General features: G+C 38.1%; 1 long non-coding RNA gene and 3 pseudogenes across 2 annotated transcripts; all 4 read left to right on the forward strand.

Moving 5' to 3' along the window:
• Positions 1-49,375: 49,375 nt before the first annotated feature.
• LOC140513510 (uncharacterized) lies at positions 49,376-97,514 on the forward strand. Of its 2 annotated transcripts, XR_011970211.1 has the most exons (4): positions 49,376-49,461; positions 72,927-73,019; positions 92,811-92,852; positions 97,370-97,514. It is a non-coding gene; the product is annotated as an uncharacterized lncRNA (long non-coding RNA). The 2 variants fall into 2 exon arrangements; XR_011970212.1 differs by lacking the exon at positions 92,811-92,852.
• LOC140513509 (casein kinase I pseudogene) lies at positions 84,083-86,029 on the forward strand (annotated as a pseudogene).
• A 15,920-nt stretch (positions 97,515-113,434) lies between the features above and the next one.
• On the forward strand, positions 113,435-114,595 carry LOC140514190 (AP-3 complex subunit mu-1 pseudogene; annotated as a pseudogene).
• Positions 114,596-119,589: 4,994 nt separating this feature from the next.
• LOC140514689 (pleckstrin homology domain-containing family H member 2 pseudogene) lies at positions 119,590-121,392 on the forward strand (annotated as a pseudogene).
• The last annotated feature ends 504 nt before the right edge of the window (positions 121,393-121,896 follow it).

Below are 121,896 nucleotides of genomic sequence, written 5' to 3' on the forward strand. Positions count from 1 at the left end.
AAACAGCCCTTAATCTCAAGAATCTTGCATTCAAATGGGGGAATGCTCTCTCTCTCTCTCTCTCTCTCTCTCTCTCTGTCTCTCTCTCTCTGTCTCTCTCTCGCTATATATATATATGTATATATATATGAAACATATATGTATGTATACATTATTTCACATATACATGCGTATACACACATATAAATATAATTGTGTATGATATATGCATATAGTATCTATTACTAACCTTAATTTTCAATCAGAAGACCTGGGTTCAAATTGATTTTCCTTGCTTGTATGACCTTTGGTAAGTCATGAAAATCTCTCAAGCTCTAAATTCCTCATCTCTTGTAAAATGAGGGGATTCAATTAGATGATCACTAAGGTCCTTCCAGCTCTAACATTAGGTGATATTCTTTGAATTTAAAATAAGAAAATATCAAAGGATTTCAGAGGATGAACTTTTATAGGGAATGATGTAGAGATGCTCTGAATTATAGTCTGCAGGCAGCTTTTTGATATAGTGGATGAAATGGAGTCCAGAAGCCCTTTCTTTACATCCTACATTGAGCAAGTCACTTAATTTCTCTCACTATCAGTTTCCTCATGTGTAAAATGTGGATAATAAAAACACACACCTCACAGGGATATTGTGAGGATCAAATGAGATAACAAGCAAAATGTTTTGTAAACCTAAATGCTAACTACTTTTATTACTTTCTATTGTTAACCTTCATTGGAATATTTTGATTTTAGTTGAAGAAAATAAATAAACGACAATGGAAATTTGAGAAAAGTCCATAACCCCTAACTGCTCAAGTATGTCAGCTTTCTTTATTCCCATTTAAATACTTGTCAGAGCTTGGGTTACTTTTTCTAAATGGGAGAAGAGGAAGAACTGTGTGTCTATAAATATTTTCTGTTATCCTAACCTGGTTTTCTCAAAAGGGATTAGTTGATGGACACCCTCATTTTTTTTTACCTCAATAATTGTGGTGGAAAAGAAGAGGACATAAGGGGGAAAAGAGCTTTTACTCATTTATCCTATTGCTCAAATGCCTTTGTGTGCTTCTAATACAGGCAGGCTGAGTTCTCCAAATATCTTGGCTAAATAATGGTTGCTGTCATAATGATTGTCACGTAAAATTAAGCATTGAAAATTATCCTCCTTCCTCCACCATTATGTACCTTTAAGAAGAGTAGCAAGAAATAAACCCTATACTTCCTCAGCTAAATTTAATTTTAGTCTTAATTGCAAATCCAGGGCATTTTGGCTGGAGAGAGAGGCTCCCTGGATACCTAAATGTCTGTCAGCTCATTCGTTATCCATAAGTCCATGTGTACTAGCCTGATAATTCTCAGACGATTCCACAAACAATTATTCATAGAAGTATTATTACTACCAGCAAAAGTGAGAGAAAAGAGCTTCCAGACTAAATTTTTAGAAAATGTCAAAAGAATGAAAGTGAAGACCTAAAATCAAGCCCCATCTCTGACACAGCCTATCTGTGAGACCCTGAGCAAGTCACTTAGACTCTTGGTATCCAAGGCAACTCTCTTAAGACTATAAATTGAAGAATAGTCATGCATATGCACTGATTTAAAGCAGGGATTCTTAACATGGAAATTCAAATTTCAAGGGTCTATGAATTTTAAAAAATGTTTTGATAACTACATTTTGATTTAATTGATTTTCCTTTTAATCTTACATCATTTATACTATGCATTTAAAAATATGATTCTGGGAAGAGGTCCACAGCTTTTGCTGGACAGTAAAAGGTGTCCATGACAAAAAAAAAAAGCTTAAGAACTTCTATACCAGTGAAATCACAGGTTCAGTCCAAAAACAAAAACAAGAAAAATATGGGTCCACCTGCCTCATTAGGTTTAGAGAAGATTCTGCCTAGACTGGCCACCCTGAAACAAATTTTTTAGCTCCAAAAATACTTGAAGATCATCTACCAACATATATAGTATATATACATATATATGCACACATATATGTACACACATACATACATATACACAAGTGTATATATACACATATATATACATATATATGTGTATACATATATATGTATATACATATACATATATATGTATATATAAATAAAATCTCTTTCCTGGTCTATGTAAGTCCCTGGAAGGTAAGAAATTGCTTTACTTTTGTCTTTGTATTCTCAGCACCTGGCAAACACACTATCTGTCTTGTAGTTGGTACCCAATAAAATGCTTGCTTATTGAATTGACTCATTATATCCATATATATCCTTATCTGCACTCATGAAGTCATAGAGCTCTGACGCATCCTATTTTTAAAAAATTCTGTACTCTGTAAGAATGATTCCTGTTTCCCTCATCTGACGGTGAGTCTCTCCTCTCCTTTTCTTTTCTCTATTTTCTTTACTTTTTCATCTAAGCTGTGGGCTTCATCAAAACTCATTGGCAGCCATGAAATTTACATGTTTTGACTTTTTGGTTTGGGATTTTGTTGTTTTTGTTGGTGGTGGCTTTTATCCAGCTGAACTACACCAGGCTGGTCTCTTTAAACTGCCAAAAATCTATTTTTAGGAAGCCTCTGCAATCTAAACATAAATGGACAACCATGGTTCAGAAACTTTCATTTCTCTTCAGCTGCTGCTGGTTATAAAATCAGACAGGAGGTGTCATAACTTTCTCTTACATCACAAACCAGAAAGCATACCAGCAAAACTCAATAAATCTCATAGCTGCATTTATTGCAATGTCTCTCAGATACTGCACTTCAGATCCTTGTTTTTAAAGAATGCATTCACTTTCTCACATATTTTTGGAGACACTAATTTCTTTCACTTCTACAAATTACTTTCAATTGCAAATTAGAGGGCATTCTTTGGCCAAATTTTATTCCAAAGGATATGGGTCAATTGTTGGGTTAAAAATACCATTAACTATAAAATGTTAGGCTACTTAATATGATAAGTTAATATGCCTAGTTTGCTAGTACTGGCAGATTATTTTAGTATGTATAACTGTTAGGAGAGAAATATCTCCTCTTTGAGTTCATGTGGCAGATAACTACTGCTGAAATAAATCTACCACAATGCAGAAATTATAGAGGTAAGAAAAACCTAGCCTTTGTTATACTTAAGTATAGGTTCAGATCTCAGACAAAAAAGAAAAAGAAAATAAACGTGAAGCCCATTAGGATTCCAACAATCTTATAGACAAAGGCCCTTTCATAAACAAAAATATGTCAGTGACAGAGAAATAATTCCTTTATATGTTGCTATCTTGTACATTCCACTAAAGATAAAGAAAAGACAGATTCATCCATAGTTCCTTTAATGTCAAAAAAGTTGAACAAACTTAAAGAGTCATAATCTCATACATAAATGACACTAACTAGACTCCCTAGGTAAACTACATTTAGATTGAACTACACTTAGAGGGCTGTCTTGGATCTGCTTTAATAGGAAAGATAGCTGTTATGTCAACAATCTTTTTTTAATTACATTCATTAGTTCAGGGAAAAAGTCAGCACCCTGAACTTCTTAGAAAATACAAACAGAAAATATAAGAGAGAAATAAAAACTAACAGACAGGGCTCTACTGCCTGAATCAAAACAATATTGCTGCACACTTTACATACATCCCTGGATTGAGAGATACTTTACATCTGAGCAGTTGGGGAACTCTGAACATACGTCCACTCAGAGTCCTGACCAGGGAATCACATGATCTTTCTCATAAGCAAGCCTCCAAAGCAAAATATCAACTCAGAGTAAATATATATACTTCTCAAAGCCAGAAGGCATCACAACCTTCTTGACTCAGTGCCTAATTAGAAATTAGCAAAAGGTGTGAAAACCTTCCTACAAGCAAGTTTCCCTTAATGGGCTCCACATGAGGCCTCTTAATGGGCAGGGAAGATCTAACATCTCATTAACATTACAAGGGCTTACAAAGTTGGTGATTGAAGGGGAAGATTTACATGCCAAGGGGTCAGAGACAGTTAAGATTCTTCCTCTGGCTTCTTGGGATATTTAAGATCATAAATAAATTTTCACATTTCTTGGACAAGTTTTGGTCAGGTGAGGTTAATGTTAACAGAAGATAGGCTTTTAGTTAACCGAAAGTTGTAAAAGGAATGACCCTGAGCCCCAAATAATACAAATTAATAAAAGGAAATAAAAATTCCCATAACTCATGGTTATTGAGATAAGTTCAAAACTATAGGCCAGCCAGTTTATCATTGACATTTTAGACTTTTAGAGCTAGAAATGGCCTTAAAAATCATGAAAATTCAACTCCCTCATTTTATAGAAGAGAAAACTAAAATCTGAAATTTTATAGAATAGAAAACTAAAATCTGAAAACATGAAATACTTTGACAAGAGCAGAAGCGAGTAGTAGAAACACTCAAAGCCATGCAGAGCCATAATTAGATAATTGTATATCCAAGTCAATCCCTGCTCAGGACCACAAAGGCAGTAAGTAAGACCTGCCATCTAGTCACTGCTTATGTTAAGTAAATATTCTTTTTTTAAAAAAATTATTTATTTATTTAACTTTTAACATTCATTTTCACAAAATTTTGGGTTCCAAATTTTCTCCCCTTTTGTCCCCTCCCTCCACCCCCAAACACCCCAACACCGAGCATTCTAATTGCCCCTATCACCAATCTGTTCTCTCTTCTATCATCCCTCTCTGCCCTTGTCTCCATCTTCTCTTTTGTCCTGTAGGGCCAAATAACTTTCTATACCCCTTTACCTGTATTTCTTATTTCCTAGTGGCAAGAACAGTACTCAACAGTTGTTCCTAAAACTTTGAGTTCCAACTTCTTTACCTCCCTCCCTCCCCACCCCCTCCCTTTGGAAGGCAAGCAATTCAATATAGGCCAAATCTGTGTAGTTTTGCAAATGACTTCCATAATAGTCGTGTTGTATAAGACTAACTATATTTCCCTCCATCCTATCCTGTCCCCCATTACTTCTATTCTCTCTTTTGATCCTGTCCCTCCCCATGAGTGTCGACCTCAGATTGCTCCCTCCTCCCCATGCCCTCCCTTCCATCATCCCCCCCACCCTGCTTATCCCCTTATCCCCCACTTTCCTGTATCGTAAGATAGGTTTTCATACCAAAATGAGTGTGCATTTTATTTCTTCCTTTAGTCGAATGTAATGAGAGTAAACTTCATGTTTTTCTCTCACCTCCCTTCTTTATCCCTCTACTAATAAGTCTTTTGCTTGCCTCTTTTATGAGAGATAATTTGCCCCATTCCATTTCTCCCTTTCTCCTCCCAATATATTTCTCTCTCACTGCTTGATTTCATTTTTTAAAGATATGATCCCATCCTCTTCAATTCACTCTGTGCACTCTGTCTCTATGTGTGTGTGTGTGTGCATGTGCATGTGTGTGTGTGTAATCCCACCCAGTATCCAGATACTGAATAGTTTCAAGAGTTACAAATATTGTCTTTCCATGTAGGAATGTAAACAGTTCATCTTTTGTAAGTCTCTTATGACTTCTCTTTGCTGTTTACCTTTTCATGCTTCTCTTCATGCTTATGTTTGAAAGTCAAATTTTCTTTTCAGCTCTGGTCTTTTCATCAAGAATGCTTGAAAGTCCTCAATTTCATTGAAAGACCAATTTTTCCCCTGAAGTATTATACTCAGTTTTGCTGGGTAGGTGATTCTTGGTTTTAGTCCTAGTTCCTTTTACTTCTGGAATATGATATTCCACTCCCTTCGAACCCTTAATGTAGAAGCTGCTAGATCTTGTGTTATCCTGATTATACTTCCACAATACTTGAATTGTTTCTTTCTAGCTGCTTGCAATATTTTCTCCTTGACCTGGGAACTCTGAAACTTGGCCACAATGTTCCTAGGAGTTTCTCTTTTTGGATCGCTTTCAGGCGGTGGTCTGTGGATTCCTTGAATACTTATTTTGCCCTCTGGTTCTAGAATCTCAGGGCAGTCTTCCTTGATAATTTCATGAAAGATGATGTCTAGGCTCTTTTTCTGATCATGGCTTTCAGGTAGTCCCATCATTTTTAAATTGTCTCTCCTGGATCTATTTTCCAGGTCAGTTGTTTTTCCAATGAGATATTTCACATTATCTTCCATTTTTTCATTCTTTTGGTTTTGTTTTGTGATTTCTTGGTTTGTCATAGAGTCATTAGCCTCCATCTGTTCCATTCTAATTTTGAAAGAATTATTTTCTTCAGTGAGCTTTTGAATCTCCTTTTCCATTTGGCTAATTCTGCTTTTGAAAGCATTCTTCTCCTCATTGGCTTTTTGAACCTCTTTTGCCAATTGAGTTAGCCTATTTTTCAAGGTGTTATTTTCTTCAGCATTTTTTTGGGTCTCCTTTAGCAGGGTGTTTAATTGCTTTTCATGTTCTTCTTTCATCTCTCTCCTTACTCTTCCCAGTTTTTCCTCCACCTCTCTAACTTGATTTTCAAAATCCTTTTTGAGCCCTTCCATGGCCTGAACCCATTGCGTGGGCTGGGATACAGAAGCTTTGACTTCTGTGTCTTTCCCTGATGGTAAGCCTTGTTCTTCCTCATCAGAAAGAAAGGGGGGAAATACCTGTTCACCAAGAAAGTGACCTTCTATAGTCTTATTTTTTTTCCCCTTTTCTGGGCATTTTCCCAGCCAGTGACTTGACTTCTGAATATTCTCTTCACACCCACTTCTCCTCTGTATCCTCCCAGCCAGCGCTTGGGGTCTGAGATTCAAATGCTGCTTCCCAGCCTCAGGGCTTTGGGCAGGGGCTGGGCTTCTATACAGTGTGAGATCAAGTTCAGGTGCTCAGGTGGGACAGGGCCACCACAAGGGACTCAGTTCCCTCAGGGGGTTTATGTAGAGACCTTCAACAATGGATCTGGTCTCCTGCCTGCTTGGGGAGCCCTTGTCTGCTGCCACCTCCGCTGCTGCCTCCCGAGGGGGCCTGAGACACTGGGGCACCCCACTTCCCTCTCGACCTGCCAAAGAGACCCTCTCACTGACCCCCATCACCTGTGGGTGGAGGGACCCGCGTGGCCACTAGAGATTCAGTCCCTGAAGCCTGCTAGGATCTGCTCCTCTCGGCACCGCATGGCCAAGGCTCTGGGTCCGCAGCGCAATGACCTTTTGCGAGAGGTTTTCAGGTTCTCTGGAACAGAAATCTCGTCTGCTCTGTTGCTCTGTGGCCTCTGCTGCTCCAGAACTTGTTGGAAGCTCTTTTTTACAGATATTTTTTGGGCGGTGGGTTCGGAGCTAGTGTATATGTGTCTATCTACTCTGCCATCTTGGCTCCGCCCCCCTAAGTAAATATTCTTGCTAACCAGAGGTTAAATTCAACTATTTCTAGCTATTAAAGTATTACAAGTGCTATCATCACCATCTATATTTTGGCATCTTGGGGTAAAACCTTGGTAGGTCCCACAATATGATACAGGGGAAAGTGTTCTGGCTCTGGAGAAAAAAGACATGGATTTAATTCTCAACTCTGCTATCTATGTAACCTAGGGAAAGTCATTTAACTTCCACTGGCCCTAATTTCCTTATCTGTAAAATATGGAAAGTAAGACTAAACAAGAGCAGCTGGATGGTACGGTGGATAGAGGGCTGGTCCTGAAGATCTGAGTTCAACTCCAGCCTCAGATACTTAGTAACTATGTGACCCTGGGCAAGTCAATTAACTCTGTTCGCCTCAGTTTCCTCATCTGTAAAAATGAGTTGTAGAAGGAAATGGCAAACCACTCTAGCGTCTTTGCCAAGAAAACCCCGAATGGTGTCACAGAAAGTCAGATATGACTGAAATGATTGTACGACAAAAGGACTAGACAGTCTCTTTATGCCTCTAGATCTATGATCCTATGATCCCAGTCTCCCTGTTCTGGTTTTTTGACTCTTAGTTCTGGGTAGCTTCCTCTCATTATGCTTTCAACTTCAGGGACAGTAAATCACTGACTTATAGAAAAGTTCAAAGGTACAGTCTCTAAAATTAGACTTCAGTCTGGACAAACTGGAATAGCAAATTGCATTCATTGTTGTCTACAATGATAATTTTTTTTAAAAAACCCTTTTACTTTTCTGTATATGGAATAGCGTTTGAACTGGAAATAATGTTAACATTCATGTATTTAATAAACATTCAATTCATGATGCTAAAGCAGCTAGGTGGTCCAGTGGAGATAGAGAGCTAGACCTGGAGTCAGGAAGACCCGAGTTCAAATTCACACTCAGATACTTGCTAGTTGTGTGACCTTGGGCAAGTTATTTTGTTTGCCTCAATTTCCTCAACTGTAAGATGAGGAAAAATAATAGCACCTACTTCCAAGTAGATTGTGAAGATCAAATAATATTTGAAAAGTGCTTGGCATAATCCTTAACACATAGTAGGTGCTCAATAAATAGTTGCTTCCTTCTTTCCTTCCTAAGTACTAGAGGGAGATGATAAGTAAGACTCAGTCAATGACCTCATGATGTTCACAGAGCCAAAAGGACCACAGAGGCCATTTGTTTAAACCCCTTTATTTTACAAATAAGAAAACTGAGGTCCCAGGAAATTAAGTGATTCAAGTCAAGGTCACATGGATATTAAGATTAAGAAGGAGGATTTGAACTCAAGATCTCTTCTTCCAGGGTCACTATTCTTTCTACTATAAATAAGATATGTAGACAATTAGCTTTTATTCAAAAAGCTAATGTGATAGGGAAATTAAAGAGTTGTGAATAAAATAAAAAGAGAATTCTTTTTAGAATTCATTTCCAGATGAAAGAATCAGGGAAGGGCTAATGGAAGAGATGACATTTAAGGTGGGCCTTGAACCATGGGTAGGATTTCAATAGATGAAGAGGGGGGCTGGGGTGAGATGCATTCCAGATGTGCCTTCACAGGACAAAAGCAGAGGTTGGAAAGTTAAGGACGTTTTTTTGCAGGGGTGGGTGGGAGGAACGATGAAGAGTATATAGTTTGCTTAATTTAAAAATGTTTATATTTGATCTTCCAATATTTACTTAAGCCAAATGCCTCCTGGTCATTAGTGAGGCTCTTCATTAAAAAAGCAAAATTAGGAATCCTGAGGAGAGAATCATATGCTTCTCTTTCACAGCAGAACAGGATTAGATTAACATGTGATTAGACATGGTAGCCTGGCATTATATTTCTTGGTTTGAAGGAAATACAGAAATAATTTCATGTTTTATTTTTGTGTGTCTTAAGTTCACAGATGTTGAGGGAGTGGAGACCAGTGTCTAGTATTCCTCTGCTCTTAGCCTTTCTTTGTTACTAAGAGGGGAAGAAGCAGCAGAAGAGGAAGAGACATTCCCTGTCTTTGTCCTTGAAAGTATATTTGCTCTTTGTTTCGGTTTTGGTTTTTAGAGGGTTTGGGTTTTTGGAAGGTTATTATTATGATGATTTTTGACCACTTGCTTTTAAAGAAACCAGTTTCTCCAAACTAATAAGCCTATTTTGCATATTTCTGTGTCTGCCCCTTAGGTTAAATGTAGTTGGAGAAGGAAGCACTGTCTGCCACAAAGGATGTATGTCTCCTGGCAAGATAAGGCAGGACATGGATCCATCCTTTATCTCCTCCAGGAACACTGGAGCAGCTCCTGGGGACTCTTTTCTGAGCTATGGGTCAGAATTGGCCAAAAGGACCCAGGACCCAGATCTCTCGAACTCACAAGGTTATCTTTAGGCTTGAAAAAAGAAAGACAGAGAGATAGAGACAGAGAAACAGAAAGACAGAAACAGAGAGAGAGAGTGACAGAGACATAGACAGAGACACACAAAGACAAAGACAGACAGAGAGACAGAGATACTTATATGATGAGGAAATAACACAAAAAAAGCAGCCTAAACAGAAGTTCAGGCTTGCTTAGGCAGGTCACATGATTTAGATGTGAGCTCATCACTGCATGTTAGCCAGTCTAGGGAACAAAGAAAACACCTACCTTTATGGGAAGTAGCTGGAAATAGATTTGACATGATCAGAAACTGGAGATGCAGACAGATCTGAGAGTAGAGATACTCTTTTTTAAATCCACTGACCCATCAGCTCTTCCTGTTTAGTACCCATCAAGGCATCTGAAAACATAAACTTTTCAGGGCTGAATCGCACATGACTAAAACCAAGCCCCAAAGCTCTGATATGCTCAACCAGAAATAAATAGAGCTACACTGCACATGTTCTATGGGATGACCCCTATTTAAACTCCAGCTAAAATTCAATGTTTGGAGACTGGCTTGGGATACTTGAAAGTTGTTATAAATTCATAATGGCATCTTTGTTCTTTACTGCTATTTGCTACCCTTGTCTATTGGAAAGTACAAATAAAATGTCGCACAACTCAGCTCAAAGCAATGAGAATAGACCTTTGTACTCATGCAATGAATAATAAATTTGCAAAGTTAACCATGGGTTTCAGAGCCTTTTTTTTTATCTTCCCCTGAGTCCTTTAATGAAGTGTAATGTTCAAAGATTCCATAATATGGAATTGGGAGTAGAATCTTCAGATAATACATTGTCTTCCCACCAAACATTCCCTTAAAACCCCTGAGATATGGGGAAAGAATCACCAGTCTGCATCAGAGTTATGTTTTTTCTATATATATGGAGAAATCTACTGCTGTTGTGCTATGAACTGTAGTTGTGCATTGTGCTTCTCAAGGTGACCCAAGGAATGGGTCATCAGCTCGTACAAGATTTGGGAACCCTACAAGTTGGAAAAGATGCTCTCTCAAACAAGGAATCACACAGAGAGTCAATGCTGTGTTTCACCATCCATAGTTCAGTCATTTGAATCTCAAAATATCTTTCAGTTAATTTGGATCCAGAAAGAAAAATTTCCTTCATTTCTCTGATGTGGTCCCCCAGCGATACTTCAAAATCATCAATTTAGAAGGCATTTGCTGCTATGATGGGGAAAGTAAACAGATAAGTCTGATCACCTCACCTGACCCTAGGAATGAATGCCTAAGTTAAGTCATTTGTATTGAATAAATGTTTTGACACCACATAGGCCCAGCTTCAAATATTAATTTTTTATCACTATTCCTTATAATTGTTTCAAATCTTTTTTTATCCTATATCACCCACAACTGTACCCTCTTTCACACTTACAGCAGATGCTTTAGCCTCCCATTTCACTGAAAAACGGAAGTTATCTCATCCCTGAGCTCATTTTCTCCATTCCTGAAACCTTATCAACATCATCACCCTTGCTCTCCTCCTTTCTAGTTAGAAGAGATGAGATGTTCCTGCCATGTACCTGAACTAATCTTTCTGCCTCTTTGATTTCACCTCCTTAGGCCTCTTGCAGCATCTTACTTTGCTGACAATCCCCTCTTTTCAGTCTCTCCTTCACCATGGACTTCACTGCTACCATCAATATCATTAAATCTCCTCATTCCTACAAAAATAAAAAATAAAAAAAGCTTCCTTTAGCCCTTCTAGCTTAGCCAGCTAATATGCCATCTCTGGCCCTGCCTCTCTCTCTCTCTTTCACTCATTTTCTCTCTTTCTTTCTCACTCTTTTCCTTTCCCTTCCCTTTCACTGTTAAATATCTTGAACAATTTATCTATGCCCCCAGCTTTCATTTCCTCTGTTTTCTTATCAACCCCAACGATCTTGGCCTTCCACTCTTCCCCTTTACTGAAACTCATCTTCGAAAGATTACTAATGTCCTTCTGATCATCAGATGCCTCCTCCCCCTTTCCCATATTGTTCTTGCTCTCTCTGAAATTTTTTTAACCCTTTTGACACTTTCCCTCCCTGGACACTTTTTCCTTCATTTCAATAATACTACAATTTCCTTATTCTCTTAGCTCTGACAGTTTCTTCTCTCTTCTTTGCTAGCTTCATCTTCTTTCTGACTCCTTATTGTAGATGTTTTCTCAGAAGTTTACCCTTCACCTGCTTCTAGTCTCTACACTCCTTTGGCAATTTTATTCATTCTCAAGGCTTTATCCTCTTCAGCAAATGATTCTCAAATCAACATCTAGTCCTTTTCTCTGTTAAGATCCAGACTAGTTTCTCCAAATGCCTTTAAGGACTTCCAGACATGATGCTTCTACTCTGTGCACCACCTGTACTCTCTACCCACAAGCAACCTGGACTCCACCTTTGGGTCCCTCAGCAGCGATAGGACAGTTCTTGCCTTATTTTTTCAAGGCCATGGCCTCCACAGGCTACTTCTAGACCCAAAGTCAAGTGTAAATCATGTCATCATTTCTCTGGTGGCATGGTCTTCTTTAGCAATGAAAGATGAACACAGCAACAAGACCCATTCCAGCATTGCTATTTTTACTTGGACCATCATCTTTACCTTCTCCCCATCTAGCAACCTAGATGCTCCTCTTGGACCCCTTTGCTCTGATAGGTCAGCACTTAGAGATTATCTAATAGATAAGTAAGGGAACAAAAGATAGTGTAAGGTAGAGCTGGGATTAGCACCCAGGCAGACCCTCAGGCTTCGAATCCAAAGATGTCACATCACAACTTCAAATTCAATCTATCCAAAGGTTTATATGATTATTTCTTTCCCCCAAATCAGGTTTTTCTTGTGACTTCCCTTTTTTTACTTTACCCTATCACCTATATCCAAAATTTTGGAGGCTTTTTTTTCTTTCCTACAGTTCTCCTTACATACTTACCCTTTGCAGTTACCAAGTCCTACTGATTTAACCTCTATAACATCTCTCAAAGCTGTTTCTTAGCACAGTGCCTGGCCTGGCACATAGTAGATGCTTAATAAATTCTTCATGGCTGACTAAATGACATTGTTATCTATTCCTGTAATACTCTGTTTTCCAGTCTTTACCCATTATTATTCATTTATTATTTTAATAATTCATTATTAATTTACCCATTATGTTTCTACTTACCCCTTAAAATCTAACTCCATTGCAATGTCCTCTAGAAAGTTCTTCTTAATTCTGCAAGTAAATAATGACCTTTCTCTTCAGACTTCACCTAGCAATTTATAGTATAACTTTCTGATGCATTTATCATGGAAAGATTATCGCAGCTATCTGACTTGGGGTTTTGTCTCTACTAAAATATAAGAAAGTGTCTTATGTAAACTTTCTATCTCACTTAGCACTTAACAAAATTCTCTGCATAGACTAGATGCTTAAGAGATGTGTTCTCTACCAATATTAGTCTAGAAAATAGAAGATGAGGTATATCAGTCTCCTCTTGGAAGACAGGTGGGTGCTACTGTTTTCAGAGATCACCATATTTGTTGCTTTTGTCAAATTGTTTTTCTTTGTTATAAGGAAGAGTTCACTTGGGAGGAGAATGGGGGAGGAGGGAAGGGGAATGGTAATTACGAGAAATGACTGATTTGAAACCAAAAGGCATCAATAAAACCTTTTTATAGTTTTTATCCACTTAGTTTTTGATATTTATGTTGATATCAAAGGAGTTAGATTTTTATCTAGTAAGGCAATCCCTACAGACGTCATGAATTGCCTTATTGCTTTGACTCTTTAAAAGAGCTATGATTAGATCATCATCAACAATCTTTCTACTGACGCAGATTGGGACTCATCTATGCTATTATGAAGCCATTTATAATCATGCTCTGATTTCACTATTTCACTCACACAATGGACCCTATGTTTTCTTGTGCCCACAGACTTTCCCCCACTAAACCTTCCTACCTCCTAAGATGCTTGCTCTTTTTTTCTCCCCATGTGGAATCTACTAGTTACCTCAGAACTGGGCCTTTCAGAAACCTAGCAAGGCATTTTCAGAACTATTGCCAGATTATTAGAATCTCTTCATGGAAAGGGCCCTAGGAATGAGTATAGATATAATCTGTGCATACATTCCTTCAACCTATCCTCACATGACATGAATAGACTACCTTTCATCATTATAGTTGTACTCTTGTGAGCACTCTTATGCTTACCAATATCTTTCCTAAAATATGCTATCTAGATATGATCTGACCAGCAGAGTTCAGTAAAACTATCAGTATATTTTTTTCTTAGAAAGATGGGTCTTGAGGCCATATCACATGGAGATTGGTTAAAAGAATTGAGAATGATTATCCTGGAGAAGCTAGATGGGATGGTGGATAGAGTGCCAAATCTGGAGTCGAGAAAACTCATCTTCCTGAGTTCAAATCTGACTTCAAACATTTACTAGCTGTATGACCTTGGGCAAGTCACTTAACCCTGTTTGCCTCAGTTTCCTCATCTGTAAGATGGAGAAGGCAAGTACAAACCACTCCAATATCTCTGCCAAGAAAACCCTAAATGGAGTCAAGAGTTAGACACAACTGAAAGTACTGAACAATTACCTAGAAAACAGAAGATTGAGGGGTTACATGATAATCACCTTCACATGTGTGAAAGCCTGTTATATAAGAATAAATATCAAGCTTATTCAACTTGCCCTCAAGGATATAACCAGGTGTAATGGATAGAGGTTGAAAGGAGATCAATTTAGACTTGAGAAAGAAAAATTTTCTTACTAACTAGAACTATTCAAAAATGGAGATGAACTGTGTTAGGTGGTAATGGATCACTCTTCACTAGAGAGCTTCATCTGAAAGCTGTATGACCATGTCTGGAGGATAGGAGTAATAGGAGTATGGATTGGGCCAATCCCTTGGATGCCCATCCAACTCAAAGGTTCTGATTCATAGAAACCAATGATTTTCATCATTTACAGAATCGACAACTTAAGTTGACCTTCTAGACTAAGTTACCAGCAGTGTTCCATTGGCTGTAAAATGTTGGAACAGTTTACCACTATTGGAGCCAAACCAATGGATAAGGACATAATCTTCTTCAAGGGAAAACACTAGCTTTTCACAGTCTAGTGGTAAACCAGAGTATAAAAAGTCTTAGGCTATGCTACAAGTCTGAGAGATCCCAGGAGATACTGACTGAGTATGGTGGGAGAAGGACTAACACAGAAGAGAACAGTTGGATTAAAAAAATGTGATTGACCTCCTATTTACTGGGGACTTAATGCATGGAACTAGGAGTCTAGTTTATGAAACTCAAGTCATACCTCCTCTTACTGTACTCTGTGCCCATCTTTCCCACACCTTCCCCTAGTAAGAAGAACAGAGAAAGACCTGAATTTGGATCTCAGGTTGCATTCTAGCCTTTGCTTTGTTCTATAAAAGATGAAAATATGGGGATTAAAGCCAATAAAGAGACAGGATGGCTTCATGCTCAAAGGGCTCAGATTTCATATGATTTGGGTTGGGGTGGGGTGGGTTGGTAGGAAAAATATTCATCTAGGTCCCCTATCATGTATGGTAGGGTAATTCTTTTCCTTAAAAGGCATTGAAACTATATTTGCAATTTAATTCGCTCAAAATCTAAACAGTGAGACTGTAACTACTTAGTTTCCAGCTTCTCTCTGAGACTTCTGACTTTTAAGATGATGCAGTGGATAGAGCAGCTGGTCTAGAGTCAGGAAGATATTAGTTCAAATCCAGCCTTAGATACTTACTAGCTGTGTGACCTTGGGAAAGTCACTTAATCCTTTTTGCCTCAGTTTTCTCATCTGTAAAATAAGCTGGAGAAGGAAATGACAAACCACTCCAGTATCTCTGCCAAGAAAACCCCAAATGGGGTCAGTTGGACATGAATGAAAACAACTGAGGCTTCTGACTTGTAGACCAGGATTGACAAATGCTGGGACAGATAACTATGCTCAGCTAAATCAACACTGTATTTTTACTGAATATTCTTCTCCCAATGGGGCTAAATAAAGCCCCTTCTGTTAAGTGTTAGGTGAACTATAAATATCTCTTTTTATTTTAATCTCAAACTTGAGGTATTAGGCCAGTGTAATTCTGCTCTAGCCTACTACAACAATCGGAGGTGAATTAGAGCTAGTAAGAGGGGAGTGAGGAAGGGGAGAGGAAGGTGACAGGGAGATCCCTGGATTGTGATTGTAAGAGCCTTAGAAAAACTGTGGGAGTGGGCCTGGGCTATGGTTGGTGATTCTTGGATAGTTGTGATCAGGTGATCTCTAGGAAAGACTCAGACCTTCTACTTATAGTAATTTTCAATTCTTCATGAGACCATTTAGGATTTTCTTGGCAAAGATATTGGAGTAGTTTGCCATTTCCTTCTCCAACTCATTTTACAAATAAGCAAACTGAGGCAAACAGGGTTAAGTGACTTGCCCGGAGTCACACCTGTAGTAAGCATCTGAGACTAGATTTGAACTCAGGTCTTCCTGATTCCAGGCCCATTTCTCTATCCGTTGCTCTGATCTTTACGTGATCAATGAAGCCTAGATGGGGTGGTAATTGGGAGGGACTGTAGACACAGAAATCCTGAGGTAGAAATAAAAGCGGTTGAGGTCAAGGACTGTTTTTCATTTCATCTTTCCCCCTTCCGCCTCGCACTCCCCCTCCACAACACACAATGCAAAGTTCTGTACCTTACATATAGGTGTTACTTTATAAATATTTGTTGGATTGTATCAAGAAAGTCTGTTAAATCTCTTTCTTCAGAATATTCAATCCTATGATTCTAAGAATAATCCCACTGCCTGAAGACCAGGCCTCTTACATTTTACCCATCCTCCAGGGTTCTCTGTTAGCCCTAAAGAGTTAGAGTGAAGGATGGCAGAAGGGATGTAAAGGCCTTCCATCACTGCCTTTGGCTTAATATCCCACTGATTATGTTTCCTCATGTTTAGGGCTCCAAGAACCCTGGTTCTGTTTAACCACATAATAGATTAGCTTTTACAAAGGAATATTTACTTCAAAGGCATAGTAAGAACGTTTTCCCTAACACCTGAGGACATAATCCCCCATATTAACCTTCAGCAAAGGGAAAAACATTAGGTTCATAACTTAACTCAGTTCCTACAAAGAATTAGTCCCACAAGCTCTGAGTCCAAACTGCCTGTTTCTCAGGATCCTGAATTCTCAGAGCTTCTATGCTGAGGTGCCAACAACATCCAGCCTAGAATCCTGGGATTGAAGGTTCCCATGGCACAAGCCTTGAGTCAGGGAATCTACTCCCAGTACCCAGAACGGAAAAAGACAAACAAAACAGACCACAAATTCAAGGCTATTTTCAGGACCACAAGGCATAAGGGAAGGGAAAGGTGGCCCTCAGGTCCTTCTGTCTGCTTTTTGTGTGGTGCCCCAGTGGTGAGTGAATGAGTCATTCACCCCACCAAAGAGTAGGACTATGCCTCAGTCAGGTAGATTCAAGGCTTCATTCTGGCTAAGTTGTATGGAGATAAACATTTTGATTTGTTTGAGTTCCCCAACACACCCCCCCCAACTTACCCACTTCCCCCATCCCCCTTGCAATTATTCAGGTAACCAGTACAACTGTCTGAGGATTGGCTTTATTGGCTTGCCATACTGATAAATCCTTTGTGGTGACGGAGAGTAAAGCTACCTGGACAGTTCAGAAAATCAACAACTCTGAGGTTATTAAGCTCATACCAGCTTTGGAAGCAAACCCTGAGCCATTTGGTGGTTTATGGACCCTTAGGAAATATCCTTATCATCAGAGGCTCTTTACATTCCCTTACCTTATTGTTTGTGTACAAGCCTTGAACTTTCTGGCTGATTTCTGTCTCAAAGAGCCACTTATCTGAAACCTGGAATTCCTTCCCCCACCTCCTGGATCTCTCCTTCCTTGGGAATAAATACTGATTATTTCCTTCTTTTTTCCCAAAATTCCCTGTCTCCCTTTGTATGAAAAGTATAAATATTTCAGTCTTTCCAACAGGGTCTTAAACATGTCTGAATAGATATTGTTCCAGCTTGCAAGCTTCTTCTCAGTCAAATAAATGCATTTATAATCTGTGTAAACTGTGATTGGACCCTGGTTTATTCTAGTTCTCCTTTTGTATCTGGGTTTTCTTCTGTTTTATAGTTCGCATAGTTTAGCCAGTGGAAAGAGGTTGTTCCCACCTACATGGGAACAGACTATCTCCATATGTACCAACTCTCCCTTCACAGAATCAGATGTCTAATATTTCTCATCTGGGCAGTTTCACTGTTTCATCACCTTGGAAAGTATGAGTTACCTGCACAAAATACAAAGTAATCTAAAATTCAGCAAGTGATACTGGATATAACCTCTATGAGATCTCTTCCCTGTTTAAACTCTAAGGAATGTCAGTGGAAAAATTAATAGGATAAAAGAACTGAGAATTAAAAAAAGCTAGGATCTGAATTGTTGGATAAAAAGGAGCACATAAACTTGGTCTGCCAAAATGCCTGTAATTATCTTGAGACCATATCATAGATGGAATGATTGAAGGGACCAAGGATGTTTAGTCTGGAGAAGAGAATATTTGAGGGATGAGGGAGAGACATGATGGCTACCTTTGGCTATTTGGGGAGCTGTCATGTGACAGACATTAAATCTTTCACAAGAGGCTAGATGACTGCTTGTCAGGGATATTGTAGATACGATTTGTGCTTCAGAGAGGCTGGGCTAGACAGACTGAGATATCTTTCTACTCTAAGATCTTATGAATGAGCCAACTGCTCTATGTGTACCTTATGGCTTTAGGCAGGCTTAGAATGCCTTCGTCTTCCATTACATCTGCTACTGTTTCCCCTGCCATTACCAGGTTTGGGAGTTAGCAGTAGAATTAGTGATATATCCCAGAACTCCTTACTTCCATTTTCTTTCTAATCTATGTGACATTTGTTGACCTGAATTAAAGAGAAGATCGCCAACATAGAAAAAATATGATCTTTAATGGAGGCAAGGATGTTGCACCTCGGGGTGCCACTCTGCAGTAAGTGTTGGAGGAGATGGGGCACGGTTCTTAGAGAGAACCTAGCTGTAGGTGTGAAGGAGCTGGGACTTTCTGCGGTTTTACTAGATAAGTTTTTTTGCAAAAACCAAAACCAAAAAAGCTTGGGAATCTTGGAAGGGAGAGTTGAACTATTTTTTCTTACAAAATAGCCAGAGGCTGGGGCTGGGGTTGTAGGTGGTAACTTCTGGTCAGAGTCAGACAATTCGTAGGTCTGAGAAGGGTGGGGGAGTGGTGGTAAGGAAAGGTCAGCTGCTGTGTGCTCTTAGTCATCTGCATTCAACACGTTTCTTTCCTCAGCTCCGCTTCTTGGAAACACTTCCTCCTTTCAAGGCTCAGCTCAGCTATCACTACGTAAAAGCTGCTGTGAAGCTGGTGACTTCACACCCCTTCCTCACTTAAATCAAATTCACTTCATAAAAGAGACCTCCCTTGATTCCTCCAACTGTTTTCATGCTGTCTCTTCCCAATTAATTTGTATTTATTTAATAATTATAATAGGTAGCATTTATATAGCACTTTAAGGTTTATAAAGCACCTTATAAATATTATCTCATTTTATCCTCAAAACAATCTTAGGAGGTAGATTTACAGATGAGGAAACTGAGGCAGACTGAGTTTATTATAATATTTAATAATGATAATAATAGCAAGCATGTATATAGTACTTCAAGGTTTGCAAAGCATTATACATATATATGCATATATATAAAATCTCATTTTATCCTCACCACATACCTGAGAGATTTTACAGATAAGGAAATTGGGGCAGACAGCAGTCACATAGCTAGCCTAGAGTCAGACAGCTTGTGTTTGAGGCTAGATCTGAACCTGGGTCTTTCTGAATCCAGGACCAAAGATCTAACCCTTATACCACCTATCTGCCAATATGTGTAATATGTATATATTGTGTATATGTATATGTATGTATGTATATATACATATATATACACATGTGTATGTATATGTATATGTATGTATATATACATATATACACATGTGTATGTACTTTATATAATTTTACATATTCCATATACCATATTTTCATGTTTATTATGTTTCATATTTACTTATCTTTCTTTGTACATGTTTTCCTTCAGTAGAATGTAAGCAACTTGAGCACAAGACATTTTTTTTTGTTTTCTCATTGTATTCTCAAAGCCTGACACAACGCCTGAGCTATAGGAGGCATTTAATAGCATTCGTCGAATTCAAGCAAATCTTTTTTTTCTCCCCAGTGTTCTTGGAAAATGAAAAATATGGCCCAAAATGATATATGCCCAAGCCTTGTCAAGCACTATATAAACCTTCCTCAAAGAACAATTCAAATGACTCCCTTGAGACAAATCTAGCAGTTCGTCATTCTAGGGGAAAGTGTCTCTTGAGAAATCTAACATGGCACAGTGGGCATCCTCTTAAATACAAAATGTTTTAAGCTTCAAAGTGGTGATGTAGCAATATTCCCATAGCAATATGAGAGACTGTCAGGGTCATTAGAGCTGATGCCCATTAAAGACAGACTGTTACTGAGAATCCCAAAGAAACCCCTTAGGAATCACTCTCTGACCTGCTCTATGTTAAAAGTTTGTGGAAACTTTCTGAATTCAGTCTTTTATGACTCATGGTCCATAGTGACAACTTTACCCAACCAGACCTGCCAAGGAATCATTATGAGAGATGTTCATTCACATGACAGGCATCTCTCACAGGCAAATCATTATTGCTGTGGCTATATTATTTGTTTCATTAGCTAACATTTATATAATACCTTAAAGGTTGCAAAGTGCTTTACATGTAGTCTTATTTGAATCTCATAACAACCTGTGAGTTAAGTGCTATTCTCATTTTATGGACAAGGAAGATGAGACTGGGGGGGAAGGGGATCAAGTAACCTACCCAGGGTCACTCAGCTTCAGCTAGTTCCTGATTAGAACCTATATCTAATTCCCCATAAGTGTTCATATTTGAATTCACATTGTGTATTTCCATTAGGTCAGAAACAATAACCATAATTTATAAAAGTTATAATTATATGTATATATAAAATTATATACATATATATTATATAATTAAAACTTTGAATGTAAGAATTCAAACACATGCAACTACTTTTCAGGATTCATTATCTGCACAAATCAGGGCCTAGTTATAATAAGTATCTGAGGTCCTCCTGATTTTAATTCTTTCTCTTTCTCCATTACAACACCTGGCTGTCCTTTTAGAGAAACACTGTGATGTAACACAGAGGGCATCGAACTTGGAGACAGCAGAAACCTGGGTTTGAACACCCCTGATGGTCTACAGCCTATGGTCATAGGCAATATCTCTGAACCTCAGGGTCCTTAGCTATAAAATGGGAAGAACAATTACTGTAGTTTTAGTTGAGTTATTGTGACAATTAAGCTATGTACAGAACTTCTGCAAACCTTAAATTCCTTCACTATTAATGTCAATTCCTTTTACTAAAACATCCTACAACCAGCCATATCCTCACTTTCAGATTCCTACTCTTATACAGTCCCCTTGTTCCCTTCCTCAGCCATGTCCTGAAAAGGAACTCATGAACCATTTTCATGCTTGTGGATACATGGTTAGGCCAGCTCAAATTGGCAACTAATTAATTGATTGATTAATTAATTTTGACCTGAGGCACAAAAAAGTTAAGGAGAGAGGGTGATACATCCAAGATCATGTAGCAACATTTTTACTAATGCTACATGGCCTTATTTTACAGATACAGATATTGAGGCTCAGGGGGGAAGGTATTTACCTAGCATCACAAAACTAATAAGTGGCAGAGTCAGAATGATAACTGTCCTATTGTCACTGTAATAACTGTATGACTTTGGGCCGTTCATGTTATTTCTCTTGACCTCAGTTCCCCTCTCTGTAAAAAGAGAGAGTTGACACTAGATCATCTCTAAGCTCTTTTCTTGGTCTATCCTACTGTTAATATATGATCTTCTCCAGAAGATAAAGATATATAACCATGATACACTGCCTTAAAGAGGCCAGCTGTTGTATTCATTAGTACAAGAACACTAAAGGTTTGGAAGGAGAATATAAGAATGGACAGTGTCTTTGGGTTTCTCTGAACTGCATTTTTCCAATAGTTACCATTGATGAACACAATGAGGTATCCATATGTTATGGGACTGGACAGCTAGATAGTGGAAAACTTGCATAACAATGTGCAGAGACAAGAAATGCTGAGGTTAAGATTCAGAGAAGGGAAAGATAGGGACAGAAAATGCCTTCATTCCCTCTAATTCCAACCTCATTCTGATCCTTTTTCTTCACATGATCACCTACCCAATCATTCCCCCATCTTTTTTTTCTGTAATCTTCGATGTTTCCCTGTCTACTTAGAGTCTAGATCCTTCTTTAGTACCTACAAATATGTCCAAGCCTTCCCTATCCTTAAAAAAATTCCTTACCACATCCTATCATCACAGCTAGTTATAATCATATATCTCTCTTCCCTTTCTCAGCCAAATTCCTTGAAAAGTCATCTACACTCAATTTTTCTGTTTATTTTCCTCTGAATCTCTTTGAAATCCCCTGAAATCTGGTTTCCAACCTCATCACTCAACTGTGATCTTCAAAGTTATCCATGATATATTAATCTCCAAATCTGATGGACTTTTCTCAGTCCTCATCTCCTTGACTTCTCTATAACATCTGATAATGTTGATGGTCCTCCTATCCTGGATATTCTCTCCTCTCTGCTATTTCATGTCATTTCCCTTTCCAGATTCTCCTCTTATCTCTTGGACCCTCTTTTCTTTCTACATCTTGTTACTCAGTGATCTTATCACCTCCCAGTGGTTCAATTACTACTTCGATGAAATGCTCCAACCTTTCAGCAAACTCCTCCCTCCATAGGCTTATATGACTCAGGCTTCCATGTGACCCAGGCAGGTCACAGGGGCGTATTAATGAATGGCAAAGATCTTTCCATTTAAATTACCATTACACTATTATATACATTCCAGTATCATTGTCAACAAAACCCCAAATAGGCTTGTGAAGAGTCGGACACAACTGAAACAACTCAGTGACAGCAATATGAAGCCTTCCAAAGTGCTGGTGTACTCCCTAAACTACCTCATACTCATTTTGCATACAGTATGTATTCAGGAACATGCTGGATCCAGCCTGAACACTTATGAGATCCATTTGTTAAATTTTCAGTGTGAGCATTGACACCTGAGATATTGGCGTATGCTACAAATTAGGCCTTGATTTACTGTTTTGTTGCTTGCCTTTACTTAAGAGAAAGAGTAACTGAGAAAATGTCAATAATGCATATTAACCTTAAAAATGTGACTTGTTCCTCCCTCAAACCAGGTTATTAAACATTTACCAGCACACCACTGTGTGTATGTAGGTATCTGTGTATATTATACATGTAAATATATATAATATATGCATATATGTATATATATGTACATATGCATACATTAATGTTGCCTTCAGTATTAGAATGAAAAATCTTTGAGGACAAGGCCCATTTAACTTTTATCTTTGTATCCCCAAAGCTCAGCATAAGGTCCAGCACATAGTAAGTACTTAAATCCTTAATAATTAGTTATTGATTGATTCCTCTCCCTTCCTCCTGACTTTAGATATTAGACACAAACTTAGAGTGCATCCTGGCTCATCTCCAGTCATCCTGATGAATATCTGGGCACTGGATTCAGATGGCTCTGGAGGAGAAGTAGGCTGGTGACTTGCACAGCCCTCCCTCACTCAAAACAAAGTCAAGTGCAAGTCATATCATCGTTTCTCTGATGGCATGGTCTTCTTTGGGCAACAAAGGATGACCACAACAAGCTTAAAAGGGTCAATGCAGTGCCAAGAGGTTTCATCTCTGCCAATAATGGGCAGCTTGGAATTCAATGTACCCTGAGCCCTTCTAATGCCTACAGACTCCCTCAGATACAATAGGAATAGCATATTTGTGTCGGATGACAATAGTCTGATCTTGTGTTGAAGGGCAAGGTGCTATCCCAACATCTGGGTGGGCATTATCCTAATATTTCTAGCTTCTCTATAACAACCAAAGAATTTGTGCTATACTCTAGCACTGGGGCTGAATGGGACTAGAAACTTAAGAGAGACAGAGACAGAAGGAGGAAGGGAAGAAGAACAGAGAGAAGGTGAATGGAGGGAGATGGATGAAGCAGTTTACTTTTGTTCATGGGAATTTGGAGTGTCTATTATTGATGCATTTTCTTAATAGCACAATGCTTTATATTGTTATTGCATTTTTATTGCCCTCACTGTGGTATTAGGTGATGTGATAAATTTTGACAAAAAGGAAAGACCTCAGTGGGGAAAATTATGATGAGTTTTGAGGCCTCAAACTGGGAAGAATCCTGTAGTAGCAATTTGGGACCCTATTTGAGAAACATAGATTTAGCATTGGAAAGGACCTTAGGGCTATGGAGGACATGGAGAAAAATATGAAAAGGAACTGAAATTACTCTGAGGGAGACTGTGGTTTGCCTCCTTTCTTTTTATTCCAAAATCAAGAATCCAGGTTGTAACAAATATAATGTGGAGCCAATCCAGTTATCTGCTGATGAAAAGAATACAGAGGTAAGCCAATGCCTCTCACAACAGTGGCTCATCAGGGAGAACAGATGGGCAGGGTCTGTGTGCCCTGTGTGCCATGGCTTACTCCCAGAGATGATCCCAGCTCACTGGGCACAAGAAATTGTGTTAAGTTCTCTGCATTACTTGCTTAGAGGCCTCTTTTGATCTATCCTGTTTCTAGTGTCACTGCCACCTGCTTTGGCCCTGACTGACTGTGTCTCACCAACTCCTGTTGCTACCTTGCTGCCAGCTATTTCAGTACAACATCCATATGGCCTTCTCATCAGAGCCATAACTGGGGTGGGGTAACAGGGCTTTGTGCCAGGGCACCTAAATTTAGACAGTGTTAAAGGTACTTCAGCAACATAAAAAGAACTGAGTTTAGCACCTAGTTAGTAAAACTGATTAGTTAAAACAGGAATCAACAGGATATTGTACCTCCTTCCTATGGTACCCATAAGCCAGGGTAACTTTCCCAGCCTTCCTTCCCTTTCAATTGAATTTTTCTTTAAAAGTTAACTTCAAGGCATATTTCATTCCATTTACCCCAGGCGAAAGAATGTACTTTTAACTTTGGTCCTCAGGCTGCTTTGTTAGTCTCATGTTGATCACCTCCCTATATTTTATAGACCTTGTCTCTGACTTTTTTGGACCCTACCTCTTACTGGTCATTTTACCAGAGACAAGTTATAGTGTCAATCCCAACCTTTTCTCTCTAATAATTAGTTGACCCTGGGCCTACTATATTACCAACCTTGAAAGGCTCCCAGAAACTCCATACCACGAGCCTCTGATCTGGAAAGAGGGGAGAGAGTACATTAGTATTTCTATGCACTCAGAAATAAATGACTAATTATGGATCCAAGGTAAGCATTTTACAATTATGAATCTAGGGGAAGATAATTCATAATCTATCATTCAGTTCTTGTCAGTGCTTTCAAGGCTCAATGTTCATAATTTTTTAGGAGCCATCACTTGCAGAAGAGAATCCTTGAGGGGATTTCTTTGTCTCTGCCTCTTTTTGTTTCTTCGTCTCTGTTTTCCTCTAGGTAACTGACTTTTAGATTTCTTCTATGTAAAAACGTTCTTTAAGCTCTGTTTGATGGGGACAAGAAAAGCAATTGTTGTTACTTGTCCTTCATTCTCAAAGAGGACCATGACATCAGGGAGGATGATGCCATGACATGAAAGTGAATTGGATTTAAGTGAGGAAGGGAGTCACCAGCCTTAATTTCTCTTATGGAGCCAACTAGATCTAGTGGCAAGGTATAGATCAGGATGACTGGAGATGACCCAGACCGCAGTGGGAAGAAGACCTTGGCCTTTTTAAGCTAAAGTCTTTCCCAGATCTCAGTTTGACTGAGATAACACCCATTTGGTGAAAAGGGTGAGAAAGACAGTAAGGAAAAATAGGAAGGAGAAAAATACAGAACAAGTCATTGTAGCTTAGAATGTGAATGGGATGAATTAACCCATAAAATAGAAATGAATAGCAGATTAAAAATCTTAATTCAACAAAATGTTGCTTTCAGGAAACATTATAAAAATGAGATACACATAAAGACAAATACAAGACAGTTGTAGAATTCAGTACATAAAAAAAACAGGAATAGTAATCATTATCTCAGGAAATGTTAAAGTTAAAATAGATTTAATCAAAAGTGTCAGCAATATTATTTAATATTATTTTAGACCATTTAAAATACTTAGCGTAAAATGCCTGAGTATACAGTTGCCAAAACAGACACAAGAACTATATGAACATAAACATCAAACACTTTTAATACAAATAAACTCAGTTCAAATAACTGAAGTTCTATTTAAAGTTCATGGTTAGGTAAAGCAAGGTAATTTTAAATGACAATTTTACCTAACTAATCTATTTATTTAATGCCATCCCAATTAAATTACTAAAAGATTATCTTACCGAGTTAGAAAAAATAATGACAAAGTTCATTCAGAAGAATTAAAGGTCAGAAACTTCAAAGAAACCAGGGAAAAAAGATGTAAAGGAAGTAGACTCATCAGTATCATACCTTAAACTACATTATAAGGTGAGAGCACTGTAGAAATGTAAAAAGGATAATTTTAATTATTTTAAATTAAAATTTTCTTGTAAAAACAAAACCTACATAGCCAAGGATAGAAGGAATGCAGAAAATCAAGGGGAAAACTTTCATTAACAATCTCTCAGACAGGATGTGATTGGGTTGAAATGTCGTGGTATAGGAAATGATGAGTTGCTTTATTTAGAAAAACATGGAAAGACTTAGACTTATGAAGGAAAATGCTAGCCATCTTCAGAGAAACAGATGATAGAAGGAAATAAGCATAGTACAGTCTTCCATATATGTACATAAGTGCAGATGTGTATATGTCTATTTATAGATATCTATGTACATGTATGTATGTATGTATGTACTGTGTATCTCCATGTTTAATTGTAATCTTCTTTCAGGTGGTGGGGTGATAGGGGGAAGAAGGAGAAAAATAAAGTAAAAAACATACAGCAGAGAACAAAATGAAACCAACAAAGAAGCAGAGAAAAGCTGGGCAACTTTGAAAACAACGTATAATATTTATTATATGGGTTTTATTGAAATGAAAATTCATTGTTTTATATTGAATCCTCTCTTATGGTCTGCTGTGTACATGGCAGTTTTTTTTTCTTTTCTCATTTTGTATTTAAGCTTAAAATTTAAAAAAAATATATAAAAGTGACTAAATAGGAAATGGTTAGCCAAAACAAGTATATTACAACTTTTCGGTGAATGGATACAAGTTCACTTAGTCCACTAATTCTATGAAATCTCTCCCTACTTCAGCAATTTTAAGTTGATCCTGCATGGAGGATTTTTAAGTGAAAAGGTACACACACTTGTAGTCTGCATCAGTGAATTTAATAAGATCCTGTTTCCCTAGAAATATCAATATTCTTAAAATTGTGTTAAAATAAGATTGGTTCAATAACTATTGTTATCATTAGAGGGAGAAACACGAAACATTTAGGAAGAGGTGTTTTTCTTTTATTTATAGTGCTAAATATATCGCATTTAAATAGTATTTCAAGATTTGCAAAGTGCTTTCCTCATGACAACCCAGTGAGGTAGGCAATGCAGTTATGATTAGCTCCATTTTACAGATGAAATAACAGGTTTTTAGAGGTTGTGATTTTCCCATTGTCACAAAAGTAATAAGTATCTGAAGCAGAATTCAAACCCAGAACTCACATTTTCCACTAGACTATTTTCTTTACCATGTATCAGTAACCACTAATTGATCGTAGCAGAGCACAAATTTTGGAAGTTGAGATTTGTCCTATATAACTAAACGATTTTGCTAAGCAAGGGTCACATTTTTCTGTCTAAGGTTAAAGAGAAATATTACTAGAAAATCCCAAAGTATGGTGTTTTTGTAGTTTTGGGGAAATTACCTCATTTTGATTTGGAAATGATGGCAGGATGCTATTAACTAATTTTTCCTTTAATAGCGGCTCTAGCAGGATGTTCAAGTTATTCAGGCTACAATTATAAGGAGATTGAAAAGGGATTTTAAAATGTTAATAGGTTATCAAGAGAAAGTTAGGGAGTACATTTCACCATCCTTTTTCCATCTGTTGTTTAGGAAAGGATGGGAAAGAAAAATCAGAATAGGACCAGGTCTCCAGAGATGTTAAATGGAATGAAAGGCCCCAAGATTAAACAGGACCAATTCTTGATCACTTCCTCACTTCAAGCATAGATCTAGATTAGTATCAAGTGGAATTTGGTCAACTCAGTGGTCAGTAATGCAAATGCATAAAAAGGCAAACCCTTTACCTCAGCATTGCCATTGTGGGCTTTGTAGATGACTTCCACTAATCTTGTATCTGGGAGTAGCTAGATAGTGCAGTGAATAGACCACAGGGTCTAGAGTCAGAAAAGTCTAAGTATAATGTGACCCCAGACTTATCAGCTGTGAGACCCTGGGCAAGTCACCTAAATCCTATTGGCCTCAGTTCCTCATCTGTAAAATGGGAATGTACTAGGGAAGTAAATGGCAAACCACTCCTATATCATTGCCTAAAGAATCTCACAGACAATTTCTGTGGGGTCATATAGAGTCAGACACAACTGAACAATTAAACAACAGCAACAGTGACAATAAAAGTCTCTTCTCTATTCATTCCCTGAAAGAACTCAGTTGATTCTCCTATCAGAGGCGCACCGGCCTGCAGATAGGCAGGCAAGTTCATTTCCTTGGTTTCAGTTTGGTGTTTATGTCAAATGAATGTCAAAAACCTAGATCCCCCAGTGTGAGTATCCCCATGTCTCTTCCTCACACTTACCATGTAGATATACTACAATAACGTGTTTGCTTTTTGTTTTTGCCCCACTCTCATGACTGACGTACAAGATACCAAGACTATAAATGGTACAAGTTATCTGTATTTATTTGTATAATGAGTTTTCTTACCAGTAGTATTCCCTATATCAATGAAATCACAGATCTCTGTGTCTCTCCAATACCAAAGAAAGTAAGCCAGCCTAGCAGAAGCAGTTCAGCACCCTGAAGGTGAAACACAGGGTGGCATGTGCCACTAATGGGCAGGCAATCCCAAGAACTCTGGAAACAGCTGCACTCACTGCTGTCAGCACCATCCCTACTTCCAACTTAGCCCCTAAAACCATCAACCTTGTGGAGATGCAGCTGGCAATTGCTTCCATAGGTGCTCCTTCTCTCTTTAATTTCCACAGGTACCTTAGGTCTAGAAAAAGAAAGTTCTTACCATCAAAGTCCTTGGCACTGTCAAATGGTTTCTAATAAGAGATATCAGGTTGAGTTGACAGTATGATGCTATGATGGTATGACAGTATAATGATATGATAGTATGCTCCTAAAAAATAAAATTGGGTAGGATGAGGTAAAATGGAGCTATTATCTCCTAAAAGCAACACATGAATGGAAGTGGAGTGGAGACACGAGGAGGTGGAGGACTGGTAGTGCTAGAACCTTGTTCTCGTCAGAAATGGGTTAAAATGGGATAACATACTTTTAGAAGGATGTAAAAGTCTTAGAGAGAAATAGGAGAACAAGGGGATAGGATAAGGAAAGGACTCTTAGAGGGGTGTACAGACTAAGAAAAAAGAGGGCAAGGGGATACAATAAGGGAAAGACTTAGAAAGGTGAGTAGATCAAGAAATACAGTCAGGGAGAGAGAATAGGGGAGGGACTCTTACAAAGGTGGGAAGATTAAGGAATAGGAGGGTAAGGGTAGAGGATAAGGGAGGAATTCTTGGAAGGGATGTGGATTAGGAATAATGGTTAGAAGTAAATTAGACAATATCTGGAGCATTCAGGCTGGTATGACTATAGAAAATAGGGCAGCTAGGAGGCACAATGGATAGAGCGCCAGCTCTGGAGTCAGAAGGACCTGAGTTCAAATCTGGCCTCATATACTTGCTACCTATCTGACTCTGGGCAAGTCACTTAACCCTGATTGTCTCAAAAAAAAAAAAAAAAGTAAATTGGACATCTGAGGAAGAAGATAAACAGTAAGGAAATATAAGATTGAGGGAAGTATACATTTAGTAATTTTAACTTTGAATGTAAATGGGATAAACACCCATAAAATGGAAACAAACAGCAGAATGGATCAGAACCTGACAATATGTTAGTTACAAGAAATCCATTTAAAAATAAGAAAAGCACATAAAGTTAAACATAAAGGGCTAGAATAGAATTTATTGTGCTTTAGCTGATACAAAAAAAAGCAGAAGTAGGAATCATGATCTCAGACAAAATTAAAGCTATTTTAGATTTAATTAAAAGAGATAAACAGAGGTTTTTATGATTTTTAAATTATTTTTAAATTGTATGATTTGTAAATTGTTTATTTACATTATGACAAAAAGCACCATAGATAATTAATGAAGTAATATAAATACTCAATTTATATACACAAATTGTTATAGCATCCAGATTTTTTTTAAAACAAGAACAATTTAATCATAGAATCTATAAGAAACTTCTACAAACTTTTAAGAACAATCAGTATCCAGAATTGTAAAAGTAAAGCATATTTTACCAAAAAAAGAAAAAGAAATTTTAAATGTGAAATATTCAACATCATTATAGATCAGAATATCACTGAACACCCATTTGGGGCCTCTTCACAAAGTCACTCTTTGCTGCTGATTTTTTTCTACCTTTGTCAAATCCTTAAGATTTTTCTTAAATGAAAAAAGAGGTATTTGTTTCATAAAGTCAAAACCGCACTTAACGGAAGGGTCAGGGAGCCATAAAGCAGACATTATGAAATTAGTGAAAAAACAGTTATTGAATTCCTACTCCAACTAAGTTCCAAGTGCTATGCTCAGCACTGGGGGTGGATGACAGCTACAAAAAGACAGTCTATGGTCGAGTTCACACTGGGGGTGAGGGAGAAGACAACATATTAGGTAATTTGTAAGAATGCACCAGAGGGGCAGAATGCATGGCCCACATAGACATCTTTAGATTGTCAGAAGGTCACATGATAGTGGGATACTGTAGGGTGTACAAGCAGGACAAGTAGTCAAGCTAAGAAAGCAACGTCAGGGCAGATAGCCAGGTTTGTTTCACAATCCATTTTACTCGAAGGAAAAGTGGGTGACTCCCATTACCCCAAGTCATGTGAGTAATCAGGCAGTGTGGATTGGTTTCTAGGCGGTCTGGGGCAAGAGTTGAGCAAGTCAGAGTTCAAATGGATCTGGCAGAGGAGGATCTTTTACTATTAGCATGTGAACAATTTCTACAGTTGTTTATAGTATGTAGTATGTAGCATTGTGTTTATATTATTGAAGAAAATTAAAATAGCACATAGAGAAACCAAGAAAGCACATGAAGAAAATGACCAAAGATGGCCATGGAACACGGCTCCAACACAAGGTGGGGAAAGGGGAAAGAGAAAACGATGTGGAGATTATATAGTGTGGAAGGAAGTTGTGTATGGAACCAAGATCAGCTCCTTCAGGGAACAGAACAGGGTATGGATGGCCTAGATCAGTCCAACTCTTAACCAGTGTAAAGTACTATACCTTACTTATGTAGACATCTTGGTTGCTTAAAGGGACAAGGAACATTTGTATAATGAAAACTAAATTAAAAAACATAGAATGTTAAGGAGAAAAATAGACTTCTGAGTTGGCGGAAAAGTTAGATTTAATATAGTGAAAGGACCAGTTTGAAGACAAAACATTGACTGAAATAATAATAGTTTCAAGGAATTGTGGTCCATTAATTTATTCACGTATACTTGTTTTTAGAGTGTTGAAGGCTATAACTTACATATTACAAATCAATAAACTGGGGTTTGTGGAAAGCTTATGTAAGGATTGATGGGGTTGTACTTAACAGGAATAATTATGGGGTTTCATATCATAAGCTAGAGATAAATGACTGTTTGTTAGAAAACCCTGGTCAGAGGGATAAGAAGCCAGGAAAAGAGATGGTTAGAGAAAGCCAGACATAGGAGAGAAAGCCAAGAACAGTCACTGGGACAGAAGGTATTGGAGGTGACAAGAGGAACTACTTGTAGAAGATAGAATAAAGATTGGAGTGGGAGTTCATAGGCAGAATATGCAACTGTGTTGCTGGGTTTATACTGGTTAAAAGACAGGCATTATTTTGCCAGGAGGTGATTTGTTAGAGAGAGGTAGGAAAGCTACTTACAGTATGAGAGAGGAGAAACCTCTCAGGGGGTTGTATTATCTTTTGGATTGACAGTGAGAAAACAAGGAAAGATTGATTTGATATTTGGTTGGGCCTGGAGGTTAGGAGCCATGCTGATTAGAAGAAAGGCATTACTTTGCTGAGAATTGATTGGAGAAAACAGAATTCTTTGATATTTGAAGAGCTCTTTAGGAAAAGGAAGGAAGGAAAGAAGCATTTATTAAGTCTCTGCTATATGCCTGGTACCATGCTAAGCACTTTATAAATATCATAAGTGCTATTATTATCCCTATTTTACAGTTGAGAAAACTGAGACAGACACAGGTTAAGTGACTTGCCAATAGTCATGCAATGAAAGTCAGCTTTGAATTCAGATCTTCCTGACTCCAGGCCCAGCACTCTATCCATTCTACTATCTAATTGCATGGCTATAGTGCTATCCACAGCTTTAAAGAGAGAAACTCCTGAGATCTCCAGAGCAGAAATGGGGGGGCCTTAGCAATTCTCTTCTATAGAGAAACTTTGTCACTAAAACAGCATAACATTTTCTTAGCATCATGCTAGAGGTGATCATGTGCTAAAAGAGCTTATCTCTGCTTTAACAGCCAGAAAAGATCAGAGAATTAGTTTTGTCCAGCAGAACTGTGGGAACCAGAAAGAAAGCATATAGCATTGTCTATGTTTTGTGTCTTAGTAAATCAATTAGTAAATCAAACTAACTTCTTTCTATCAGCCAAAGGAAAAAAAGCATAACAAGTAAAAACTTTTCTGAGGAATTTTCAGTCTTCAGAAAAATAGTGTCTCTCTGCATTTCTAATCCTGGCTGGATTAGAGATCAGACAACAGGGAAGGTATTTTTCCCCAGTGTGCAGAAATTCATAGCATTATTAGCTAATTACAAACTAACTTTATGACCGAAATGTAAGTTCTCCACTGTGAATTCCTAAATTGTGGTTTAAATGTTTTTATAAATGCTGAACTATCTTCATGAGTTATGGGGTACCACTCTGTAGAAATTGTTTTAAGGAAAAATAAGAAAGATAAGATGTACTTAAGAAAGCAGTAAAAATAAAAAGAAGAATAAGAGTATGAAATGAAACGTTAGTTTAAAGGTTGGTAGGCTTTAATCAAAGACCAATGAAGATATATAAAAGGAAAAGGAAGAAAGTTTAACTAAGTTAGAATGAGACAAGAATGGCTAGAAAAGCTAAAGAAAGTTGAAATCTGTTTGCACTAACAGTGTGAATGGTGGAGTTGGGGAAGAGTGAAAGTAAAGGGTTTGCAGTTTTAGGAAAAAAGGTTTGAGAAGGGTTTGATCCCATTTAGATAAAAAAGATTTGAGAAATTTTTAGAGAAATGACTGTTCACAATTCCAGACAGACAATATTTCGTCAAGTTATGTTTACCAAATGGGAACTTTTAGAAATAAAATTGTTGCATGAAATTATTTGGATGAGCATGCTAACATTCTGTCCTTGGAGAACCATTTGAAGAGGATTTCCTAACCCATAAGGTCTCCTGACCTCCAAAGCAGCGCAATGGAAATGTGAGACTGAGGCTTTCTGGGGTTAAAACTGCAGAGAATAGTAGATGCCTTGGGGAAAGGTGAGTCATGCACTTTATCACCTCTTAAAGTGTCTGGAGGGATTGGTAAGAACACAAAAGGGATTGATTTGACTCTTTGGGTGATTTTAAATGAATCAAATTATATAAAATGATAAAAATGTAAGATAATTTGTAAATTTGCATTTGACCGAAATGATGTCACCTGACTAGCAATAGGTTTTGTTTCATATTTTAAATACGTGATAATGTGTATGTTACTACTGTTTCTAAAAAATTTTCTTATGTTATGAAATTTGGGAAACCATTGTATCAGAAATGCTGTTAGAAGAGTAACTTCTCTTTCAGTCTGGATGCTGTTAGATTATGCATTAAGTTGTTAAAAATAATGTGGTCACGATATTTGAAAGCTCTGAAATATTTAATGGGGTCTGTTTGCTTTAAAGCAGATAATAATCATAGCTTGTTGTTAAGAGAAAAAGTTGTAAAGATGTCATTGAGTTGTCCTTATCTGTGAGGGTCCTTGGGACTTTCTACTTGGGCAAGGTCATAAGATCTTATCTGCCCTGCTGATAGCATCTGATAAAACTATAAACTACTGAAGTTTGAGAAATTAGGACCATACCCAATCAAACTGGAGGACTTATAAGTTTGCTTATAGTAAAGAGTGAGTTTTATCCAATAGATTATTGGCTTTCACTTATGAAAATTATGAAATAATACCCATTAATATGTAATATGTATTGAAGTTACATCTTTGAACCAACTTACTAGCAATAGACATTAAATTCAAAGATTTCATTTTGTCATATGGGTTAATAGGTAATTTGAACATGTTAGTCTGGAAACTTATAGTGGTCAGAATTTTTTCTGGGGTTTTTAAGCAACTGTCAGGTATTTACTATATATGCAAAATTCAAGAATGTGGTTATTCTTAATTTACAAATGAAAGACAAATAAAATGTCCTTATATTTGCTTATTGTTAACTGTTATTGAAACATGAGAAAAACAAAAATAATCTAACTTTAAGTAAGAATTAGTGAAATTTTATTATTTCCAGTAAAATCTCTTGGGGGCTATAATTTCATATTATTCTGAATCTGATTTCAGGTATGGTTGACTGAATTGTCATGAAGCCAATAGTCCACTATTCAAGGGGAAATGTCATGTGCTGCTCAAAGGGTGTACAGTCTGAGAATTGCTATAAGTGGATGTTTGTGTCTAGGAAAGTTGAGGGGATGATCTTGCATACGCAAAGTTAGGATCCTCTTGATTCAGTTTCACCTTTGTACTATTTTCTTTCTGAACAGGGTATTTTCCACCGGGTTAATTTTGAGCCTGGCTACTATACTCTGTGAATTCTGTGAAACTTTGCTGCATGATTAGCTGTTAACTATGACTCTTTCCTGGAATCAAACAACCAAGGGAGGTTTCCCATTGTGGCTTATGTCAGGTCAGTCTCTACCCTTGATATCTTTATCATCTTGATATCATTATCATCATATCCCTCCTTTTTCTTTCATAGCAAATTTCTATAATCAGGGGGGGTGAACAGTAGAAATTTTGTCATTGCAATACTAAATCCATTATTTAGTAGATTGCTTCTTAAACATCTGAGCTACTATATAGGATGCAAGTTGAAAAAAATCTTCATATTTTAATCTAAAGTTGTGGTGAATTCCATATTGCAAACAACTAAGTAAATGAGTTCTTGAACTTGGAATTCATTTGCTAATAATTAAATATTTGTGTATATAATTAGGTACTTGAAGTAGCTCATTCTTTCAGGGTGACATGGGGATAATATCCTCAAAAGGAGAGGATTATGACAAGGATATAAAAGTTTTCCAATTAAATGTAGTAGTAAATTTGAGAAAACAACAGGACCAGATTAATTTCTCTAAGAACTAAGAGGGATACATAGATAGACAGACAGACAGACAGACAGACGGACGGACAAACGAACGGACGGACAGATGGATGGGTGGGTGGATAGGTGGATGAATGGATTTCCAAATATTTCTAATGAGACATACAGACCTTGAATACATTTTAGTAATATGTTCTCAAAATTAGATTAAAGATTTAACATATAGAATTGCATTTAATTGTGTAGAAAGTAAAATTATTTTTCTATTTTGAAATCTCTGTCTGATAATACTGAGAGACAGAAAGACTAACTTTTCAAGTAAAAACCTCATGGATCTGTTTTTATTTTTGTTTTCTAAGATTCTTCTTTCAGCCTCTTGATGATAGTGTCCATATCAGGTATGGGGTTTAGGTAAAGACAGAGGCAACAAGTGATATGTAAAAACTGAAATTCTCCAAAATTTCAGGAGAATTTTGGGTTCCTAATGTGATATTCTTCCTATAACTCTGTTGCTAATAGAATAAGAACCATAAGACTTGAGCTAGTTTTCACCACATGAAATAATCACTGGAAAACCAGATTTAGGAGGTTGAACCAAATTGCACCGAGTCTTGTTACTGGAAGATTTTAGCAGAATTACCTAGGATTCTCTGCAAGTGACTTGGAACCAGAGAAACAGATCTACTAGAAGGAACTTCGCATTACAGAATGTCCAAGAGAAGATGTTTCCAGGGACCAGAAAACTAGCTGCAACATCTGTGACTTGGGATAAAATGTGCTGATTAAATGGACATTGGGAGTGGGTTACCAGGTTACAAAAAGGCTTAATGTTATTTAATATTGATGATCATTATTATATTGCCTTGGCTTTTTGTTTCATGGCATTTATGCTTTCTGAGTTTTCCTGGTCACCTTGGTGACACTAAATCTCCCCTCTCAAATTAGTCCATAGTGAGCTCTCTAAGTAGTTTAATATGTAGCCTGACTTAGTTTACCTATAGAGTATATTTAGCAAGGTTTGTTCTCTTTAGGGGTTATGTGAGATTATGACTCATTGAAATTTTTGGACCTCTCATCCTACTCCTTTAATGCCTCTTAAATTACATTGTCTTTCCATCCAGAAATCCCTAATAGATAAAACATTTGAATAAATGATCTTGGAGGTTGAGAACCACAGGATTAAACGGGGAGGGGGGGAGGTGTTACATTAAAAATAGCATGAGTAATTCCATTTTGCTTTTATCTACCATTTTGTGAGGTTAAGTTACAACTTCTTTCACAGGAAAGTCATAAGATTACCCCCACACACCCCTGTGTCTCCTGATTCCTTCCACTGATAAGAAACCAGGTTGTCTCAATTCATACAATTCTGTTTTCTCACTCACTTCAATTATAAGATAACTGGAGAAACAATTGTCTGGATCCTTGTGCTACCAAGAGCCTGGGACCAAATTTGATTCTTCTACCACATGAACTTCTAAAAACATCCCTGTCTGACTGTGACTACTTGGTATCTTTATTCCTTCATAACAGGTACTCAGATATCTCTCTGCTAGGTCTCTGTGTGCGATTTCTCTTTCTCATAGACACTATGCACGTCAGTGGGAGATTGTGACCCAAGATTATGTGTGGACTGTTATGTTTTGCTTATTCTAATTCTTGCCTTCTATTGAGCAAATGTTATGATTATTTCTGCTCTGTTCTTTACATCTATTCGGCAAATACTGTTCCTTGGTTTTTTTCCCCTTCCTATTCAGTAAATGTTGAAATTATTTTTTGCTTTATATTGAGTAAATGTTATAATTATTTCTGCTCTGCTTTTGCCTTTCTATTGAATAAATACTATAATTATGCTTGTGTTTCTCTTCTATTCAGTAAATGTGATTTTATTTGCTTTTGTTTATTCATTTAGAAAATGCTTCATGTTTAGGAGTTAATGATGTCATTCAGACTGATTTTTCATAGATGGAAAGTACATTGGTAGGAATTCATGAACTACTATGGTAAGCAGTAGGGGTGTATCCACTCACCCTGATAGAATTACTCCCAGATCCTGAGAAGGTTTGAGTAGCCACCACAAGACTGTAGCTGCCGCTGGCCCCACAATGGGAAAGACTCCCAGACCTGATGGTATAAGGGTAGGTTAGGCTACATAAGCCAGAACAAAGAGAAGGAAAGGAGATGATGGTCCCATGTTGGGGGCCATGCCTATGGGCAATAATAACAGTTTGGGTGGGTCCAAAGCCATACCTGGGCTCCATATCTCATGCACAAAGATTTTTATAGAGATGAGAAAGCAGGCATACACATGGATCAATAGTTATTGGGCTCTCAATAGCCATTATTTGGTAATAATGTTGTCTGTGATTTCTTTAAATTGTTCATTATCCTTCTTTTTGAGGCATCTTGAGAACTAGATACTTTCAAAAGTCCTTCAAGTCCAGCATGTATTTCTTTTGTGTGTTTAATAAGGGTACCCCCACCAATGCAGCAGTATGTGTTCCCTTTGACTCATGTACATCTATCTACCTTGGAAGGTCCCCCCTTCCCTTTTTTATTCTGTTTGCTACTCACAAATCTCTTCAGCTTTTTAGGGTAATGAAAGCAAATACTTTAATTAGCAAAGGAAAATGATCAGTGATATCAAAACGCCAACAAGAGACTCTTTAACATTCATGTTAAACTCAAATGTCAGTCTTCTGAGCAGAAATCCCTCCTTTCACTTTAGAATCTCATTGGAGTCCTTCAAATCCTGCTACTATAGTGGCCAGCAAGCAGTGGATAAAAAGGGATATAAGTTTGCTGGAGATAAGAGGTCATAACTGAATCATTCTAAAGCTGTTACTGCTGCTGCTAGCCGTACAAATGATTGAGAACTATATCAAGAAACATGACTGCCCCTGCTTCTTCAACAGCTGCTATAAGATTAGGAATCAGTGGTGGACAAGTGTCATTCTCTAGAGACAGAACACACTATATTAAGTCTTTGCCAAGGTATGGGCACAAATGATTCCTGCCCATACCATGTGGCCACATCAAATACTAAAGTCTGCTTTTCAGTCCCAACAGCTGTTCCTCTATGCCCTCTGTCTTTTAGGCTTTTTATGCTACCCCGGAATCGTGCATCACATTATCAAATCAGTTCATCTAATCTAATCTGTATTTATATGCCCTGGACACCAAAGCAACTCAGGGGGAAAGAGCAAGTGATGTCATATAAATGAAACTTCCTTCTTTACATGGTTCAACTTCTCTTTCCCATCTTAGTCTTCAATTGTACCATTCTACTAACTTATGTTATACGTTAGAGTTGAGATATTGGTCCAAATACTGTAATTCCACTAACATTGATGAAAATAGTTTATTATAGAAATAGTAATTGATGATACTTTTTTCTGTTGCTCTCTTTCCAGTTTCACCTCTAAATGTCTTTTTTAATGATCTGGCTTAATTGGATCTCACATCAATCTTATTGCATACTCTTGCTTAACCCTCCACCACTTCTAACAGGTTTATAAATTGATATTTCTCATAATCCTTCACCTACCTCCTCCTCTGTCATTAGGTTTTACAAATGGATTTTTATTCTAAACTCATGTTGTCCTTGGCTGCCACATCTCTTTGCTTAGCAAAGAGATCAAGAGTTTTCTAGCAGAGGCATTTTCTTGGTTCTTTTAGCCATCTGAATGGAGCAATTGCTTCATATGAGTTGAATTTATATTGGAAATAGTGATAGTCTGGGTTGGGCCCTTTTCCTTTATCTATTTATCTTTTTTTTTCCACCAATAGTTTGAATAGATAATCTTGGAGCTGTTCTAACTGCCGACCACCCTTTTCACTACCTTTTACCCTTTTTTCTAATTTCATGTTTTCATGGGTTTAAATATATTCTCAATACATATGACCATAAAATATATATATATATATATCCAGCCCTAAGAATACTTTTTAACTCCAATCATGCATTCCAGCTGCCAGATGGATAGCTCTTCCTAAGTGTTCCATAGGCACTTTGAATTTAACATATCCAAAATGGAACACGTTACAGCATTCTCCACCATTTCAACCTTCTACTCTTCCAAACTTCCTGTTTTGATTGAGAGTACCATCAGCTTCTCAGTTACCTAGAGTCTTTATTGACTCTACTCTACCCCTCATTTCCTTTATCCAATCATTTGCCAAGTTTTGTTGATTCTACCTCCACATCTCTCTCATGTCTCCTTTCTATTCATAGGACTATCACTTAATTCGGGCCCTGGATTATGGTTATATTCTCCTAATTGGTCTATTTACTTCTAATCATTCCTCTCTCCAAGCAAGCATCTACAAAGATGCCAAAATAATCTTGCTAAGAAACAAGTCTGTCCAAGGCACTTTATTCATTGCGTCAGTCTTATTCTGAGAAGTTAATGCCTTATTTAACTTCTGTAAACTACCTTATAGTTTGAGATTCTACTGTTACAAGATTAAGAGAACTGTTAGATTTATTTAACATTTGTTAAATTTGGGGCCTGTCTTCTCTTAAGCAGAAGAAACATTTACATAGATAGATAGATAGATAGATAGATAGATAGATAGATAGATAGATAGATAGATAGATAGGTATGGAGAGAGAGAAAGAGAGAGAGAGAGAGAGAGAGAGAGAGAGAGAGAGAGAGAGAGAGAGAGAGATAGTAGTTTATTATACTGTTTTTTGCTTTCATATTGTTTTTTTGGCATATAGTTACTTGTAATCTCATACTTTGCATGCTAAAAATTCCAAAGTTTTTCTACTTTGTAACTTTAAAAAAAGAACAGACCAATTCTTTCTCACTCAGCCACACTCTTAGAAAATGGAAGATGCCTTCAAGGCCATTCTTAGGATAATTATTAATTCCTAAAAATGTGTGTCCCGCAATAAGAGCTAATATCATTGAATGAATCCTCTCCTTACACTAATTATGAGAAACTTCCCATTATAGCTTCTACTCTCTAGTCCCCCCAAATAATGACCTATTTCTGAGATAACTAAAAAGTCATATGTGTGTCAAGACCAAGTTGCTCAAAGGACTAATATTGGGTTCAAAAAAGACTTTACATTAATTCAGGCCTCTACCCTAACTAACTAATTCTCAGAGAATGATATAGCTGATAAGTGATATAAGAAACAGAGCTTTTTCTTTATGTAAGCAAAAGCAACCCAGTCTCAAATTTTATTACTGCTGAAGTCTCCTCCTATAACCCTCACATGGATGTTGGTGGCATGTCAAAAGCTGATGTAGGACCAAGAACTCTACAGGATCAGAAGAGTGTACCTCCTATTTGAAAGCACTCAAGGAGACACAGGCCATTTTGACATTCCCTACATTCTATTCATTTGAAATTTGGCCAGTTGCTCTCCGAAAGCTCTAGTTTTAACCAAATCCCTCTAGAGATTATTCTATTTCTCACCTCCATTAACTAATGAATCTTTCCACTGCTTGGAGGGATCTTTTCATTTCTTCCTCTTAAAATCTTTGACTTCGTTCAAGTTTCAAGTCAGATGCTGCCTCCACTATGAAGCCTCCTCTGATCCCCCCATTGCTAGAGCTTTATATCTCCTCAACTTTCTTCCTACTGTGCTGATTAGTGTATACACTATACCATCTCAGTAAAATGTAAATTCCTTGAGAGCAAGTATTTTCTTCTTATCTTTAAATCTCCAGCGACTACCATAGTGCCATGAGAATTGTAAATGCTTAATACATATTTGCTGTTGTTTGTTATTCTCCATTTCCAGCACCTCTGACTCTTTACTTGGAAAAAAGATTCATGATATGTGTGTGATACTTCAGACTAGCCTATAAGGCTTTTCCTTATTATTTCTTAATCTTGAGCCACACTGTCTGACATTGTGTATGATTTGTCTTTCATTCTCGAAAAGGACCATGCCATCAGGGAGGTAATGTCATTACTTGCATTTGAATTGGATTTGAGTGAGGGAGGGTTGTGCAAAGTCACCAGCCTCACTTTCTCCTCCAGAGCCATCTGGGGCTAGATATAGATCAGGATAACTGGATATGGCCCCTGTCCAACATACTTTTTTTTTGCCATACTCTCTTGAGTCCACCTTTGCCTTGAAGTCACCAAGTATTCATGGATGTAAATTTAATTTGGAAGTTCTTACTGAGTTCTTCTAGAATATTTCTCCCTCTTCATCCCTTGCAACAGATTTCGATGCATAAGCTGCAATTATGTCTATGTTTTGTTTGTTTTGTACGTGTTCACTGAGAGCATTACAAGAAGAGACCAATTGCCTCATGGAATCCTGGCATGTTTCATCTTACATTCCTTGCTGCTTTTGGATGCACAATAAAAGTAATTGTGCCAATTTCTTTCTTGGCTTCTCCAAGGAGAACTGGTGAGCCATTCTTCCATTTAGCTGCAACTTCCTATTATCTGGTTTAATTTATAGGGAAAATGTGAGTGCTGATTGAGTTCAGTTCAGTGCATAGATTTTTTTTCTCTGCCCCTGCTCCCCAATGAGAGCTCTCTAATTACTTAAATGTTCTAAATGGAGATTTACTATGATACAATGCCCGTAACATATAATGGGGGTATAGGGTTGCAGTAATAGATAAAAAGGGTAACAGTTTCAAAAGCTGCCAAATTTTTTGTGTTTAATCTTGGTCCCTAGTACCAATTAGAGACCATCTAACCTCTTTTTCTTTCTCAATAGTTTAGTTTTTCAAGTGAGAAATTTTTTTTATTATTCTGTCCTTCCACTACTACCTCCACCACTGGACATTTTTTTCATCTGAAAAACAAATCCCTCAATGCATATCTACATAGTTCAATCAAACTAATTTCCAATTCGCCATGTCTGAAAACATGTCTCTTTTTGCATTTTAAGCATATCCCCTCTCTTTTAAGAAGTGAGTGGTAAGTTTCATCTTCATTTTTTTAGACTCATTGTTTATCATTGTGTGGAACTTTCAAAGTTATTTTTCTCCACAATATTATTATATAAATTGTTCTCCTAGCTGTGCTTACTTCATTCTGCATTACTTCATAAGTCTTCCCAATTTCCTCTAAAATTGTCCATTTCATTATTTTTCATGAAATAACATTTTATTACATTCATATACCACAATTTGTTTATTCTCCAATAATAAAACACTTATTTTTTTAATTTTCAGCTACCACAAAAAAGTTGCTACAAATATTTTTATACGTATAGATCCTTTCCCTCTTTCTTTGATTTTTTTTGAGGGTATAGATTTTTTTCCTCAGTTACCTGTATTGATACTAATTATTATAATATTCCACTTGTTTATGGGAAGACTTGTTTATTTTATGTAATCCAAATTGTTCATTTTATCTTTTGCGATCCTCTCTATCATTTATTTAGTCATGAATTTTTCTTCTATTCAAAGATTCAAAAGGCAATTTCCTCCTTGTTCCTCTAATTTATTTATGATGGAACTGTTTATATATCTAGGTCGTGTATCCATTTGGAGCTTATCTTGGTATATGTGTGAGATATTGGTCTAAATTTAGTTTCTGCCGGACAGTTTCCCAGAAATTTTTGTCAAGTAGTGAGTTCTTCTCCCGGTAAGCAGGATGTTAGAGTTTATCAAAGAATGTACACCTGTGCTAGTTTGCCTCTGTATGTTGTATATATAATCTGTTCCATTAATAGATGCTATTTTTTTAACCATTAACAAATAATTTTAATGATTACTGCTTTGTAGTACAGTTTGGAATCTGGTACTGATAGAAGTTCTCCCTTCGTACTTTTTTCATTATCACTCTTGAGATTCTTGACATGTTGTTTCTCAATATGAATTCCATTATTATTTTTCTAGTTCTATGAAATATTCTTTTGGGAGTTTGGCATAGTGTTGAACAAGCAATTTAATTTAATAAATATTGTCATTTTTATTATAGTTACTACATGAGCAATTAATCCTTTGTCAATTATTTAGATCTGTATTTGTGCAGAACATTTTTTATAGTTAGATTTATATAGTCCCTGAATGAATCTTAGAATATATACTCCTAAGTATTTTATATCTTCTGTAGTTATTTTTAACAAAATTTCTCTTTCTAGTTCTTGCTAGATTATACAAAGGAATGCTGATAATTTGTGTGGAATTATCTATGCCTATATTTGATGAAGTTATTAATTACTTCAATTAATTTTTGATGACTGTGCAAAGTTCTCTAAGTTCTCATCTTCAAAAAGGGATAATTTTGTTTTCTCTTTGACTATGTTTATTACTTAAATTTTTTGTCTAATTACTGTAGCTAACATTTTCAGCATAATGTTTAATAGGGGCCTCATTAGACATATTTGCTTTGAAGGAATGAAATTTTCCTCCTTTCCATATAGCGTTTGCTTTTAGATTTAGATAAATACTATTTATTATATCAAATAAAGTTCCATTTATCCCTACAATTTCTAGAAGTTTTAATAGAATTGAGTGTTGGATTTTTTCAAAAGTCTTTTTCAGTATTTATTGATATAATTATATGGTTTTGATTATTTATAGTATTGATATGAAGTACTATATGTTGAACCAATCCTACATTCCTACTATAAATTCAGCTAGGTCACAGTGAATAATCTTTTTTAATATGTTGTAGACCACTTGCCAATATTTCATTTAAAATTTTTGCATCATGTTCATTAGGGTTATTGGTCTGTAGTTTTTGTTCTCTGTTTTTCTCTCTCTAGTTTTATATATCTAGGCCATATTTGTATCATAGAAATAGGAAAGATATCTTCTTATTGTTATAAACAGCTTGTATAGAGCTGGAATTAATTCTGATAGAATTCAATTGTGAATCCATCTGCTCCCAGAGTTTTGAAGGGGATTCAATTTTTGTTAGGGACAACTTATTTTTCTGATATTGAGTAATTTAAATAGTCTATTTCTTCTTCTGTTAATCTAAGTATTTTGGGTTTTTTTATAAGTATTCATCTCCATTCCTCTAAGTTATCAGTTTTTTTAGGTATAACTGTGCAAAACAATTGCTGATAGTTTCTTTCTTCTCGAATTGTTTTAAGTTCTTTTTACATAATAATTTGGTTTTCTTCTCTCTTCAAAAATCAGTATTGTTTATTTTGTGGTTTTTCAATTATTGTTAGTTTTTATTACTTCAACTTTATTAATTTTTTCATGGCAGTCAGAATTTTTCTTGGTTTGATCATGGTAGGTCCTATTCTTGGGGTCAGGCTTCACAATTAAATGGTGTGGGCAGAGGCTACTTGGTCCTCTGTGTAAAAAGTCCCTCTTTTAAAGGACTAAAGGAGATTCTCTTATGCTGGGCTCTGCCCTGGGGATGGGTGGGGCTCTCTCTTCTCACAGGGCTCTAGGATCTCTCCCTCTTATAAACTTTGCCTGGGATCCTTCCCCCAGATGATGGTCTCTGGGATTTTTTTCATGCTGGGCTCCCAACAAAGTCTTCAGGGATTGCTTAAGCTGGATTTTATCTAAGGTTTTTCCCCTGCAACTTGACTGGGCCCACTGGTACCATGATGGTCTCTACTTGAATAATCAAGGTTGCTCCCTCCCTAGCTAGGAAGGCTCAGGCTGGCTAGACTTGGGCCTGTTGGAACTCAGTCAAAGGATTCTAGGACTTTTTTCTACCCTATGTTTTTTTTTATAAAAATCATAGACTAAAACTGCTACAAAGAGGGTTTTTATTAATATTCCTTTAACAGATTAAAAAGCAAATGCAGCAACGTAACAGGCCTCCATCCAATACTCTTTATACAGAATTAAGTATCATTATTTGAGGTCACCTTTAGATACAATTAGAATCAATTTCCATCCAATCCTGAGTTCAGGTAATACAATGTGTACTGAACTAAACTCTTCTGTAATATAAGGCATAAGCATATGATCACAAGTATTAAATACAACACAAATTAAGAAATAAAAATAAATAAAATATAACAATAAATAACAATTTTAATATACTTTAATATAATAAAAATAACAAAAACTTAAAAATTCATGCAAACTCATCTACAGATAGTGAGTATGATGATCCAGTTTCCAGAAGCACATGTCATGTACACATATCTGCATCATGTTACTAGTCTGTATACAGCAAGAACTTAGTTATTTCCAATTCTATTTTATACATGCTTACATAAATTCCATAGGTCTGCGCACAATATTCACATCTGCAATGATAATGAAAAATTAGAATCCAGGCAAATGACAATTAGGACAGGATAATGTGTGGTATGCTTTCGTTACAGAACACCATTCATCATGTTTGTGTCTAGGAATGCTAAATCAGTGGCACATTTAATTTTGTGGATGATTTATTTGTGGTTTAATAACCAAAGTGCATACAAAATTTGCTGTGGTGGCACAGACTACAATTATCAAAATGTATGATAATAATCTGCTCTACCCTATATTCTTTTATATATTTCCCTTGTCAGTCTTGCTATCTCCAAAGGCTTCAGAGGTCTTTCTGATTCTTGGATTGGGTGGGGAAGTCTAAAGGTGATTTTTCTTTCAGTTAGTGGAATGGTCCATCTCTTAGCTACAGTTCAATGTTTTCTGGGATCTGTCTTAGCAAGCTGCCATCTTCCTACAATCCTTCAACCTAAGTTTCTTAACTCGCTTGTGCTTGACCTCCTACCCAACCTTGTCCTTGCTATTAATTTCATTTTAATTCTTTGTTTTATATTTGGCTGGACAAATTTTTGTAGCTAAGCCCTTTGGAATCTGCTTTCTATCCTGCAATTTTAAGTGTAGGAGTCTAGGGGTTAGATAGGTCCTCTAGTTCTATATTTGCACCACTTTTCAATCCCCTTTCAGTCCAGGCATTCTCATATTATGTCACTATGGCTTTAGAAAGTGACAGCTTACCCTCTTCCTCCCTCCTCACCTTCAGTTAAAAGGGCTCTGTTTTCTAACTGGGTCTAAAAGCTATCTCCCAATCCCACCAATTCCTCCACCCACTGGATTGTCCTTGTTTAGGCTGTAGCTTTGTCTCCCAGATTCTCCTTTGTATCCTTTGTGTCTGGTTGCTTCCCCAGCAACAGCTGTTCCAACCAATCATCACATGGGACCAGCAACACTGAGATGAGGCAGCATGTTTCAATGAATTACGAATGAGTGACAGAATCTGAGATTATGGGCTCAAGTCCTGACTATGCCACTTACTAACTGTGTGACCTTGGGTAAGTCACTTAACTGTCTGGGTCTTCTTAGTGACCTCATTTTTAACTTGATAGATTTGGAGTAGGTGAAATTGGAGGTCATTTCCAGCTTTAACCCTCTGGCTAATTAGTTCAGACTTACCTGTAGTTATAGTTGCTGGCCCTTGTTGCCAACAACAAATGGTGAGATGTGAACTCACACAATAAAACTCAATTGTAAAATACCTCATTTCTTGTGCTGAAAGTCATATCCTATCCATCATGCAGAAAATAATAATGTCCTACATGTCCCTCACTAGAACATGAAAAGCTTATATTGCAGATGTTAATTTTTGTCTACAACATGATAGCAGGAATCTGGCTTCAGTAAAGACATAAAAACCCAAGCACACATTCCTAAAGAAGGACTATTTGGAGTTCATAGGCAAGGCCAATGAATTTCTTGTAGAGTCTGTTCTGGTCACAACACTTTTTTTTTAAACACTTATTTTACATTCAGCAAATATTTACTAAACTGCTACTCTGGACAAGCTCTATATTAGATGGTGAGGAGCCCAATGTGGGGTATCAAATGCCTTTTTTTTGAGGCAATGGACTTGCCCAGGGTCACATAGCTAATACATGTCTGAGGTCAGATTTGAATTCAGTTCTTCCTAACTCCAGGTCCTGAGCTCTATTCACTGTGCAACCTGGCTACTCAAGAATCTTATTCAAAGTAAACATTTTAAAAAGGAAACTACTTGATACAATTATCCATGGTGTTTCTTCACTCCTGTTCAAAGTTGGCACACTTCATAAATATTGCAAATGTCCAAAATTGCAGCTGGTTTATTTTACCAACACATCACTCACAATAATGAAAAAAATGTCTTTCCATGTGGAGGAAGGGAAAGGATGTGATGCTTCTATGAATATTTAATCACTTAGGTGGCTGGATTTGAGTTTTTTCTTTCTAAAAGAACAGTTTCACATCTAAGAAATTTAGAGACTCCAGCACTTCTCTAATTACTTCCTATTTGAAGCATAGGTCCTTGAAATCTGATACACTCCACCATAGAACTATAATATTGCCAATGTCTGAGCTTAAAGCCTCACTAGTATTTGAGTCAGAAATAGACACCTCATCAGTGATCACAACTTACATATCAAAGCAAGGGGTTAGCAGGTGATACAAACCACTTTATAAAAGGATGAACAAGTGAAGGCAGATTTTATCAGTCTCCACTCAGGTAGGGTCTCTCCAAAATTCCTTGTAGACCTACTTTTCCTGAAACCTCTGACCTACCTCACAATTTCATACTTTTACCTGGACTTCCAGGGAAATTCTAGTCTCTGACATGGTCCAGCTTCTGGAGATTCTGGAACTGTTTGGATCTGATCCTTCTTTCTACAGGAAGGAAGGCAGATTCTCTCAAGTCACAAGTAGGAGGATCCCTGCAGCTCCAAGAAATACCAAAGAAATGCACTCAGTCTTGAAAACATTTAATGACTTCTTTATCATACTATATTATTTTCCTTTCAAATTAGAACTAACTTGAGTCTTTCATTTTGTTAATATTAACATAATGAATTACATGTCAATATTCATCTCTTTACAATCTGAATGAAACCCTACTGATGATTTTTCTTTTTCTCTAGGGATTGTTCCCATAGTCAGTGCAGGGGCATACAACAACACACACACACAGAATTTGGGGGCAAGAATCATCTAGGCATTTAAAAAACATTCATCTACTTCATTACTCACCAATCTGGGTTCTTGAGGTTAAGATCCCATAACAGCAGTAAGAAGTAAATTAAGAGTGAAGCAAGTAGCCATTTTGTTTGGCCAGGTATGGAGCAAAGTTGATGGCATCTACCATGAGCCTTGTGTGAGAGTTTCATATATACAAAACTTCAATGTAGAATTCATAAGCTAAACATTATTCACAATAACACTATGTGAAATGAAGAAAAGAAAGATGGTAATTTATAAAACACAGGTGGTTATACAAAATGAATACTATACTTGTTGGAGAAAATTTTAAATTCTTAGCCACAAGATTGATAGATAAGGAGTTTTAGTCTGAGCATATAACTGGTCTTACTAAATCAAAGAAATGTCCCCATCAGCTCAGAGTAGGAGAACTTTCCCAGCAACTAAGTCTTTTTAGATCACTGTTTAGTTCACTAGAGGTAATTTATAGCAAAATGGCTTATACAGAACAAGATGGAGCCCTTGTATCAGATCTGTTTTTAAAGAAGTGAGAGTCTATGTGTTACACAAACATGTCAAGGAAGTTCTTGAGGCAATACTGCAGGTTTGCTAAGGGATATTAAGGAAAGGGATTTGAGGAGATTCACTGGAAGCTGCCAACCTCTGGAAACTTGCTGAGTCAGTGTCTAGGGTTCATCTGGTGGGAGGGAGGCTATTTTATTCACTTCTCCCATAGCAGGCATGCATAGAATCTTTTTTAAAATATATTTTACAACTACAAGGGATCTTTAAAAGTGAATGAATGAGGCATTTATTACATACTTTCTATGTGCAAAGCACTATACTAAGAGCTGGGGCTCTTGCTGTCATAGAGCTCACATATTAGAAAGCTACAAGTCAGAAGCAAAAGTCTCATAGTCTTTAGGAAGTTAAATACAGAGAAATGCCTTTTCTTTAATATCATTTCTGTTGATAAAGTCATTTCAGTTCCTGATGCCGAACTATTTGATGATGCATTTTGGCAGTGATTTTGGTATCAATTGCCTTTTTTTCAGGGTCTTCAGTAGCTGTGGCTATAGCACCTGCAGGGGCACTTGCCAGACTGCATCTCCACAAGGGTTACTAATTAAGGAGAATACATCAACCTTTCACATCTAGGTAACCTTATCCTTTTATATCATCCAATTACCTTTATTCTTACCCTACATTCACCAAATAACCCTTTTGTATTTGGTTTGGTTTCCAAAGTATAATTTTCTACTGGGGAAACAATGAAGTGAGTAGCTAACATAAGTATTTTGGCTTGTTAAGAGGTTATGTTATTCAGGAAAAATTAGCAGATTGATGTTCTTATTTACCCATCAATTTCTTGCATGTTTTGTTCAATGTGTTCAGAAAAATCTTCAGTGGTGACCTACTGCCTACCAGATAAAGTCCAGGCTCCACTGATGGTATTCCATGCCCTCTACAATCTGGTGTCATCTTCTCTCTCCAGTCTGGTCTTCAACAATTCTCCCTCCATGCACGCTATACTTCAACCACACTGGACTACTCTCTGTCCTGCCCAAATAAGTTCCTCACCCTCCTGTTACTTTATCTTTGTTCGGGCTTGGAATGCCCTCTCTTACCTTCTTTATCTGTTAAATTCCCATTCATCTTTTAATTCTCAACTCAACTATCATCTCATCTTGGAAACTTTCTCCAATCTTCTATCCTCAACCTCAAGTAAAGACTTCCTCCCTCATACCTCATCTGCTGTATTGTAACTCTTAACTGTGAACATCATCTTAACTTGTAGCTATTTGTATAGGCACTTAATTGCATTGCTTTTCTCTGAGTTTCTTGAGGGCAGTTCTCTTATGCAAACTTGTATCTCCCAAAGGGTGCAGATGGTTGTGTTAAATGCTTGGATTCCATTGAATTGCATTGTGTTGCATTTTGGTTGTATGGCATTGTACTTCATTGCATTTGTTTGCCAAAGAGTGCATTGCATTCCATCACATTGTATTGTATTGAATTGAATTGTGTTGCATTTTGTTGACTCATAATGCATTGTGTTTCATTGTGTTATTTTATGTTGTGTTACATTTCATTGCTATTGCATTGTATAGCAGTTAAGTCGTATTGTATTTATTACATTGCATTAATATTATATTGCATTGCATAGCATTGCATTGGGTTGTATTTATTGCATTGTATTTCATTGGATTACATTGCATTGTACCCTACCTTATCAGTGCCTCAGGACCTGGTCAACTGACAGAACTAGCAAAATCAAATTGTGAAACTGCAGAACTGAGGAGCAAATGTCCACCAAGATGCAGAAGCACCCATAAAATTTGACCTCTACAGACAGCTGTCTTCTATATATACATAGGATCTTCACTGCAACTGTTCTTTCTCCAAATAAGGACAAGAAAAGGCCAAGCTGATTGGCAGGTGATGGGAATACGATCAGAGCCTGCTTTTAAAAAAAAGTCCCAGATAAATTCCATCACACTGGAGAGGGAGGTGGGAAGTTCTTATTTAAGAAGTTGTGATTAAGCCATCAGCCATTTCCTGGAAATGAACAGTCAACTTGGAGGTGTTATTGGCCCAAAGTATCATTAACCCCAACTGGTAATTAATCTTCAGGAAATGCTCGATTCAGTAGGTCACTGCTAGGAGTTAAAACGTACAACTCCATATAGGTTAAATATAGACATGCTATTAAAATGCTCGATTCTGACATAGCTTTGGGCAGTTAATGATGAACAGCTCCAGAGAAACTTTTGGCAACAAGGGGCATTGCTGGAGAAAGGGTAGTGAGTGCATTAGCTCATTGAACTGGCACATGGGTTAGACTGGTCAGGACCTCCTGTGTCTACTAAAAAGCAAACTCACAAAAGAAATTGAGTGTTAGTTCTAATGAAAACAATTGAGGGAAATATCTCAGAAAAGAAAATTGGGGATGTGGCATTCTTTTCTAAGCTACCAAAAACCGTGCTTATAATCACTCACGTTTCTCTCATCCTCTTTTGGAATGTTTGTCATTAAAAGTGTTAGCATATGATTTCAAAAAGTCAAATAACTTCAGAGACCTAGCTAAAGCTGCCAGTCTAGAGAAGTTTAAAAGGAAGTCCAGGGGTGACGTATCCTCCTAAAAGGCCAAAAACTTGCTGACATCATTAGGCATTGTGCTCAAGGGTTGGCATTTCAAGATTAAGATGACATCAACAGATCTGAGATAAAAGACATGAGATCAATTCAGTCGCAAGAATAGCTTCATAATGAAATATTAATAATGATTGATCATATGTATTCATTCACATAATGCTCAACATAAAGCATATCACATATGTTATCTCTTTTGATGCTCCCAACCATCTCAGGGAAGCAGGCAGTGTGGTCTAGGGGATAGAGAGTTGCCCTCATAATTAGCAAAATCTAAATTTGAGTCCTGGTTCTGCCACATACAAGCTGGGGGACCCTGGGCAAGTCAACTTAACTACCTAGCGTCCTAGATCAGTGTTGTCAAACTCTTACAAAAATAAGGACCATTAAACAGTAATATAAGATCCCTGTAGACCACATATTGATGTAGAAAACCACATATTAATATTATATGTTTCTTATTGCATTTTAATTTATTTTTTTAAATATTTCCCAATTACATTTAAATCTGGTTTAGGCCACACTGGGGAGTGTTGTGGCCCAAAGTCACTCTCTAATACCTATAAGCTACCCTATCCTGCATTAATAGAGAAAATTTCCTCACCAAAGTTCACCATTCCAAAAAAATCTCAAATGGAATCATTTGATACTCCCTTAAACCCCATGAAATAGGGTCATTTTACCATTTTATTTTCAGAGAAACTGAGATTCAGGAAAGCTAAATGACTAAGGTCATATAGCTTGTGTGTTCGACCTTTGTTGCCGAAGAAGACCATGCCATCAGAGAAATAATGACACAACTTGCACTTGACTTTGTTTTGAGTGAGGGAAGGCTGTGCAGGTCGCCAGCCTCACTTCTCCTCCAGAGCCATCTGAATCCAGTGACCAGATATTCATCAGGATAACTGGAGATGACCCAGGATGAGGTAATTGAGGTTGTGTCTTGCTCAAGGTCACACAGCTAGTGAGTGTCTGAGGTGAGATATGAACTCAGGTCCTCCTGACTCCTGCACTGGTGCTCTATCCACTGCACCATATAGCTTATATGTAACAGAACGAAGACTTGAACCCAACCCTTCTAATTTATCAGTGACAATGAGGCTCCCCAGTCAATGATGGGGCAAGATCAAGTTTCAGAAGAGGCAGCATCATGTAGTGGATATAGGGCTCTAGGTTTCTTAGAGAGAGTCAGGAGAACTTCGACTGAATTGCTACCTAATAAAAGTATTGTGTATTCCTAGTTGATTCAGTGAACATCTTTATGCCTCAGTTTCCTTATCTGAAAAATCAATGGCCTCTAAGACCCCTTCCAGCTCTATAAGCCTATCTCCTATAGTGATAATTCTGTGCCCTGGACATGGCTGACCACTTCTACAGAGATGACAAAATGGTAATTAGCAGGGCAATCTTTAGAAGGTTAGTGCTTAGGACCATAGTATTTCTTGAGCTGGAAGAGACTTTGGAAGTGATGCAGATACAAACAGTACCCTAAGGGTTAAAAATAATATTAAGGGTTGCTTTTCCAATACTTTGTGAAACCCCTAGTTTATTCTGTAATCTAAAGGTGCTCTAAAGTCCTTTCCCTCTTATTTTGAACCTGTACCAAAAGAATTTCTTTTGTCTCCTTTATCCTGTGTTCCACAGGTCCTTTATTTTTTAAACTGTATCCTCCTATCATGTCCTTAAATTCTTAAACCATAAAGAATTCCCTTTGTCTCTCTCATCCTGTGTCATCCTGTACTGTCTTTAATTTTTAACCTCAATAAACATCTCTAAAACTACAACATCATTCTGAGACTTCTATATAAGCATAACTCCCCCAAATATCTGAGTCTTACTTAGCTTCCTTGCTAAGGAGGTTCATGATGATTTTCCACATAAAATAAAAAGCCCCCATTGGCTAAAAGAGAAGGTCTAAGTGAATTCTTTCACACCTGAACCAGCTCTCTAAACTTTAAACCTCAGTGGAAGGAAGGAAGGAAGGAAGGAAGGAAGGAAGGAAGGAAGGAAGGAAGGAAGGAAGGAAGGAAGGAAGGAACGAACGAACGAACGAACGAACAGAGGAGAGAGGGAAGAAATTAGAAACAAATATTTATTAAGCCTTTATTACGTGACAGACATTGTGCTAAGTGCTTTATAGATATCATCTCATTTAATCTTCACAACAACCTTGGGAAATAGCTGCTAGTAGTTAGAGTTGAGGAAACTGAGGCAGACACAGGTTAAATGACTAGCCCAGGGTCACACAGCAAGTGAGTGTCTGAGGCCAGATTTTAACTCAGATCTTCCTGAGTTAAAGGTGTCCAAGGGTGACACTCTATCATTGTGCCTCCTCACCTGCCTCTAGGCTGCCTTTAGAGATGATCAAGTTCAGTTCTTTTTTATTTTATAAATAAGGAAACTGAGTCTCATAGAGAAGTGAATTCCCCAAGGCCTGAGTTCCAATTACACATTCTGTGCTCCTTCCATTATACAATCTTTCCCAATAAACCCCCTCTACTTTCATAGCAACAATTAGACGTCCTGGTGTTGGTTTAAAAAAAAAAAGCAACCAGTTATCTCCTAGATCAAGAAGATGATCCCTAGACTCTTTAAGGCCCCTCAAAGCTTGTTCCTCCACCAGTCAGTTCTTGTTGGTGAATTATGTGAGAACAAACAATCCTCTGAACCAAGGATTCTTAACCATTTTTGTGTCATGTAAATCTGGTAAAGTCCATGGACCCCTTTTCAGAATAATGCTCTTAAATGGATAAAATAAAATACACAGAACTATAAAAGCAAGGGGAAGAGAAAACAAACACCTGACTAGATCTGGAAGCTGAGATATGCATTCCAAGTACAACGGCATTTTTTCATTGAATAAATATTTATTGAGGGTCTAACATGCTAAATTCCTTGTATCTTTCTGGGTTCTCTTTATTGTTTTGGGGGATTTTTTTTTTTAAGGGAAAGTGCAACCGTGACTATGCTGTGATCGGTGTAGCAGCAGATGTTAATATTGTATTCAACTGCATGTGAATGCCATTTCCACAGATGTGGGGGTTTTTTTATACTGCATTCTGAATATAGCCAGATAGACCAAACATCACCCAGGAACGTCTTCTTTCACTTCTTGAGGTGCCAGTGTGGTTCTGGATGACTAGATAGTAGGCAGTGCATGTTCACAACTTGTAAATACAGTTCTGATATCCTGAAACTCAGAAAAAGCCAATGGTTTGGAGAACACGTATCCTCTTCATACACATGTGATTAAATAGTCATGTAAAAAGAAATAAAGTAGGTGAAACTGGATAAATCAAAAGCTTATAAATAGACCTAAGACTGGGATTTTTTTTTCTTTTTGTGTCTGAGGCAAGTACCACAAATTATTCCTGGAAGAGGAGGCACAAAATACACTATTGGCTGTTGGGAGGAGGGGAAAGCTTTCCTTGAGAAGGAGACTGAGATTCTTTCAGTCACCATTCCAAGACCTTTGCTAGGAAACCAAATGTACAGAGAGGTAAAGGAATGGAGACGGGGCTAGGATAACTTCCTATTTTACTAATTATTCTTTCAAACTAGGTACCAAGCTCTATTGTTTCTAACTGCAGAAGGACTGCCAATGCTTTTAGCTCCTTCTAAATTCAGCAGCCTAGGGCAAAGCTAATGCTAATTGGCTTTGTGCTAATTATGGTTTTTACTCTAAACCCCCTAGGAAATGAAAATAGAAACTCTCTAGTTCTTCCAGAATTCAGGAACACTTATCCCCCAGCAATGTGATGTGAGAGTAATTCTGTCTACAGAAGCCTGACAGATCTGGGGGGAGGGCTTAGATATCGTAATTGAAATGAGATTCTAAAATGTTCTCCTAATTCCTCATAAAATTAATGATTTGGGATAGAATGCTGGACCTGGAGTTAAATTCTACTTCAGAAATTTATTACATGTATAATGTGTAAATCACATAATTTTTTTCAGCCTTAGTTTCTTCTTCTATAAGACTGGGATAATAACAAAGCAGCTACCTCTGAGGGTTGTTGTGAGGATCATATGAAATAATGTATTTAAAAACATGCTTTGCAAATCATGAAATACTATGTAAATACTAGTTATCATTTCTCTTGTAAAGTAATAGATTCTGTGTAGATAAAGAAAAAGTTGAACAGATAGTCTGTTAGCAAATAATATTGACCTTGACGTTAATAGGGTTGTCTGCACTCTAACGTCACAAACTATTTTGAATTTATTTATCTGTGTACATGCTGACCACCATTCCCACACCAACAGAATGTAACCTTTTTAATGGCAGGTACCTTTTAATTCTTGTGTTTGTCTAGTAGGCACTTAATACATATTTGTTCAATTAGTTGTCAACATTTTCAAAATAATTATTGATATTTTTTACATAAAAATGAATGTTTTTATATTACCTCCATTTTCCAATGTATCCCTCTCTCTTATACCTACACAGGGGTCAGGGTGAGAGGAAATAGTTTGGTAAAATTAATGCAGCTCATTGTCCAATTCTATGTTCCATATCCACAGTCTCCTGTCTATAAAAAAGGGAACAAGATGTATTCAGTTTCTTTTTTGGTAGCAAGCTCATCTATCACAATTATACAGTGTTCAGTTTTTAATGGATTTTTTCCCCATTTACATTGTAGGTTATTGTGTATTTTGTTTTCTAGGTTTTGCTTACTTCCCAGGGCAGCTAGGCAGTGCCGTGGATTTAGTGCTAGCCTCAAGTCAGGGATACTCATCTTCATGGGTTCAAATCTGGTCTCAGAATCTTCTTACTCATTATGTGACCTTGGCCAAAGTCACTTAACCTTTTTGCTTCAGCTTCTTCATCTGTAAAATGAACTGGAGAAAGAAATGGCATTCCAGTATCTTTGCCAAGAAAACTCCAAATGGGGTTATGGGGTCATGAAGAGTCATATGTGACTGAATGAAAACATGTACATGTTCCCATACTTCCCTCTTATTGAACTGAACTGAACACTATACTTGGGTGCATGTAGTATGGAGGGTACTGTGCTAAGTATTATTAGAGATGGAGATAGGGATTTGACCCATGTTTTCATTAGTAGGGAACTCCCAGATGAGGAAATTCCTCCTGCCAATACATGTTGTCACATTCTCTGAAACATATAGTCTTGGTTAAGTGACTTGTCCAGAGTCACACAAGCAGTAAATGCAGAGACAGAGTTTATACCTAGGTCTTCATGGATTTGAATCTGAATTTCTATCCAGAATACCACACTGTCTCTCATTAGTGGGGAATACAAAAGAAATAAAATAAATACATGGTATTTCATTAGAAGAAGCTTTTATTTTAGTCAGGTGGACGTACAAAAGACATGATTAAGAATGATTGAAAATCAATAAGCACAAGTTGAATTATCTAAGAACAGTCAAAATTAGGTGTTATTTGAAAAAGAATTCCTGGAAGAACTGACTTTTGGGATGTTTTGAAGATGGAAATCAAGTGTCACAGTGACTAACCTTCTTACATTCTAATCCAAATTCTAGTTTACACATTACAAAACACTTTAACATAGGCTTACACAGTAATGTGCCATGGGTCGAAATAATCATGAAATCACAGAACTTGGGAGAGCTGGAAGAGGCATCAGCTGCCATCTAGTCTAACCCATAACAGGAAAGAAATTCTTCCCATAATATGCAGGACAGGTGATCAGCCACTTCTGCTTGAATGTCTCCACGGAGGGGAAGCCCATGGCCTCCCATCTCACTGGTGACATTTTATATTTCCACGGACACCAAACTTACATGCCCGAGAAGAGAAAGAAATATTGGTGGATGAAAACAATCAGTATCCTTGGACATATTTAACCAAGAAATTTAAGCTGTTTCTCTCCTTTCCCTCTCCACCTCCTACCTTCTTCATTTGGGGCATTGCAGTCTGTCTTTTCTCCCCATAAAGCATCAATACCAGACACAGCTAGAGGCACCATCCTAGATTTAATAGGCTAATGGACTGATTATAATAATTTGATATGAGCAAGGTTGATTAAGAGATCTCATCCCTGCCTTTCCATCATAGAATTTCCCTTCATGATATGTATAATAGTGAGCCCACTTATTCCCTCCTCCAGAAAAATTAAATAGACTATATTTGAAATGGGGAAAAGTTAATGGGAAGAAAAATTGGAATTAAGGGTCATAAATTTAGTATCAGAAGGGACATTCAGAGCAAAACCAATGCCGAAGATCATCCAAATACTAAGTTACAGAACTAGGATTTGAACTCATATCTTCTGACATTGGATCTGGAACTCTTCCTTTCTGTTCTTCTCCCTTCATCTTTCCCACCTGTGTCTTCTAGGGCAGCTAAGTGGTGCAGGAAATAGAGCTCTGGGCCTTGATTCAGGTCTCAGTTCAAACCCAGCCTCAGACATTTTTTTTAGCTATGTGACCCTGGACAAGCCACTTAACCCTGTTTACCTCAGTTTCTTCATCTGTAAAATAAACTGGAAAAGAAAATGGCAAATCATTCCAGTATCTTTGCCAAGAAAATCCCAAATGGCAAAGGGAAGAATCAAATGAGTCAACAATAACAACATATACTACCGGGCATATAATAGATGCTTAATAAAGGCCTGGTTCCTCCTTTCCTTCCTCCTTATCTCCTTCTTCGTCTATCCCCTTCCTTTTCTTCATTCATCCTCCTTTCTTGTTTCCTCATCTGCTCCCTTTTTTCCCCCTTTTTCTTCCTCTTGCCTTTCCATCCCTTTTGTTTGCACCCTCTTCCCTTCCTCTGCAAAGCCTGAAATTGTTTAGTGTAAGGTGTAAACATTCCAGTTTTCTTTTACCCAACTGAGGCTTTGTAGCTATTGAGAGTTCATATAATCTGAGTTACTTTGACAGGGATTTAACGAAGGGGTCTCTGTGCTCTCTGCCTTCTCAAAGATTCTATAATTTGGTGGCTAAGGGCCATTGCCAGTCATCTTGAGCTATGTCTTACCATTGGTCTTTGATGACTCTGGAGAAGAAAATGAGGCTAGTGACTTTGCACAGCCTTACCTCACTTAAATCCAATTCACTTGCAAGTCAAGATCACCCTCCTGATGGCACTGGTCCTCTCCTAGCACAAAGGACAAACAACAGTAAAAAAAAAAAATCCAATAATTTCGTGGCTTCAGAGAATATATCTAGTCAAAATTCTATTCAAAGTATGAATCTCTTGCACTAAATCTCTGACAAGTAGTGATCCAGCTGGAATGACCTCTTCTAATGTTGGGAAGTCACTGCTTCCCAAAGTAATGCATTCCACCTTTGGACAGCATAGAAAATTTCCCCTTGTGTGAAACATAAGTTTTCTCACATGTTCTAATTCTAATCTTTTAGTGTCAAAAGAACAAATCTGATCCCCTCTCTTCATGACAGGCCTTTAAATATACATCGTCCAAAAACCAACAAGACTGCTCGCAGTTGTTTGCTATAACTCTAAATAGCTAGATGGATTTTTTTTTTCTGCCTGAAAGAGTGAAATACTAGAACTTACAAATAAGGTACTTAAAGAGAACTCAAGTAAACTCAAGCATTAAAGTTTCCACTAGGGAGTATTTCATGCTGTCAGATGGATGCAAATAGCTAGGATATTGAAAACCTAAATGGAGAAAGTCAATATTCCTATTAGGAGGATAGAAAATGAACTAGAAATCATGAACATAATGTGCATAGAATATAATGACCAAAAAACAGACAACCAGATTACTCCAGTTTTTTTTACTGTTGCTTTAAATAGATACTCAGATGTATTCCTGCCAGGCCTAGAGGCCTGTGGGCTACCCGAGTCTTCTTACCTCACCTCTCGAGGTCTTCAGCTGGCCAAGCCGGATGCTCGTATGAGAGAAAGGACATTCCAGAGTCGAACAAGGGTTGAGCTTTATTCAGGGTTCTGGTTATAAGTGCAGGGGAATTCTTCCTTAGGAGGGAGAGAGAAAGTTCTCCCAAGGAGGCAAAGATCTTACAATAAGAGATTGGAAGTAGAAGTGTAAGTGGGGAGAGAGGGGGAGGGAAGAGCGGAGAGAGGAAAAGCAGAGCCTTCTGTCCTCACACGTGGCCCCTCCGCCCAAGAGAGCTTTCAGGCTTTCCTGACTCCAATTAAAACTCTCCAGCCGCATAGTTTGCATCTGAATACCGTGCCTGTTAGGTAACAATGGGTGTGCCCAGATCCGGGACAATCTCGAGGGTGGGGAGAGCTCTCTCCCATCACGTTTCTCACGGGAAGAGGCGGAAATACACGAGATAGCTCGGTTCACCTCGATTCCCAGTCGTTTCCTGGGGGGCCTCGTGAGAACTCTAAGATTTAGAAGTTCCCACCTTTACCCGCCCGAGACTGTCCACATGGAATTGAGCTTCCAACCCCAGCATATTCCTACATAAGAGTGAGATATTATTTTTTAATTTAAATTTCATTTTTAATTAACAAGCACTTATTTTCTCTATCATCTTCTGTCATTGGAAAAAGAAAATAGGAACAAAACAAACAAGAAATAGGAACAAAAAATTTCCAAAGTGAAGCAAAACAAATTCCCACATTGGCACTGAGTAGGTATTTAATAAATATTTATTGACTGACTACATCTAAGAATGCATGTTTTATTCAGTATCTTGAGGTTGTCATCTGTCTGTCAAAAGGAGTATAGCACACTTCATTATTGGTTCTCTGAAAATATGACTGTCATTGCATTGATCAGGATTCTTAAGTCTTTCAAAATTATTTGTCTTTGTTGTTTTGTCAAAGAAGACCATGACATCAGGAGGAGGATGCAAATGAATGGATTTAAATGAGAGAGGACTGTGCAAGGTCACCAGCCTTAACTTTCTCCTCCAGAGACATCTGGGTCCAGTGGCAAGATAAAGATCAGGATGAGTGGAGATGACCCCAGATGCAGTGGGAAACCTTGGCTTTTTTAAGCTAAGGTCTATCTGAGTTCTCATTTTGACTGAGGCAACACCCATTTAGTGATTGTCTGGTTAAGAAATGAGTCAAGGAATGGCCCCTTTTGTCTAATCAAAAAATAAATAAATAAATAAATCTAAGAAGATCCAAAATAAAAACAATTACTACAGAGAAACAGGAAGGAAGTAAGGGGGAAGAGAGGAGAGGGGAGGGGAGGAGAGGGGAAAGGAACATACCCTCTATCCACATGGGGTATCATGGCCTTACCTATAGGTATTCTGCCCAAAGGAATGTAAATTTCAATGGCTGAAATCTAGCAAGATATCTTGGGATTTCCTGGCTAGATTTCTTTCTGAAAGAGGATGCTTTAAATACAATTCACTCTGGCTCTCACTAATTAGCCAATAGGTCCCAGGTCAAGCTCCACTTAGTAGTCCTTGTTTGGACCCTGAATGCTCAGAGTGGATGTAAATGGTGATTATTTGTTTTGCCAGAAACCCCAAGGGTCTTCCCCTCCCAGACTGATTTTTTTTTGTTAGACAAAATGGGCCATTCCTTAGCTCATTTCTTAACCAGGTTTAATCACTGAATGAGTGTTGCCTCAGGCAAACTAAGATCTACTAAAGATCTTGCCTTAAAAAGGCCAAGGTCTCCCACTGCATTCAGGGCCATCTCCAGTCATCCTCATCTATATCTTGCCACTGGACCCAGATGGCTCTGGAGGAAAAAGTGAGACTGGTAACTTTGCACAACCTCTCTCTCTTAAACCCAGTTCATTTGTTTGTCTTTACAATGTTATTGTATAGCTTGCTCTCCTTATTTCATTCACTTCACTCCAATCAAATCATATCATTTCTCATAGCATAATAATATTCCATTCATATATCAAAATTTCTTTGGCTGTTCCCTAACTCATTTAGTTCACAGATCTTTGCTATTAGAAAATCATCTGCTATAATATTTTCTGTGTATTGGATCTTTTCATACCTTTTTCTTTGATCAATTTGCTATATAGGACTCTGACCCTACAGCATCAAAGTTTAGATATGGTATAGTTACTTTTGGGGTACAGTTCCAAATTACCTTCCAGAATGACTAAACCAATTCACAGTGCCCCATAGTGTATCAGTGTTCCCTGTTCTCCTATAGTACAAAAAATTGTCATTTTCCTTTTTTATCATATTTAACAATCTGGTATTATAGAGTGGAACTTCTGAGTTGCTTTAATTTGCATTTCTCTAATTAGTAATTTGGAGTATCTTTATAGGGTTATTGATAACTTGAATATTTGATGTTATAACTTGATATTCTTGAATAACTTGAATTATGTGCGTATGTGTATATGTGTATGTATATGTATATATATATTTGTAACTATTTCTCAATTGGGAAAAGAATCTTGTTCTTATAAATTTGAATAAATTCTTTATCTTTGACATGCAACCTTTACAAGGAAATGATGTAAAGATGTATCTCTGGTTAATTGTTTCCCATCTTTTATGCTCTCTGTTCCTTGCTTTGGTCATTCTTCCAATGAAATGTTCTCATTTAGGCAGATAGCTATTAAGAAATCATATGCATGTCAGTGTATTTTACAGTGTCCAATAACCTCTAGAATGACCATGTCTCTTTATATTGTTTTCAAAGATGCATGAGTCTTTGTTAGAAACAGATTTTGTGAAATCCTTCATTGAAATTGAGATATCTTTTCCTCATATAATTTTCTCAGTCAATCTGTCTCCTAAACTTGTCGAAAATGAGAATAGTCAGAAGTTTGGGCTTAATGAGTCAATATTGGCTAGTAGTATTCACTGCTCCCATCCCATAAAATTGTCAAGTATATACAAGTCATCATTATGCTTCAGTTTACTATGTATTTACCCTTTGAAACCTCATAAACACTAAAATAACTTTTGTCCAGCAGGAGAATTAGGTTTCATGATAACAGTTTTATGAGTTATTGCAGTGTCAGTATTGCAAAATGCTGCAAATGTTTCAAATGTTTTAAATCATAGATCTCATTTTTACTTTTATCATCCTTGCCATTTTATAGCTAGAAAAGCTAGGAAACAGAGAAGTCATCAAGTCACTTTTTTCAAGATCAATGAGTCAATCTCATGACTGAGGCTGGAATTCTGGTATCTGTTATTGTTATTCAAATTCTTATGCTAGATTCTACTGTCTGTTATTCTATCTGGTCATTGTGAAACAGAAAGGAAAATGGCCATCCATTTTAGCAACTAGAAGCATGCCTCAGCGGAGAGAGCACCAGACTGGTAGTCCTGGTATTGAGTCTTAACTTTTACCATTAACTAGCTACATGATGTTGGGCAACTGATTTAGCCTCTCTGAGATAAAATGGGAAAGTAAAATGAGGGTGGTCATGTCAATTTGACTGATATGCCTCTCAAGAATCATAGTTGAGACCAGAATGATAACGTAACATTTTGCCACTAATGGGTCAAGCTGTTTGCTAGACAAAGGACACAAAGGTCAACCACTGACAGGTGACCAATGGTAAATAAACAGGTTAACCTTAGGGCTTGGCCAAACCCATCAGGAAAACTTGAGTTGTCTGAATACCTGTAGCCACTATCTGAAATCATTGGTATGGAACTTCTTCCTTATTGGTGGAGATGAATGCCTTGCCCTGAATGAGGGCTGAGGGGGAGAAAAGGGGCGGGGGGGTGGGGCTGGGGGGTCCTGTTGGTGAGAGGAGAGTTTTTTCATTCTCAACGAATCTTTTTTAAGTTTTCTTTGAGTCACTGAGTTCTCTTCTAGATTTGAGTTGCTTTGGATGATTCTGGCCAACCATACTTTGGGCTGCTTAATAAAAAGACTCTAGGAGGATATGAGAGGAGTTGGCAATCTCCATAATGTCCCCTTGCACAGCTTGCTACACTAGAGACTTTGGAGAACTTCCTTTTGAGTGAAATCTAGGACTCTTTCTCTTAGTTGGGTTATTATTATCTTACACCCAATAGGACAGCTTCTTCACTCAGTACTGTCAGATATTTATTTTCCTTTGTGTGCCTTCTCCAATTTCTATTTTACTACTGATTTGGTTAAATGGGTCTTCTTGACTAAGTGCTATGTGTGTTCATTGGGAAACTAGTATTTGGTGAGAAAGGGGGTCAAGTCTAGGATAAAAAGCTTGAGGTCCTTCTGCACTTAATATTGAAGCAGTGATCAGACGTTAGATCAAACCTGATGATATCCCTTAGCCCAATAATATTTAAAGGAGCAGATATAATTGTAGTCCAGTACCTCCTCTTTGTGGAGAACAGGGTCATCAAGCTTCTAAGCCCAACCTCCTGGAAGGAACTAGACTCCTTGGAGAACTGTAGTGGGGAAAGAAGCTAGAGATATCTATGCTGTCTCCCTTTGAGTTACACAATGACATACACACACACACACATAATTGTATCACCAGGGCAATATTCACAGCACCAACGGTGATTATGAATATGTTGACATAGTTCTGAATTGCAAAGTATAACAGACTCTCCATATATAAGGCAGAAGAAAAACATTTATTCAGACACCAGAAAGCCAAATGCTAATACCAGGAAGTCAAATCCATTATAGTAATCAAAAAGTCAGCACACATTAGCACTGCAGGGGACAACACCATTCCCAAGCCTCCTTTCCCCCTCAACCCCCTGCTAGTCAGTGCCTTCACACAAGCACTGACAAGACTAGCTGTGCCTGCCAGTATCCTCTCTCCTACACCCTAACTGCTCTCACCAACTTACTCTCAGCTCTACTCCACCCTTCCTGTTCCACCCATTCTGTAAGCTCCTCCTACCACATGAGACTTGGGTTTCCATGTGATTTAAGTAGGTCACATGGGTCTATTAATGGGTGGGAAAGATCTTCAAGTTAATCAAAAAATACATTAACAATATATTTGGCTCTAAGATCTTTCTTATCCATCATATAGGTCAATGGGGCAACTAATGTCAAAAGAACTTTACAATAATATAGCAGGGATACATAAAATAAATATATAAAGCAATATCTTAGAGTGGGGCTTGAGTACAAACACCCCATCATTCACCCCTCAAATGAATGGGGCCTAAAACCTTGGGGAAAGAGGTGAAGATTTCTTCTTCCATAGCTACTTCCTGCTCAAATCGAAAGTAGAGCTGTCCCTGCCCCAAGAGGTTAGTTCCTCATCTGGCATCTGGAACTTGGTCAACACAAGATTCAGGGGTGACACACCACAGTCATGGTCAGGAGGTGACATCCGACTGAAGCAATCAGGCATCTGCAGGTGGAGGATACTAAAGTCTGCAGGGAACAAATCTAGCAAACACATTTAGCAGACAAAAAACCAAAAAGAAACAAGGAGACAATAACCAAAAGTAGGGTAGACATAGGGTCAGCCATGCTTCTGGAGTCCATGAGCCCACTGCCCATGAACCACTATGGTAGAATATTTGAGTTAAGGGTACAATTTGGTAATCATCTTCTCCTGAATAAATAACAGTTATGGTATTATCCTTCCCATATGTTAAAATTTCTGCAGCCTTTGGAACATGGTCTGGCTTCCATTTTACCCATGCTTTAGCTCCCAATTTTATTCTATCAGCAGAACCCATTCCTCTACTACTTGTTTTAACAATGAATGACAGATAGTATTCCTCAGTCTTGTGCCTATTGGTCTGTGGCATGAACCCCTAAATGGCCAGCTGTTTGATGGATCCATTTTGCTAGTACCAGATCATTAGTTGGGATGATAGGGTTAGAGATGATATGTTGAATATGTTGACTTTGCTAGTCAATCAGCATGTGCATTGTATTCACGTTCTGGCATGGTGAGGGCCACATGAGCATCTACATGAAAAACTGACAAATTAGTAACCAAAGACATGTTTCATCTTCCCATAATTCTTTGCCCTTGATTTGTTTGCCATGAATTTCCCAATTTTGATTTTCCACATGGGCATTCATGTAGCTAACCCATTAGCTACCATCCATGCATCACTGAATATATGACACTGTACTCCTTGTTCTGTTTTGATAGCTTGATGTACTGCCATAAGTTCAGCATATTGACTACTTCCACCTATCCCAGTACTATACAAAGTTTGCCTAGTGCATGGATTATAGGCTACCACTTTCCAATGTCTTTTGTGGCCCAAATATTTTACTGTCTCATCAGTAAACCATGCACATCTCTTTTGTCCTTTAATTAATCCATCATATCCCTCATTCCATTTTATTAAGGACTGTACTAAGTGCTGCTTTGGCTGAGGGGGTGTATTATTATCCTCGGTATCTATGTTTGCTATAGATATATGTTTACTATATGTTTTGCTATGTAAAGCAGAAACTCCTCTTTTACCTGTTTTCGATCTCTTTTGAACATACCATTTTTTAAACATATAATTTACTTATTTTTAAGTTCTCAATATTCATTTCCATAAAAATGTGAATTCAAAATTTTCTCCTCATCTCTCCCCACACCTTCCACCCCTTCCTCCAGTCTGTCCTCCCTTCTATTACCCCAGCTTCTTCCATTCCCCTCCCCTCTATTTTCCTGTAGGGTAAAATAGATTTCTATACTCCATTGCCTGTATTTCTTATTTTCCAGTTGCATGCTAAAACAACTTTTAATATTCATTATTAAAGCTTTGATCTCCATATTCTCTCCCTTCCTCCCTTTTCACCCACTCTCATTGAGAAAACAGGCAATTCAATACAGGTCATACATATGTAAAAATGCAAAACACTTTCAAAATAGGTATGTTGTGAAAGACTAACCACATTTCCTTCTGTCCTATCCTACCCTCCATTTATTCCATTCTTTCCCTTGACCTGTCTTCCTACAATAATGTTTCTTCTGATTATCCCTTCCCCAATTTGTTGTCCCTTCTATTGTCTTCCCTCTCCTATCCCCTTCCCCCTTGCCTTCCTGCAGGATAAAGTACATTTCCATATCCAATTGAGTGTGTGCTATTCCCTCCTTAGGCCAAATCCCATGAGAGTAAGGCTCACTTATTCCCTTTCATCTCTCCCCTCTTCCCCTCCATTGTAAAAGCTCTTTCTTGCCTCTTTTATGTGAGATGATTTGCAAAATTCTACCTCTCCCTTTCTCTTACTCCTAGTACATTCCACTCAATAGTAAATTTTACTTTTTAGGTATTGTCCTTTCATATTCAGCTCACCCTGTGCCCTCTATCTATCCATCCATCTATCTATCTATCTATCTATCTATCTATCTATCTATCTATCTATCTATCCATCTATCTATCTACACACACATATATGCATATATACACACACATATAATATACACATACATACATACTCATATACAACTACATATATATATTGTGTGTATATATGAATACATTATAGATATACATATATTCCCTCTAACTACACTAATACTGAAAAAGGTCTCATGAGTTACAAATAACATCTTTCCATGTAGGAATGTAAGCAGTTCAACTTTAATGAGTTCTGTAAGGCTTCTCTTTCCTATTTACATTTTCATGTTTCTCTTCATTCTTGTATTTGAAAATCAAAGTTTCTATTCAGCTCTGATCTTTTCAACAAGAATGCTCTGAAGTCCTTTATTTCATTGAAATTCCATAAAGTATTATACTCAGTTTTGGTGGGTAGGTGATTCTTGGTTTTACCCCTATCTCCTTTGACCTCTGGAATATCCTGTTCCAAGCCCTTTGATCCCTTACTGTAAAAGCTGCTAAATCTTGTGTTATTCTGATTGCATTTCCACCATACTTGAATAATTTCTTTCTGACAGCTTATAATATTTTCTCCATGACCTGGGAACTCTGGAATTTGGCTACAGTACTCTTAGGAGTTTTCTTTTGGGGACCTCTTTCAGGCAGTGATCTGTGAATTCTTTCCATCTCTATTTTACCCTCTGGTTCTAGAATATCAGGGCAGTTTTCCTTGAAAATTTCTGGAAAATGATGTTGAGGCTCTTTTTTTGATCATGGTTTTCAGGTAGATCAATAATTTTAAATTTATGTCTCCTGGACCTACTTTCCAGGTGAGTTGTTCTTCCAATGAGATATTTCACATTGTCTTCTATTTTTTCATTCTTTTAGTTTTGTAATTTCTTAGTTTCTCATAAAGTCATTCGCTTCCATCTGCTCCATTCTAATTTTTAAAGAAGTATTTTTTTCAGTGAGTTTTTAACCTCCTTTTCCATTTGGACAATTCTGCTTTTTAAAGCATTCTTATCATTGGCTTTTTAAACTACATTTGCCCTTTGGGTTAGTCTATTTTTAAAGGTGTTAGTTTCTTCAACATTTTTTGGGGTCTCCTTTAGCAAGCTGTTAACTCATCTTTCATGATCTTCTTGCATCACTCTCATTTCTCTTCCCAGTATTTCCTCCACCTCCTTTACTTGATTTTCAAAATCCTTTTTGAGCTCTTCCATGGCCTGAGACCATTGCATATTTTTTTGGAGGCTTTGTATATAGAAGCCTTGACCTTGTTGTCTTCCTGTGATGGTATGCTTTGCTCTTCCTCATCTGAAAGGATGGAAGAAAACACCTTTTCACCAAAAAAGTAACCTTCTTTTGCCTTATTTTTCCCCTTTTGGGGCATTTTCCCAGCCAGTTACTTGACTTTTGAGTCCTTTGTCAAGTGGAGGGTATAGTACCCTAGGTTTCAAAAGTTGTTGTGGAGGTGTTTTCTGAGATATCTCTAGGGACCTGTAAGTTCTCAGTTCCTCCAAGGGAGGAGTTTCCTCCTCTTCTGGCCTGAGCTCTGCTCTGTGAGCAACCACAAGCACTCTTTTCTGCCCTGGAACTGCAAATACAATTCTTCTCCACAGCAGCCACTAGCTCTGCAACACCAATGCTCCTCATTACCCCAGGGCCACCACTCAGGACTGAGACCCAAATCAGTTGCTTGATTCCCCCAGGGTCTTTAGACCAAGGACTCCAAAAGTGTACACTGCTGCTGCAGTAACTGCTGTCACCCTGGGGCCAGGGCTGGGACCCGTCCATGCTCCCTTCTCACCTGGGTGAAAGAGCTTTCTTATTGACCATTGAAACTGTCTTTGGCATTTGTGGGTTGAGAAATCTGAGAATCACAACAGCTGCCTGTGATCCTGCTCCCTAAAGCCTGCTCCACTCCTGTCCATGCTGTGCAGCCCTGGGCTGTGCCCTGCTATGAGCCCAGTGTGATAAACCTTTCTTGTTGGCCTTCCAAGCTGTCTTGGGCTGGAAGTCTAGCTCACTCTGTCATTTTGTGGCTTCTCCTGCTCTAGAATATGTTTAGAGTCTTTTTTTTACAGATTTTTTTTTTTTATGGGCTCTGGAGAGACAGCTAGAGCAGGTCTGTCTTTCTACTCCAATATCTTGACTTTGCCCCCAAAAGTACCATTTCCATTTAATTATGCTAGCTTCCTGTGCATGTCCAATTTTGTGAGAAGCTGAGGTACTCATTACCCAGGTCACAATCAGCATTCCAGTCCTTAATATTACCTCATGGACCAGAGTCAGTTGTTGAGTCTCTAACAAAGCCAAAGTCTCTAACAACTGGTTTTCAAAAGGGATATATTGAACTTATGAAAGGAGTTTCCTAGACCAAAATCCTAAGGGTACATTTTGATTTTGTTGTTTTTGCCATAAACTCCAGTTTGCATATTCATCCTGTAGAGTCACTTGTAATTCCACTGGACCATTTTGATTAGGCCATAAACCTAGGACCAATTCTATAGCAGCCTTTGCTTCTTCAAAAGCTGTACTCTCCTCAAGTCCCCAATCAAATTCATATTTTTCCCTGAAATTTTATATTAAAATTTGTCCTAGATGCTGTATGTGATGTCACCAATGTCCAAATAATCCTATAAATTTTTTGGCTTCTTTCTTATTGGTGGGGATAGGAAAATCCTGAATCTTTCATCAGGCTTGCAAGAGAATCTCTCACAGCCTCTCTTATTCCATTGTATACCACAAAATTTTATGGTTTGAGCTAGCCCATGAATCTTTGCAGAGTTAATTTCCCACCCTTTGCTTTTCATATGCTCAATTAAAAGCATCAAACTCTTTTCCTCTTCTTTTATATTTTTTCCCCTGTATCATAATATCATCTATATAGTGGGTAACCTGTATACCAGGTAGCTCTAATTCATCCAAATGTTCAGCCACAATCCTGACAAATAGTGGAGCTACGCAGATAGACTTGTGGCAAGCATGTAAAAGTATATTGTCGACCCTGCCAAGTGAAAGCAAATTAGTCCCATTGCTTAGAATCTATTGGGATAGTAAAGAAAGGACTTGCTAAATCAATAAATGCATGCCAAGTCTCATCATATCTCTGGATCCTTTCTATTAAGGTAATGACCTCTGGAACAACAGCATACAAGGGATACACCTTATTCAATTGTCTATAATCCACTGCCAACCTCCATGTCCCATCTGACTTTCGTGCTGGCCAGACAGGATTATTCCATCTAGTGGTTGTAGGGACTAACACTGCTACCTCAACATATTCCTTTATAGTACTGGTAATTTCACCTTGTCCACCTGGTGCATGATACTGCTTTAAAGTAATTACTTCAGAAGGCTCAGGTAAAGTGATTGGGTCCATTTTTATTTTACCCCCTAAAACTGTATTAATTCCTATCTTCCTTACAACAAATTGGTATATCCCTTCAGGTAAATTTAAAGTCACACCTCTCAATATATCTATTCCAATGATGTATTCAGGAATGGGTAGAATTACCACACTATATTCTTTCTCAGGTAATTGTTCAATTTTCATTGTTAGTTTGACTTGTCTGGCTGATATTTCAGCCTGTCCCAGTCCTGTGATGGTAATAGGAGTTCCATGTTTAAACTTATCAGGGTTTCCATATATAAGGGAGGCCTCTGCCCTAGTATCTATTAATGTCCTAGTTATAGTATTTGATCCATTTTTCCAGTACATGGTCAAATTGGTGTGGGTCTGTAATCCTGCCTGTGTATTTCTTTCATCTGAGCTGAGGCTCAGCCAATTTCTTATTTTTCTTGAAGGTGTGACAAACTTGAATAGAAGGGTTCAGGAAGATCTGTAGGGACAGTTCTTACATTTCTGTTCTTTCTAGTATCAAGCCCCTTTTCTCAGTACATTTTGTATAGTTCATTAGTTGGAATTCATCTATTCTTCAAAAATCTACCCTTGCTCCCAATAAAGCAGTTAACAATTCTTTTCTTGTCAATCTATTCTGACTTTGAATCTGCTGGCTATTTTCTCTTCTCTCTTGAGGAAATTTATCTTTCTCCTAATCCTCTAAGTTATTTAACTGTGAAATCTTGTCCAGTACCTCCAAAAGATGATGCCCTATTTCCCCAGTTAGTAGTCAGAACTAGTGGCTTGTAAGCAGGAAGAATTATCTTCACTATTATTTTCCTATGGTAAACTACAAAGGGAGTATCATAGTATGCATATGCATTTTTTATCATTATGGCAGTCTTCATTACCTCCTCCTTTAACTGTCTTATACAGTCCTTACATGAATACCAGGTCTATCTCCACTTGGCCACAGAGCTAGTAAGATACTGCCTATTACTTCCATTTGCTTCCAAAGCTAACAGATTAGTCTTATTGTAATCTCTAAAAGCTTGTTATACAAAAAGATTCTGACTAAATCCTATAAATTTCAAGCAATCCATGCCATGTACACTCCTCTGGCCCCTTCATCACTGATTCTCACCATCCAAGATATTAACAATTCTCCCATTCTTTGGGTGAACCAACTCAAAATATCTGTGTCATCCTGGTGAGTAAAATCCTCAATTATATCCATTAACACTTGTGTTGCTCCCTAGTTCTCTTGTTTCTGCCTTCTGTTGGACGTGCTTCTGCCTGAGAAACCTCCCCTTCTAAAATTGTTTCATTTTCTTCCTTTGTCTTCATTACATTTTCCTCCCATTCACTCTCCTGGCAGTCATCACTGCGGCAAATAGGCTGGGTCTGTACAAAGGTTGTGTGCACATTTCTTTTGCCAATTTTTCTCTTCTTCTTCTGAGCTAAATGAAGCTTTTCTACCACCTGAAACTCTCCAGCTTGCTCTTTTAAAGGAGCCCTAACAGTGAGAATTCCCATGCAAACTAGCTAAGTCTTTTTCCATCTGAATGTCTTCATTCAGTAGCTCATCTCTGCTTTTACACATAACATGGTAACCTGTTAATAAAATCCAGCCTCTCCTACACTATCCTGGTTTTTCTCTGGTTTTATTCATATTCCTTGCAAACACCTTTCCAAATCTCTAGGTTCCCCCTCCTGTAACCTCAGCTCTCAGTTTTCACATGGTCCAATGCTTTTAGCCCATTCCCTTGTTAGGGAGGTATATGGTAAATTCCATCCTGGAACATTCATTTCTTCCTCTAAAGCCTTTCTGCTTCCAAATAGAAATTTTATACCCTGTGATCCTGTTCATGATGTCAAATGTATTGATTCCAGGCAATATTCATAGCACTGAGGGCAACTATGAATATGACAGCATAGTTCTGAATTGCAAACTGTAACAGATTCCATATAGAAGGCAGAAGAAAGACAATTATTCAGACACCAGAAAGCCAAATCTGTCAGAGTAACCAAGAAGTCAATACACATTAGCACTGCAGGGGATGCCATTCCCAAGTCTCCCACATCTCCACCCCCAACCTCAAACGATCCCCCCTCCCCTCCTGGGGCCTTCCAACAAACACTCACAACACTAGCTGTACCTGCCTTTGTCGTCTCTCCCTCACCCCAACAGCTCTCACCAATTTCTTCCCAGCTCTGCTCCAACCTTCCTGTTCCACCCATTCAGCAAGCTCCTCCCCCCACATGTAATTTAGGCTTCCATGTGACTTAAGCAGGTCATGCCGGTCTATTAATGGGTGGGAAAGATCTTCAAATTAAGCAAAAAATACGTTAGAAATACCACAATGACCCTTCCCCCCTGTGTCATGTCAAGGGAAAGGGCTTGTCACACAGGCACTCTACACACTGAAAGATACAAGGTAGAGCAATGGGCACAAACAATCTGTAACAAGGAAAAAACAAATCACAAATCATTCACACAGTCTATGCTAACTAGGCTCTACATGCTACAGAGATGAATTGTTAGATAAGTTCTAAAATCTCTTTCAAATTTAATATTCTATGCCTCTACATAGATGCTGTCTACATAGCTCTATTCATTGCCCTGGACATAGGATAAGAAGACCCAACAGAATTACAAGTGCCTAGGAACTGTGAAAAAAATTGAGAATTAGGACTTTGATTCCTGGGTACCAACTGAATAATTCAATGCTGCCATTAAATAACCATGAACTAGTCTCTTTAAGCAGCCAGTCATTCAATACTTATTTCTCAAGACTGGAAACATTTGTATATCCCAATGGATTGTTGCTTGACAAAAAATATATGTGGTATTAACCACGAGGGAGGGGGAAACACCTCTTATTCTACCATTAATTTTTTTAATTACACGTTATATAGATAGGAGCTATGTAAACATCTTACCTATTGCCTTTATGAAATACCTTTTGTCAACTCTGCCTAATGGAAATATAATTGTGGCAACCCTCTGTTTCAGAGTCCTCCTGTCAATACTCAGTGGGGTGCAGATATATCTCCCAGCAAGCAATCTCCTTTCACACACCTTACAAAATAACTTCCACAACTCTGGGTGAGTAGTAAGTTTATGCAATTTAAGCCATGCTCTGTGGGGATCCTGATGCCTTGTGATGAGACCAGAAAAGAATTGAAACAGTCAAACCAAACCAGAATCAGAGCTGAGATGGAAAGGGAACTATAAAGAAAAGAGATAAAACCAATATTCTGAGGAAGGTAACTGAGGTAGGAAGGAATTTTAAATATGAATGAATAAATGAATGAGATGAATGACTATATGAATGAGAAGAATGAAAGAATTGATAAAGAAATGAAATGAATAACTGGATGGATAAATGGATGAACAAATAAATGAATGAAAAAGTATTTATTAAGCCTTTTTTATGTACAAAGCAATATGCCAAGAATTGGGGATACAAATCTATCTGCTCTCAAGAAGTTCACATGAGCTTTAGTGTGTACATATAAGAGGACCCAATAGAAAAGATTGGGAGGTAGCATAGGACAATGGAAAAGTTCCAGAGGCAGGGGTCTGGACATAGGCATTCTTGGTTCAAATTTCACTTCTGTCCCTTACTACTTATATGATTTTGAGAAAGTTACTTAACTTCCCTAGGCCTCAATTTTCTCATCTATGAAATAGGTGATTGGACTCAACAGCCTTTAGGGACTTTTCAGCAAGAGTACTTGATATATTCCTCCATTAATACTTCCTAATCACTGAAATTCCATAAACATTCATTCAGTGCTCACTATATGCAGTAATATGCTAGGTGACAGGATTATAAAAACATAATGAAAAAGAAAGAGTTCTCTCAATGATAACTAGCATTTATATTGCATTTTCAGGTTTGCAAAGCTCTTCACAAATACCATCTCCTTTGATCCTCACAACAACCCTGAGCAGCAGGTTGCTATTAGTATTCTCATTTTGCACATGAAGAAATTAAGGAAGATTAAAAGTTAAGCAACTTGCCCAGTTTTGATCTCAAATCTGGGGTCAGACTTGAATGGAGCTCTTCCTGACTCCAGGGACTGTTCTCTATCCACTGTACCTTGTTGTGGTTGTTGTTTTTGAGTAATTTTTAAGTCATGTATGACCCTTCATGACCCCATTTGGGGGTTTGTTGGCAAAGATTCTGAAATGAATTGTCATTTCCTTCTCCAGCTTATTTTACAAATGAAGAAACTGAGGAAAACAAGGTTCAGTAACTTGTCCAGGGTCACACAGCTATGAGAGAAATCATTTCTCTCTTACATTAATGACCAATTATTAAATTAAGATTAAGGTTTTTTCCCTTCCTATCTCTTCATTCAGAAACTGACCCCTGTAGATTATTCAGGCTGTTTCTGAAGGCCATTGCTGATGAATGAGATTGCCCAAATCCTAGGGGTACATGCTTTTTGATGTTTGGTGGGACCTCACCCAGCTACAAGACCTTACAAACAGAATCCAGTCTAGGCAAAATCTTGCCCTTAGAAAATAAGCCCCTATTCTTGTAACATTCCATTAGAATTTAGGATGACTCAGCTTATGAAGTAGAAAACCAGTCAGAGTAGTCTAGGGAGAGATGGGTTGATGTTTTTTTCATCCAGATTGCTGGAGGCAGCTGAGTCTCATGGAACTGAAGACTTTTTGTTCACCTCCTCAGAGTTGATTTCCACCTGCAATATACCCCCCTTTTCAAAGGCTTTTTAAGCATTCATTGTTTTCTAGGGTGTGTCTTTGGCTTCAAAGAATGCCACTGACCTCATTTTATTAATTATTTGTCAGTCATAATTAATAAAATGGCTATTAATTACTCAGAAACTATATCTCTTGGCCTTTTCACTTGTCACAACTAGTAAGCCTCTGATGCTGGATTTGAACTCAGGAAGATGAGTCTTCCTGACTGCAGGTCCAGTGCTCTATCTACTATACTGGGGTTTGGGGAGAACCTGTGACCTTGAGGCTACATGTGGCCTTTTAGGTATTTGGGTACAGCGTTTTGAGTGAGCCCAAGTTTCCTAGAACCAATTCTTTTATTATAAGGGTATTTGTTCTGTGAAGTTTGGATTCAGTCAACGGGCTGCACTTGAGGACCTAGAGGGCCACATGTGGCCTTGAGGCCATAGGTTCCCTACCCCTGTAAGAGTTTACATTCCACTAATTCTTAGTAATTCCTGCATTTGACATACAATATTTACACAGACAAGTAAACACCTGATAATTTGAAGAGGAAAAATGCTAACAAATCATGGTGTCAATAAAAAGGTTCATCATAGGCGATGTCATCTTAGATGAGCTTTGAGGGAAGCTAGAGATTTCTAGGAGCAGAGGTATAGAGAAAGGGTACTCTAGGCATGCAGGGCAGTCCCTGAAAAAGGAGGAAATGAAACGTTCAGTGAAAAGTAAGTAGGATGGTTTGGTTGGAATATATATGTTTGAAGAGGAATGTCTGGAAAGGTAAGCAGGAGCCAGATTGTGAAAGACTTTAAGTGCTAAATAAAGGAATTTGTGTTTTATCCTAAAAGCAAAAGAGGGCCAAGATTTTGGAGGAGGGGAGTGGTGTGATCAGAATTATACTTGAGGAAGATTATTTTAGAAGCTATATAGATTGTGAAAGGAGAAGGCCTGGAAGCAGAGAAACAATCAGGAGGCTTTTGCAATTATCTAGGAAAGAGGTGATGAGTTCCATGAATAGCGTGATGGCTATATGAGGAGAGAGAAGGGGATGGATGTGAGAAATATTGTGGAGGTTGAACAAGAAATGTCAAATAGTTGGATATTATGAGGGGAAGGAGAAGGGAGAGAGAAGAGTTTATGTGCTAACGTGAGTAAAGAAGCTAATATGCCATACAGACCCCATAGAACAGCAAAAGTGGACCACAACATACCTGACTACCCATTTGCAATGGAAAGACCCCCCCTCTCCCTTTCCAAAATGATGTGGACCCTTGATGCAATCAAGGAGTGCTTGGATAGTTTTATAAACTCATTAAATCCCAAAGAAAAGCTCACTATCCTGCAAGAAGATCATGAAGTTGATTGAGGATTTCCCTTGATCAGCCCACTATAAAAGAATGAATAAACCCAAACTAGTACAGCATATTTTCATTTACTTTTGGCATTGCCACTAGTCCAATTTCAAATCTTATACTTCTCTGGAGTGTCTCATCAAGATTCTGTACTTCCATTGATGGATCTGGGAATTGGTCCAACTATTTTGGGAAATAGCATAGAATTAGAATTATATACCCTTTGACACTGACATCAGTACTGGGTATATACTTCAAAGGGGACAAAGACAGAGGAAAAAAATTACATATATGTGCATGTATATGTACATATATGTAAATACATACACACATGTGCACACACATTTTATAACATGTGCACATATATTATATATTCATATATACTTCACATGTGGCTCTAATATGTTGCAGCATGCATAGCAGCCGTACCCTAGTAAACAGTCTCAGAAGATGGGCTAAAACAAGTTAAGGGTAACCAACAAACCTCAGATCTGGCAGTGAGTTAGGGGGGTGTCTACCCCAAGCATGTGAAGACTTCCCCTGGCAGAATGGGCAGATGAGAACAGTTTGTTCTAACAGCCATAAAGGTGGCTAACGCAGGTGCTATGGAGAACTTAGGGCTTGGTCAGACATCGAGGACACCAAGGTCATCCACTGCATCCCAGGCCATCACCAGCTGTCTTGACTTTTTTCTTGCCACTAGACTTCAATGACTCAATGGAAGTGAGAGTGAGGCTGAGGACCCTATATCACCCCATGATGTCATTGGACCACTTTGAAAATGAAGGCTGAACGACAACAAAAACAACAATGCACACATACATATATAAATAATATGTATATTTTTGCATACTATGCATATGTATTAGTCTTTTTTTGTGGTGGCAAAGTACTAGAACTAAAGTGAGGACCCTACTGAATGCCTGAACAAGCTATGGTATATGAATGTAACAAAATGTTATTGTATGACAAGAAGCAGTAAATATGAAAAAAATCAAAGAAATCTGGGAAGACTTGTATGAACTAAAACTAAGTTCAAAGAACTGGGTGAATAATCTACAAGATGGCTATAAAACTAAAAGGAAACCATCAGAACTCTGATCAGCAGTGAATACTCATGTGGACAAATGTGCGTCTCTCTTCTCAATTGGGAGGTAGTAGACTACAGCAATAAGGTGAGGCATATATTGTCAGACATCAGCAATGCATTGGCATGTTCTGCTTTCCTATACATCTTTGTTACAAAAATGGGTTGTACTGTGGTAGCGTGAGATCGAGAGGGATGAAGGGAATCATTATGAAGGGACAGCCATGCAATAAAGAAAAAAAGCATTAACAAAATATTGGTTTAAGAAAAAAAGATTATTTTCTCGGTCTCTCTACTTCATTTAGGGAATATCTCTTTCCATTCCATCCCCATTAAGCAGATTTAATGGCAAACACTCATTATTTATGTTTCCCTTGCTCTCCTTTTTCTGTTCAAGGCAATTTGATTACAAGACATCTCACTGGTCAGAACCTTTATGTGTTCCCCTTAGATAACCAAAATGAATGCCAAAATATAGTTTACAATCCCACTGTTTTCTACAAAAGAAAAAAAAAGGCACCCTAGATTTATTAAATGGTGAAAGAAGGAGAAACAAGATAGATGTCTCATGCAGACCTTCTTTTGTTGTTTTCAGAGCAATGATACAGAAATGATCGTCTATCTTTGTCATTTTAAAGCACATCTGACTGTATATTTGACTGTCAGGCAACCCAAAATACGGCATATGTTGGCTGAAGATCTGACCCATCAATTCAATGGAATTTTATTACTTTTGCAGGAAAAAGATTCCATTTTCATTTTCAAAGTGTTTTGGGGACTGGCTTCATGCCTGCTTGCTAGTGTAATGTTTTTTTCAACAAGCATACTGTGGTTGTGTAGAAAATCCCAGAGCCTCACTAAGACTATCATTTCCAAATGTTCTGGCTCTAGGCTAGCTGCACACCATAGGACTTAGTCTCAAAAGGACATGATCATTAAGAGAACAAAAACAGAAGGTACATGCTTCTTCTGCAAATATCAAAGTAAACTATTTTTGCCACTTTGTAAACTGCTGTTGTTTTCTAAAAGCTCAGTTGTAACTCCAGCCCTCTTTGCCTTTAGCAGTAATTTTATTTCTGTATTTCAGAAGCCTCCAAAATGTGCACAAAATCCAGATAAATGAACTTACTAGTTATCTTGCAATACTGTGGTCCTTATGGGATAGTAGAAAAATCAGATTTCAGTCTTAGTTCTCTGAGGTTCAGAGCAATTTCATGATCTGCCCATTGCCACACAGCAGATAACTATGAGAGTCAGAATTTGAACTCAGATCTTTCCATCTCTCTAACTCCAACAGTCCCATTGGTTCCATACGACTTTCAAGGCATTCTAATTAGCATGTCAAATTGTAAAGGGAAGAGGAGTGTCTAGCTCTGAGATTTCAAACCTGTTTGTGATTTGGATGATAAAGGAAATTGCTTGAGGCACACATCTAGGATCACACAGCTAATAAAAGTTGGAGGTCCAATCTCAACCCATCTCCTCCTGACTCCAAGTCTAGTACCCTACCTTCTATGTCTCATCCTGACCTGAGTACTTAGATCTGAGTTCAGCTGTGCTTTCTAACATACTAGTGTTGTCCCTTGGCAAATCACTTAGGATCTGTTTACTTCAGTTTCCTCAACTATAAAATAGGCATAAAAATAGCACCTCCCTCACAGGGTTGTTGTGAGGATCAAATAAAATAATATTTGTAAAGCACTTAGTACAGAGCCTTTCACATGGCAGACATTAATTATATAAATGGTTATTTCCTTCCCCTCTCAGTATGCCAAAAGCAACTCTCTAAGACTTTCTTTGCTTATTGTGTGATAGATGGATTGGAAATCACAGATCCTTTGTGTTTTTCAGCTAACCAATCAATTGAAAAATAATTTCATATTCTAGAAGGATTTTAGGAGGACTAGAGAGTCAGCTTTAGATTCTTCAGCTCCCATAGCATAACGCTAAATTTAATCTTTGAAAATCAACAGTATAGATTAGTAGGTAACCTATTGGACTCTAAATGCCCAGCAGCCCATGACCTCCTGTGACCTTGGAAGGAAGTAAATGTTAGTTTATCAATAGTAATGCTTCCTTGAGCACCTGGGATTCCAATTAGCTCTAATGCAATCAGGGGTCTCTAGCTGGAATCTGTGTCTCCATGATAATTTTGGTGGCCTCGGGATGATTTTTGTCTTTTGCTGTCTTCTAGAGATGTCATAAATTAACCAAACAATTAAATTATCCTTTAAAAAATTATTAAATAACTGATGTGGAATCCCATAGAGTCAAGGCTTTTATGAATTGAAGAAGGAATAAAATTTCAGACTTTCTGAGCACCTGGGGCAATAAAAAATGTCAGTTGAAATAAAATTGGGCTTTTCAAAGTGATTTGTAGATCAAATCAATCAAGAATAGTGGGCAGGCATCTTCTTGGGAGAGGACAGCCCTAAGTAATACAAACTAAAAAAATTCAAAGGGAAGGAAGACTCATCTAAGGAGAAAGAGAACTCCAGTATGTTAGCATGAATGTAGTCATTTTTGTGACCAATGGAAAGAATAATAATAATAATAATAATCGCTAGCATTTTAAGGTTTACAAAGTGCTTTACAAATATTATCTCATTTGATCCTCACAACAACCCTAAGATTTTGGTGCAATTATTATCATCACTATTTTTGCAGAGAAGGAAACTGAAGCGGACAGAAGTTAAGTAAATTTGCAGGGTCACATAGGCAGTAAGTGTCTGAGGAGGGATTTGAACTCAGGTCTTCCTGACTCCAGGCTCAGTGCTCCACTCTGCCACTTATCTGCTTCCACCTAGTGGAAATGCAAAACAGAGCTGATCAGAAACAAACTTACCCTGCATATATCACTTGTACTTCTCTAATGTTCTTAATAATCTATGATACTGTTATCTCCCTACCAGTCTGTAAGCTTCATGAGAGTAGGGTTTACATTGGAACTGTGTATCTCTCCTAGTGCTTAGCATAGTCTTCTACACATAGGAGGTACTGAATAATTGTTGAACGAATAAATGAACTCCTCTTCTGGAAATAATAGTCAAAATACTGTTGGTATATAGCTATTTGTCTTAGGTGTACTCAGTAATGACCACAACTCCCTCCCCACTCAGTGTTACTGGCTCATCCCTTTATTAAATCTTTATCTTTCCACATGAGAACCCTTGGTTACCCTCAACCTGGTTTGGCCCATCTGCCTAAAAGGTTTACTGGGGTGTGGCCACTGCACATGCTGCAATTTCTTGGAGCCACAGGTGAGAGTTAGGTGGAACAGGTGGACACTAAAGGTGGAAAGAGCCCTGAAAAGGACTCGGCAGCCATCACACCAAAGGTACTAGTCCCACTGGTGAGTTAGGGGGGTGTACACCCCAAGCATGTGAAGACTTCATCTGGTGGAATGGGCAGATGAGAACAATTTGTTCCAACAGCCATGAAGGCAGATGAAGCAGGTGATGTGAAGCGCTTGGAGCTTGGTTAGACACTGAAGATGCCAAGGTCATCCACTGCATCCTGGGCCATTGCCAGACATCTTGATTCTGTCCTGCCACTGGACTATGATGACTCAGTAGGAGAGAATGAGGCTAATGACTTCATGCAACTCTGCCTCACTTAAATCCAATTTACGCACAAATCAAAAGACAAATATTCAAACGGACTATCTGTGCTCAACCTGTGGTAGAGCATTCCAAGCTCATACTGGTCTGATCATCCACAGTCAGACACACTGAAATTTCATTTTACAATGGTGATGTCATTTTGGTCCTCTTTGAAGACGAAGGACAACAACCAACCAACCAACCAATCTTTCCACATTCAAAGACAATCTAATAGGTATGTTCTGTAATAGCATCAAAAATTATAAAAGTTGCAGAAATGCTATACTTAATTGGTTTAAACACCACCACCACCCCCTACACATACATACACATACACTCTGGAATAAATTAAGGAAATCTCCAGTGCTAACTTCATCTATCTCAATCTCAAAGCCTGAATTTATGGGCATAGATAAAAATCACTCTTATTGACTATGAAACTTATTAGAATTGGAAACATATTGGAACACAAATAAACATTTAACTTTATAATTTATAATTCTTTATAGAAGACTGAAAGAAGCCCAACATCTTCTCATAGAGGGGACTGACTCTTCTATGGAATTAATCTCACCAACTGCTGTACTTGTGGCCTGTTCAGTTCAGCCCGGTCTAAGCTTCAGTTCACACCTGTCATCTACTTACCTTTTCTCCTTCCACTCTCCATTCCAGGAATTCATTTGTGTCTCAGTCTTGCCTCTCCTTCTTTCCAAATTTGGGTAAAAGTCACTTCCTCCAAAAACCCTGAAACCATGACATAATCTGAGTTCCCAGAAGAGTCTACTAATAGTCTGGCCTCTCAAAATCTCCTTGATCCTGGGAAGATCATCCAGTCCCTGTGATTCCAGGTCTCAGAAATCCAAGACTGCAAGAGAATTTCCCTTTAATTGTAAATTTTTTCTAGGTAGGCACTAAGTAACTAAACTGTGCCAGTTTCTGATGTATTTAGAGAATGTATCACCAATCTAAGAAGCTCATTTATATTGATACATATATTTATATTATATGTAATGATATTTTTATAGCATTATCAGATTTACCAAACATTTTCCTCCCCAAAATATTGGGAGAGTTAGTTGTTTCTTCATTTTGTTCTTTGGACTGCACCTATGATTTTATTGGTGTAACAAATTTCCAGTAAAGAAGCTCCCTCAACCAAGGAAGATCTATAATAATAATCATTTATAGTCTTAGAGAGTTGTCTAGGGAAATAGGAAGTTAATTGCCTCATCTAGGCTCACACAGCCAGCATGTATCAAAAGAGGGACAAGTTCAGGATACCCCGACTCTAAGATTAGCTCACTAAACCAAGAGGTGAAAGGAAAGCATTCCAGGAGGAAAAAAAGCATGAGGAGACAGAAATGTGCAAGAATGCTTGCAGGGCAGTAAATAGGCCAGTCCAGCAGAAGTGGGAGAATTATGTAAGGGAATAGTGAGGGGGAGGGAAGCTGGAAAGATAATGGATCTGGAAGCCAGCCTAAGGTACTTACGCTTTACCATACAGGGAAAAGGAAGCCAGTGAAGATTTCTGATCAGAGGAATGATATAATGGAAACATTTAGGAAACAATTGATCCCCAGACCGAATCATGTTTAAATCATTAGCTGAAGTAAATGCTAATTTAAAAGAAAACAGTAACTGCCAGGGGCAACTTACTTTTTGTAAAGACTTATGAAGAGAACTTAATGTTTTCTTTAGTCTAGTTTCTCTGCTTCCTCATACATATGATCTACACGAACTCACATCACATTATACAATTCATATTTTGCACAGGAAGGCAGCATGGGTGAAAGTGGAAAAGGGAAAATTGATGATATTGTGAGTCTTACAGTAAGAAAATTGGAAGTGGGGGCAAAAAGAAATCCTCTACTATACAAATTTGGGGCAAAAAAGACTTGACCATAGATTGCTGTCTAAGGAATCTTTTGTGATTCAAGTATGTACAGGTTTACATAGGTATTTATAATGATCCTAAAACAACTTAAATTATTACCATCATTAAATTCAATTACAATATTTAATAAGCGACTAATATATTATAGGCACTGTACTAAGCACAGAAGGTACTAAAACAAATGGAAATAATCACTGGCTTCAAACAGTTTATCTTCTATATATAGTTTCTAGGGAAGGAAATAATTTACTGGATGGACTATGAGCAAGAAACTCTGAGCTCATCTTCAGACTCAGGAAATCACTGAAATGCTTGCATAACCAATAGATCCTTAAAATTATATCTTTTCTTATTTTTTCCTTTCAGTTTAACCATTCAATTAAGACAGAATCATAGCTTTTGAGCTGGAAGAGACTTTAGAGGCCATGTAGTCCAATTCCTTTTTTTACAGAAGAGGAAATTAAGGTCCAGGAGGCTTAGATCTACTTGCTCATAGTCACCCAGGTTGTGACAGTAATGGAATTTGAACTGTGACATTTAAAAAGTTAGAGAAACATAGTTTCTGGGTTATTAGTCACTTTATTAATCATGCTAACAAATTACCAATAAAATGAGTCAATGACACCCTCAAATGCCAAAGGTGAAACATTGTGGTAAGCTCACAGTTTATATGCCCTTGGAAGAATGAGTGTTCCTGGGGTAGCAATCAATTCTGATTAACAATCAATGAGAAAATGAATATTATCATGAGAGGTGGGCTTATTCCAATGCGGGTCTTGTGGTAGAAGTCACTAAACACCCAAATCTTGGTCAAAGAGACTTACCAATTTCCATATCACATGTCTGACAAAAGAGAGAATCCATGTTTTCCCAGACATGTCAGAATCAGCACAATGAGCAGGAATCCACCCATTCACCAAAACTTAGAAGGTTTTTATTGTCTTTGATTAGATCTTAGTTTTCATAGCTGGGTAAGTCCTTGAGTAAGATTTCCCACACTGGTTAATTTCTGGATGTGAAAGTAGAAAAGGGGAAAAACCTTGGCCCTAATTCAATAATCAGTTATTAAATACAAGAGAGCCCAGTACCTCAGATTCCAGAGGCAGGGCTCTTTCCATTATATTGCACTTTTCCCCTTAGTTACATTTAGGCTGTCGAGATCTCATGATTTAAGCATCAACACTTAAATAATAATATTGTACATTGCCATCAAACCTGCCATTTTGCAAAGCGATTCCATGTATGTTAATTCACTTGAACTTCATGTTATCCTGCTCGTCCTTCGTGCTGAAGAAGACCACCCATCAGGGAAATGGTGACATGCCTTGCACGTGACTTTGTTCTGAGTGAGGGAGGGCTGTGCAGGTCACCAGCCTCACTTCTCCAGAGCCATCTGGATCCAGTGACCAGATAGTCTTCAGGATGCCTGGAGATGGCCCAGGATGCACTGGGAGCCCTTGGCCTGTTCAGGTACTCACTCCAAGGAACTAGGCCTCTTTAAAAAGTAGTTGGGGGGAGGGGCGCTGCGGAACAAGATGGCGACGTGGGCAGAGTGATTTGGCCGCCAAGTCGCCTCCGCCTCCTGCCCCGCTGGCAGCTGGCACGTCACCACCAAACCTGTGTTGGCAGCGGCGGTGGTGGCAGTGTCTGGCGGGTGCTGTAGTCGAGCCAAGCTGCCTGGTGGGGAAGGCGGGGGCCTTGGCGTGGGCCGGGAGGAGGCGGCCCCCGAGCGGTGGCGGCTGCCCGGGACCCCTGCGACCCGCCAGGTGGATGAGGCCCTCCCGGCCTGGTGCCCGCCCCATGGCGGTCGCCCCCTTCTCCACCCCACCCCGCCCCTGCAGCATGTCACCGTGCAGCGTAGTCGGGGGCAAGTACGAGCTGCTGCGGAAGGCTGGGCCGGCTCATCCCGCGACATGGGTCTGGCCAACAACATCCCCGAAGGCGAGGAGGTGGCCGTAAAGCCGGCGTGGCGGACAGCCGTGCACTCTCAGCTGCAGTACGAGAGCCAGCTGTACCAGGGCCTGCAGGGCGGGGTGGGCATCGCCCACATGCGCTGCTCTGGCCAGGAGAAGGACTCCCACGTGCTTGCCATGGACCACCTGGGGCCCAGCCTGGAGGACCGGTTCAACTTGTGCTCCCTAGGTTCACCCTGAAAACCGTGCTGATGCTGGCCGAGCGCACGACGTGCGTGCCGGGAACTTCATCCACAGAGACATGAAACCGGAACATTTCCTGATGGGCATCAGGCGAGCTGGCCAGAAAGTATCGAGACAAGGGGACAAAACTGCTCATACCCTACGGAGAAGATAAAAACCTCATTGGCCCTGCCAGGTATGCCAGCATCAATGCCCACCTTGGCATCAAGCAGAGCCTTTGAGATGACATGGAGTCCCCGGGCTATGTGTTGTATTTCAGCCGCACCAGCCTGCCCTGACAAGGACTAAAGGCTGCAACCAAGAAGATAAAGATGCCCACCCCTGTAGAAGTTCTTTGCCAGGGGTTTCCTGCAGAATTTGCCATGTATCTCAACTCCTGCCAGGGCCTGCGCGCTTCGAGGAGGCACTGGATTACATGTATCTGAGGCAACTGTTTCAGATTCTTTTCAGGACTCTGAACCACCAGTATGATTACACTTTCTATTGGATAACGTTAATGCAGAAAGTGACCTAAAAGACAGGCTCTTTTAGACAGCATAGGGTAGGGTCGGCAGACCCCCCAAACCCTTAAACCCTTCCAAGCGTGAAGAAAAGAAACACATGAAGTAGAGCAGAGGATTGGAATAGGACTATGTTGCTCCCCAGATCTGGACATTGCCTTTCTTATGTACACTTGCCGGGGGTTTTGGACAACGCTTTACTTGATATAAAGAACCTAATTTCAGTATGAACTGACTCTGGTCAACATTGGTGATGCTGCCTTCAGAGTTGTAGCTGCTGTGATCATGACTATGAAGTGAGATAGTGAAACTTGTCTAATTTTTGCATTTTTAAGTGAAAAAATGATGAATACAGGTGATGGAGAGAAATTATGCATATTACAATTTTTGTTACCTTTTATTTTAAATTACTCTGCAGTGAAATCTCATGTCATAAGAACAGCATGAACATTGTTCAACAACAGTTGTAATACGTGTAAATGCTCAAAATTGTGTACTCTTAAAAGTACTTTTTTTCCGCCCTGAGGTTTGGAAGTTGTAAACATTCTTAAAATTGTTGACTTCTGTGTGCAGGCCTGCTGACATGGTAGCAACCAAAGATTCAGACTGCCTGCTTACTTGTGCTAGAAATAGCAGCATCTAAAGTGAAGATTTAAGACAAACTTAGTGACTACCAGATTATCTTTAGAATTCTACATTAACTCTATAATATTCTTGCTGTTAAAAAAAATTGTCACAGAAAGTTAACATCTTAAAACTGAACTTGTATGTAAGTTGTTTATGTAAATATAATCACTGTAAACATCTATATGAATTGTGATTGTGTTTTTATTTTGAAATGGGAGCTTTTTTGTTCACAAGTTCATTAAAAACTAAAAATTGTTTCTGTTTAAAAAAAAGTAGTTGGAGGGCAGCCCCTTTAATAGAAAAGAAAAAAATAGATAAATCACACTGGCAGGAGTCTCAGGGTTGTTGTTTCAAAGAGTAACTGTTATTTAAAACTCATACCGTATAATTTGTTGAATTCATGGATTTAGAACTGGAATAGGTCTTAGAAGCCATCGGGTCCAATCCTTTCATCTTAAGTATAAGAAAAATGACACCCAAAATCTAAGAGGCCTTCCACTCTAACTCCATCAATTGGCATGAAAAAATTGAAGCCAAGGGAAATGAAGTGACTTGTCAGAGATAACAAAGGTAGTAAGTATTAGAGGCAGAGATTTGAATTTGAAGTCCTCTAACTTCCCATCTAGCACTCTTTGCAGAACACCCTACAGCTCCGTTTCTTTTCATTGTCCAAGTATTATTTTCCCCATTTAGATTCATTTAACTAAGTCATTAAAATGACGTTTTCCACGATGACTTTTGCATAGTTATTTAATGGTAGGACCAAAACTCAAATCTAGGTCTTCTGACTCTGAGTTCAGGACTCTTCTTTTTTAGTTCACTGTGGTTTCTTGTTACTGATTTCTTCGTAAAGAGAAGTGACTGTTAGGCCTCCATTACAGCTAATCTAGAGCCCTGACATCACCATTCCAGGCAGTTGAAGCAAAAGCAAGATACTGCAGCAAATGATTGAGCTTACCCAGCTATATATTTTAAAAGAAACTAATGATAAATAATTCATGATCTTTAATCCAAGTTTTTTTCTAATATGCTCCCACATTCTCCAAACACTTATCTACAGCCCCTTTTACTGCTGTCAAAGTAACTTGATTTTCACTCGAATGATGGATTACCTATTTCCTCTCTTGCCTACATATGTCACCATTTTCAGGCAAGTAAAATCCCTGTGCTGCTGTGCAAGGAAGAAAAACTTCTTTTACCGACCAAGTTATCCCCAGCACCATTTATATCCTTTAAAAAAAATTTTATTTTTTATTTGTAGAATAAAATAAGTATTTCTATAACAGTATAATTTTACAAGATGATCACACATGAAACTGCAAATCTATTACATACAACTCGCTATTCCTTTTATACAACAAAGTTATCATGTAAATATATATTTTTCTATCCAGGAGGGCAGAGACAGATATTCTGATTTGAGCCATAGTTCTATGTAGCATTCATTTTTGCTGTTACTAATTATCTTATTTTAAAACATAATACAAGCAACTTGAAGGCACAAAATTTTTTAATTTGTCTCTGTACATCCAGCACCTAGCTTAGCACCTGACATATATTAAGTGTTAAACAACTACATGTTGAATGAATGAAACAATGACCTCATTCTATACCTGCCCCAAAACAGTTGCTTAATAAACCAAATGCACTATTTTTGCCAATAGAATTACATTCAGAATGCATTTGGAGTTCTCAAAATAGGTTTTGTCTCTCAGCATAATTCATCCTTAAATATATTCTAAAATCAAATCATCCAAACTTGCACTGTAGCCATTAGAGAATATTGCCGTGGTGCTATATTTATTTTCTTTGCAAATTTCTTAGGTGTGAAATCGGAATCATGATTCATATTTCTTCACAAAGAAATGATGCGAAAATCTAGAAATGGCTGAATACAGGGTTGGAAGACCTTCACCAAGGAATAACTCCCACAGAGCCAAGTCATTAGGCAAAATTTCCAAGGACTACATACCTTAGCAATTCATCCATATCCCCCTAAACTCCAATATGTTCATCACCTTGTTTCCATTTAAAAGGGAACAAAAAGTACAAATTGTCCCACAGGCTACTGGATTAGATGTATTATTGTCTTTTGTAGTAGTACAACCTAGATTGACAGAACAAAAGAAGGTGAGAGGGAGACTTCTATATGGTTTAAAATGCACATTATAATTCTAAACATTGCATTATGGTAGAACTGAAAGAGGAAAAATGTTTGTTGGCTATTTCCAGTCCAGCCATCACCCCAGCCATCATCCCCAGCCATCATCCCCGTGTATTCCAACTGGAATCTTTGTTTCTGACTCTGATAGGTCATCCTTCACCTTTTCTTGAGTGGAAACTGGAATTTCTCAGTTAACTGTACACCATGCTATATTCTACCTCTACCCTTCTACAGCTCCCTCCAGTTTCCTTTTATCTAGCATCTTCCTTCATTGGAATGTAACCTTCTTGAGGCCAGGAATTATCTCAATTATTTGTATTTGTATCCCCAGTGCTTAGCATAGGTCATAGAACATAAAGAATACTTAATTAACACTCTATCTATTGTCTAGCTTCTGTCTATGAAAAAGGAACATGTCTGTATGTTTCTTCATGCCCATTCTACCCTTACAGAGATAAAATTTGGACAGATACCTGATTCCAACTGTTTTAATGAATGTTTTTGCCCTTGCTTTCTCTCTAGTCAAGGTCCTGCTAATGCAGAGTAACCAGGATCTTCATAAGATGAAAAGTCATAGGAAGCCATATTTCATAGCCCATTTTCACCTCAGTGAAGTCTGAATACCCCAATTCCATGTATATTTTAGAATGCTCCAGAATGTTTTTAAATATGCTAGATACAGACAAATTCTATTGCATTATATGATATCTCATAATACGGCATATTTCTCTGAGATTTATATTATATCCTATATTGACAAAAGAGGCAGTATGATAAAACACTAGACTTCGAGTCAGGAAAATTTGGGTTAAAATTCTATTTCTGACACTTAAAAACAGTTGATCATGGGTAAGTAAAGTAACCTCTCTGAGCTACTGTCCAGGTTGAGTAATTAACTGTAAGAAACCTCTTTGCTTTGTAACTGGGTGCAGCTATGAACCTGACTCACAAAAATCCCCCTCAGGTATGGCTGATGTTACAAAATAGTTGTAACTATTCCCTACATGGAAGAGAAACCTAACAGAAGCAGTTCAGTGGAGAAGCCACCAAATGACAGCCACAGCTCAGTGAATAGTAGTAGCCCAGCAGTGAATGGTATCAGGGGAACATCTAATAGCAGCTTCCTAGGAAAAGAGCATCTCCTCCATCCTTGTGGCCACTTTCCTTCCACCCTCAATGGCAGAGTTCAGCTGAATCTGCCTCGGGAGCAAAAATTCCTAATCACTGCTCTGCTCGGCTCTTTCTTTCTCTGTCTTCTACATATTAGAAGGGCCATCTCCAGTTGTCCTGATGAATATCTGGTCACTGTACCCAGATGGATCTGGAGGAGGAAATGAGGCTGGTGACCTGCACAGCCCTCCCTCACTCAAATCAAATTCAACTCCAAGTCATGGCATTATCTCCCTGATGGCACAGTCCTCTTCAAGAACAAAGGACAAACTACAACCTGTGAATAGTCTGTGCTGCCTGAATGAGAACCACTAGCTAGCCATTTCCAGAAGGGTAACTCATCACCTCCTCCCCTCTCCTCCTCTCCCCTCTTCTTTCCTCCCCTCCTGTCCTCTCTTCTCCTCTTCTTTCCTCTCCTCTCCTCTCCACTCCTCTCCTCACCTCTCCTCTCCTTTCTTCTCCTCTACTCTCCCCTTACTTGAAAGTGTTTATGCTCAAAGTAAGGTAAATTTTGATGACCAAAAGCTACCTAGTTAACCTGAGGTTTACTGGCTAGATTTCTTTCTCAAATACCAAGCCTTAAACCCAATTCACTCTGGACCTCATGGATTGGACAACAATAGGTCCCTGCCCAAACATCACTTAATGGTTATTTTGGGAGCCTTCCTGGTTCAGAGTGAATGTAAATAGTAACTGTTTCTCTTTTGGCCAGCAACCCTGAGGGTCTTCTTTTCCTAGTTTGATTTTTTTATTATTAAAGGGACCATCTCTTGACTCACTGCTTAGAGACCTATTCACTGAATGGGTGTTGCCTCACTCAAAGTGAGAACCTGAAAAGACCTTAGCTTAAAAGAGCCAAGGTCTCCTGCTGCATCCTGGGGCATTTACAGTCATCCTAACTGATATCTGGACACTGGACCCAGTTGACTCTGGAGGAGGAAGTGAGGCTGGTGACTTTGCACGGCCCTGCCTCACTCAAATCAAAGTCAACTGCAAGTCATGTCATTATCTCCTTGATGTAATGGTCCTCTTCAAGAAAGAAGGACAAACCACAACCATACAATCACACAATCTACATGTTAGGGAAGAGTTAAAGTAGTTTGTTCCAGGCCCAATTCTACCATTAATCAGCAGTGTGACTTTGGGCATAATATCTTCCTTGTCATTAAACTTTCATTAACCTACTGTATTCAAGACATCATGGTTAGTATGATTAGCATGGTTAGCTAAAGGGTTTTCAAAAATAAGACATTGTCCCTGAAGTTAAAAAATTCACATTTTAGTAAGGATGATAAGATACGTACCTAAATAATAATGCTACAAAATGGATTTGATAAGTTTGTTAGAGAAAAATGAACTACTTTTTTATCAGTAAAATGAGGTGCTTGGACCAGATAATGTCTAAGTTTCCTTTCTGGCCCTGATATTCTAAGCCAGAGATGGAGAACCACTTACTAGCTGTGTGACCTTGAGCAAGTCATTTAAGATGTTTGCCTTAGTTTCCTCAACTATAAAATGGGGACAATAGCTCCTACCTCCCAGGTTTGTTGTGAGGATCAAATGAGATATTTGTCAGGTACTTAGCATAGTGCCTGGTGTATAGTAAACATATTACATTTTTTATTTTTATTTCTCAGCCAAGAAGAATAAGGCTCTGGGTGAGACATGTGTTCATTGTGGAAGGTATATACCACATACCACTAAAGAAGAGTGCTGAGCTCTCTGTGCTTTTGAGAGTGTCAGTGCCCCTGTATCACCTAATTTCACTTCTCTCTTCACTGAAGTGTCCATCTCCCTTAACCTGAGGTCCCTGAATTTTTTTAAAAAAAGTTCAAGAACTATATTTCAGTATAACCTTTTCTCTATAATACCATAAATTTTATTTTATACACTTAAAAAGATCATTCTGAGGAGGAGTCCAAAGAGGTCCATGATACATAAAAGTTACAAAACACCTGCCCTAGTCTAATTCTCCAATTAGTATGTATTTATTCAATGAAAATAGCTCTAAACCCTGATACTATTGGTAAAGTCTGCCTCCTTCCTTCATCTAGTATTTTTTTTTCACTTTGTCATGGTCCTGTAATCATGTTTAAATGTCATCGCTACCACCACTATGGCAACAGATAGGCACACTTGGATACCATATATGGTGCTTCACTCTTTGCAAAACTAATGAAGCAATAAGTAAAATATAATAGAACATTTCCAATGTAACTGTATGCTCCAGATTCTCTTAAATTCAGGCTACTTCCAAATACTAAATTGGCCTCTCTGAATACAGTTCAGTGACTTAGCTCCCCCCTGTTCCCTCAATATACACACTCTATAGCCATTCCTGTGAGAGAACATAGCATAAGAGACAGAGCACGCAGATGTGTGATATAACACAGTTCCCAACCTATGTTCAGCTCACAGCATCAATGAGTTCTGACATTTGATGAAGGATACAAGAACTCTGGATATGGGACTCAGTCCTTGCAGCATGGGACTTGGACTTGGGAAGGCCATAATTCAAATCAAAATTCTTGTAGCTGATACTTCTCTGACCAGTGTCTTCTTGTGAATAAGGATTTATGGTTGCTTTGCACTGGGTCTAGCTCATTACTTGTGGAGTAGGGAAAATTCATTAACGACAAGTCCCAGGAAGGAGAGTCTACTCTGACCTGGAACTCTTTAGTTCCCATTTCTGGTAGCCAAGAGATATGTCATACTCCCCATGGAGCTTTGATTCTCCTCAAGTTTTTATCCGTATGAGTGAGTCTAAGCCAAGGCACAAAGCTGTGGTGGTCACAGAAGATATGACTATTTTACTCTCCCCTCCATTTACATGGGATAGATCATAGGAACACAGAACCACAGATTCAGAGCCACAAAGGCCCTCATAGAGTTTCTACTCCAATTTCCTTCATTTTACGGATGAAGAAACAGGACCAGGAGCTGATTTGCCCAAGAGCATACAAATAGTAAGTAGCAGAGGTAAAATTTGAAACCTGTTCCGCTCTCTTTCTATGTACCAGGCTTCCTCAGTAAGGAGAATAGTCTGTTATACAAGACTTCAGAATGTTTAAAAACCCCAGCTGCAGATAAGCTTAAAAGGCAGGACAGATGAACTAAATGAATAATTCAATAATAAAGCATTTCAATCTCAGATGTCCACTCTTTTACAATTGCAGGACATTAGGGAACTAAATACACCAGGGAGTGTACATTTGCTTCATTCTTAAATCAACAAGATCCATTTACACATGTACACCTGCTCATTTCCTGAATGAATCAGGGTTGCATTAACGTATCATTGTTTCAGTAAGACAAAGTGAATAGACACATCAGAGAAAGTGTAGGTGTGGCAGAATATCATAGAATCATAACATTTCAACACTGGTAGAAACATCAGCGGTCAGCTAACTGAAACTCTTCATTTTTTTGTATTAACTTTTTGAAATTTTTTTTCAATTAACAGGCATCTGTCTTCTCTCCCCCCACATCTTCCCCCACCAGAAACAATAAAGAAAAACCAGAATCCCTGTAACAAATATGCTTAGTCAAACGAAATACATTCTCACATAGTCCATGTTCAAAAATGCATGTCTTATTCTACATATCTAGTCTATCTTTTCTCTGTTAGGAGGTGGGCAGCATTCTAAATCATGAGTCCTCTGGAATCATGGTAAGTTGTTGTATTGATCAGAGTTTCCAAAATGTTTGTTTTTATAATGTTGTTATAAAATGAATTGCTCTCCTAGTTCTGCTTACTTCACTCTGAGTAAGTTCAAAGTGAGGTTCAAGTGATTCCCACTCTTCCCCCCCCCACACTCTTCCCACCCCTTCTTCATTTGTATAAGCTTCCACTGGTATCCTCCCATCATTTGATGTGAGTCTCCCCATCCTTCCCTGTTCTTTTCTAGTGTATCTTTTCCCCCTTTCCTTTCTTTTCTCCCCTTAGGAAAATCAAAACATAACAAAAATCATTTCTAAGCCCTCAATATTATTTGATTCCTTCTATTATCATTATTGATATCATGATTCTTAGGGAATTGCTTATATCATCTTGTCCCCTCCCTCCATTAGAACACAAATGTCATCAAAATCTTTTCAGATTTGCTTGCTTTTATTTGCTCTTTTATCTTTCTGTTTATTTCCATGTTTACATTTCAAAGTTTCTATACTTAGAAATCCTCTATTTCATTAGAGGATCATTTTTTTCTCTCTCTAGGACAATTTTCAATTTTGATACATGGTTAATAATGGTTATAAGCCCATACTGTTTTTGCATGGGAGCTAGGAACTCTGGACTGTGAGTCTTTGGTCTAGGTCTTGAATTGCTGATCTTGATTAGGAATGAGTCCAAGATCCACTCTGGGTATTATGGTGCTTCTAGAATTAGAACTCTAGGTGCTGAGTAGGTACTCCTGGTCCTGAGCCACTGGCCTGGGAAGGGGACTGAGTCTTTGATCTTCACTGGGTTGGCCCATCTCAGAGCTCTGAGTTCTCCTTAAGCCCTTGCTGTTGCCTAGAGCCAGAGGTTAAATCTGAGATCAATTCTAGATGTCCTTCACTATTGACCTAGATAGGAGTTCTAGGCATCAAGTGTGTGACCATTCAATGTTCTATCATAGTTGGAGTAATTGTGGGACCAACTGGGCTGTAGATATTCCTCCTACCTCACCATCTTGGTTGTTCTAATAGCATTTTATTTTACATATGAAGAAACTGAATCCTGGAGAAAGGAAAGGGTTTTTTTGTTTGTTTTCTTTGTTCTAAGCATGATTTAGGATCATGTAATTAAGAGCTAGAGGGAACCAAAGAAATTATCCATTATAATTATCTGCTCATTCTATAAATGAGGAAACAGAGACACACTAAGGTAAAGTAACTTGCTTAAAGTGGCTCAAAGTGACACGTAATAAGAAGTAAAGCTGAAATTTGAACCCAGGTTTGTTGATTCTCAGTCCCATGTTCATTCCAGAAGTAACGTGTTCGATGTTACAGGATTAAGTAGTGAAGGAACTGGAAGTAGAACTCAGATGTTGAGAAGGCTGCCATCTTCTTTCCTAATCATGAGGCTTGCAACCTGGGTGTTATCCTTGAATCCACACTCTCTTCTACCCACCCATATCCAATCTATTACTAAGTCTTGTTCATTTAACTTCCTAACATTTCTTGCATATGCCCCCTTCTCTCCTCTGACACTGTCACCAACCTGGCTTAAGCCCTCCTTACCTCACCCCTAAAGGATTGTAATAGCCTGCTAGTGAGTCTCTCTGCTGCAATTTTCTCTGCACTGCACTCCATCCTCTGTCAGCTTTCAAAGTGATTCTCTGTGATCTAACATATTCCACCCGATTGGTTCCCTATCACCTCTGGGATCAAATAAAAATTTGTCTGTTTAGCACTTAAAGTCCTTTAACCTGCCCCTCTACCTTTCAAGTCTTCTTACACCTTTTACCTGTACACACACACACACACACACACACACACACACAGAGTTCAATCTGACCTCTTTGCCATTCCTCAAACAAGATATCCCATGTTTCAACTCTAGGCGTTTTCACTGGCTGTCATCTATGCCTGACCTCCCTCCTTGCTCTTGGCTTCCTTCAGTTCTCAGCTAAAATAATCCCACCTAATACAGAAAGCTTTTCTCAAACCTCCTTAATATTTAAAGTGTCTTCCCCTTGGTGATTATATCCAATTTATCCTACACATAATTTGTTTGTACATTGTTGTTTTAATGTTTTCTACCCCATTAGGATCTGTGCCAAAATTGTGAGGTAGGAGGAATCTATACAGCCTACCTGGCCCCACAATGATGCTAATTGTGATAGAACATTGAAGAACACCCAAAGTTGATCTCAGATTCAACCTCTGACTCAAGCCAACAGCAAGAGGTTATCAGAGGGGAACTCGGAGTTCTGAGGTGGGCCAACCCAGAGCGGATCAAAGACTCAGTCCCCCTCCCAGCGAATTGAAAATAGCAGTTTTCTTTTGCACAATGGATAGAATGCCAGGCCTGGAGTCAGGAAGACATGAGTTCAAATACAGCTTCAAACACTTACTAGCTGTATAACCCTGGGCGGGTCACTTAACCCTGTCTGCCTCAGTTTCCTCATTTCCCTGGAGGAGAGGAAAGAGCTCAGTATCTTTGGGTACTGGGTTGGGACCCACTTGGCAACTGAGAGCACACGACAGCTAAAATGGTAAATGTGTAGGTTCAAGCAAGACAAAGTATAGGTCTTGGGCCCCTTAGGTACATTTTCTGCTTTGCATTTCCTTCCCTGAGTATAAGTGACTAAACAGTGATGCTGAGATAGATATGTCCAGTCTTAAAGGCAACCTTCCAAGTTAAAGAATTCTGGAGATCCTGATTCCACGGTCATAGTTGACTAGAAATAGGTATAATTTTTGTGTCAAAGACAATGAGCTCAACCCTGGGCCAGATTTGTCAGACGACATGGACCCGGGGTGAATTGTTTGGAGAGTACACAGTTAAGTTGAGATGCAAACTTTTCAATAGACCTGCAAACCGCATCATGTCTTAATGTAAGTAAAACAGCAGTCCAAAATTATGGTTTCTTTTTTGAGTTTTTCTGTCAATGCAAATTTGTGGGATTTTGATGTGTTAAGCATTTCTTTACTGAATTTGCATTCAATATTGAATCCTTTTCTACTCTCTCCCATCTAAGGACTCTATGCATGCACCCAAAAGCTAAGTTTTAACTACACTTCCCTAGGGTTCTAGATTGTGTAGTCCCAAAGACTACAAGACTACTAAGCTGGTAAGGCTCTCTTGGTACTAAAGTTGGTCTGCTGTATGAATTCAGAGTTAAGAGAGGTTTAATGGAGAGGGAAGAAACTGTGAAAGAAGTACAAAAATTATATGCAAAATGAGCAAAGATAATTCGGGAGAAAAGGCACTAGCATTTCATTTCACTAGCATTACCTATAAAAGGTGGTGTCTGAGATAAGTTCTGAAGACAACTAAGAATTGTGAGAGATAGAGACAAGGAGAAAATAGATCAGAAAAATAGACCACAAGCTTCAGGTGAATGGAAATCAAATTGAAGCTTTTTATACCAATATAAATGTCCAGAGAGGACCAAATAACAACTGTAATCAGGGTAAGGCAGATCATTATTGATGCTATGTGAAAAAATAGTCTTTCAAACTGGAAAAAGAGCTTTTACTGTTGCAAATCACAGCTGCTTCAATAGAACCTTGGCCTATACTTAGCAAGCAGCAATAATCTGGGAAGTAAGAAAAGAAGAAGTTGGAGCCCTGAACCTAGTAATAATAATTCACTGTGAATCTGATAAACCAAGAGGTGAGAGAGAGACTCAGAGTAGATAGATAGATAGATAGATAGATAGATAGATAGATAGATAGATAGATAGATAGATAGATGGATAGATGGATAGATAGATAGATGATAGACAGATAGATATAGATATATAGATATAGATAGATAGATGTGTGTAGATATATGTATATATGTGTAAATATACTTATATGTGTGTGTAGATGTATATGTATATGTGTGTGTGTGTGTGTATATAAAACTAAATGTATGGTACCAAAGAGAGTCTGTGATTTCATGAAAGATCATGATTTTGTGAGAAGTGTATCATGCTCTTTGCCCCATTATTGGGCATCAACATTGGGAGTAATTTTAGATAGCATTTAGCAGGCACACAATGGCCAATGGATCTAAAAGCATAAAATCATAAGAAATGCCTCTTAGATGGTAATATGGCATAATGGTAAAACTATATCAGAATACCAGGATTTGAGACCTGACACTTCTGACCTAGGTTACTACCTCAATTTCCTCAACTGTAAAATGGAAACAATAACATATGCACTATTCATATCAAATAAGTCTGTTATAAAGAATGCCTCTTGTAAAGTTTAAAATAAAGAAAAAGGATAGAGAGAGTTATTATTGTTTTGGTCCAACCCAACCCCGGGTTCGAGGGAATCACCACAAATTCATCCACAGATTGCTGTTCCTATAAGAATTGGCACACCATCAGAGTACACTGACATGCAATGCTGGATGGACAAGACCTTGGGGACCCCAAATCCCTGCCACCTTCTCTTTCTTTCTCACTCAATCATTCTGATTTACAGAAGAGTAACAGCTTAATTTCATACATCAGTAATACCTACATTACTTTCTCTCTCCAGATATCATGGCTGAATGTATCGCTGGTCCTCGGTGGAGCTAGCAGCACCAGAGAAATGGACAGCACCACCAGCTCCCTTTCTGCTGGAAGCAACTTTCTCTCATTTGTATTAATAAAGTTATGGAACTGACTTGAACCTGAAGGCATTAATAATGCTCTCCTGGCAAATAACTGATAGTTATCAAGAATTGTATAGATAGGAGTGTCATGAGACTCCAGTGAGATAATGGATATAAAACACTCTGCAAACCTTAAAGTGCTATAGACATGCTGGTTAATTTATAGTTGTTATTTTTATTAGCCTACAGTCACCAATCCTCTAGTCTGATGACATCCTCATTCCCTGAGCCTTCTTATTGCTCTTTTGCTGAGTTCAAGCATGTTTATAGCACAATAATAGAGCATTCTGGTAAATGTTTAATAACTAGATTTGGGGATGGTGGAGTATCTTATGGTACTTTTCTCATTTTGCAGCATCTTTCAAACATTATTGACATTGTCTGCAAAATCAAATTCTGTGTCTGAGTGCATGTGTGCATGTGTGTGTGTGTGTGTGTGTGTGTGTGTGTGTTGATTTTATTGTGGAAATGTTTAGGGATATTAACTGAGCCCCATCCCCTCTATGGCAGCCCCATTAAAATCACTAGACTAAGGTAGGAGTTAGTGCACACTCATTTGGAAAACCAAAATGTGCCCAACATGGCATAGGGAAGAGTTATTTGGGGGAGGAAGGAATTTATTTGGAAGAGGGGAGACACCTAAGTACCTATGGTTCAAGTCACAACTCCATCATTTGCTTTGTGTGCATGGCTCAAGGGCTGTTTTTATGATGAAAGACTTGGATAATCCCTAAAGTTTCTTCTAATTCTAAATCCCTCTCTCTAATATCTCCCCTTTCAGGAGTAGCTTCAGACAGAGAATTGAAAGTCAAGATTTGGACAGAATCAGAGAAGCCAAGATAGATACAAGGTCAGAAAAGTTGGAGAAAATTGCAGGGGGAGGGAATATCAGAGGATTTGGGGAAATAAAGAGGATCAGAGAAGCTGAGTAGGATGTGGATGGGGTTAAAGACAAATCAGGGAGAAAGTTTTAAAGAGTTTCAGGGAATAAAGGTTTGGTGTGATAAGAGAATTTGGGGGGACATGGAGTAAGAGGTCAATAAGAAGTGAAATTAGGAGCAGAAATGTTGGGGGAATGGTCTTTTCAGTAGCAAGAGGATATAGTTCATCTGAGTTAGTGACCTGAATTCATCAAGATCAACTAGATGCTGTCTTACTATCTCTTTGCTTATCTTGGGTATCAATTCTCTGTTACCACTTTTGTTCTTCCACTTCCAATAGAGAGGCCATTCTTTGTGGTAGAGAAAACAGAAGCAACATGAGAATTGTACTAGGGACAAAGAAAAATCAAATAATTCTCACTTTTTTAGAAGTTTAAAGGATTGGATCTATGATTTTATTGGTATAAGGAACTCCCAGGTAAGGAAATTCCCTCTTTTAGGGTAGACCAATCCTTTTCCTGCAACTTATTGTCTTTGGAGAATTTCATAGAGCACTCAGAGGGTAAGTGACTTGCCCAGGATCACATAGACAATATGTGTTAGAGGTAGTACTTGAACTCAGATTTTTCTGGCCAGCTCTATCCAATGCTCCTCATGCTTCTATATATAAAAAATATATTAATATAATGCAAAGTCATTTTGGAGCAGTGGGAGGGGCATTAATAATACCTGGAAGAATCAGGAAAAGACCTTATGTAGAAGGTAACTGTTGAGTTGAACTATGAAGGAAATTAAGAATTCACAGGGGTGCAGGCAGAGAGCATTCCAAAATTAGTAAATGTCGGAGTGTCAGAGCTAGGACCCAGATATCTAACCTGGGTTACCTGACTGACTCTAAATTCTTCCTTCCTTACCCCACAGCTCCTCACAATAATGTTTAATTCACACGTTAGCCTTGTTACCTTAAGTAGGTTGTGGTTGTGGTTATTTTTCCTTTTGTTTTAAAAATAATAGAGTAGGAGGGAAGGAAACCCTTTCCTATCTTTTTTCCCCCCCAGTTTGGCGTCTACAGGAGTCAGGTGTTCCTATAGTATTTTTAATGTTCTTAAAATTCCAGAAACATAAGTGCCTATGCAAACACTGTCAAATTGTTTGAATGGACACATTTTCATGAGTCTGCAAGATCTCATCTCAGCCTTTCACCTGCATCTTTGGTTTGGCAAATGGATAAAGCACAGCAATTTACAGGGGTTGATTTGGCCGTATACCATAGCAGGAGCTGGATGGGTGATGAATGCAGTTATGTTGTTTGCTTTTCACTAAGATAGTTGTATTTTAGCTCTCCAAACAAACTCCTTTTACTGCTTGGCTTTGTGGCTAGTTTGTGACATTCAGCAGTAGACAAACTTGATGGCTCTGGGATAGTGCTGTTTGACAGGTGTAGCTGAATCCCTGAAGTAAAGGGACCTCAGGTAGAGTGACCCAGGAGATGACTATGGTTTCTATATTGCCTTGGGAGGAGCCAAGAGTTAGGAGCCAGTTGGCTTTCTTTAAATCAGAGGATCTTAACCAGGCGTCATTGAACTTGAGTGTTGGACTTGAGTCTGTAAAACTGTGTCTCCTCCTCTTACTGTATACCAATGGAAAAGTAACATCTTTTCTGAGATTCAGAAATGGAAATAATACAATAGAAATAATAGTTTCTCCCTCATAGAAATGAACACATTAAGTTTTATAGCACTTTGCAAATCTGACATGTTTTTAACACAGCATTTGGCAGTCTTGTTGAGTCGCATCTGATTCTTTGTGACCCCATATGGGGTTTTCTTGGCAAAGATTCTAGAGTGGTTTGCCATTTTCTTCTCCAGTGAATTAAAACACTGGAGGTTAAGTGACCTCCCCAGGGTTACATAGTCAGTAAGTGTATGAGGTCAGATTTGAACTCAAGTCTCCCTGACTCCAGCTGGGCTCAGTACTCTATCCATTGAATGACTTAGCTGTTTGCAGATAGTAAGTGCTTAATAGATGTTCTTTCACTCAATGACATAAATCCCAACTATTGTTATGCATAGATTTCCTTTATACATATATAAAACTTTATATATATTATTTATTTATATAACTTTATATATGCTATATATATATACATATATATAAAATTTATTTTTAGTTTTCAACATTCACTTCCATAAGATTGAGTTTTAAATTTTCTCCCTCTCCCTCTCCTCCCCCCTCACCAACATGGCATGCAATCTGATATATAGGTTCTACTTATACATTCATATTAAACATATTTTCACATTAGTCATGATGTAAAGAAGAATTAGAACTAATGGGAGGAAATACAAGAAAGAAGAAACAAAACAGAAGAAAAAGAGAGCAAATAATATACTTCCATCTGCATTCAGACTCCAAATTTCTTTCTCTGTAGCTAGCATTTTCCATCGTGAATCTTTTAAAGTTGTCTTAGGTCATTGCATTGCTGACGAGAGCTAAATCTATCAAACTTAGTCATCACATAATGTGGCTGTAATTGTGTGCAGTGTTCTCCTGGTTCTGCTCACCTCACTCAGTATCAGTTCATATAAGTCTTGCAAGGTTTTTCTGAAGTCTGCTTGCTCTTCATTTCTTATAGCACAATAGTATTCCATTACATTCACATACTACAACTTGTTCAGTCATTCCCCAATTGGTGGTCAGCTTCTCAATTTCCAATTCTTTGCCACCACAAAAAGAGCCGCTATAAATATTTTTGTACATATGGGTTCTTTTCCTGTTTTTATGATCTCTTTTGGATATGGACCTAGAAGTGGAATTGCTGTGTCAAAGGGTATGCCCAATTAGATTTCCTTTTTTATATAATCAAGGTCAATGGTTCTTCTTTCTTCACTTCCCAGTATTTTCCTAGCACATATTAGGCACTTAATAAATGCTTGATGACTTGATTTGACTTTATATTGTTTCATGTAGTTTATTTCAGCCCTTCTCTCATGCACACTACTTAAAAACTGAACTAAATTAGCTAGATCTTTCAATTTCCAACCAGATATTCTGACACTGTATAGTCACAGTCTACATATGAATTCCTGGAGGTACTTCCGATTGTACCTCATGCTGGGCTATATAATAAATCCATATAAAGGAGCCTCAGAAATCACCTGGTCTAGTCTTTATGAAAAGTATACATCTCCTCAACAACATTCAAGGATTAAAAGCCGTCAATGACAAGAAATTCCTTATTACCCAATCAAAATAACTTGTGGTTTAGTGCTGATCTGGGAGTCACGGAGACCTGAGTTTAATTCTGTGGTATTTATTTGCTGTATAACTAGAGGCAAGTTAATTTCTGTTTCCTTATCTGTAAAATGGGGACTGTAAGTATTTACCTTAAAGGGCTGTTGAGGATCAAAGGAGATTATATATATATCTATATATATATAATGCATTTTGCATACTTTAATGCATTATGTTAATGTCAATTACTAAATTGAGTTGAAATGTGCCTCCCTCTAATTTTAACCTCGTGGTAGTATAGTGGAAAAAATGCTGGACACAGGGTAAAAAAGACCTGGGTTAAAGTTCCAGTTCTGTTACTTGTTAACTGTGCGACAATAAGCAAAGTTTCTCAGCTTTCAGACTCTCAGTTCCCTTATATGAAAAATGGAAATAATAATATTTGTATTACCTATATCACAAGGCTATTGTGAGCATGGTAGGGATAGTCAAATTTTATTTTCCTTGATATATTGGGGACAATACTAGGAAAGTACTTGTGTCTTCTTCAGTATCTTCTTCCTATCTTAAACTATGTAGAAAGCAGCCCTAGATAACTTTGTACCATGAAGTTTCATAGGGATTTAAGGACCCAAAGAGACAATGGAGGAGGAGGAATTGGTAACTCTACTCATCCTCTCGATGCATGAGGTAGAGGTAATGATGTGGACAGAAACTATGCCAATGAAGTTCTGGGAAAGACTGTGAAGTCACCATGACAACACAATATTAGGAAATGTCAACAACAAATGTCAAAAAACAACAATACAGCAACAACTTCCCAAAGTGGAAAATGCTGCGTTCAGAGCTAAGGATTTATTGGTCAGTTGAGGTCTTTAATGCAAAGGCTGGGTGAGTACCTTCCAGGAAAGTTAGAGAGGTCATTCTTTTTCCGCAATTGACTCAATTCATTTGGCAATGTTGTCCAATAGTGTCTCTTCTCAAAGTTTTCTTGACCTTTTGTATACATTTTTATTATTATGTAACCCTTGTGAGAGAGGCAATATGCTATAATTGGATACAGGGCTAGGCTCAGAGAAAGACTTGGGCAGATGGGTGTGAACTCCTGGAGACCTGCACAGTACCTGGCATCCAGGTCACTCACGTTCCTGTATTTTGTTACAGGAAACAAAGAAATATACTAAGAAATGGGCATCTCTCTCCCCTAAGCCACATTGGTTCCCCTTTCCTAGTCCCACTTCATCTCTTTCAGACAACTCCATATAGCTCCAGGGAGCTAGAAAATCCTAGCTGACTCAGAAAGACAGACAAAGAGTGAAGGAAATATGAGAGGGCTTTTTTGGGTAGTATTTTATTTTTTCCAGTTACACGCAAAGACATTTTAAATATACATTAAAAAATTTTTTTGAGTTCCATATTTCCTCCCTCCCTCACCACTCCCTTCCTAAGCAATTTGATATAGGATATATGTTTGGCAATCATGTAAAACATATTTCCTTATTAGTCATGTTGTAAAAGAAGAAATAGGCCAAAAAGAAAAAAAATGAAAAAATAAAGAAAGTAAAAATAGCATGCTTCGATCTGCATTCATAGTCCATCAATTTTCTGTGGATGTGGATAACATATTCCATCATGGGTTTGTTGGAATTGTCTTAGATCACTGTATTGCTGAGAAGAGCTAAGTTGTTCATAGCACAATGTTGCTGGTACTGTGCACAATGTTCTCTTGATTCAGCTCATTTCATTTTGTATCAGTTCATGTAAGCCTTTGCAGGTTCTTTTGAAATCCACCTGCTCATCATTTCTTATAGCTCAACAGTATTCTATTACATTTATATACCACAACTTGAGGAATCAATTTGTTGTTGTTCATTCCTGTTGATGAGCAAGCCAACAGTGACCACAGGGTTTTCTTGGCAAAGATTAATTAGAATGGTTTGTTGTTTCTTTCTCTAGTAGATTAAGGCAAATAGGGTTAAGTGACTTGCCCAGAGTCACAAGGCTAGTAAATGCCTAAGGCCAGATTTGAACTCAGGTCTTCCTGACTCCAGGCCCAGGTTCTATTCACTGAACCACCTTACTGCCTCCAAAGGCACCAGTAAGGAACTAATACTTGCTTTCAAATCACCCTTCTTAAAACCCATTCAAGGAAATGGGACCATTCTTCAATTAGGAGAAAGTTGAATGTTCTTTAAGTAGGTGTCACGTGTTCTGTTCATCCAAGTATATCCAAGTATTAGTAGGAAGAAACTATATCCCTTTGTAGAGAAGACCAACACAGTGTTCCAAAAAGTCATTCTTTCATTCCTTTATTTCATTGATCTGCTGGAGAAAGGTAACTACAGAATACCCCATGGGTGTTGGAATGTTGTGAGTCTCCTATAGAACAGGGGACAGATTACTTTCTTTGGGTCCCCTAGGAAAGAAGTACCACACATAAGCAAACCAAGAAGTGGCTACATGCTTATAGGTAGAAAAATTATAACTTCTTTTCAAAAGAAGTCACAATTCCATTCCCCACCACCAAACATGTTCTACCACTTATCAATTATCATCAACTTGCCTTTATTCTAAGATTTTACTCCCATCATTGTCAATTTCATTCCTATCTTTCTCTCACTCATTAATGACAGTTTTTTAGAACAAACAAGAGGCATCTACGGGACACAGTGGATAGGGTGCCAAGCCTGAAGTCAGGAAGACTTGAGTGCAAATCCAGACTCAGATACTTATTAGGTGTGTGACCCTGGACAAGTCACTTAGCCCTATTTGCCTCAGTTTTCTCATCTGTAAAAGGAGCTTGAGAAGGAAATGGCAAACTACTGCAGTATCTTTGCCAAGAATACCCCGAATGAGGTCATGAAGAGTCAGACACAACTGAAAACTTCGAAAGAACAACTAGAACAAACCTGGATCAAATGAGAGTTTATACAAGTTATTAACTGGGAGGCCTTTTTTCTCATCCTATTCAAATTCCACAGTTCCTTTAAATTCCACTTCTGTTAATATTGACACAACTATTCCAGCTCACATCCTTGTCTCTTTCCTCAATTTATGTTGCTTTTATGATTATACCATACTGCTTAGCAATACTATCTGTATTGTTCTATATTTGTTTCCTGTGTGTTAGACCTATCACCTCAAAGAGAGTGTAAGCACTTTGAGGGCAGCTACCATGTCTTATTTCACATCCCACACAGTGCCTAGTATAGAAGAAAGGAAGGAAGGTACAGAAGGGAGGGAGGGAGGAAAGAAGGAAAGAAAGAAGGAAGGGAAGGGAAGGGAAGGGAAGGGAAGGGAAGGGAAGGGAAGGGAAGGGAAGGGAAGAAAGAATCAAGGAAGGAAGGAAGCATTTATTAAGTCCTTACTAGGTGCCAGGCACTGTGCCAAGAATGGGAGTTACAAATATAAGCAAAAAGAAAGACAGTCCCTGTCCTTAAGGAGCTTACATTCTAATGAAGGAAGCCAACACACCCATGGGAGCTGAAAAGTAGCATGGTGGCATCCAGAGGCAAGGGATTATGAAGAAGAAGGCAGAAACAAGGCCAGGAGGAAATCAAGGCAGGCTTGCTTGGGTCCCATCACAAAGTGGTGGAGGGAAGTAACTCTGCTGTTTCAGAAGGAGGAGGCCCCAGTGCAGAGCCAAGGTCCAGGATAAGTCTGTGGTAAAAGCAGCACTGTTCTGGGAAGGCAGGCCAGCCTGGCCTCTGCTACAAAGTGGAACTTAGCTAGAGGAGAAGCAGGCAGCCTGGCCTCCTCAGGATGAGCAGTTGTGGTGTTAACAACACTTCGGGGGTCGTAGGGTCCCCTCTGCAGCATCCAATCAGGACTATACATGAACTGTTTAACTGATACTAATTTATCTCAGAATGAAAAAATGGTTATGAATTGAAATCTCCAGATAGAAATCACATTTATTTCGATAACAGCTCTCAAGGTAGAATAACATTTGACTTTATCCATCAGGGAAAAATACGTCCTGAGGTGCTGTTTTTCTGCTTTCTGCAGAATTAAGTCACTAAAGAATAGAATGATCTTTAAGGCATAAATTAATGCTCTGTGTAAAATATTGAAATGCACCATTATAAATTGTATTTATAGTGTGCGTTTATAGTTCTCCTATTGACAACTAATTCTATTGATTTCAGAAAGCTGAAGACTATCCTCCAGTGGTTTCCAGCTCAAAATTAATTTAAATCTTATTGAAATACTGAAGTTATCTTTTGCCTCAGGCTTATCAAATTAATTCAGAAGAATCTTATTACAAAGTGAACCTGCTGGAAAATATCAGTGCGGAAAATGGATAAATAATAGCCCTAGATTTATAAAAATAAGTACTTTAAAAAAAATAAAAGCTCTGTTTCTAAATTCAGAAGGAAGAAACAGCCTCGTTTATTTTGGATGAATTTAAACAACAATTTTTAAAGTGTTATTCGAACCCAGCTCTACAATACACTACTACCACACCATGATCTTGCAGAAGTCACTTGACTTCTTATGACCTCACTTTCTTTATACCATTTTATTTTTTTGGTTTTGGGGGTATTTTTTTTAGGTTTTTTTTTTTTTTTGGAGGGAGTAAGGCAAGGCAATTGGGGTTAAGTGACTTGTCCAAGGTCACATAGCTTGTAAGTGTCAAGTATTTGAGGTTGGATTTGAACTCAGGTCCTCCTGACTTGAAGGCCCTGTGCTCTATTCACTGCTCCACATAGCTGCCCCTAACTCACTTTCTTTATCTTTATATGAATATATCTTTATATGAATATGAGGAAATTAGAACACTGGACTAAGAGTCAGAAAGTTCTCAGAGGTGGAGAACATGCCACCTCAAGGCCACAGGTGGTTCCTCACACCTGTTCTATATTCAAATGTGCCTCAGATTTGATAACTTTGTGATTCTGTTCAAGTTCCTTAATGTCTCTCAGTCTGTTTTTTCAATAAAATTAGGATAATAATAAGAATAACTGAGAATTTTTCATCTTTGTATCCAGCTTCTACTAACTCAGCGGCTCACACCCAGCAGGTGTTCAAAAAATGCTTGTTGGTCATTTGATTGTTGTGAAGATAAAAAACCCAATAATGTAAATAAAGTGCTTTGCAAACTTTTAATGAGAGCTAGCATTTCTGTAGCGCTCCCAGGCTTACAAAGCCCTTTACACAATCTCATTCAAGGTGCTCAGCAACACTATATTTATATTAAGTGCTATAGATATTAGCCCCATTTTACAGATTTTGGAAACTGAGGTTCAGAGGTTAATTGACTTGCCCATCATCAAATACTAATAAATGGCAAAGACAGGTTTTAAATCCACATCTGTTCTGATTTCAGGTCCAATATTAATATTTTTATGATTATTAACTTAACAAGCATCAACAAATATGAACATTGCAATATGAAGAACAAAAAAGAATTGTACGTGGAATTGTGAACATCTATTAAATAGTTATTTTTTATTTTAAATATAGTCCTGGTTTCACAGGTTTCTTGCCTGTTAGTGCTGCCAGGTCAATGAAAGACCTAAGTAGATGGTACTGCAGACAAGAGGGATTAATTCAAAGCTTGTTTCTCCCTTAATACTGGCAGACGGCTTCTTTTCGTTTTAGAAGAGGGATGAGTTCAAAAGCTAATTCAGCCTTGGCAGGTGGTAGCATAAGCCTTTGTCTTCTTCCTACTCAAATAAAGTGTTCCCCTCTTTATTCACTGACTTTTCATTGCTTTCATTTTACTTCATTCCTTAGCAGAAAAGAAATTTTAGTAACCATTAAATTCTTGTCTGTTAAAATTAATGCTGATGCAAGTGAAAAATTTTTTTTTCTTTTTCTAGCTATTCCAACCACATCCTTTGGTTAGGATCTGTTTGAGTCTCTCTTCTCCATCACAGAACTATCTAGGTGAGCAGCCCATGAAACTAGGGCTACATTAAAATCTATGTATCTATCTATCTAATGTGTACATACACACATATATGTATTATGTGTATATATACACACACGTGTTAAATGTATGTGCTACATTAAACTCTATATACATATATAATACGTGTATACACACATATGTATGTATTGTGTATACGTATATACATAAACATCTTGCTAAATTTATGTGTGTGTGTATATAATATATATTATATATATACACACATACACATATACATGCACACATATAAATTTAACACAATAGTAGCAAACCTTCCCTGCTTGTCTTTTTCCCCATCTGGATTTCCTTCTGCTGGCTGATGCATATTTTTAGAATATGTTTCATTGGTCCTCATCTTTCATCACTCTTTTTCCTATCCTATGCTTCTACTTGTATAAAATAAAGACCATAAAAATTCCATTCAGCCATTACCAATTAGCTTCATTCTTAAAATAAATGGAGATCCCCATTTCTTCTTAATACCCCTTCAGAAGACTTCTTAGTAATAAATGTCACCACTTCTGGTATGGTCCTGATTTTTCTTTAGTAATTTCTTTTGAGTTCCTGGATCTGTCTTTCTACTAATGCAGAGTAGAATAGAATCTATTCTAATCTGACCTAGTTGGCAAGTAGAAATTATTATTACAAAGTGACAGTTAAAAAGATAATGGTAATGAATGTGCTTTCCCTACATAGTAGAATAGGTTAAGTTCACAAAAAGAGTGAGCAAACTTTTAAATGTTAAACATACATTAATGTTCACTGGAGCCTTTAGGTTCTTCTTTTACTGGAAATGTATATGTATTATAAAGCATGGTGGTACATGACTTAGGTTCAAATCCCACAACTGATACTCTGGATGACCTTAAGAAAAATCACTTAAACAACTCCAGCCTTAGTTTTCTCATCAATAAAATAATCATGTTGGGCTTGATGACTTTTAAGGTATCTTCCAGCTCCAGACTTGCGATTTTATAATAGTTCTGGAGGCCACTGGTAGTTCTGATGTCTTGAGCTCTCATCATGCCCCCGTGGCTTCCTCTTGCCTCCATGATTAAATACAAAACACTCTGGCATTCAAAGCCTTTCCTTACCTTACCTAGTCCCCTCTTACCTTTTCAGTATTCTTATACCTTAATATCCAATACATACTCTTTAATCTAGTGACATTGACCTTGCCTGCAGAAATTTTCTCTAGCAGTCCCCCATGCCATCATTCTCCCTCCTCTATTCTGCCTATTGACTTCCCTGGCTTCCTTGAAGTCCCAGCTAAAATCCCATCTTCTACAGAAACTACTCCTAATTCTAGTATTTTCTCTCTCTTCATTATTTACCATTTATCCTAGGTATAACTTGCTTCATAACTATTTTTTTTGTTTGTTTTTGCACATTGTCTCCTCTATCAGATCATAAGCTCTGTAAAGGCAGGAACTGTCTTTGGATTCTTTTTGTATCCCCACTATTTAGCACAGTGCCTGGCATATAGAAGGTGCTTAAGAAATGTTTATTGATTGATAAGAAGAAAGAAATGACAGTCCATTCAGGCATTGTATTCAGGATCCCTGTTATAAGACTTTAGGTTTCTCCAAGTCCAGATGCATATTTATTTGCATATGAAGTTTATTTGCATATGAAAACCTCTGTTATCTAGAATTCTCAAAAAATGAGTCTAGATAGTGAAATTACCTAGATAATTCAGAGGCATCCATTTGAATTTAATATTTAATAATAATAATTATATAATAATTAATAATAATAATTAATATTTAATAATAAATAATTTAAATTTCATCTTAACCATTCTAGAAAATTTCTCAAAATATTTTGCTTATTTCCTTACCATCTAAAGTAAACCATATGGAACATATCTTTTCTTGATAATTTAGGATCCTCATTATGAACATCCTTACATTACTATGCTGTATCAATAAGTCAAAAATCAATTATTGAGTATCTTACATGTTCTAGGCACTATGGACACCAAGACAGGGATGATGCAATCCCTGCTCTCAAGAAGGTTATTTTCTAATAACGCACTGAAACTTTCATTCAGATGATTATTTACTATTTATCGTAGGTAGAGCTTGCTTCATAACTTTTTTTTTGCAGGTTGTCTCCTCCATTAGATTGTAAGCTCCTGGAAGATCACTATTTAGTACAGTGCCTGGAATATAGTAGGTGCTTAATAAATGTTGATTTATTGATTTATTGAGTGATTGAAAGAAGGGACAGCCCTTTTCTAGAGCAAGAGACTTTAGGGAAAATCCAGCCCAGTCCCCTCATTTAAAAAAAAAAACCTATAACTCAGAGAAGGTGAAATAACGTGTTCAAGGTTACATAGCTGCCCAGGACAAGTCCAGACTTGAACTCTGTTCTCTTGGCTCCACATCTTTTGTTATTCCAAATCACACACATCATTAGAACAAAGTATACTTGTTCCAAAGTTAAATGTCCCTAGAGAGCATGAAATCCAAAACTTACCAGACACAGCCATCTGACTTCACATTACCTTTCCAGTCTTGTCTTTTAACACACACACACACACACACACACACACACACACACACACACACACACACACACACACACACACCTTTGTCAGAACTGTTCTTATACTTATAAACGTTTGCAGGAGCAGTGAAATATCTTAGTAGATAGAGCACTAAGCCTACGGTCAGGAAGACCTGAGTTCAATTGCAGCCTCAGGCAATCAGTACCACATAACCGGTGCGTTGTTTAACCCCCCTGGCCTCAATTTCCTTAACTATAAAATGGGGATAATAATGGCACCTACCCCATAGGATGGTTGTGAGGATCAAATGAGATAATATTTGTAAAAAGTGCTTAGTACAGCCTCTAGCACATAGTAGGTGCCATATAAAAATGCCTATTCCCTTCCCTTTTCCTTGCACCTATCTCATTTTAGAACCAGAGAACTTGGGTTCAAATCCTGCCTCTGATGATTACTGCCTATGTGACTCTGAGAAAGTTATAAACTCCCTGATCTTAGTTTCTTCATCTGTAAAATTAAAGGGTTGAACTAGATGGTCTTTGAGTTCCTTCTAGTTCTAAAACTATGACCAAATAAATTTTTGATTACCATGCTTTTTGAAGAGCTAAAAGGGATTTGATAACAGTTGACACTTTTGACCACCCTTTATGGAGTTCCCTTTCTTTTATATTTTTTGTTTGTGTTATCCTATAGCTTTGGAAACCAGGTAAAGCTTTGTCAGAATTGTTTGCAAAACAAGAGAAAATTGGCTGTTAGGGAAAGTCTGAGAGTCTTTCCTTTGAATCTGATAATTGAAAAAAATCAAATTGATTCTATTCTGTTATTCATTCCATTCTGTATCACCACTGACTTTTTTGTAATTGCCAAAGTCATGTTTCATTTGTCTCAGAGTTAAGTTTGGAAATTCTGCTTTCCTGTAAACCATTCATTGTCTCTGAGCTAAGTTTAGAGGTTCAGATCCCTGATAATCATTGTTGTATTCTTGTGTCAAAGAAATCTGTTATTCTTGAAGGATGCAAGTGAATACCAGGGAGTCTTATCTGCTATCCAAAGTAGTCTATTCCACTATTGCTAGCTAAACTGTCCAGGCAGATGGACTCAAACAACGAACATGTGACATGATGGAAGGAGGGGTTGTTACTAACCACTCATTCCTAATTTCCAGCCAATCATTTTGTCCTTCACAAGCTTTATGACCAATCATATTGTTTTCCTCATCTATAATACTGCTCTCTATTTTTTGACTGTACTTTCTTTTTTTCTACAAAAAGGGATGCAAGCCTGTTTAGGGGTCTTAGCTTTGCTAAGGGGGATGAGAACCTGTTTATTGGCAAATTTGTACTTTGTCAATAAATTGATTGTGCTTGGAACTTTGTGCCTCAGTTTACCTTAATTTCCATTGTAACAAGTCCTTGACCTTTGTGTTTAATTCTTAGGTCTCTTCTGTGTCCTAGACACAAGGGTGTTATGAGGTTCAAATGAAATAACAATGCACTTTGCAAACCTTAAAGCACTACACAAATGCCAGTATTATTATTATTATTAGCCTGCAGTCATAGGTCACATGTCATTTTCTGAGTCTTTTATTGAATTCCTGCAGAGACCAATATATAGAGAGCAATACAGGAGTGTTCTGGCAAATGTTTAACAATCATGCTCTTTGAGGTGGGGAGATGGAGGGCCAAAAATAAAACAATGTATATACACATACTTTTTAAGTTTAATCTGATTATTAGTGCTTTTAAAAGCCTAGACAAACAATAAAACAATAAATCAAGTTCTAATTTGGAGTAATTGCTGATTTCTGGCATAAATTTTTACACTGAAAATTTAATAATGTTTTCTAAAGCCAGTTAAAGCTGATGCTACTCCTGATAGATAGCCATGTTAAGAAAGATAACTAAGGTGTTACTTAACTATTGAAAGAACCAGAAATTGCTATGTTTACATTGTTATATGTGAAGAAATTAGCTTTCTGTTTATGGTGGCCTTTAAGAGCAAAGGAAAAATTATATTTAACTGATATTGGCTTGTCTTTTGTTCTCTGAATGTTCAGAAGGAGACATAGTTAACCCACTTCTTTAAATAACTATTATAGGCTCCATGGTATGTTTTAAAAATAGAAACAAATCCCTGGGTTGAAGTTTGAGTATTGTGTCTTTTACCCTGAGGCTTATCCAAAACTTCCACCTTCGCTCTGCTTTATGTATACCCAGACATCTGAGCCCAATTTTCCACATATATAGGGAAACAGCAATATTGTGCTAGCCTGGAGATATTTTATTTTAATATATTTTGCTTAAATATAGTGCAACTCCCAAGAAAGAAAAAATCTTTATACTGTACTTTTCAAAAGGCTTCAATATTTCAATGTCTTCAGCAAAGCTCTGATTTCATTCTTGGGAAATACATATCACAACCTCCCCACAACTATACAAACTACCCCAAGAATTTTTGTGGCCAAAGAAAAATCATTACCAGCAGTCAACCCAATGAGTAGAAGACCCAGAGTCCCTCAGAGGGTTCAAACTTAAAGAGTTTCAGACAAAAAGCCAGCATGGCACCAATAGGCAACTTGTTTGTCACATGTAGGGAAAAATAACAGAACTGGGACAAATCAGTGAAATGAGGATATTTCCTATATTGCATAATGACGAGTAAGAAATGAAGGTCAGAGACATAGGGAATTGAACTCCAACTACACCATCCAGCAAGAAGCTGTGAGGGGGTAATGCCCAGTCTTTTAGTTTATTAGCCTAAATGTATGTGCATCATCAGGGACTCCAGCCATGCCAGTCAAACCAGTTTTCACTGCTTTATACTATCATAGAGAGGTAGAGTCTCAGAACCACACTTTCAAATGTGAAGCTAGCTGTCACAGGTAAGAACCACTTTGTAATGGTTGGCTGCTGTCCCTGGTAACCTGATTCACTCTAACCATACTCTTGCAACCCAAAGATGCAGAAAGACCATGTATTTTATTTTTAACAGTGACTTGGATAAAGGCATAGATGCCATGTTTATTAAATCTACAGATGACCTAAGTATATTTAATGGCAGAATTAGGTTCCTCAAACCCTTCAAGACCCCTAAAGCCTGACAGATTAAAATGGTAGCCTAGATCCAATAAAATTGAATATAATAGGGATAATGGGGTAGCTAGGTGGTACAGTAGATAGAGTGCCAAGCTTGGAGTCAGAAAGACTCATTCTCCTGAGTCCAAATATGACCTCATATACTTACAAGCTGTGTGACCCTGAATAAGTCATTTAACCCTGTTTGCCTTAGTTCTTCACATATAAAATGAGCTGGAGAAGAAAATGGCAAACCACTCCAATATCTCTGCCAATAAAACCCCAAACGGGCTGGAACATTGAGCTTAGGCTGCCTGCTCTTCAGAAACATGATCTACAGTCTGCTCCTCATAAAATGTTCTGGGGACATCCGCCTGGAGAAATATAGGAAGAGTGCCATCAGCCAGTCTGTCTGTGACTGTTTCTTTGAAGCCCAGCATATAAACCGAGGTATTATACAAACTACCACTCTTCATCAGTGAGTTCCTGCATTGAGTCATAGATATTTTTTAGGGCTACTTTGGGGAGTGTTCAGAGGCTACAATCAAGAATCCCATGGTCACAGTGTATAAGTCCTTGGAAGTAATTTTAGACAATGGATTTCTTCTGGCAATTGAATCTAACATCTTGAAAGAACTGATTAAACCACCATTCTATGTTCTGTGTTAATTCTGTTACAGGCAATAGTAATGTTGGGGACACATTCCCCTCAGGATAGCTCTCCAATATCCCATGGCATCATGCAGGTGTGAAATACACAAACAAGGAAGCTTATTTTGATGTGATTGAAGAAATCGATGCAAATATAAACTAATCATTTTCTGCAGTCTTTGCAGAAATTCAAGGGATCATTAATACTTGCATTAAACTTTCTGGGAGACCTGATCTTTCCCTTTCTTTCATGAAGCTAAGGCTTCTAGATGATGTCAGCTTCCACTCCTGCATTCATTTCAAATATTAGGAATTAGAAAGAATCTTATTATTTTTTCCTCCAGATGGAAACTTCCAACTTATTTCCTATTGTGTCAGCTCACAAAATTTAGCAGCAATTCCACTGTGTGTGAAACACATCAACTTTAAAGAGAATAGCTGTCATGGCAGATTTGATATTATGATTGGACCAAAGAAAAATATGGGGAAAACCACTGAAGATATCACAATGACTCTTCACATGCCCAAAGTTGTACTGAGAATGAACTTAACTCCTACACAAGACAGCTACACATTTGATCCTGTCACCAAGGTATTAACATGAGATATTGGAAAAATTACCCCCCAGAAGCTCCCAAGTCTTAAAGGATTGGTGAATTCATAGTCCAGAGCCCCCAAAATCAGAAAAAAATCCAAGCCTCAACATTCATTTCAAGATTTAGCAACTGCTATTTCAGGCTTGAAAGTAAATCACCTTGACATATTATGGAGAGAAATTCAAGCCATTTAAAGGAGTCAAATACATCATGAAAGCTAGAAAATTCCAAGCAAGGACATGAGAAGAGATCATAAATCCCACAAGATCAGTGTCTGTTTATCAAGTGTTAATACAATCTGCTGCTTAGTGACTTAGGTTGCTGTTAGATACCATGTGGGTAAGAACTAGTCATTATTTACAGCATTTGTGTAGAGCACCTTCTCTAAAAAGGTAGCTTTCATGGTTGGAGTAGATTTATTAAACAACTTTAAACTAAGCTCAGACCTAACACAATTTAATAGGTAGTATAGGCTAAACTTCTTTGGGCTGCGGGTAGCTTAGACTAGAGACAGATTGACTATGGTTGATTGCCATGGGTCACATGACAAACAGGAGAGAGTGTGCAGCAGCAACCCCACAGTTTTTGTGGTCTGCTGAAAATCCTTTGGTGGGTTGCAAGCGGCCTGTGGGCTATTTGTGCAGGCCTGACTTAGCTTATTTTTAAACTTGTCATTAAGGAATGTTTGGAACCAACACGAAAGCAGTGCTTGTTTCCACAGGCACAGAATAATTTGGAGGCTACACTCAGCAGCATAAACGCAGACAGGTAGTCATCCTTGGACCTCCCTGTCTTCTGGCCCTGACCTTGGCCTGCAGGAGGCATGAGAATTCCAGGGTAGTAGCCAGATTCTTGTCACATGATAGCTGTAGCCAAATATTGTCCTCACAGATCTTGATCGTCCCAATTCAGTCTTTTCCCTCCACAAACAGTTTACAGCAGACTGCCTCTTCAAGTGTATAAAAGAAATTTTAATATATAGTTCAGACTTTGATTTACAGAGACCTTGCTGCAGTAAATGCTACCTAGATTACAGGCCACAGATTCAGCTCTTAGCACAGCAGAAATCAATTGTGTTAAAGGGGACAAATACTTTAACGAGAATATAAGAGAACACTATTTAAAGCAAGCACAAACTTTTGAACTTCTGAGCAAATAACTAAAAACTAGACAGCAACAGAGATCTCAGATTGTAACATCTGTCACTGTTCATATCTCCTAAGTCTTATCAGAACAGACCTTTTGCCAGAGTTAACCTTGAATGCCTCATGGTCACAGAAAACCACAGCCACCACATCAAGTTCTTTCCTGAAAATATGAATATTATCATAGAAGAAATCACACTTCTTTATTATATTTATTTAGCATGTTTTGCTGAGATTTAAAAGTCTTTGTGTAATAACAGACATGAGTTGATGTGGTTGACATCTCAGACTGCTAAAGGCCAAGTAGTTTTGTCCAACAACAAGGTTCTGAAAGACCTGACCATAAAGTTTTTGCTTTATTAAATGTAAAGGAAGAGGATGTTTCAGGGGCTATGGTCTCCTTGCTTGTTTTTCATACATTACCAGTAAAACTGTATAATCAGACCACATCTCACTTTGGATTCTTTCCTCTCTCAGCCCCCTAACTGTTTCCTTACCCCTTCAGCCACAGTTTTACTCCTTTTTAATAGTACTTTTGTCACTCAACATCTAGTATGGGAACTGACTCATAGAACTAATTCTCTCATGCTATTCAGCAACATACATCTATTTCCCCTTGACCTCAGGGCCCTTTGGGGGCAAGTGTGCTCGTATTACCAGCATGACTTTCAATCCAAAAGTGGATAGACAACTAGAAAAAAAGCACATAGATGATGGTTCAAATTTAACACGTCTTTATATTTCATTTTAGATTCCTAGGGTACAGGGCCATCTCCAGTCATCCTGATCTATGTCATTGGACCCAGATGGCTCTGGAGGAGAAAGTGAGGTTGGTGACTTTGCACAGCCCTCCCTCACTTAAATCCAGTTCATTTGCAAGTGATGGCATCACCTCCCTGATGTCATGGTCTACTTCAAGAACGAAGGACAGACAACGACAACAAATTTCTAGGGTGATCACAGCACTGCCAAACCATAATTATCTGCTTGCCATATCTAAGATTAACTCAATTCAATTGTGTCTTCAGGCTTTATTTTCCAGTGATCCCTCAGCCCTCTCCACTCCTTCTATCCCTTGTCAGAATCCCATAATTGGACTCCTTTCTTCAATTGGAATCCTTCATTCCACCCAGTTTCTATCTCTGTAACTTGGAACTGGGCATTTTCTTCCTATGACATCTCTTGCATAGAATTCTATGGTATGTAAGCAGTTTCCTTGCTTCCAGAAGTTCCTTCTTCCAAGGTTTTCTGTAGTGAACTCTTTTGCTTAATTCAATTATGGCATTATTTAGTAGAATTAGAGAAACTCTTCAGGTGGAGGATCTGATTCCTACACATCTCGCCAGCACTGGCTGCACTATTAATAAAGAGATGAAAGTAAAAATGAAAACCCCAAGTGAGATTATGAAGAGTTGGATATGACCAGAACAATGCAACAACAAAAAAAATAGAGAATAAATGAAAAAGCTAAATATGGTTTGAGAAAATAAACTCTGGACATGTGAGAACAGTTGAAATGTGAGTAGAAAACTGCCAGGCCTAGAGGCCTGAGGGCTACCCGAGTCTTACCTTACCTCTATCGCAGGTCTTCGGCTGGCCAAACCGGATAAACGTATGAGAGAAGAGACTTTCTGGAGTCGAACAAGGGTTAGGCTTTATTCAGGGTCTTGGTTACATGTGCAGGGGAAGCTCTTCCTTAGGAGGGAGAGAGAAAATCTCCCAAGGAGGCAAAGATCTTACGATAAGAGATTGGAAGCAGAAGTGTAAGTGGGGAGAGAAGGGGAGGGGAGAGCGAAGAGAGGGAAAACGGAGCCTTCTGTCCTGTCAGGGCCCCTCCGCACGAAGAGAGCTTTCAGGCTTTCCTGACCCTAATTAAGCTCTCCGGCAGCATAGTTTGCACCTGAATACAGTGCCTGTTAGATAACAATAGGTGTGCCCAGATCCGGGACAGTCTCGAGGGGGATGCTCCTCCCATCACGTTTCTCACGGGAAGAGGTGGAAATACACGAGATAGCTTGGTCTCACTCCTCGATTCCCTGGTATTTCATGGGGGGCCTCATGAGAACTCTAAGATTTAGAAGTTCCCACCTTTATCCGCCCAAGACTGTCCACATGGAATTGAGCTTCCATCCCCAGCAGAAAACAGTTAAGAAAATGATCTAGTGATTGGAGCTCAATTTGAGGCATCAATGTGATCTAGCAGCTCCAAAAGATAATGGGATCTTAGATTGTAGTCACTGAAATGCAACAAGATCCACCCACATTATGATTTAGCTCCCATTCTGAAATCTGAGCCTTCTGATGACCCTCTCTTACTCATGACCAGATTTTTTTTCAATCTGGTCTCTTTTGCTGAACTTTTGCTGATTAGTGAGGGGTCAGGGCTCAACCATGTAGGATCCTGGAATTGTTTTGTTGGGTATGGTGTAGGGTAGGAGTAGTATGCATAGTCTTATAGGTTAGATGATAGATTACTTTTAACAGTAAATCAGGAAATTACAAGTAAATATCCAACCAAGAGAATTCCTAGGCCTCCTAGAAATAAAGTAGATTGCAATGATACATGAGGACCTGCCTTAAACCATATGTAGTAGTCAATTCAATAAGCATCTTTCTATCAAATAGATAGCTGGTGGCTTAATAGATACATACTGCATTAGACTTGGAGTCAGGAAGACCTAAATTCAAATCCAGCCTCAGACACTTACTTACTAATGCATAGTAATCCTCAGTTGGCCTCAGTTCTCCTATCTTTAAAATGAAAACAATAATAATACCTACTTCCCAGGGTTGTTATGAGGATCAAATGAAGCATTTTGCAAACTTCTATAAATGTCAGCTGCTATTATTAAGTTGTTATTATTATTATTATTATTATTATTATTATTATTATTATTATTAATCTACCAAGAACTGAGAACATAATGACAAAAATGACATAGTCTCTGCCCTCAAAATGCTTACTTGGCAATGAGAAGGGCCACCTCAGGCACCACAGTAAAGGAGAAGACATAAAGAGATATAGAAGGGTTTTTAAGTATAAGGGAATTCATTATGGATGGCCTTATTTTACCTGGAAAGTAAGAAGCAAGGGCAGAGTAGCCTAGTGGAAAAGGTGCTGGATTTGGAGTCACAGAATCTAAGTCTGAACTCAGCCCTACAGCTTCCTACCTATATCACCTGAGCAAATTTCTTCCTTTGTGGGTTTCAGGGTCCTTATCTTTAAAATGCTATGATGTGTCCCTTCTGAGAAGTGTTGTTGTATTCCCAGAGCAATTTTCACAATCAGAAACTTGTGTTCAAGTTCACATTCCTCTGTGTTCCACTGTAATAGCAGGACACAGACAATGACTGACTGATTCTCTGCCATGCATTCCAAGATTGGGCCTCCCTCCCTCCCCACTCCCCTACCCTAAGTCATTGCAGAGCCTTGTTTTCCCACAATATCGAGAATTTGGGTCAGAAGCAGAGGAAAGCCTGCTTCAAGGATTCCCACTGAGTCTTTGAGTAAATATCCTAGAATGAATCGAGGGTGACAATTGACCACCTGCTGGAATTTTGCTGCAAAGCTGTCTCTCTCTGAAGCATACATCTGAATGAATAAGCCTATCTCCCAAGAGCACAAAGAGAGATTGGAGGAACTCCAGTTTCTCCCCTTTATGGCCTAGCTTCCTCCTCTTTCACTGATCTAGAACTCAGGAGCTATTTAGTCCAACTCCCTCATTTTACATAGGAAACAATTGAGGTTCAGTGCCTTGCACAAAGTCACACAGGTCATAACTATTAGAGGCAGCATTTGAACCATGGGAATCAGACTCCAGAAGCACATTTCTTCCACTGTGTCAGGTTGCTTCTTTAAAGTGCTGGCAATAATTCATGTACATTTCTGCTGAATGGAGAGAAAAAAATTAGATTGCCATTCAGAAAGTGAATGACATACTGTAGAAGACAGATTAAATTGAAGAGAAAGGGTTGATTCAAAAAGACAGAATGAAGGGCAATGGGGGTATGAAGGAGAGATTTACATGAAGGTGCATTTCATCTCATCATAAGGAGAAACTATGCAATACAACTATTCAAAAGTGGGATGTAATGGCTTGCCCATCATTGGAAGTCTCCAAACAGAGGCTAGATGATCACCATTCCCAACCATCTCTTCATCATGCTGCCTACACTCAAACCATCACCCTAATCCTTTCTTCCCCAACTCACCCCAGTCACAACCACCACCACCAGTCACATTGGATTGTCTCCCTGGAACTCCTCGGGCTTGAAAGGTGAGCTTTTTGCCTCATATCACTGGAAACTAGACTTCAATGCCAGTCATTTACATACCATTCCAGGGAGCATTACCACAACTCCATGCCCTCCAAAATCCCCTTCATATTTTGTTTAAAGAATAAGTAAGACAGGCTCAGATGCAATCCAGCTCAGACTCTGTCTACCTGGGATTGTGTCTGGCCCGCTTGTGAATACAAGCGTTACAAATGCTTAGGCTCCTTAAGAGGCAACCCAATTAGGACAGAATTTGGGAAATACGCTATTTACTGCCAGCGATGTGTAGAGAGAACTCAGCAAAATGGAAATAGAGAAGCAAGACCCTCAAGGATGGAAATTCTTTCAACTCTTCTTCGAAATCCTTACCATCATTCATTGCCCTTCAGTATCCCAGTACACTTCATGAATGGAATATATCAGGTAGTTGGATTTGATACTTCTACCACAGTGGAAGAATTTTTGAATACTCTAAACCAAGAAACAGGAATGAGAAAGCCAGCCCAGTCTGGATTTGCACTCTTTACAGATGACCCTTCCAGCAAAGATTTAGAACACTGTCTTCAAGGAAACATTAAGATTTGTGACATTATTTCTAAATGGGAACAGACTTTCAAAGAACAGCAGCCTGGGAAATGTGAAGGTACAAGAACCGTGCGTCTGACTTATAAAAACAGGCTTTACTTCTCAATGCAAGTCCGTGGGGAGAGTGAAAGAGAAAAGCTCCTATTAATGTATCAGACAAATGATCAAATAGTGAATGGCCTCTTTCCTCCGAACAAGGAGCTCGCAGTGGAAATGGCTGCTCTTTTAGCTCAGGTGGAGATTGGAGATTTTGAGAGACCTTTCTCAACTCCAGCAGGGCAAGTGACCTGTCAATACAAGGCAAACCAAACACTAAAACAAGTCATAGAGAAATTTTATCCTAAAAGGTATAAAAATGGCTGTTCTGAAGAACAATTAAGACAACTTTGTCAACGATTGTCAACTAGATGGATGGCTCTCCGTGGACATAGTACTGCTGACTGAATGTGCATTTACCTGACTGTAGCCAGAAAGTGGTCATTCTTTGGTGCAAAGTTGTTTCTTGCAAAACCAGTAACTCCATCCACACTGGGAAATACTTTCATATGGCTAGCCGTACATGAAGACGGAATTAGCATCTTGGAATATAACTCCATGAGGTTAGTAGTGACATACGTGTACAAATCCCTAATGACCTTTGGAGGTTATCATGATGACTTTATGGTGGTTATTAATAGTGCACATTCCAAGGACAAGCCAACAGATAAACTCCTTTTTACCATGGCAAAGCCATGCTATATTAACAACTTCCATCAGCAAAAAGCAGCTCTTCACCACCTTTCAGCTCCTGCACTGCTGTCTGCTCGGAAAGGGGGGCCCAAGGACGTGGGGAGCCAGCCGCCCCTGTTAAACAACAGACCTACTAAAGGCCCAACTTTACTGTGAAACTGCAGAAGCTGGTGGAATTGTAAAGTAGCAGAATATCTGGAAACATTAGTGGGTGTGCTCAGAGGTGTTTGCATTTAAGAGCGTAACACATCCATCAGTATTTCAAAACCAAAAAGATATGAAACATTGTTCCTCCTTTTTACATGACTAGTTAAAAGATAAATGAACACTTAGTTATGATATAACTAAGTGTTATAAACAAAATAAAAACTGTTTACAAAAAAAAAAAGAATAAGTAAGACAATGCAATGGAAGACAGTCAGGAATAAGAGAAGTGGAAAAGTGAGAAAAGATTAGAATATGAAGGGCTTTAAACATTAAACAGAAGATTTTATATTTCATGCTGGAGGTAATAAGGAGCCACTGGAGTTTATTGAATAGGGACATAACATGGCCAGTCCTATGCAATTGGCAAGACTGTTTTTAAAAATAAAATATAAAATATAAAATAAAAAGTCTGTTTTAAAGATATTTTGCACCTTGAAATTCTGTAGGTACATGCCCACAGGGAAGCGATTAAAACTGGCCTCTGCGTACAGGCTATCCCAAAGGCCAGAATTTGTCCTGGAGGGGTTTAAGTCCCCACCCTCTTGTCCAAAGCAGCATATGGGGATATGCTAATACAGCTATGCCCAACTCTAGACTATTTGT

The sequence above is a fragment of the Notamacropus eugenii genome, chromosome 7, assembly GCF_028372415.1.
Source record: "Notamacropus eugenii isolate mMacEug1 chromosome 7, mMacEug1.pri_v2, whole genome shotgun sequence".
In the NCBI taxonomy this organism is placed as follows: domain Eukaryota; kingdom Metazoa; phylum Chordata; class Mammalia; order Diprotodontia; family Macropodidae; genus Notamacropus; species Notamacropus eugenii.